Raw genomic sequence first — 144,179 nt, 5'->3', positions numbered from 1 at the left:
TCCATCGACCTAGGGCACTCAGAAGCCCATTACTGACGAGGCCCGAGTCTTACTCCATCGACCCCGGGGCGTTTACGGAGCCCACCCTTGGTACAAACCATACAAAAATAACTTATCATGCATAACTATCATATCATGTCCCTAACAATCTTTCATGCATTTCCTTTTTCATTTCTTCTCATTATGTATAGCATTTCCTATGCTATAACATATCATAGCATATTACATAACATAATTTCATTTCTTCTCATTATGTATAGTATTTCCTATGCTATAACATATCATGACATGTTACGTAACATAATTTCATTTCTTCTCATTATGTATAGCATTTCCTATGCTATAACATATCATGGCATGTTACATAACATAATTTCATTTCTTCTCATTATGTATAGCATTTCCTATGCTATAACATATCATAGCATATTACATAACATAATTTCATTTCTTCTCATTATGTATAGCATTTCCCATGCTATAACATATCATGGCATATTACATAACATAATTTCATTTCTTCTCATTATGTATAGCATTTCCTAGGTTTCTTTCCTTTTTTTCTTTTATTTTCCTTCATGGCCGAAACCTACCAGTCCTTAAGCTAGGTTTCTTAAGTGGCCTAAAGCATGGAAAGCCTAAGTAAATATCATGGCAAAAGTTACTAAGAACATCATACACAAAATTGGATCATAAACAAGCTAGGACTCTTGTGATCTTACATGTCTTATATCATGTAACCAATTTTCTACATTCCAATTAAACATGAGAGCATTAATCAACTTTCATATCATAATATCACAGAGGTCTTGAGCATATTAATATTTTTGTTTAGGCTAATCTAAGCTATCCCTTTTATCATGGCCGAAAAACCCTAAAAAGAGTTCATGAGTTTCTAGCAATAGGAAATCCTTTGAGAAACTTTATATCCTATCATATGAGCATGTTTATTTAAATTTTGAAGGTCTTCCTAACCCTTAACCTTTCTGGTCCGAAACATACAAGTGAGTTTTCTTTTGGTTCCAATTAATTTCCAAGCAAGAAATCCATAGAAAGGTCCTTAGCATTTCATAGAAGGAACCTTGCACTAGTTTGGTTAGACAATAAACTTCCTAGCCTCTTTAAAATATTTTTGGTTAAATCCTAGGGTTAGATACTCCTCTGATCATACATCATATCAGTATAAAATCATGGAAAAGAATCCTTCTACATAGCATAGAAAATCTTATCATGAAATGAGGTCTTGTTTAAATCATCTTAGATTTGAAAACCTTTTCTTTAGCCGAAATTTCTTAAATTCTTTCCTAGGTTTTCTAATCCTTATAAATCCGAAAATCTCATAAAAGCCTTGTACCACAGGTGAGGGGAAGCTTACCTTCTTTGCTTAAGTTTCCTAGAGTTGAGAACTTGCTTGTGGACCTTTCTTCCTTGCTTGCTTTGCTCGGCACCAATGGAGGAAGAAGTGGCTAGGTCTTTTGGTGGAGAGGAGGAGGAATAAGAGGAGGCTTCTTCCTCTTGTGTTGCTCGGCAACAAAAAGAAAGAAAGAAAAGAGGGAGTGTCTCGGCACCTCTAGGAGAAGAGGAGGAGAGTGAGTTGAGGATGAAGCCACCCCCATGCCTATTTATACTAAAATGAGGGAGGAAAACTTGACTTGATTCATCCTCCTTATTTATTTCTCCTCTTTAATGATAAGAATATTCTAGAGAAATGCTTCTTGAGTTCTCTCTTTTCTTTCCTTTAATTTCTCTCTTTTCTTTCCTTTAATTAAAATTCCTATCTCTCCTCTTACAATATCCTCTCCTATCACACTTGGTTAACATATGCATGCATCCACAAGAGAACCAAGGATCAAAACTTGGTTATGTATATTTTTACTTCTTTTTACTTCCTTTTCCTTTTAAGTAAAAAGAATCATTTCTTATTCTTAACTACTTAGTCCTTTCTCTCCTTATCAATAATTCTCCTATCCCCTTTGATATCCTATACATGTTCCTTACAAGAGGTCCAAGGTTCAATCCTATTTCTCTTCTAACATATTATTGATATTCTTTTGTACATAATAATTCATATATCACCATATTATGCATTATGCATAAATATTTCATACACATATATATTATCTCATATTCCTTCCTTTTGTTTACATTAATTCCATGTATTATAAATATAGATGATTTATATTCTCAACTTTATTTTCTTTCATAAAGTTTTAATCATCTAAATCCTTCCCATCTTAATATTCAACTTAGAATATTTACACCTTCTTTTCACTACCTTCAAACTCTCATTATCCTTACTTTCTTATCTAGTAGGCTTTCTAGGGGTGTTACAAGTGGGGGTCAATGAAAATAAAGACTTCGACAAATCCCGTGACACTAATATGGTTGAGTGCAGATTTTTGAATGTATATGAAGATAAGGATTTTTCAGATGAGGATTTTATTGATTATGCAGTGGTAAATAAGTTTTCAGATCTACCTCAAAATTTTATAGGGTGTTATAGTGACATTGAATTTTCAGATGATGAATGTGATGTGGTAGATCAACTTAAAACTGCAAGTGAAGTTATTGATCCTCTTGTTATTGATTCTCCTATTGAGGACATAGATGTTGGTTTATTTTTTGATGTATGTGTTGATGATGATGATATGGAAGAATGTGTAGGGAGCTGTGTTGTGGAAGCAGCATCTCAAGGATCACCACCTTTGTCAACACAACCCTTAGAGGTTTTAAGAATTGATCATGTTGTGGAACAATGTGTAAGGACTTATGCAGAGCTAGCAGAGTCTCAAGAATCACCATCATTGATATCATCAACACCTGAGCTAGAGCTAGAACCATCATTTGATTCAGAGGAAGTCACATCTACATGTTTAGAAATTTCAGGTATTTCTCAGCAAAGTAAGGTTAGTATTTCTTGTGATCTTTTGGAAAACTTTATGGAGGTACCTATAATTGACTTTGTTGGATGTGATTTAGTTTTTATTACTTATTCATCTTATCTTGATATGGTTCTAGCTCTATACTATATAACATGCTTCTGGGAGATTTGTTTTTCTTTTGGATGTGCAGATTTCACATGGGTCAATAATTGGAAGCTCAATCTGAACCGTCTTCGACCACCTGAAAAAATTTCCAAGAAGACAAAGATGGAGAGAGTTATACTTTACTTTGTAGCCCCTTTGATGAAAGCTCTCTCCATAATAAGAGCCCTTGGTAGGAGGGTTCTAAAATATCTTACTCCTCTAAGAGCGAGATTTCGATGAATCTAATGAGGTGGTCGAGCTAAAGACCTTAAACAAGCGCTTCTTGGGAGACAACCCAAGGGTTTCTTTTTAGTTAATTTCATTTCATGTCTCTATTCTTCATTAGTAGTGCTTTTACTTGTTTTCTTGTTTGTTTTGTTTTGTTTTCAGGTTGAAATTTAATTTTCATGAGCTGGCCATGATTTTTTTCATGGGCATGGAAGTGTGGGAGGAGCTAGAATGGAGAAGAAGTTTCAATTGGAGCAAAACAGAGCATGGACGTGTGCTGCACACGGCCAGACTTACGGTGCAGAAAGTGGAGATGCTTGGGCTGTGTCTACTTGACACGGCCGTGTGGAGTCTCCAGAGAAGAGAAGGTATACGACCGTGTTCCCGACACGACCGTGTGAAGAATCCAGAGGAGGAAGGCTTCTCGACCGTGTCTCACACACGGCCATGTGAGGGAACTAACGCAAAGGCCTGCATTGGTCGTGCCATCTGACACGGCCGTGTGAAGGATCCAGAGGAGGAAGCTGTTGGGGCCGTGTCCTAGACACAGCCGTGCATGGATACCAGTGAGGAAGAAGGATACGACCGTGCCAATTGACACAATCGTGTGACTCAAACCGAGAAGGAAAGGGATAGGGCCGTGTAGATCTACACGACCCGTGTGGGGAAACTCTGCCAAGCCGTGTCTGCTATACATGGCCAGATCCAGGCCGTGCCCCCCACACACCCCCTTCATCTTTGCACCCCCTTCTCTCCAAAACTCCTCTTTCCTCAAACCTCTCTTCTAAAGTCTCTCAGATCTAGTTCTAAACCCTTCTTTTCTTCATAAATTTCATCTAGATCTAGATCCTCCTCTTCTCTTAGATATATGATTTCCATTTCCTTAACCTAAGATCTTGTCCTTTGAGACCCATTTCTCTCAGATCTAGTTCCTTTAAGCATAAATAGTACCCATCCCTACTTAAGCTAGACATCATGTCCAATCTTTTGAAAAAAACTACGCAAGGGAGGTGGTGGTTCAAGTGGAGACAAGGGGAAGGAGCCAAGTAAGGACAAGGAAAAACAACCAGTCAAAGGAAAGGGAAAGAGGACATCACGCGACGAAAGTAATGACAATGAATTCAATATTGTATTTAGAAGTGATGATCAAATAACTAGATTTGCAATTCTTGTCAATAGAAAGATTGTGTGTACTTGGTATATGGACCAAACTGTTTTAGATATGATGCGAATTAGGGACGACATAGATTGGATGATAGGGTTCTTAGATTGGAGTGATATGTTGTACTCATATCTACCGACTTATCCTCGCCTTGTTCTGGAGTTTCTGAGTTCGTTAGATGTCCATTTTACCAATGAGGACGATTATGTTAGCAAAATAACTTTTAGATTAATGAATCAAGAAGTTCAATGGACATTTAGTGACTTTAATACTTGTTTTGGATTGTCCTCCGGTAGCTCTTGAAGGTTTGATTCTAGATTCAATTGGAACCATTTTTGGAATTCAATTACTGGACTAGATCATCCTTATGAGCCTTCTAGAGCCAAGGCTTCTCACATGCAAAACCCTGTTTTTAAGTATTTACATAGAATTATGAGCAAAACTATTTTTGGTAGGGGTGATAGTGATGGAGTCGTCAAAAAGGTAGAACTTTATTCTCTATGGGCTATGCTATATAAGGTTGATTTTGATTCCGGTTTTCATTTCTTACAAACCTTAGTGAGAACTGCGAGGGCATCTTCAGGATCAATAGTGCTTGGAGGTTTGATTACCCAAGTAGCCATTAATTTGGAACTTGATTTAGAAGGGTTAGAAGTTATTCATGGCAACGATATGATTGACATGGATGCATGTCTCGCCATGAAGATGATCGTTCGAGATGAGAATGGGTTTGCATTTCCTAAGAGGAATGGTTTTCCTCTACCTCTTCCTTGTCCTGAACGAACGTCTATTCGCAACCCTGCTAACAGGGTAATCACCGATGTCGACCCCGAAAATGTTCCCTCTATATCCGGGGACACAAAGCCGCACATTGAGCCCTCGACATCTAGATACCCGCAGGCTTCCGGACATCCGGATCCTGCTAGGCATTCTTTTGCTTATGACACGGGTTCCTCCAGATTTGACTTTTCTGATTTTCATACTTCTCTAGAATCGCTCCACGAGAAGCATGATGCCCAACGAAGAATGTTGGAAGGCCACTTCTCTTTATCAGATAATCAGTTTAGAGAAGTACAAGAGCACTTTTAATTTACAAGAAACTTTCAGGGTCAAGTGGCCGAATTTGTCTTGGATTATGATACTGATCAAGTTAGAATGAGAGATTTTATGCAAAGCATGAGTGTCACTAGCCAACAAGTGGATGCTTTGTTTGAGTATCATATAATCCTGAGTGAAACTCCAGGTTTCCCTAGTTTTCTAGTTGGTCAGCCACGTCGTATGTAACGCCCGCCCCTCGTGCTAGTGGGTGCGGGGTTACTTTACTTAACCATTAATATTGCCGAAGCATACATGCATATTAAAATTTCCTTCGAAAGTAAAAACATTAGAAATACCCTGAAGTCATGTGGGACAATAACATAACACACTTAGTTCATGTCATCATAACAAATTAATATAAGCAGGTCTTTTATTTTTCTTAGCCGAGCCACCATCACACACATCTCTTTGTCTCTCCCGCAGCTCTCTTAGGTCATCCATTCTTTGCCTTTATCTGCGATACAAGGAAAGTAAGCTATAAGCACACAGGCTTAGTAAGATCCTTTCCTACTCACAAAATCCACATATCAAGCATAAACATATAAACATATAATCATGGAAATATGATCATCTAACATCATATGGTGAATACGTAGCATCATAACATATTATCTCATAAAGATCATCATGCTATGTCCCATCATAAATCATCATGTCATATAAATCATAAGAGCATAGCATGTCATATCATAAATCATAGAGAACATCATGCTATAACATATCATAAATCATCATGTCATATAAATCATAAGAGCATAGCAAGTCATATCATAAATCATATAGAACATCATGCTATATCATATCATAAATCATCATGTTACATAAATCATAAGAGCATAGCAAGTCATATCATAAATCATATAGGAAATCATGCTATATCATATCATAAATCATCATGTCACATAAATCATAAGAGTATAGCAAGTCATATCATAAATCATATAGAACATCACGCTATATCATATCATAAATCTTTATGTCACATAAATCATAAGAGCATAGCAAGTCATATCATAAATCATATCATTTAAGATGTCTTTTAAAACATGTGTCATATCATATGCAAGATGTCTTAAAACATATCATATAGTACTTGAACATAATATCATCATGAGGGCCCGGCTTGTACCATATACATACATAAATGCGCGTAATCCCTAGGACAGGGTAGCTAGCCCCGAACCTACTAGGGATCTAGGTCCGTACTACGACCGTCGACCTAGGGGCGTACTAAGGAGCCCATCCCTTTACTAGACCCGTTCATAGTCCGCCAGCCTAGGGGCGCTTATGGAGCCCACCCTTGGTACAAGTCATACAAAGTAAAATAGCATATCATGGTTCATTCCATAACATAGCATATCATATCTTATCATATCATGAATAGTGCTCTTAGTCCCCAAGGGGAAGCAACTCTTAGGCCTTTACTTATCATATCATAAAGAGTGCTCTTAATCCCAACAAAAAGGGAAGCAACTTTTAGGCCTTTGCTTATCATATCATAAAGCATGCATATTTGTGCACATAGCACATCATAAGAGACATTATTATGCATGGATCATAAGCATACATAAATGATCATGTTATTTGTCATATCATAAAGCATGCATATTTGGGCACATAGCACATCATAAGAGACATTATTATGCATGGATCATAAGCATATATAAATGAGCATATTATTTGTCATATCATAAAGCATGCATACTTGAGCACATAGCTCATCATAAGAGACATAATTATGCATGGTTCATAGGTATACGTAAATGAACACAACACCTATCATAGAAAAGGCATGATCATGCACAGAATCATTAAATACATCTCTTAATTCATAACATAGCATGTGAGGCACATCTAGGCTCCTAAATCCATAATGGCCGAAAGTTCAAGTATGAACTTAAGCTCTAACCAATATACAAGCATAAGAATCTCATATTAACTTCATATCATATCACAAGGAAGGTCATAAGCATGTTAATCAAATTTCTAGCTTTCCTAGGTTTTGTTCCTTATCATGGCCGAAGGTTCATGAAGAAGGAAAATAAATTCCAAATAACATATAAGCATGAATATCAAGCAAACTTCATATCATATCATAAGGAGGTACATGAGCATGCTAGATTAAATTTTTAGCTTCCTTGAACCCTAAAATTGGTTCATGGCCGAAACCTTCATGAAGAGAAAACTAAACTCTAAGCAACATACAAGCATAAATATCTAGCTAAATTCATATCATATCATAAGGAGATACATGAGCATGCTAGGTTAAATTTTTAGCTTACTTGAACCCTAAAACTTGTTCATAGTCGAAACCTTCATGAAGAGGAAACCAAGCTCTAAGCAACATGCAAGCATAAATATCTAGCTAAATTCATATCATATCATAAGGAGATACATGAGTATGCTAGGTTAAATTTTTAGCTTCCTTGAACCCTAAAATTGGTTCATGGCCGAAACCTTCATGAAGAGGAAACCAAGCTCTAAGCAACTTGCAAGCATAAATATTTAGCTAAATTCATATCATATCATAAGGAGATACATGAGCATGCTAGGTTTAATTTTTAAGCTTCCCTGAACCCTAAATTTGGATAATGGCCGAAACCTTCAAGAATAGAAAAACAACTCCAAGAAACATACAAACATAGGAATCTCATGTTAACTTCATATCATATCATAAGGAAGGTTATAAGCATGTTAATCCAAATTTTTAAACTTTCCTAGGTCTTCATCTATACTTGGCTGAAAGTTCACAATTATAGATCTAGGTTTTAAGTAAACATACAACATAAGAACATTAACTAGCTTCTTATACTAGGGTACTTATCATAAGAACATAATGAACATACTTATTTAGGTCTTGAACTTCCCTAATCCTTTTTATTCATGACTTGGCCGAACACCTTAAGAGCATGAAATTAAGTTTAAAGCAACATACAAGCATAAGAACACCAAACCAATCTCTTATCGTAGCATATATATCATAAGGATATAGTAAACATGGTTAGTTTAGGTCTTAAGCTTCCCTAGTTCTTTCATCTACACTTGGCCGAAAGTTCAACCTTGTGACCCTAGGTTTTTAAGTGTTCTAATCTCATGGAAAACATAAACAACTTGTACCACAGGTGAGGGGATACTTACATCCTTTCGCTTGTTGATCCTAAAGAAAGTTGTACCCTTGTGAGGAGGAAGAAGGAGCTTCTCTTCCTAGTTCTCCCTTTTGTTTTCTCTTTCTTGTAAGGAGTAAACCTTGAGACTCCTTCTTAGGAATTAGTTTTCTTGAAGAGAAAACCTTAGCTTGGAATTTAGAAATGAGGGAGAGAGAGGGCTCTATGTCTCGGTGGAGAAGGAAGGAGGAGAAAGAAGGAGGAGGAAGAAGAAGAAGGAAGGATTAACAACTTTCTTTTCTTCTCTCAATCCTATTTATTTCTCATATAAATGAAACATGTCTTCATTCATCCCCTTAACCCCTCTATCCCTACCCTCTCTTAATTCCCATGAAAATAGAGGAAAAGAAGGGAAGGAAAGCAACTTGGCTTTTGCTTGCTTCTTTCCTTAACCAAGAGGAAGAGGAGGTAAGCTTCTTGGTTTTCTCTTGTTCCTTTACTTAACTATCTTCTTACTCTTAACTACAATTTCCATTCTTTTCTATTCATCTATTATTCATTCTCCTAGTGGTTACCATCACCAATTTAACTCTATTATTTGTGGGAGGTTTAAGGTTCAAACCTTAACCTCACTTCCTTTTTATTTTATTTTGGTTTCTATTTCCATTTCTCCTTTTTCTTCTATTCTAAAGGAAAAATACTCATAGGTATAGCTTATCATTTCGTGGGTGTTACAGTACCCCATACCTCATAAAAAGTTCATCCTCGAATTTAAAATAGTTCCGGGTACTTCCGTTTCATATCATCTTCTCGTTCCCAAGTGGCTTCTTCGAACCGTTGATTTTGCCACAGGACCTTTACTAAGGGTACTTCTTTGTTCCTTAGTCTTTTGACATCTCGATCCGATATCTGAACCGGTCGACTCTCGTAGGTTAGGTCCTCTTGCACTTGTACTGTCCATGGTTCGATCACTTGGTCCGCGCTCGGAATACATTTCTTTAGCATCGAAACGTGGAACACGTTGTGGATGGCTGACATCTCTTGAGGCAACTCTATTTCATAAGCTACCTTGCCAATTCTTTTCAGAACTTGATATGGCCCCACATAGCGCGGGCTTAGCTTTCCATTCTTACCAAACCTCATTACTCCTTTCATAGGAGCTACTTGAGGAATACTGAGTCTCCGACACTGAATTCCAATGGCCTTCGTCGCTTATCTGCGTACTTCTTCTATCGACTCTGAGCAGTTTCTATTCTTTGACGGATGTTCTGTATAGCACATGTGGTGTTATCAATGAACTCTATTTGGAATCCCATCTCTTTCTTTTCGCCGCCTTCGTATCAACATATAGGAGATCTACATTTCCTACCGTACAGAGCCTCGTAGGGCGCCATTCCAATAGTAGTTTGGTAACTATTGTTGTAGGCGAATTCCGCTAAGCATAAATATCGGCACCAGCTTCCTTTGAAGTCTAAGGCGCAAGCCCGTAACATGTCTTCTAGTACTTGGTTCACCCTTTCTGTTTGTCCATTGGTCTGAGGGTGGAAGGCAGTACTGAATAATAGCTTTGTGCCAAGAGCCTTCTGAACACATTCCCAAAAATGTGAAACAAAGCGACCATCTCTGTCAGAAATGATGGTCTTAGGAATCCCATGTAACCTAATAATTTCCTTGACATATGATTGAGTCAGTTGCTCAATTGAATAAGTCATCTTGATTGCTAGAAAATGGGTGGACTTGGTTAATCTATCCACGATTACCCATATAGTGTCATAGCCGTTTGTTGTCTTAGGTAATCCTGAAATAAAGTCCATAGAGATATCTTTCCATTTCCATTCTGGAATTTGGATAGGATGCAGTAATCCTCCAGGCCTCTGGTGTTCTGCTTTAACCCTTTGACAGGTCAGGCAGGTACTGACGTACTGAGCCACATCTCTTTTCATACCGGACCACCATAATTTCTTTTTCAAATCTTGGTACATTTTGGTGGATCCCGGATGCATTGCATAGGGCGTTGAGTGGGCTTCTTCTAGTATCTTCTTTCGCAACTCCGGGTCGTCGGGAACACATAAACGATCCTTGAGGTATAATATTCCAGTGTCAGCGATACGGAATCCGTCATTCTTTCTCTCTAATACTTCTTGCTTTATCCGTTGGATGCTTAGGTCATGAGTTCGCTTCTCCAATACATCATCGAACAGCGTCGGTGCTATAGTCAGGGTAGAGAGTTGTCCGGTCACATCTTCAGCCCCGTAGTACAAATTTTCCTTGGGTTCCCCAACAAATTCGAACATCGGCTCATCTTCAGGTCGAAAAATCACTTTTCTTTGATGGCACTCGATTGAAGCACCGTACTAGCTCAGGAAATCCATGCCCAATATACTGTCATAATCTTGCATGTCAAGCACTATCAGATCACAGTAGAGTTCTTTGTCCGCGATTCTGATGGGTGCGGCTCGCAACATATGAGTAGATGGCATTACTTCTCCCGAAGGCAGGGTTGTTAAGAATTTGCCATTTAAGGCTTGTGGTGGTATCTCTAACTTCTCCATGAAAGGTGTAGAGACGAACGAGTGTGTCGCCCTAGTATCAAATAACACATTAGCATATTGACTGAAAATAGGCAGCTGACCTATGACAATTGTAGAGGCACTCGCCACATCATCTTTGGTAAGAGAGAAAACCCTGGCGTTCGTCGTAGCTGGCGGGGCTTCCGATCTCCCTTGGCTAATCAGAGTTCCTTCAATGGCAGCCTGCATCAGGTGTAGCTGTGAGGGGGCACTCCTGTACTAGTTATTCTGTTGGGATGGTGTCTGGGACTGGGTAGGGCAGTCTCTGGCCATATGTCATTCCCGTCCACAGCTGTAACACTTCCTCGTACCCTTGTGGCATACTCCGGAATGCTGCTTCCCACAAATGGTACACTGAGGGTACTTAGGTTGCTTATTTGCTGGTCCTCCTTTGGTGTTGTTCCATTGTTTCCTTTTTCCGTTAGAGTTTCCTTTCCAACTGACTCTGGTACCCTGAGATTTCTGTCCTTCCGTCTGTGCCTGATTCTTATTCTCGTTCATCGCCTTCTGATAATGTTCAGTGATCAGGGCACTGCTGACCAGTTCTTCTGTAGTCTGCGGTCTATTAATTCCGTCGGCCACATTCAATGCTATCTCGGGTCGAATCATTTTCAGCATCAGCCTAACCCTTTCTCTTTCCGTGCTGACTAACTCTGGGCAGAGGCGTGCAAGACGGTTGAAGCGCTTCATTGCCTCGTTCACTGATAAGTCACCTTGCCGGAACTCGGTGAACTCATCGTAATGCTGGTTCGTTACTTGCATATGGAAGAATTCCTCGAAGAACTCTATCTCGAAATCCGTCCAGTTCATCAGATTAATTTGTCTCTTAGCCTTAACTCTTTCCCACCACATTCTTACGTCTCCGGAAAAACAGAATGACACGCATTTGATCTTTTCCGATACAGGCCAGTCCAGCAATTCCACAATACTTTCCACTGTCTTGAACCAGGCTTGGGCGTCCCATGGTTCACAAGTACCCGAGAAATTCTCCAGCTTTAGCCTTAGCCACTGTATCAAGTAGGTCTCTTGTCGGACCACTGGGGCAGGGGCTACCGGTGGTACTGGTGCAGCTATTGGTATGACGGGCGCTGCATTTTGATTTGCTGGTGGGGTGACAGGGTTTCCTTGCTGATTCATCAGAGCAGTGATTACTTGTTGTTGTTCCGTGATCTGACGCTGGAGATTAGTGACTACCTGGGTCAGATCTGGTGGGGTCACTGTCTCATCAACCCTGTTACCGCGTCTTCTAGCCATATATATTTTCATAAATAGCAATGAGGCTAGCATAAGTCTAGAGTCATCCCTACTTATATTCGTGCACATTAAACATTGCTTATCATACATGAAGGAAATCCATATCAGTCATACCTAGGTTCATGGATACTAAAACATTTCCTATCATACATAAACAAAATAGAGTAAGTATAGAAAGTTTTACTTGGAGCGGCAGGATGGAGGCTTGATGTGTGTGTAGCGGAAAGGCTAACTTGGCTCTGATACCAACCTGTAACGCCCGCCCCTCCTGCTAGTGGGTGCGGGGTTACTTTACTTAACCATTACTATTGCGGAAGCATACATGCATATTAAAATTTCTTTCGAAAGTAAAAACATTAGAAATATCCTGAAGTCATGCGGGACAATAACATAACACACTTAGTTCATGTCATCATAACAAAATAACATAAGTAGGTCTTTTATTTATCTTAGCCGAGCCACCATCACAAACATCTTCTTGCCTCTCCCGCAGCTCCCTTAGGTCATCCATTCTTTGCCTTTATCTGCGGTACAAGGAAAGTAAGCTATAAGCACACAAGCTTAGTAAGATCCTTTCCTACTCACAAAATCCACATATCAAGCATAAACATATAAACATATAATCATGGAAATATGATCATCTAACATCATATGGTGAATATGTAGCATCATAACATATTATCTCATAAAGATCATTGTCACGCCCCCAGAGGAGACCCTGTCCGAGAAAATTTCGGCAGCATCTCCCCTGTACGGTGGACAATCTGAAACTTTTCTACATCTCATATACCTCAGCCACAGGCGGCTGGAATAATAACAAGAAATAAAAACAATCACCACGCAGTTTATATATATATTCAGCCTCTGGCTGTCACAACCACGCAGTATATAATAGTAAACAACAATAGTACTCTGACTCGAAATCCACCCTACTCAACTACACTCGTAAAACTCAAAACCGACGAACTCACCTCTTCTGCCGTCCAGGCAGGCATGTAGTAGAATAAATCCAAATCATACCAAAAGTCCATCAAACGGAAAGATTCCATACAATATCCATATGTAAAGTCCAAAACAAAACTAAAACAAAGTCTGATAGTGAAAAGCTAAAATAAAACAACAACTCAAAAACCAGCAGAGGAGTAGCACTACGTGCTGTGGGGACCAGCGACTGGAACTCCCTCCTGACAGCATCAACCTGAAAATAACAACAATGGAGGCGGGGTGAGTCCAACACTCAGAAGGTACAATTGATATGCAAAGTAAAGAAACAACACCTAGCACTAATCATGCGTACAGTCTCCTGATAAGAAAGATAAGAATGCATCTGAAATGAACAGGAGAATACTGTACTAACCAGGTCCTGAGTATAAAGTCAAATAGTCCGAGGGATAAGGAAATCCTGTATGCATGTCAAACAAAGGTATCCAAACAATATGCAGCATATAAATGCAGCAAACACAAACACAAGCAATAAATGCATCATGCATATGATGCCAATGATGCGTCCTGGTCACCCCTGACGCCAGTCGATCATCTCATACAAAAGTGAGGCCGAGTGGGTAGGGCTGTGACAACCGTGCACTCTGTCGTCACTACTCCTGATGAGTAACCGAGTGGACGGGATGCTGTCGGAGTACACCTATCCTCCTACCCCAAATCATAGATGGGGGAGCGCAATGCTCTCAACTCCCGGTACTCAAAGACGGGGAGGAATCCCTGCCGGATAACACGTTGTGTCACACTACCCATGAGCGGACCAACGGTGCCTAACAGAGTCCCTGCTGCAACACACTCAGCCTGAAACGACCACTAACCCATGAGTGGTGGTGTGTGCAGATCCACGTAACTGGCGATGTGCTCAACAATAATGGAGCGGACTATCGCACAGCATGCAATCATGCAAATGGTGCATGACACTAACCACAAGAATATCCTGACCTAATCCACATATATATAAAAATGCATCAAAGGACAACGAATCCAAAACAATCCAAATGTATACAGAAGGTATAAAACCTAGGTCCTGAACATGGTCAAGCATGGCATATCACTACCCCTATAAGCATGTATAAACAGGTAAAATATACCTGAGATGCAAAACCAATCAATCAATCAAGCATGTAAGATTTGGGTAGTGATTAACCGAAAACAGATAAGAAACACAATTAATGCAACATGTTAATTTAATTACTAAGCATATCAAATGACATAAGTCAAAAGTACCCGCCTCCAATAGAAATGCCCAAATCCGACATCGAGATACTCGTCTCGCGTCAAAGTCCTGTAATACCAATAGATATACAGGTTTAGCTAATTATATACCAATTAATTAGCTAAATCAAATCCCTGGAATCCAACTTCTCAATAAATCCTAACTAATCCATTCAAATTAGGATTTGCAATATGCATAATCAAACACAACAACTTATCTAAACCAATACTAAATGTAAGAATTTCATAGCACAACTTACCCAAAAAAAATTCGTTCATGTCGTTGCTCACAACTGGAGCTATAGCGGCTGGGTCTAAAGCTGGAACCAAGCAACAACAATCAAACCTCCACAACCATTTGCAAAATGATCACAAATCCAACTAGTTAGGAATTCTAACAATAATTTACCTAAATCCAAATCTATCATCACAATAGCCCAAACAACACAGAATCTACAACGAAGATACAATTCTTTAATCCTTACCTCACTACCTAGCCTCTGTTGGTGCTGGAACAGGATGCTGCATGATGGGGTCGCTGCCGTAATCCAAAAACACCCCACAATACACAAAACCTCACCAATCCGTGACCTCCAAGATCAAGTAGGGCACGCGGCTGAAGGCTAGGGCAGAGGCAAGGGATCGGCAGTGTCACAAGGCGTGCTGGATCAATTCTGGCAGTCGGCGACAGTGCTAGGGCATGGCGTGATCTCTGCACATCGACATCCAGTGGCCGCTGATCGTCGCGACGGGGTCGAGAGCAAGGGTGTCCGGAGGTGGCTCGTCGGACCAGAGGAGGGGAGAGGCAAAGTGGCTCTCGTCGCCGGCGGGAGAGGGGGTCAGCGTCGCGGCAGAAGACCGGCGCTAGGGCACCAGGGCGGTAGTGACGATGTCGGCTTGGCAAAAGAACTTGATCGGCTGCCGATGCTCGAAAGAGGAGAAGGGTCGTGCTAGGGCACAGGTGCCGGCGGCCGGCGCTGGAGTTTGTCTAGGGCAGAGGAAGGTAGCCGACACTCTCCGTTCGACGGCGGAGAAACTAGGGCGCAGCCTCGACAGGAGGAACTCGGCTAGGGCACGGGATGGCCGGCGAGGACTGCGGTAGTCGGCGGTCGGCCGGCGCCGGGTGGCTAGGGCAAGAGGAGAGTCGGTGAGGGAGAAGGCGTCGGCTCGGGTGCGCGGTGGTTTCGGCGACGGGTGCACGGGAAAGAAATAGAGAAAAGAAAAAGTAAAAGGAAAAGAAAAATAAATCTTTTCCTCATTAAAACAGGATAACCTAAACAGGCTTTTCCGGACCCCGTTTTTATCCCCGTCAACTCGTCCGTACGAGCTCCGAAAAATTCCCGAAAAATGTCCAAAAATTCCGAAAAATTCCCTTATTAATATTCGTCATTTTTCCGGTATTTTACATTCTCCCCCACTAATAAAAATTTGGTCCCCAAATTTTGTTATCTACCATCAGCAAGTACTAACAATAGACAGAAAGTATAAATGCTGAACGGTAAACTGAATCACATACCTCAAGTGAAAAGATGGGGATATCGAGCTCGGATAGTATCCTCGAGCTCCCAAGTAGCCCCTCGTCTGAATGATGCTGCCATCCGACTTTAACCAGCCGGATAGTCTTGTTCCGCAACTGACGCTCTTTCCGGTCAAGAATCCGTACCGGAACCTCCTCATAAGTGACGTCAGGCTGAACTGGAACTGAGACATCTGTCAGCACATGCATTGGGTCAGGTACGTATCTCCTCAGCATAGACACGTGGAATGCATCGTGTACTCCTGATAGGGACGGTGGTAGTGCCAATCTGTAAGCTACCGCTCCGATCCTCTCTAAGATCTCGAAAGGCCAATGTACCGCGGAGCTAGCTTACCTCTGAGGCCAAATCTCTTCACCCCTTTCGTGGGTGAAACTCGTAGAAATACATGGTCACCAACAGAGAACTCTAAGGGTCTGCGTCTCCGATCAACATAACACCTTTGGCGATCCTGCGCCTCTAACATCCTCCGTCTGATAGTATGCACCAACTCTGCGTCATGCTGAGCTCTATGAGGTCCCAACAACTGGGCCTCTCCAACCTCATCCTAGAGGACGGGTGTCCGACAAGATCTACCATACAACGCCTCAAACGGTGCCATCTGGATAGCCGAATGAAAGATGTTGTTGTAGGCAAACTCTACTAACGGCAGATGGTCCTCCCAACTGCCTCCGAAATCCATAACACATGACCTCAGCAGGTCCTCTAAAGTCTGAATGTGTTGGTGTGGTTAGCACTAACGGTCTAACTCAGGTTTTGATTAATGACAAATCAGGTTAAGTTAGGTTTGTTGTTGTCTGACACTTTTATCAAGTGTGCAGGAAAAGTCCAGCTAGGTCGACGGGCTGACCGGATAGCTGGCGAGAAGTCCAAGCGGGTCGACGGGCTGACCGGACGCTTGGCGAGAAGTCCGGTCGACGGGCCGACCGGATAGTTGGCGAAGTCCACTAGGTCGACGGGCTGACCGGATAGTCGGCGAGAAGTCCAAGCGGGTCGACGGCCTGACCGGACGAAGTCCAAGCGGGTCAACGGGCCGACCGGACGTCTGGCAGGTAAGTGAGGTAAGTCACCGGAGGGAGTGACTGCGAACGTTCCGGTAGGGAACATTAGGCGTCGATCCGCTTAGATCCATTTCGATATCCGAAGTCGAGATCGTGACTAGATTCGGTCTCGGAAAGACGGAATCTAAGTCATACTTTGCTCATCTATAAAACTGTGCTAACATTCTTTGCTGCAGGGTACATTTGCCTCGGACTAACCTTTTCTTGCAGGAGAAGGACTTTCTAGAGAAGAGGGGTCCGGGCGCCCGGTCCGGAGCCGGGCGCCCGGAAGGCAAATTTCATCCAGCCGACGTCGCCACATGGAGCATCACGGTTTGTGCGGCTACGTCACGTTCGAGTGCGCCGAAGGATCCAGCGCCGACAAGATATAAAGCCCAGCGAGGCTTCAAAATCATCATTATGAGAACTCTTCGACTGCTGGTCCTGCTGCTCCACGTTCCTGCGACGCTAACAAAGCTCCGACAAAGTGCTTCTTCGTCTTTTTGGTTAATTTCCTTGTCGGTATTACTTTGTTTCATTAGCATTCCTTGTACTCATTTTGTAATTATATTCGAATTGCTAGTGATTGCCCAACGAAAGTGGTCAAGGACCACGGGCCTTCGAGTAGGAGTCGTCACAGGCTCCGAACGAAGTAAAAACAACTGTGCCTACTTTTCTTTTCCGCTGCGCTTATACTCGATATTTTCGAATCGATATTCACCCCCCCCCTCTATCGAACCTATCGGTCTTACAGAATGGTCCGTTCTGACTGTCCATCTGTCTGCGGATGGAAAGCTGTACTAAATTAGAGCTGCGTGCCCAAGGCCTGCTGCAGACTCTGTCAAAAACGGGACGTAAACCGTGGATCTCTATCCGAAATGATACTCAACGGAACACCATATAATCTGATGATCTCTCGGCAATACAGATCTGCCAATCGGTCCAGCGAATCAGTCCTCCGGATCGCTAAGAAATGCGCGGATTTGGTTAATCGATCAATGATTACCCAAATCGCGTCATGACCTCGTCGTGTCCTCGGCAAACCCACCACCAGGTCCATAGTAATATGTTCCCATTTCCACTCGAAAATAGGAATCCGCTAAAGTAATCCAGCAGGTCTCTGGTGCTCGGCCTTCACTTGCTGACAAACAAGACATCTAGCTACAAAATCCGCGATGTCTTCCTTCATGTCGTCATTCATGTCGTTCCACCAATAGAAACACCTCAAATCTTGGCACATACGGGTACCGCCTGGTGGAAAGCAAATCATGAGCGATGAGCCTCCGGAAGTAACTCCTATAAGACCGGATGAGACTAAAGTACGCATAATCTTCCTCGAAAGTGTAACACTCTCCTCGTCTCGTGTGAACTCGGTCTGCTGCCCGGAAGCTATCTGGCTGTAAATAAATTACAAATATTAATCAGCAGTCAAGGGCTCTCGTATCCTCGTCCTGATCAACGACTGAGCAACCATGGTAACCAGAGTACCCTGCTCTGTCTATCCTTATCCCTCAAGGCACAACTCGGAGAAACATTGAATCAAGTCTGTGACCACAACTCGATGGCAAGCTAAAGTCCCTCTGGATTTCCTGCTGAGTGCATCAGCAACCACATTAGCTCTTCTCGGGTGATAGCTAATGGTACAGTCATAATCCTTCAGGAACTCCATCCATCTCCTCTATCGGAGATTAAATTCCTTCTGGGTAAAAATATATATTTGAGACTCTTATGATCAGTGAGAATCTCAAATGTAATACCGAACAGATGCTGCTGCCAAATCTTCAAGGCAAAATAATGGCAGCCAGCCACAAGTCATGTACTGGGTAGTTCTCCTTATGCTCCTTCAACTGCCGAGAAGTAGGAGACTACCCTGCCGTGCTGCATCAAAACAACGCACAAACCATGTAGAGACGCGTCGGTATAAAGCACGAATCCGTCCTCTTCAGAAGGTAAAACCAACATTCAGCTCCTAGAAGCTGATATCATAATCCTCAGTCCAAGTGAACTTCACGCCTTTCCTGGTCAAGCTTGAAAGTGGCATAGCAATCCGAGAGAAACCCTCAACGTATCTCCGGAAATATCGAGCCAAACAAAGAAAGTTGCGAGCCTCTTCTATAGACTCCACCTACTTCCAACAATAACAACCTCGATCTCCTGTGGAACCACGGTATACTCCTACTGGTGACCGTGTGTCTCAAACATCTCACAGAAGATAACCAAAATACACACTACTGATCTTCACATCTAGACATTTCCATCGAAACATCTCTAGGACTATGCAAAGATGATGTGCATGACTCACCGTGGATCCAAAATAAATCACAACATCGTCAACAAAGACAATGTAAACCGATCCAAACATCCTGGGAATACCAAAATCATCCAGTTTCTGAAAACATCTAAGGTTCTGCAAGCCTTAATGATAAAACTAAGATACATAATGTCTGTATCACAAACCTTCTTAACCATAACATCCCTGACAATAAATCTGTAATATAATCATCAACGATATAAATCCTCTAAGCATAGATCCTCCAGTGTGAGAGCAACGCTCCATCACAGTAAATACCATATATGTGGGAGCAACGCTCTACCACAATAAATCCTCAATATGTAGGAGTAACACTCCACTACAAATAATCTATAACATGTATCTGCAATAGATATAGGAGCAATGCTCCGCTACAAGAAATCCGAAATATGTATATGTGGGAACTCCGCTCCACCACAAACGATCCATAAGTGTCCAAGGCACCTAACTATCCAACTAGAGGCTGCACGAGACCACTCAACCACATATCACTGTGGGCAGCCAAAGGTATAAACAACCTAGTAAACAAATCAAATCCATAGTCAACTCTATCATCATCCTAGTGGGTTGGTCACCCACTAAATAGGAGAATTAGTTGACAGGGTTATACAACCAATAACATAATGTAGACACTCAGCATTCTACATTCAACATAGGTAGAATCATCATGATGCTACCCACCATACACCTGGTACACATGCACACACAACATATGTATGATCGACATAATCCTCCAATTTGTACACACCAAACACACTCACAGCACGGGTATAAATCAGTGTGATACCTCCAACAATACCTATCAAACCCGTGTGCATATATCAACAAAGGTATAATCAACAATACACCTCAACAACACTCACATGACATATGTACACCTATGCCAAGAGTATAATCAACGTAATACTTCCAACAAATCATAATCGGCACAAGTATACTCTCAAAACAATCATATAATAAACAAGATACCTCAAATATTACACCCAACACATCCGCACATATCATAACTCAGATTAGATCGATAAGATACATCCAATAAAACACTCAAACATATGTGCACATTCCATAATATAGTTTTTAATTGGCAAATACCTCCAATAAACAATCAGACATGTATGTCTAACCTCTCGGGTATAATCTACTAGAAACCCACAATAATCATATGTATAAAGGGGTACGACCCAAAAGATAAAGTCAGAATTCAAGAACATCAAGACACTCTCATTTTTTTATCCTCAAAAATATCAGTCCACATGATATCAGATGAATAAGTCTCTACTCCCCATGAGAGCAAATTAATATTCCAAACATCAAATCACTATTTATCCACATAGTCCAATATCAGAGGAAGCAAATATCAACTTTATCATCCTGTTTACTAACCACAACTAACCAGATTTATTACAATCCACAAGTACACTCAACCGTAAATTCTCTAGCACCTGATCTATATCTGATCACCAATTATAATCATCAAATATGTGAATATCATACATGACACTTACTATATCACCATCAATGACAACCCAAATAATAGATCATCAAAATAGTTATCCACTAATAAATCATCAAAACAATATCTAGTAATAGATCATCCGACAACCACATAACATTTACTCTCATAAATCATTAGAAATCAACATATCACAATATCTGATCTCACAATATCCCTCAACCTCAAACCTTTCTCAACAATGATCAAACATGATAACTCCCCAATAATCAATTTTCATCGTATCGGATACCCTAATATCCAAAATATACGAGTATAAAAACTCTACTAGCTAAGTCCACAGGAATATGTAGGTATCATCCATTACCCAGCTAACAATAGCAAAGGCTGATATGTGCCTCCATCTCATAATAGTTGTAACAGAAGCTGAAACTACTGATGGTATGATATGAAAAATTACCAGAGACTATAATCCTTGATCTCTATTAGGGTCGACCAAGATCAGTGGCTAACCCATCACATGTAATATGGCTACAACAACCAGACAGGTAATAAAGATAAAGTGCTAATAGATGCACTAACTATCATAAAATAAACATCATACCTATTTGCCGTCTGGAGATGTTCCATCGCTGTCCAGTCCCCAATTTGACCTCAAAATTCTGAACGACATATCGCCGGAAATCCAAATAAATCCGAAACGGAAATCCGAAACTTAACCATATCGAAAATCCGATAATGCCCAGTTTGACTCGTAAACCTGGCTAACCCAAATATCTAGAATACCAACAACAGGTATCCGATTAATCTCCAGAACATCAAAGCAGGTATCATAACCCTGCTCTGATACCAATAAATTGGTATCAGTTAAACCTCAAAATCCAACACACGGAAACCAACCAAGTATCGCCAAACTTTAGCGCTCTGATACCAAATAAATAAATTGGTATCAGGTTATCCCAAACATCCAAAATACGAAAACAAAAGATCGTATAACTGCCCTCTGATACCAAATAAATTGGTATCAGAATAAATCTCGAAAATCCAAAACACATAGCAAGTATCGTAACCTGGCTCTGATACCACTAAATTATCACGCCCCCAGAGGAGACCCTGTCCGAGAAAATTTCGGCAGCATCTCCCCTGTACGGTGGACAATATGAAACTTTTCTACATCTCATATACCTCAGCCACAGGCGGCTGGAATAATAACAAGAAATAAAAACAATCACCACGCAGTTTATATATATATTCAGCCTCTGGCTGTCACAACCACGCAGTATATAATAGTAAACAACAATAGTACTCTGACTCGAAATCCACCCTACTCAACTACACTCGTAAAACTCAAAACCGACGAACTCACCTCTTCTGCCGTCCAGGCAGGCATGTAGTAGAATAAATCCAAATCATACCAAAAGTCCATCAAACGGAAAGATTCCATACAATATCCATATGTAAAGTCCAAAACAAAACTAAAACAAAGTCTGATAGTGAAAAGCTAAAATAAAACAACAACTCAAAAACCAGCAGAGGAGTAGCACTACGTGCTGTGGGGACCAGCGACTGGAACTCCCTCCTGACAGCATCAACCTGAAAATAACAACAATGGAGGCGGGGTGAGTCCAACACTCAGAGTACAATTGATATGCAAAGTAAAGAAACAACACCTAGCACTAATCCTCCTGATAAGAAAGATAAGAATGCATCTGAAATGAACAGAGAATCCGTACTAACCAGTCCTGAGTATAAAGTCAAATAGTCCGAGGGATAAGGAAACTCAGATGCATGTCAAACAAAGGTATCCAACAATATGCAAGATATAAATGCAGCAAACACAAACACAAGCAATAAATGCATCATGCATATGATGCCAATGATGCGTCCTGGTCACCCCAGTCGATCATCTCATACAAAAGTGAGGTCGAGTGGGTAGGGCTGTGACAACCGTGCACTCTGTCGTCACTACTCCTGAGTGGACGGGATGCTGTCGAGTACACCTATCCTCCTACCCCAAATCATAGATGGGGGCGCAATGCTCTCAACTCCGGTACTCAAAGAGGGAGGAATCCTGCCGGATAACACATTGTGTCACACTACCCATGAGTGGACCAACGGTGCCTAACAGAGTCCCTGCACACACTGGCTGAATCGACCACTAACCCATGAGTGGTGGTGTGTGCAGATCCATGTAATTGGCGATGTGCTCAACAATAATGGAGCGGACTATCGCACAAAGATGCAATCATGCAAATGGTGCATGGCACTAACCACAAGAATATCCTGACCTAATCCACATATATATAAAAATGCATCAAAGGTCAACGAATCCAAAACAATCCAAAGGTATACAGAAGGTATAAAACCTAGGTCCTGAACATGGTCAAGCATGGCATATCACTACCCCTATAAGCATGTATAAACAGGTAAAATATACCTGAGATGCAAAACCAATCAATCAATCAAGCATGTAAGATTTGGGTAGTGATTAACCGAAAACAGATAAGAAACACAATTAATGCAACATGTTAATTTAATTACTAAGCATATCAAATGACATAAGTCAAAAGTACCCGCCTCCAATAGAAATGTCCAAATCCGACATCGAGATACTCATCTCGCGTCAAAGTCCTGTAATACCAATAGATATACAGGTTTAGCTAATTATATACCAATTAATTAGCTAAATCAAATCCCTGGAATCCAACTTCTCAATAAATCCTAACTAATCCATTCAAATTAGGATTTGCAATATGCATAATCAAACACAACAACTTATCTAAACCAATACTAAATGTAAGAATTTCATAGCACAACTTAGCCAAAAAAAATTCGTTCATGTCGTTGCTCACAACTGGAGCTATAGCGGCTGGGTCTAAAGCTGGAACCAAGCAACAGCACTCAAACCTCCACAACCATTTGCAAAATGATCACAAATCCAACTAGTTAGGAATTCTAACAATAATTTACCTAAATCCAAATCTATCATCACAATAGCCCAAACAACACAGAATCTACAACGAAGATACAATTCTTTAATCCTTACCTCACTACCTAGCCTTTGTTGGTGCTGGAACAGGATGCTGCATGATGGGGTCGCTGCCGTAATCCAAAAACACCCCACAATACACAAAACCTCACCAATCCGTGACCTCCAAGATCAAGTAGGGCACGCGGCTGAAGGCTAGGGCAGAGGCAAGGGATCGGCAGTGTCACAAGGCGTGCTGGATCAATTCTGGTAGTCGGCGACAGTGCTAGGGCATGGCGTGATCTCTGCACATCGACATCCAGTGGTCGCTGATCGTCGCAACAGGGTCGAGAGCAAGGGTGTCCAGCGGTGGCTCGTCGGACCAGAGGAGGGGAGAGGCAAAGTGGCTCTCGTCACCGGCGGGAGAGGGGGTCAGCGTCGCGGCAGAAGACCGGCGCTAGGGCACCAGGGCGGCAGTGACGATGTCGGCTTGGCAAAAGAACTTGATCGGCTGCCGGTGCTCGAAAGAGGAGAAGGGTCGTGCTAGGGCACAGGTGCCGGCGGCCGGCGCCGGAGTTTGTCTAGGGCAGAGGAAGGTAGCCGACACTCTCCGTTCGACGGCAGCAGACGACGGAGAAACTAGGGCGCAGCCTCGACAGGAGGAACTCGGCTAGGGCACGGAATGGCCGGCGAGGACTGCGGTAGTCGGCGGTCGGCCGGCGCCGGGTGGCTAGGGCAAGAGGAGAGTCGGTGAGGGAGAAGGCGTCGGCTCGGGTGCGCGGTGGTTTTGGCGACGGGTGCACGGAAAAGAAATAGAGAAAAGAAAAAGTAAAAGGAAAAGAAAAATTAAATCTTTTCCTCATTAAAACAGGATAACCTAAACAAGTTTTTCCGGACCCCGTTTTTATCCCCGTCAACTCGTCCGTACGAGCTCCGAAAAATTCTCGAAAAATGTCCAAAAATTTCGAAAAATTCCCTTATTAGTATTCGTCATTTTTTCGGTATTTTACATTTTGTCACACCCCCAGAAGAGTCCCTGTCCGAGAAAATTTCGGCAGCATGTCCCCTGTACGGCGGACAATCAAAAATTTTCTACAAGCACTAAATACTCAGCCACATGCGGCTGGAATCATAACAATAATAAAAATCAATCACCACGCAGTTTATATATATATTCAGCCTCTGGCTGACACAACCACGCAGTAATAATATTCTGACTCAAAAACCACCCTAATCAACTACACTCGTAAAGCTCAAAACCGACGAACTCACCTCTTCTGCCATCCAGGCAGGCATGTAGTAGAATAAAAAAAACCAAATCCAAATCCATCAATATAATAAAATCTATATCATGTCCATAAGCAAATAAATCCAGAACATAACGAGTTCAAACATTCTAGAACAGAAAGAAACCAAAGAAAACCAAACATATCCTGGAGGTCTGCAGGACCAGCACTACGTGCAGTGAGGACTAGCGACTGGAACTCCCTCCTGACAGCATCAACCTGAAAATATCAACAATGGAGGCGGGGTGAGTCAACACTCAGCAGGTACAGTTGATAAAGTAAAAAACAACACCTAGCACTAATCATGCGTAAATACCTCCGATAAGAAAGATAAGAATGCATCGAAATAAGCAGGAGAATCTTGTACTAACCAGTCTGAGTATAAGGTCAAACAACCGAGGGATATAGGAATCCAGATGCATGTCAAACATAGGTATCCAAACAATATGCGGCATATAAATGCAGCAACCACAAACACAAGCAATAAATGCATCATGCATATGATGCCAATGATGCGTCCTAGTCACCCCGACGCCACGATCATCTCATACCAAAGTGAGGTGGTAGGGCTGTGACAACCGTGCACTCTGTCGTCACTACTCCCGATGAGTGACCGAGTGGACGGGATGCTGTCGAGTACACCTATCCTCCTACCCCAAATCATAGATGGGGAGCACAATGCTCTCAACTCCCGGTACGATGGCGGGAGGAATCCTCTGCGGATAACAAGTTGTCACACTACCCATGGCGGACCAACGGTGCCTAACAGAGTCCTACTGTAACACACTCGGCCGAATCGACCACTAACCCATGAGTGGTGGTGTGTGCATCCATGTAATCGGCGATGTGCTCAACAATAATGGAGCGGACTATCACCATGCAATCTTGCAAATGGTGCATGGCACTAACCACAAGAATATCCTGACCTAATCCACGTATATATAAAAATGCATCAAAGGTCAACGAATCCAAAACAATCCAAAGGTATACAGAAGGTATAAAACCTAGGTCCTGAACATGGTCAAGCATGGCATATCACTACCCCTATAAGCATGTATAAACAGGTAAAATATACCTGAGATGCAAAACCAATCAATCAATCAAGCATGTAAGATTTGGGTAGTGATTAACCGAAACAGATAAGAAATACAATTAATGCAACATGTTAATTTAATTACTAAGCATATCAAATGACATAAGTCAAAAGTACCCGCCTCCGAAAATAGAAAGGTCCAAATCTGACTCCGAGATACTCGTCTCGCGTCAAGGTCCTGAAATATTTATAGTTTCCAGTTTTAGCTAATTTCATATAAATAAAATAGCTAAATCAAATCCACGAGAAGCTAACATAAATCCAACAATTAACTAGGGTTAATTTACCTTAACCCTAATCATACCATCAGACCAATTCCACACCTAATCCATTTTCACATGATTATACCTCTACATAATCAATCACCTAACTCAAATGCATAAGAAATTATATATGTACCAATTCCTACCTAAATCAACACATACATGATAAATAGCATATACCAAATTCCTATGCCTCACCTTAACCTCCACAACGGTTCCTTGCTGCTGGATGAAAGTAGCTGCCAACTTAAATTTATTACTGCTGGAACTCTAATTGTTGCTGTCGGAACACTGCACAGCAGAGCCCTTCCTCACCGTTTCCCCCTGCCTCTCCAATTTCTAGTGACGAGATCAGAAACAAGGAAGAAAATCAGTACCCAAGAAATAAGAAGTCACCACCGCAGATCAAATCCACAACACAGCTTGGTATAGCCCTTACCTTCAAGGTTCGGCTAGGGCAGAGGCGATGGGGTGGAGAAGGCCGGCGGCACTACGGATGGCGACGCCGTCGGGTGGAGAAAACGCGGCTGAGAATATGACTAAGGCTCAGGGAAGATCGCCGGCAAATGAAGGGGTCGGCTAGGGCAAAGAGCGAAACCGCCGGAGTTCTTGTGGCTTATACTCGGCGTCGGCAGAGGAGAAGATGTAAGAGGAAGGAGATGGCATCGGGCTCGGGGGAAATTTGTACCGGCCGGGGGAGAGGCGGTTAGGGCTCGGGTTCGCGAGGGGAAAGGAGTGAACGGCGACACAAAGAAATGAAAAGAGAAAAGAAAAGAAAAAATAAATAAAGAAAAAGGAATTTAGAAATTCAACTTTTCCTCATTTAAATGGGGTAGCCTAAACAGGCTTTTTCCCGGCCCCGTTTCCATCCCCGTTAACTCGTTCGTACGAGCTCCGAAAAATTCCCGAAAAATTCCGGAAAATTCCCTTATTAATATTTCTCTATTTTCCGGTATTTTACATTCTCCCCCACTAATAAAAATTTGGTCCCCAAATTTCGTTATCTACCATCAGCAAGTACTAACAACAGATATAGAGTATAAATGCTGAACGGTAAATAAATCACATACCTCTAGTGAAAAGATGGGGATATCGAGCTCGGATAGTGTCCTCGAGCTCCCAAGTAGCCTCCTCGTCCGAATGATGCTGCCATCCGACTTTAACCAGCCGGATGGTCTTGTTCCGCAACTGACGCTCCTTCCGGTCGAGAATCCGTACCGGAACCTCCTCATAGGTAATGTCAGGCTGAACTGGAACTGGGATATCTGCCAGCACATGTGTCGGATCAGGCACGTATCTCCTCAGCATGGATACGTGAAATACATCGTGAACACCTGACAGGGACGGTGGTAGCGCCAGTCGGTAAGCTACTGCTCCGATCCTCTCCAAGATCTCGAAAGGACCAATGTACCGCGGAGTCAGCTTTCCTCTGAGGCCAAATCTCTTCACCCCTTTCGTGGGTGAAACTCATAGAAATACATGGTCGCCAACAGAGAACTCTAGTGGTTTGCGTCTCCGATCAGCATAACTCTTCTAGCGATCCTGCGCCTCTGACATCCTCCGTCTGATAGTACGGACCAACTCTGCATCCTGCTGAACTCTATGAGGTCCCAACAACTGAGCCTCTCCAACCTCATCCCAAAGGACGGGTGTCCGACAAGGTCTACCATACAATGCCTCAAACGGTGCCATCTGGATAGCCGAATGGAAGCTGTTGTTGTAGGCAAACTCTACCAACGGCAGATGGTCCTCCCAACTGCCTCCGAAATCCATAACACATGACCTCAGCAGGTCCTCTAAAGTCTGAATGGTCCGCTCTGACTGTCCATCTGTCTGTGGATGGAAGGCTGTACTGAAACGGAGCTATGTGCCCAAGGCCTGCTGCAGACTCTACCAGAAACGAGACGTGAACCGTGGATCTCTATCCGAAATGATACTCAATGGAACACCATGTAGTCTGATAATCTCTCGGCAATACAGATATGCCAATCGATCCAGGGAATCAGTCCTCCGAATCGCTAAGAAGTGCGCCGATTTGGTTAATCGATCAACGATTACCCAAATCGCGTCATGGCCTCTTCATGTCCTCGGCAACACTACCACAAAGTCCATGCTAATGTGATCCCACTTCCACTCAGGAATAGGAATTCGCTGAAGTAATCCTGCAGGTCTCTGGTGGTCAGCCTTCACCTGCTGACAAACAAGACATCTACCTACGAAATCCGCGACGTCTTTCTTCATACCGTTCCACCAATAGGAACGTCTCAAGTCTCGATACATACGGGTCCCGCCTGGATGGATCGCAAATCGAGAACGATGTGCCTCCTGAAGTAGCTCCTGTAAGACCGGATGAGACTGAGGTACGCATAATCTACCTCGGAAGTATATGATACCCTCCTCGTCTCGTGTAAACTCGATGCATTGCCGGAAGCTATCTCGACCGCCAATGAGCAAATCTGATCACCGACTGTGCCTCTGGATCCTCGTCACGATCGACGGTGAGCAACCATGGTAACAAGAATACCTGCTCTGTCGGTCCCCGCTCCTCAAGATCTAGAGAAACTCTGAATCAAGTCCGTGATTGAAATCCGGTGGCAAGCCAAAGTCCCTCTGGACTTCCTCTCGAGTGCATCTGCAACCACATTAGCTTTCCTGTGGTGGTAGCTAATGGTACAATCATAGTCCTTAGAACTCCATCCATCTCCTCCGTCGGAGATTAAGCTCCTTCGAGTAAAAATGTATTTGAGACTCTTATGATCGAAGAATCTCAAATGTGATACCGTATAAATGATGGCGCCAATCAGAGCAAAGATGATGGCAGCTAACTCCAAGTCATGAACTGGGTAGTTCTTCTCATGCTCCTTCAGCTGACGAGAAGCATAAGAGACTACTCTGCCGCGCTGCATCAGAACGGCGCCCAAACCCTGTAGAGACGCGTCGGTGTAAAGTACAAATCCATCCTCTCCAAAAGGTAAAACCAAAACTGGAGCCGACACTAATCTCCGCTTCAGCTCCTGAAAGCTGGTCCATATAAACTTCACGCCTTTCCTGGTAAGGCGTGTCAGCGACATAGCAATACGCGAGAAACCCTTGACAAAACGTCGGTAATATCCGGCCAATCCCAGAAAACTGCGGATCTCCTGAACTGACTTCGGCTGTTCCCAACCGGTGACAGCCTCGATCTTCTGAGGATCAACTGAAATACCTCTGCTAGATACCACGTGTCCCAGAAAACCAACTGAGGATAACCAGAATGCACACTTGCTGAACTTCGCGTACAGCTGATGCCGTCGAAGAATCTCCAAGATTATGCGAAGATGCTGTGCATGCTCCTCCTCAGAACGAGAGTAGACCAATATGTCATCAATGAAAACGATAACAAACTGATCCAGATACTCCAGAAAGATGCGGTTCATCAAGTCCATAAACACCGCTGGAGCATTGGTAAGCCCAAATGGCATTACCAAAAACTCATAATGTCCGTATCTGGTACAGAATGCCATCTTCCGGATATCCGAATCTCGACTCTCGGTGATGATATCCGGATCGCAGATCAATCTTAGAATACACTGATGTACCTGAGCTGATCAAACAAATCCTCAATCCGTGGTAATGGATATTTATTTCTGACGGTCACAGCTGCTTGTAGTCAATACACAACCTCATGGTACCATCCTTTTCTTGACAAACAATGGAGAACCCATGGTGAAACACTAGGCGAATAAATCCTCTGTCTAAAAGCTCCGAGTTGAACCTTCACTCGTTCAACTCTTTTGGTGCCATACGATACGGAGCTTTCGATGTCGGTGCGGTTCTCGGAATCAGCTCAATAGCGAACTCCAGCCTTCGGGAGACAAACTGGCAGCTCCTCCGGAAATACATCCGGTATTCCGGACAACAGAACGCGTCGAGAGCTGCGAACTACTCATCCTCGATCGATCAGCGACAACGAGAAAACCATGGCGGTAGTGAGACGGCCAGGCTCGAATCGCCGAAATAATCGAGATGCCGTCGTCTCTGATGCCAGTGAAACTCCACGAGGGTTGGTTCGGAGGCCGAAAGGTGACCACCCTCGTCTGGCAATCAACGGTAGCATGATATACTGATAGCCAATCCATACCAAGTATGACATCAAACTCGACCATCTCCAATACTAGAAGATCTACCGTAAGTATCATGTTGCCAAAGTCTAACGGGCAACCTCTGATCTCCTGGGTGACGTCTAAAGTATCACCGGACGGTAGGGAGACAGTCAATCGCCGCAACCTAACAGTAGGTAATCTACCAATCTCCCGCATAAAAGTACGGGATATAAAAGAGTGCGAACTACCAGTATCAATCAAAATATCAGCAGTAAATGCATAAATGGAAATCGTACCGCGGAAAACGGATCCGTCGGCTCGCTGAGCATCCTCTCTGGTAATAGCATGAACACGACCAGTCTCTGGCGGAGGAGGAGGTGGTAATCTTGCCGCCGTAAGCGTAAGCTCGCCATCGAGGACGCCGCTTGGACTATGTGCCGATAAGGCGAGGATGGTGACTCAGGGTCAGAATCGAGTCGTCGACATCGCTCGAGTCGGATAATAAGGTCTGGACCAAAACTACGGGTGCTCTGACAGCCGAGTACTCTGTCCAAGCATGCCAAATGCCGAGGGTGCTCCCGGTGACGTCAAGATTGGGCTTCGCCCTCCTCGATATGCCTAGGCTGTCCCTCGACCCCTCCGGAAACCATGTCTTGAGCCTTCATGACAATCTCGGCTCTGGTGCCCGGCAGTTTGCAATAAAAGCAAACTGACTGGTCCAAAGTGATCTCTGGATCCACATCTGAAACAATGAGTATCACCGGAAGGTGGTTGCTGGTTCTGCTGAGAAAACCGGAACGTCCTGAAGAAGACCGCCCTGATTTGAGGCCTACGAGACACCCTAGAGTATCGCCTGTGTCTGCTGGACCTGCCCTGAAGTCCGACCCGTATGCTTTCTTTTCCTGTCCGGATATGCTGTCTGCCGAGCTAACTCTATCATCAAAGCTCGATTCAATGCATCGAGTAAGATGAAATCCCTAATCCGGTGCAGGATAACAATCAGATAAAAGCGCATTATCACGAGTTCGTCCTCCAACTAACTCTGGACAAAAGAGCCAACCGAGGAATTGATATACTCGGTCACAGGCGATTATTCGCCTCGGACTCATAAAATCGCGAGCCATCGATAGGGCGTGGAAAGAAACGGCTCTCAAAAGCCTCTCGAACTGATCCATGTGACGCTCACCAATAATAGAGAGTAACCCACGGGCATTAGCTTCATCCGTAAATGGTAGCGGCCGCTTTCTCCCACTCGGAGCAAGCCATATAGAAGAAAGTCGCTCCATAGTCTCTATCCATGGCAGAGCCATACTCGGATCGAGATCTCCGCGGAAAAGAGTGAAACGAGTCTTCATCGACTCGGCGATCTTTGGAATCCTAGCTCGTGCGGCAATATCGATGGTGTCGGGACGGTGGCGGCTCTGGAGCGATACTACAGGTGGTACCGGAATAAACGGAGGAAGAACTCCGGTCTTCTTTGTATATCTGGAGCATAAGCCATCGGTGGCACAGGAATAAAAGTGGTGGCATGGAGTGCAGTAGGAAAAGGTCTGGGATGTGGGCACTGAGGGTGCAGTGCCATTGGTATAGGATACACTGTAGATCCAAGTGGTGGTGGCACTGAATACGTCGTAGGCTGCGCTGGAGCAGATGTCGGGTACACCAATGGTACCCCTGATGGTACTGTAAACAGGGTAGGCGTGGATACCGTCGGTGTGGCCAAAGTAGGTATCTCTACAGGAGCTATCGGGATTTGAGAGCCCGATGCTCCCGCTGCATCCTGAGTCTGTCCCTGACTGATAGGCTCACTCTGGCATATCCAGAGATCCCGTGGTCCTCGCACGTGGTCGTCCAGCACCACGTCTCGCAGCAATACGAGTAGATCGTCTCATATCTGTTAAATTAAATTACAGATATCAATACCAATATAACCAACATAAAATAACAACATACCTATTTGCCGTCTGGAGATGTTCCGTCGCTGTCCAGTCCCCAAATTTGACCTCAAAATTCTGAACGTACATATCGCCGGAAATCAAAATAAATCCGAAACGGAAATCCGAAACATAACCATATCGAAAATCTGATAATGCTCAGTTTGACTCGCAAACCTGGCTAACCCAAATATCCAGAATACCAACAACAGGTATCCGATAAATCTCCAGAACACCAAAAGCAGGTATCATAACCTGCTCTGATACCAAATAAATTGGTATAAGATAAATCCCGAAAATCCATAATACAAAAATCCAACAAGTATCGCCAAACTTGGCGCTCTGATACCAAGTAAATAAATTGGTATCAGGTTATCCCAAACATCCAAAATACAAAAACAAAAGATCGTATAACTGTGCTCTGATACCACTAAATTGTCACACCCCCAGAAGAGTCCCTGTCCGAGAAAATTTCGGCAGCATCTCCCCTGTACGGTGGACAATCAAAAATTTTCAACAAGCACCAAATACTCAGCCACATGCGGCTGGAATCATAACAATAATAAAAATCAATCACCACGCAGTTTATATATATATTCAGCCTCTGGCTGACAAAACCACGCAGTAATAATACTCTGACTCAAAAACCACCCTAATCAACTACACTCGTAAAGCTCAAAACCGACGAACTCACCTCTTCTGCCATCCAGGCAGGCATGTAGTAGAATAAAAAAACCAAATCCAAATCCATCAATATAATAAAATCTATATCATGTCCATAAGCAAATAAATCCAGAACATAACGAGTTCAAACATTCTAGAACAGAAAGAAACCAAAGAAAACCAAACATATCCTGGAGGTCTGCAGGACCAGCACTACGTGCAGTGAGGACTAGCTACTGGAACTCCCTCCTGACAGCATCAACCTGAAAATATCAACAATGGAGGCGGGGTGAGTCAACACTCAGCAGGTACAGTTGATATGCAAAGTAAAGAAACAACACCTAGCACTAATCATGCGTACAGTCTCCTGATAAGAAAGATAAGAATGCATCTGAAATAAACAGGAGAATACTGTACTAACCAGGTCCTGAGTATAAGGTCAAACAGTCCGAGGGATATAGGAATCCTGTATGCATGTCAAACATAGGTATCCAAACAATATGCAGCATATAAATGCAGCAACCACAAACACAAGCAATAAATGCATCATGCATATGATGCCAATGATGCGTCCTGGTCACCCCTGACGCCAGTCGATCATCTCATACCAAAGTGAGGCCGAGTGGGTAGGGCTGTGACCCTGCACTCTGTCGTCACTACTCCCGATGAGTGACCGAGTGGACGGGATGTCGAGTACACCTATCCTCCTACCCCAAATCATAGATGGGGAGCACAATGCTCTCAACTCCCTACACGACGGGGAGGAATCCTGCCGGATAACACGTTGTGTCACACTTCCCATGAGCGGACCAGCGGTGCCTAACAGAGTCCCTGCCGCAACACACTCACTGAATCGACCACTAACCCATGAGTGGTGGTGTGTGCGGATCCATGTAATGGCGATGTGCTCAACAATAATGGAGCGGACTATCGCACAGCATGCAATCATGCAAATGGTGCATGGCACTAACCACAAGAATATCCTGACCTAATCCACATATATATAAAAATGCATCAAAGGTCAACGAATCCAAAACAATCCAAAGGTATACAGAAGGTATAAAACCTAGGTCCTGAACATGGTCAAGCATGACATATCACTACCCCTATAAGCATGTATAAACAGGTAAAATATACCTGAGATGCAAAACCAATCAATCAATCAAGCATGTAAGATTTGGGTAGTGATTAACCGAAACAGATAAGAAACAAAATTAATGCAACATGTTAATTTAATTACTAAGCATATCAAATGACATAAGTCAAAAGTACCCGCCTCCGAAAATAGAAAGGTCCAAATCTGACTCCGAGATACTCGTCTCGCGTCAAGGTCCTGAAATATTTATAGTTTCCAGTTTTAGCTAATTTCATATAAATAAAATAGCTAAATCAAATCCACGAGAAGCTAACATAAATCCAACAATTAAGTAGGGTTAATTTACCTTAACCCTAATCATACCATCAGACCAATTCCACACCTAATCCATTTTCACATGATTACACCTCTACATAATCAATCACCTAACTCAAATGCATAAGAAATTATATATGTACCAATTCCTACCTAAATCAACACATACATGATAAATAGCATATACCAAATTCCTATGCCTCACCTTAACCTCCACAGCGGTTCCTTGCTGCTGGATGAAAGTAGCTGCCAACTTAAATTTATTGCTGCTGGAACTCTAATTGTTGCTGTCGGAACACTGCACAGCAGAGCCCTTCCTCACCGTTTCCCCCTGCCTCTCCAATTTCTGGTGACGAGATCAGAAACAAGGAAGAAAATCAGTACCCAAGAAATAAGAAGTCACCACCGCAGATCAAATCCACAACACAGCTTGGTATAGCCCTTACCTTCAAGGTTCGGCTAGGGCAGAGGCGACGGGGTGGAGAAGGCCGGCGGCACTACGGATGGCGACGCCATCGGGTGGAGAAAACGCGGATGAGAATATGACTAAGGCTCAGGGAAGATCACCGGCAAACGAAGGGGTTGGCTAGGGCAAAGAGCGAAACCGCCGGAGTTCTTGTGGCTTATACTCGGCGTCGGCAGAGGAGAAGATGTAAGAGGAAGGAGATGGCATCGGGCTCGGGGGAAATTTGTACCGGCCGGGGGAGAGGCGGTTAGGGCTCGGGTTCGCCAGGGGAAAGGAGTGAACGGCGACACAAAGAAATGAAAAGAGAAAAGAAAAAAAAAATAAAGAAAAAGGAATTTAGAAATTCAACTTTTCCTCATTTAAATGGGGTAGCCTAAACAGGCTTTTTCTCGGCCCCGTTTCCATCCCCGTTAACTCGTTCGTACGAGTTCCGAAAAATTCCCGAAAAATTTCCAAAAATTCCGGAAAATTCCCTTATTAATATTTCTCTATTTTCCGGTATTTTACATCGTCATTTTTCCGGTATTTTACAATCATCATGCTATGTCCTATCATAAATCATCATGTCATATATATCATAAGACCATAGCATGTCATATCATAAATCATAGAGAACATCATGCTATAACATATCATAAATCATCATGTCATAGAAATCATAAGAGCATAGCAAGTCATATCATAAATCATATAGAACATCATGCTATATCATATCATAAATCATCATGTTACATAAATCATAAGAGCATAGCAAGTCATATCATAAATCATATAGGACATCATGCTATATCATATCATAAATCATCATGTCACATAAATCATAAGAGCATAGCAAGTCATATCTAAATCATATAGAACATCACGCTATATCATATCATAAATCTTTATGTCACATAAATCATACGAGCATAGCAAGTCATATCATAAATCATATCATTTAAGATGTCTTTTAAAACATGTGTCATATCATATGCAAGATGTCTTAAAACATATCATATAGTACTTGAACATAATATCATCATGAGGGCCCGTCTTGTACCATATACATACATAAATGCGCGTAATCCCTAGGACAGGGTAGCTAGCCCCGAACCTACTAGGGATCTAGGTCCGTACTACGACCGTCGACCTAGGGGTGTACTAAGGAGCCCATCCCTTTACTAGACCCGTTCATAGTCCGTCGGCCTAGGGGCGCTTATGGAGCCCACCCTTGGTACAAGTCATACAAAGTAAAATAGCATATCATGGTTCATGTTATAACATAGCATATCATATCTTATCATATCATGAAGTGTGCTCTTAGTCCCCAAGGGGAAGCAACTCTTAGGCCTTTACTTATCATATCATAAAGAGTGCTCTTAATCCCATCAAAAAGGGAAGCAACTCTTAGACCTTTGCTTATCATATCATAAAGCATGCATATTTGGGCACATAGCACATCATAAGAGACATTATTATGCATGGATCATAAGCATACATAAATGAGCATGTTATTTGTCATATCATAAAGTATGCATATTTGGGCACATAGCACATCATAAGAGACATTATTATGCATGGATCATAAGCATACATAAATGAGCATGTTATTTGTCATATCATAAAGCATACATACTTGAGCACATAGCACATCATAAGAGACATAATTATGCATGGTTCATAGGTATATGTAAATGAACACAACACCTATCATAGAAAAGGCATGATCATGCACGGAATCATTAAATACATCTCTTAATTCATAACGTAGCATGTGAGGCACATCTAGGCTCCTAAATCCATAATGGTCGAAAGTTCAAGAGTATGAACTTAAGCTCTAACCAACATACAAGCATAAGAATCTCATGTTAACTTCATATCATATCACAAGGAAGGTCATAAGCATGTTAATCAAATTTCTAGCTTTCCTAGGTTTTGATCCTTATCATGGCCGAAGGTTCATGAAGAAGGAAAATAAATTCCAAATAACATATAAGCATGAATATCAAGCTAACTTCATATCATATCATAAGGAGGTACATGAGAATGCTATATTAAATTTTTAGCTTCCTTAAACCCTAAAATTGGTTCATGGCCGAAACCTTCAAGAAGAGGAAACTAAACTCTAAGCAACATGCAAGCATAAATATCTAGCTAAATTCATATCATATCATAAGGAGATACATGAGCATGCTAGGTTAAATTTTTTGCTTACTTGAACCCTAAAACTTGTTCATAGCAGAAACCTTCATGAAGAGGAAACCAAGCTCTAAGCAACATGCAAGCATAAATATCTAGCTAAATTCATATCATATCATAAGGAGATACAGGAGCATGCTAGGTTAAATTTTTAGCTTCCTTGAACCCTAAAATTGGTTCATGGCCGAAACCTTCATGAAGAAGAAACCAAGCTCTAAGCAACTTGCAAGCATAAATATTTAGCTAAATTCATATCATATCATAAGGAGATACATGAGCATGCTAGGTTTAATTTTTAAGCTTCCCTGAACCCTAAATTTGGATAATGGCCGAAACCTTCAAGAAGAGAAAAACAACTCCAAGCAACATACAAACATAGGAATCTCATGTTAACTTCATATCATATCATAAGGAAGGTTATAAGCATGTTAATCCAAATTTTTAAACTTTCCTAGGTCTTCATCTATACTTGGCCGAAAGTTCACAATTATAGATCTAGGTTTTAAGTAAACATACAACATAAGAACATTAACTAGCTTCTTATACTAGGGTACTTATCATAAGAACATAATGAACATACTTATTTAGGTCTTGAACTTCCCTAATCCTTTTTATTCATGACTTGGCCGAACACCTTAAGAGCATGAAATTAAGTTTAAAGCAACATACAAGCATAAGAACACCAAACCAATCTCTTATCGTAGCATATATATCATAAGGATATAGTAAACATGGTTAGTTTAGGTCTTAAGCTTCCCTAGTTCTTTCATCTACACTTGGCCGAAAGTTCAACCTTGTGACCCTAGGTTTTTAAGTGTTCTAATCTCATGGAAAACATAAACAACTTGTACCACAGGTGAGGGGATACTTACATCCTTTCGCTTGTTGATCCTAAAGAAAGTTGTACCCTTGTGAGGAGGAAGAAGGAGCTTCTCTTCCTAGTTCTCCCTTTTGTTTTCTCTTTCTTGTAAGGAGTAAACCTTGAGACTCCTTCTTAGGAATTAGTTTTTTTGGAGAGAAAACCTTAGCTTGGAATTTAGAAATGAGGGAGAGAGAGGGCTCTATGTCTCGGTGGAGAAGGAAGGAGGAGAAAGAAGGAGGAGGAAGAAGAAGAAGGAAGGATTAACAATTTTCTTTTCTTCTCTCAATCCTATTTATTTCTCATGTAAATGAAACATGTCTTCATTCATCCCCTTAACCCCTCTATCCCTACCCTCTCTTAATTCCCATGAAAATAGAGGAAAAGAAAGGAAGGAAAGCAACTTGGCTTTTGCTTGCTTCTTTCCTTAACCAAGAGGAAGAGGAGGTAAGCTACTTGGTTTTCTCTTGTTCATTTACTTAACTATCTTCTTACTCTTAACTACAATTTCCATTCTTTTCTATTCATCTATTATTCATTGTCCTAGTGGTTACCATACACCAATTTAACTCTATTATTTGTGGGAGGTTCAAGGTTCAAACCTTAACCTCACTTCCTTTTTATTTTATTTTGGTCTATATTTCCATTTCTCCGTTTTCTTCTATTCTAAAGGAAAAAATACTCATAGGTATAGCTTATCATTTCGTGGGTGTTACATCGTTGGCACCCTTTTCCTCATCCACCTCCACCTCCACCTCCACCTTATTGATTTCATCGGGATGATGAAAAGTTTGAGTCTGGGGCGGTGTCAAACCTGATTTTTTTGTTTTAGTTTTTGCTTTTTTTCTTGTTTTCTGCATGTGTAGTTTTTGTTTTGCATTCTATTTTGATTGTCTTGCTTGAGTGTTTGTTTTGATAGTCATTTGATTATCTTTTGAAATCTTAGGGCATACATCTTGAGAACATCAAACTTCACTTATATGCTTTCTTGTCTTCAAGATTAAATGTTAGCACGTTCATTATCTAAATTCTTAATATTGTAAATGATGCTAGTAGTAAGCTTTATGTACTTCTTTTCTCTATCTTGGGTAGCATGAAATAAGCTAAGAATCATATAGAGATGAGTTTTAGTTTTGGCTTGACCTTAAGAATCTTACTTTCACTACACTTTGACTTGATGCTTGAATGGTTGATATCATTGAAATAGTCATGATTCATCTTGTTTGTTTATACTTAGTTTCTATGGTGATTTTTCAAACTTCATTTTGGTTACTGGATGAGGCTCAACTCATGCAAGCTCATTTGGAAAAATCAAAATATCCCAATATTTGTGTTAAAAGTACACTTGTGAAATAAGATTTGCACAATGCAAATGCTTATGAAAAAAAAACAATGAAAAAGAAAAATATGAATATGGGATATAAAAAATAGTTGTCATGAGTGGAATCTAGCAAGTCACCCCTTTGAGGCCGAGTTAGGTTAATGGGGAAATGACTGCTTAGCTTCTCTTGAAATTGAGCACGCCTTTGAGACCATGAGTTGATTGAGAAATATGAACGAAGTGTTTGGCAAGTAAGTGCCTATCACTGGTTACTTGCCCATCACTAGAAACATTAGGAATTCAAATTTGATGACAACTTGACTAGGACATAAATTGAAATTTGAAGGGTTTTGAGTTGTTTTTGCACTGTGCACAAGATACTTATGCTTGATCCATACTAGACTTTGTTTTCATGATCATGCTTGTTAGTGAAACTTTTTGATAGAGTTAGGAAAGTACATTATGGTTTATGAATGTGTTGTAGAACATATGAATGTAGATTGCAGCATTTTGCTTGAGGACAAGCAAAGGTTTAAGTCTGGGAGTGTGATGTGCGTAGATTGTGTACATTTATTGGCATATTTTGACGCACATTTACATACTTTGAGCATGCTTGATCTATGCATTTTCATACTTTTAGCTTTCCTTTTTAGCATATTTACTCTCTTTGTTCGGAGATCTGCTTTTGTGTATTTTCTGTACACAGGAGTCAAAATTGGTGAAGATTTCATGTTTGAAGCCAAATCTGTGAGCAAAGCAAAGGGAAGATGGTGCCCTACTACAGCAGGAAACAAAGAGGTCATGGCCTTGTGAACCTTACACGGCCGTGCAAGGATCCAAAGAACCTAGATTGAGAAGGAGCCTAGGCCGTGTGCACCACAAGACCATGTGAGTTTTCCAGAGATAGGAGAAGTCTCGGTCGTGTGTCTCACACAGTCGTGTGGGGTTCTCAGTGGCAAGGAAGGAGGCAGGTCATGTGCATCACACGGTCGTGCCAGATTTCCAGAGGCTAAGACAGTTCAGGCCATGTAGATCTACACGACCGTGTAAAGGGGTTATTGGGGATGTTTTCCACGGCTGTGTCTCACACACGTCCGTGCAAGACTGGCAGAGAGGAGAATGGGCTGGGCCGTGTGAACCTCACAAGGCCGTGCCACGGGGTCGTGTGGCACCCAAACCTCACCTCTATTTAAACCCTTCTTCAAGATTTGAAAGGGGATCTTCTCCCCCTTGGGAGAGAGCGAGATTTGGGGCTTTCCTTCCAATCTTGGGAGGATTTCTTGGCGATCTAAAGGTGGATCTTCAACGGAATCAGCTCCGGGAGCGTGGATTGGATCCGAAGACGAAGCTTCATCTTAGATAAGTTTTCTTTCTCTCCTCTTCTTGGATTTGGGGATCAAGAAATACTTGTAATCTTTGTATTTTCGGATTTCTCTCTTCGATTCATGGAGTAGATCTCTTTGTTCTAGGATGGAAGGAGTATTTGTATGATGAATTGATGTAAACTCTTGTGGATTTGCCATATCCTTGTTTCTATGAAGTTGTCTTGTTTGTATCAATTAAATCTTGGATGTATTGTTGTGATTTGGACCTAATTCACATTCTTGATTGATTGTTTGAATGTGTTGTGGACCTTGTAGAGATTATCTCTCACTCGATTTTCTGAGGGAAGCACGCGTAAGGTGCAAGCCCGTGTAAGGACGCGTGAGGGATGAACTTTAGGGGGGAAATAGGATAATTCAAGAGGGTAGGATAGGTGCATGCATTAATCTTTATATCTTATGGGTTGAGAGGCAATGATTTCTATGTTGATTTTCCGAGGGATCTTCGTGACAGGAACATGCCCGTGTAAGGACAACATAGGCTCATATCCAATTGATCATATTTAGGTATAGATTTCAGTCCTAAGTCGGTTGTCTATTGCAAGAGAGAACCGGCAACCTTCTATAAATGTTGGATAATTGAGAAATAGGGCTTGGTAGATCATTTACATTAAGGAATCTTACAAAGAAACCAAAACTCCTAGAACATTCTTTTATCATAGCCCATAATCTTTTTTGTTGATCTTTCATTCTTATGTTTACTTTTCATTAGTTACATTTAGCCTTTGGAAACCAATTGATTAGTTGTTTAGCTAACTCGTGTTGAAACATTTCTAGTGCTTATTCCAGTCCCTGTGGATGCGATAATCTTTTATATTTCTTGCGACATTTTCGTACACTTGCGGAGAGCGAACATACTTAAAACCCTTCAAGTTTCAATCTATGTCCTAGTCAAATCATCATCAAATTTGAATTCTTAATGTTTCCAGTGATAGACAAGTAACCAATGATAGGCACTTACTTGCCACACACTTAGTTCATATTTCTCAATCAACCCAAGGTCCCAAAGGCGTGCTCAATCTCAAGAGAAGCTAAGCAGTCATTCCCTAGTAACCTAACTCGGTCTCAAAGGGGTGACTTTGGTATATTCCACTCATGACGACTATTTTTTATATCCCATATTCAATTTTATTTTCATTATTTTTTTTCAATTTTTTTTCATAAGCATTTGCATTGTGCAAATCTTATTTCACAAGTGTACTTTTAGCACAAATGTTGGGACATTTTGATTTTTCCAAATGAGCTTGCATGAGTTGAGCCTCATCCAGTAACCAAAATGAAGTTTGAAAAATCACCATGAAAATCAAGTACTAAACAAACAAGATGAATCATGACTATTTCAATGATATCAACCATTCAAGCATCAAGTCAAAGTGTAGTGAAAGTAAGATCCTTAAGGTCAAGCCAAAACTAAAACTCATCTCCATAAGATACTTAGCTTATTTCATGCTACTCAAGATAGAGAAAAGAGGTACACTAGGCATACTACTAGCATCATTTACAACATCATGAATCTAGATAATAAATGTGCTAACATTTTATCTTGAAGACAAGAAAGCATATAAGTGAAGTTTGATGTTCTCAAGATGTATGCCACATGACACTCAAGCAAGACAATCAATATAGAATGCAAAACAAAAGCTAGACATGCAGAAAACAAGAAAACAAGCAAAAAAAAAAAAACTGAAAACTAGAACGTAAAAAGAAATCAGGTTCGACACCCCCCAGACTCAAACTTTTCATCGTCCCGATGAAATCAATATGGTGGAGGTGGAGGTGGAGGGGGGCAAGGAAAAGGGTTCATACGACGTGGCTGACCAACGGAAAAACTAAGGAAACCTGGAGTTTCACTCAAGATTATATGATACTCAAACAAAGCATCTACTTGTTGGCTAGTGACACTCATGCTTTGCATAAAATCTCTCATTCTAGCTTGATCCGTATCATAATCCTGGACAAATTCGGCCACTTAACCTTGAAAGTTCCTTGTGAACTGAAAGTGCTCTTGTACTTCTCTAAACTGATTATCTAATAAAGAGAAGAGACCTTTCAACATTCTTCGTTGGGCATCATGCTTCTCATGAAGCGATTCTAGAGAAGTACGAAAATCAGAAAAGTCAAATCTGGAGGGACCCGTACCATAGGCAAAAGAATGCCTAGAAGGATCCGGATGTCCGGAAGGCTATGGGTGTCCAAATGTCGAGGGCTCAATGTGCGACTCTGTGTCTCTGGATATAGAGGGAACATTTTGGGTCGACATCGGTGATTACCCAATTAGCAGGGTTGCGAATAGATGTTCGTTCAGGACAAGGAAGAGGTAGAGGAAAACCATTCCTCCTAGGAAATACAAGGCCATTCTCATCTCGAACGATCATCGTCATGGCAAGACATGCATCCATGTCAATCATATCATTGCCATGAATAACTTCTAACCCTTCTAAATCAAGTTCCAAATTAATGGCTACTTGGGTAATCAAACCACCAAGCACTATTGATCCCGAAGATGCCCTCGTAGTTCTCACTAAGGTTTGTAAGAAATGAAAACCGGAATCAATATCAACCTCACGTAGCATAGCCCATAGAGAATAAAGTTCTACCTTTTTGATGACTCCATCACTATCACCCCTACCAAAAATAGTTTTGCTCATAATTCTATGTAGATATCTAAAAACAGGGTTTTGCATGTGAGAAGCCTTGTCTCTAGAGAGCTCATAAGGATGATCTAATCCAGTAATTGAATTCCAAAAATGGTTTCAATTAAACCTAGAATCAAACCTTCGAGAACTACCGAAAGACAATCCAAAACAAGTGTTAAAGTCACTAAATGTCTATTGAAATTCTTGATTCATTAATCTAAAAGTTATTTTACCAACATAATCGTCCTCATTGGTAAAATGGACATCTAACGAACTCATAAACTCCAAAACAAGGTGAGGATAAGTTGGTAGATGTGAGTACAACATATCACTCCAATCTAGGAACCCTATCATCCAATCTACATCATCTCTAATTCCCATCATATCTAAAACAGTAGGGTCCATATATCTAGTACACACAATCTTTCTATTGACAAGAATTACAAATCTAGTTATATGATCATCATTTCTAAATACAATATTGAATTCATTGTCATTACCTTCGTCGCGTAATGTCCTCTTCCCCTTGCCTTTGACCGGTTGTTTCCCTTTATCCTTGCTTGGCTCTTTCCCTTTGTCTCCACTTTAACCACCACCTCCCTTGCATAGTTTCTTCAAAAGATTGGACATAATGTCTAGCTTAAGTAGGTGTGGGTAGTATTTATGCTTAAAAGAATTAGATCTTGAGGAAATGGGTCTCAAAGAACAAGATCTTAGGTTAATAAAATGGAGATCTTAGATCTAGGAGAAGAGAAGGATCTAGATCTAGATGAAATTATGAAGAAAAGAAGGGTTTAGAACTAGACCTAAGAGAACTTGGAGGAGTGGTTTGAGGAAAGAGGAGTTTTGGAGAGAAGGGGGTGCAAAGATGAAGGGGGTGTGTGGGGGACACGACCTGGATCTGGCCGTGTATAGCAGACACGGCTTGGCAGAATTTCCCCACACAGACCGTGTAGATCTACACGACCCTATCCCTCTCCTTCTAGGGTTGAGTCACACGGCCGTGCCAATTGGCACAACCATCTCCTTCTTCCTCACTGGTATCCATGCACGATTGTGTCTAGGACACGACCCCAACATCTTCCTCCTCTGGATTCTTCACACGGTCATGTCAGATGGCACGGCCAGTGCAGGCTTTCACACTGGTTCCCTCACACGACCGTGTGAGAGACACGACCGTGAAGTTATCCTCCTCTGGATTCTTCACACGGCCGTGTCTGGGACACGACCACCTACCTTTTCTTCTCTGGAGACTCCACACGGCCGTGTCATGTAGACACGACCCAAGCATCTCCCTTTTCTGCACCATAAGCCTGGTCGTGTGCAGCACACGGCCATGCTCTATTTTGCTCCAATTGACAATTCTCCTCCTTTCTAGCTCCTTCTACACTTCCATGCCCATAAAGAAGTCATGGGCAGCTCATGGAAGTGAAATTTCAACCTGAAAACAAAACAAAAACCAAGTAAAATACTACTAATGAAAATTTGAAAAATAGAACAAGACTTAACTAAAAAGAAACCCTTGGGTTGCCTCCCAAGAAGTGCCTTGTTTAAGGTCTTTAGCTCGACCAATCTAATTACTCCCCTCTCTTCCTTGCCCTTGGAGGGCAGACATATATGTCATTTTTGTTAGGAAGTCTCCTCCCAACATCTTCCAACACATAGTTTTCTTCATTTGGTGGCCTCCCATGAGGATGGAAATTCCATTCCTCCAATTTGTAAATGCTTGTCCTGCTACAAGCATTCAAGAGAGAAGAGACATGATTAGAGGCTTTAGACAAATCATATTCCAATCGTTCCTTACCAATCACCAAAGAAAGTTTATGATTTTTAACGTCAATAATAGCTCCTGCTGTAGCAAGGAATGGTCTTGCCAATATGATCGGGATTTTTGGGTCCTCTTCCATGTCTAACACAACAAAATCAGTGGGAATTATACTCCCACCTACTTCTACCGGCACATCTTCCACAATACCCACAGGGTACCTGCAGGAGTGATCAGCAAGTTGTAGTGCCATGGTAGTAAGTTTAAAGTTGTTGAGACCTAACTTATTACAAACAGAATAAGGAATGAGGCTAACACTTGCCCCCAAATCACAAAAAGCTTTTTCAATAAATTCAGTTCCTATATTGTAAGGAATATAAAAGCTTCCGGGGTCCTTCAACTTTGGGGAAGTGTTCTTTCCAAAAAGAACGCTGCATTCCTCTGTAAGTGCAATGGTCTCTATGTCTCCTTTTTTCTCTTATTCGACATGATGTCCTTCAGGAATTTGACAAACTTAGGCATTTGGAGAATTGCATCAATGAATGGTACCTCTATGTAACGACCCAAAATTCCTCATTACGAGTTCTAATAGTGGTTAAAAATATTTAGAAATGTTTTAGAAATATTTTAGATATTTTTAGAAATTTTTAGAGTATTTTTATGTAATTTTTGGAGGTTGTTTGATATTTTTACTAACCGAAAGAAGTTTTGACAAAAAAAATGTCCAAGCCGAGATTCAAACCCGTGACCTCCGGCCAAGCCAACTCTTAAGCGAATCCGACTGACCAAGTGTTCTAGCGAGCGTTGCTGATTAAAAAGGGAATGAAATTTATTTAAGTAATAGTAATAGAAAAACAGGAAATAAATGGGAAAAAGGGGGTTCGGCTGAGGAATCGAACCCGCGACCTCTGACCCGATCAAAACGCGGCTTGCCAGGCGTTCCAAGCGGATGTTTCGTGATAAGAAGGGAAGCGAAATATTCTTAAGCCATAACAGAATACCCTAGTTATAAAGAGAGAACTTAGGGCTTGATTTCTCCTGTGACCTAATTTCTAAAACCTCTCCTCACCTCTCTCGTGCGACGGCGGCAGATCGGGTGGAAGACAAAGCTGATGCTAGGGCTTCACCTCCGGTGACCGGCGAGCACCTTTATCCATGGGGTCTTCACACCTTCGTGATCCTCTCGTCAAGAGGAAACCGTGAGCACGAAGAGGAGGCCAAGATCTCAATCCAACCGAAACCCTAGAGCTCTTCTTTTCGGTTTGAATCCAAGAACCATTGTAAGTGCTTCCTCACCTGCAGTAGAGTAGCTCCGGATTCTGGTTTTTTTTGTTTTCGAGTTTTGCTGTGGAGATTTTGGGCTAGGGCTCATTGCCGTGAGATTCAAAGAAAGAACAAGAAAGAGGAACGGTTGGTATAGTTTGGCCATGTAATTTAAACCCTTTCACTTTCAGTACATCAGATTTAGACATGCTTTAGATGGGTTTATGCTTAGCTTTTCGATACAGATCTGTGGTATCCTTATTTTTGTAACATGCGGTTAAGAATTTATGTTTGCTTGGAATATGGATGCATTTTGGGCTCTCGGATTATGCTACGCAGAAATAGGTTGTTGGAGGCTTAAGTGTGGCAATATGGTTTCTCTTGTTTTCCTTTGTCGTAGCACTGGACAGGGGGATAAGGTGGTGGTTTCGGTTTGTTTGGAGTTGCTGCCATGAAGCTTAATTCAGAATTCATTAGATTTGGATATGAATGAATAGTTTTAGTTTTAGTTCTTAAAGCATGCATAACTTCAAGACTTGAATCTGTTTGTATATATTTCACCTTGAGCTTTAATTGACTCTTCACAAGTTACTTTTAAGTTATCTGGTTCCTGCATTTGTCATTAGGCTTAATAGTATAGCTTTTCGGTTCAATACATTGCTGTATATACTTGGTCACCGGTATAAATGTGTTTAGCCAAGATTATGGTTCCATTGCGGGAACTCCAATCATGCTCAGCTTAGTGTATCTATGCAGGAATATGGCATCAACATCATCAGGTTCATGTATCAATTTAGTTTAAAGTTGATTTCGCATGCCCTTAGCTATAGAAAACAGATGGTACCATGTGTAGTGTGCAAATTAATTGTTGAGTTTCCATGGCTTATTTAGACCCTTGTATTAGCAATTATTTGACATGCTATAGACCCTTTTGTTTTAGTTTCCTTAACATGCAGCTTTAGACCTCTTGGTTCTGCAGTTTAGATCTCCTTATAGTGCAGAGTTTCATGCAGAATTTCGTAACGTTCATAGTGTAAATTTTTATTAGTCATGAATGTAGATTTCTTAGAGCTTAAATTGCAGATTTTATAAGTATAGTATGCAGATTCTTATAAGTATAGTATGCAGATTTTTATAAGTTTGGTATGCAGATTTGATTAAGCTTATAGTGTAGAATTTTGATTAAGCTTATAGTGCAGAATTTTGATTAAGTTTATAGTGTAGAATTTTGATTAAGTTTGTAGGCAGACTTGATTAAGCTTGTATGCAGATTTAGTTTTAGTGCAGTTTTAATATGTATTTCAGTACAGTTTTATTAAGTATTTCCATGAAATTCTGTTAAGCATTCCAGTGCAATATTAATAAGCATTTTAGTGCAGTTTTGTATGAGACATCCTTTTAATAGAGGTATTAACAGGTATAAGAAAGATAAAGTATAAGAAAGAAAAAGGCCAAGGCCTTAAGTAGATCCCAAAGTCAAGACTTTAGAGATTTTGGCACACCAGGTGCTTGTTAAAATGCCAAGGCATTTAAAGAAGAAGTAATTAAGATAACAAGATATTTTACTTTGAAGAGGCTAGTACCCGACTTCCAAGGTCGTCGTTAAACAAATCCAGGTGTCTAATTCCAAGGTCTTGGTCTTGGTAGACCAAGGTCTGCTCTTTTAGGATTGGTGGCTCGCTACCCCAACCTATTAGGGAATGCGCATAAGATGGTACTACGCCTGGGCCCAAGAGAAGTTGATTATTATTTTGAAGTATTAAAAGTATAAGCTTTTGAACAAGTAAAATAAGTTTCACATAAGTATAAAAGTATAAAAGTATAAATTTTAAACAAGTGAAATAAGATTCAAAGTGTTTAAAATTCAGTAAGTTTAGTTCTTTATGTTAGCATGATTGTATAGATTTGTTTTACATGTTTAGCATTTCAGTATGTTTCTTTTACTACACTACTACAAATTGAGGCTAAGACATCACTCCTAAAGTATTATTTTTGGTCATATAAATGTTGCATTATACCTAAGGTAACGCTTTTCATTCTATCTTATCAGGTCCTGTCATGTTAGATATAATGCAACGCTTTTGTCATTTTATGCAACACTTTCTTGAACTGTCGCGATATATAGCAAAGGCAACACTTCTCTATATGCATCACTTTTTTCCTTCCAACAGCAACACTTATTCTTTTGTTACTCTTAAATAATTACAACACTTTTGACTATTAATATCAACACTTTTTACAATTCTTTTAACACAATAATTCAACACTTTTCTCCTTAAATGCATCACTTTTTATTAAAACTTTTACCTCTTAAACGCATCACTTATTGATACATATACAACACTTATATTTGTGTTTTATTTTTTAAAATGTAACATGTTTACCCATTAATAGTAATACTTATTTTTTTCATCAATATATTATTGATAATGCAATTTAATTATACAATCAAACACATTTGTATAAAATAGATTATTCAAAATATGATTATTGTATTGTAAAAATTGTACCACATTATATTCTGCTTAAGAATTTTACAAAATTCAATAAATGACGTCTACAAATATATAGTCAACTAACGCACTATACAAAAGCCACCAATTAATACCTTCATGAATGCCCCAAAAAGACAACTAACAACACATACTCTTTGCTTGCCTTAAAAAAAATCACATAGGTATACAAAATGTAACACACATTCCCATTCCCAACTATAACAGCTGCTTAGCTATCCAAAATGCTTGCCGCCTACAAGAAAAGCATCACAATGTGGACAACAAAAGTCGGAATAGAGATTTGATCATATAGCAAAAGTAATAACTTTTTTGCTCAACTGACAATATATCTAAACACACCTTATCGAACCACCATCCTTCAGCTGGAAAATAACCTTTGTGCTCGATCAACTGCAAAGAAGGACCAAACCTCATAGCACAACTAGGAACCAACCATATAAAGAATGATAAACTAGTACTATTATATGAGAAAAATGTATGTGAAAGCACATTGATCTTAGATATCTTGGAAAATAAAGGAAATAGTAGTGAAATGGGTGTTAGCGAAAAGCAAGAGGTAAAACATATACAAACATGAGGAAAGACTCACATGTTACTAGTCCAAGTAATCTTCTATGCTATAAATTTGCAATTGGATGCTAAACTTATCATAATTCAAAGCAAAAAATTATATAATTGAGCATCAAACTTGTAAAGTCAATAGCAATAATAAATAGCTATCAACAAAGCCACATCAGGAAGAACTAAACCTCAAGCATCAAATTGCAGTAAGTGGGTAATTTTCATAGTCAAAATGAAATGCTTTTCTATGATTAATGGAAGTAAGGACTGGGGATTTAGTTAATTTAAACTTACATGGCAAACATTCACAAGCACTTCCAAATGAACATGCAAAGTTCAAAGTGTAACACCCGAAAATTCTGGAAACTGCATTATAAATATTCTACGATTTTTCTGGAATTTTTAGATATTTTTCCGGAATTTTCCGAGTAGCGGAAGCAGCAAAAATAATTAGAAAACGAAAACGGCCTTAGCGGTAATTGAACCCGAGACCTATGGTCTAGGGATAATGTTAGTAACCAGTTGAACCCAGCAGGGCCGTGCTGAAAGGGAAGGGAACCAATAAAATTTATATTGGAGTTGGGCGAATTAATTCTTTAATATGAATAGGAAGGTTAAGTTGGGGTTGGTTTATTTTTGAGAACTTGGTTCGGCAACATCCTTCCCCACTGAAACCCTCTCACGCCACCTCTCTCTTTTCTTCCTCCTTCTTTCGGCGCCACACCAAGGAAGACCTAGGGTTCTTTCTCTAGGGCCCCAAGGACACTTTCCAGCGACGACTCCAACACGAAAGAGGTTCTTCTCCGCGAGAGGAACGCGAAGACGTGAGCGGATCGTCGAGAAGGTCATCTCCACCGGAACTCTAGCGATTAGAATCGTAAGAAATTACGAATAGGAGGTAAGAAGCCCTTCACCTGCAGTATAATAGCTACCGTGTAATTTTCTGTAGATTAGTTTAGTTATATGCGTATGTTTTCGACACATAGGGTGTATTTAACCCTCCTCGCAGGTTTAGGGATTTAGTGAGTACCTTTAGACGGGCCGGACACATCTTTTCTCCTTCAGTTGGAGGTTTAGATGCTGTTGGGTGCCTAAAGGTAGTCTCCCTAATAGAGAGGGAAGTTAAAGCGCACTAGGTGTTCGATTAAATAACCAGCTTAGAAAAGAATGCAACTTAGGCATTTTTATTAGCACAGTTGAATGCATTAGAAGCATCTAAATTAGTAAATCAGTTTATTCTAGCTTATATGGGACTACGGTCCAATGGGTGGGCTCCCACAGTCGCCTCTAGGTTCAGACAACCTAGCTCTAGGTTCAGATAACCTAGAAACAGCAAATTAGAACAGTTTAGCTATACTCAGTATTTTACTTTTCAGTTGGCACTGTACTGGATTAGATATCCATTGGGCTGGGCTCCCATAGTCGGTCCCTAGGTTTAGATAACCTAGTAGCTCTACTAAATTCGGGACTTGCAACCCTGGGTCTAGTTAGAGATGCGCGCATAGAACGTACAGTTGTCGGGCCCTCAGCAGCATGTTTAGTATTTTCACTTACTATATGTATATGGTTTTCAACCTTTCATAATTAGTTCGTGAAATTCAGTACAGTTCTAGCAGTAGCTCAGTATTAGCGTAGCTCAGTTCTTAGTAGCATCTTAGTTTTTCCCTGTGAATATGCATGATGACTTTATGTTCAGCTTTAGATATGCCATGATTGTATGCTTATATGCCATACCATGTTTAGGTTATTCAGTATATTCAGCATATGTTTTAAATAGCATTATTTAAAATCATATTTGCATCGTTGCATGTTTTTGTGAGGTAGATGGTTTCTTACTAAGCTTTTAGCTTACAGATACTATTTTCCTTATACTGCAGATACAGGAAAAAGGAAAATGGACTAGCAGTGGAGGCTGGAGGTCAATGCAGGCAAAGATGTGTGTGGATGGAACCTGGAAGAAGATCTTAGGGATCCTTAGCAAGCTTTATTTCAAATATTAGAACTTTTCAATGTTTCTTTTTATCATCTTGCACTTTAGTATGTTAATCGTTACGAATTGGTTAACCATGCACCTTCTTATGCTTAGAACACCTCTTTTATGTTGTTAGAATGTTAGTTGCTGTCATTAGAGTGTTTCTTAGCCATTTTAGTACTTGTAATGTGATTGAAGCACGAAACAGTGTAGAAATCAGACATTTGGCACGAAATCAGTAACTCGAATCGATCAGCTGATCGATTCGAGGGTTTCCAATCGATCAGCTGATTGATTGGGCAATCTGCTCCGCGAACAGTAGGCCTCTGGATCGATCAGCCGATCGATCCAGCCATTTCAGTCGTGAACAGAGAGCTCTGGGATCGATCACTGGATCGATCCAACTTATGTCCCGCATACAGTAGCCGGCTGGATCGATCACTGGATCGATCCGACTATTCCAATCGATCCGTGGATCAATTGGGAGGTCTGGTATCAGTAGGGAAGTGTCTAAGTCCAGTTCCTTGGCCATGGGGAAGGTAAGACATGTTATGAGTAGTTAGTTACCTTCCTTAGCATGTATAGAACCAAGAAATGTCAGTGTTTTAGTAAAATTTTAATTAGCACAGCTTCCGCATCTAGTACTAGTGATGGTCAGGGAATAGTTTAGCACAGTATAACTGTAGCGATCGGCCTTACAGCCTAGTAGTAGATGGCGGGTCGTTACAGAGTGGTATCAGAGCAGAATTCCATACTTCCTACGCACACATCAGCATTGAACCTGCAACTTCCAAGTAAGAACACCTCTACTCTCTTTATTGTTCTTGCTTTCTAGTTACAGTTCATGTTTATATGTCTATTGCTTGTTAGTATGTAATAGTTTTAAACTGTTGGTGCAATATCCTTTAGGTCAAGGTTGACTGAGTTGACCAAGCTTGGGTCTTGGTCATAGTTTCGATGTTTGACAATACATGTAGACACATGGACAATGCAGGTGCAGTTGTTCATGTGGGGAGATTCTGATCAGGGATTGATCAGTGTGATTGAAGGAGAGTCAAGTAGGTCAAGAGTGACCGGATACCTGACTAGGAAGTCCTAACTGGTATGTTAGGGAGCAGAAGTGAAAGTCCTGGTGAGTGAAGCCAGGCAGAAGGAAAGCCCTAGTGAGTGAAGCTAGGCAGATTGGAAATCCTGGTGAGTGAAGCCAGGTGAAAGTCCTAGTGAGTGAAGCTAGGCAGAAGGAAATCCTGGTGAGTGAAGCCAGGTGAAAGTCCTGGTGAGTGAAGCCAGGCAAGGGAAAGTCCAAGTGGGTCAAAGGGATTGACCAGACACTTGGTGGGAAGTCCTAGCAGGTCAAAGGAGTGACCAGATGCTAGGCATGATGTATCAACAGGTTAAGGTTGACCGGATGTTGGTTTGAGAGGCTTGGGACTTGGTTTTGGGCAAAAACCAAGTGCTGGATCGATCAGTGGATCGATCCAGGAGCTGGATCGATCCACTGATCGATCCAGGCCTTTCCTAGCGAACAGAGAGCCTCTGGATCGATTCGTGGATCGATCCAAATGTCCAAATCGATCAGTGGATCGATTGGGACGCGGCTGCTTTGCGCGATAAGCGCTGGATCGATCCGTGGATCGATCCAGGCATTTTTCTAGAGCACAGAGGCGCTCTGGATCGATCCGTGGATCGATCCAAAGCCTCCCCGATCGATTGGGAATATTCGAATCGATCGGGATCCGACCGTTGCATCGTATTTGAGCTGCAGACGTGCGTTGGCTGCAGCAGCTCTTCACCATTTCATCTCAGATCTTCGCTAGCTCCTCCACAGCACTCTCAAAGCTCGTGATCGCCAGTTCTTGAAGGTTCTTGGAAGCTCTCCGAGTCAAGAGGCAGATCAAAGGCAAGAAGAGAAGCTAGGGTTAGGGTTTTCTGCATTCATTGTAAGCTTTGTGCTTGTATTTTGTTTCCCTTTCCTTCTTCTTGTACCGAGAGTCTTGTAGGGCTTCTCCGCCCTTGGTAGTTACCGAAAAGGAGTGTTTCATAGTGGAGGGTGCGTGCGTGGTGTGGATCCTTGGATTAGTCACCTCCTTTGGAGGTGGATACCAAGTAAACCAACCGTGTTAGCGTTGTGTGATTGTTTCTTTGTATTTCCGCTGCACATCTTTGAAGGAACAAGCAACGCCGAGCACCGAGCGAACGCGACGAGCTATTCCCCCCCCCCCCCCCTCTAGCTACTTTTGGTCCTAACATAAACATGATATCAGTAGTTATATAACTGTGATTACATTAGTTATGTTATGTTCTCTATGTCTTTAGAAATGGCACGAGGACGCCCAGCTAGAAGGGCACTAGCTACTGAGCCCCAGCAAGAGGCAGGCAATTCAGTGCCTCCTCCAGACCTTACAGCATTAGTGGCTCAGTTACAGCAGCAGCTAGCTGAACAGCAACAGGAAATAGCCACCTTAAAGGCTAATCAGCAGAATACCCCCACAGTCACCCCGGAACCGAATTTGACTACTCCGGTGGTCTTAGAGGTTCCACCAGCTCAGCCTACAGGACCAGCACCAGCACCAGCAGTCCCAGCAGCTGAGCCAAGAAAGGAAGCCTATCTGATCCAGTGGCAGCGAGTCAAGCCATAGAACTTCTCAGGCACTAGTGAACCATGGGATGCACATGCCTGGTTCAAAACACTGGAGAGCACGATGAAGCTTCTGGACTGGCCAGAACACGAGAAGGTGAAGTGTGCCTCCTTCTGCCTGACAGGAGACGCACGCATGTGGTGGGAAAGAATCAGAACGAAGCGGCCAGTGAACCAGATGTTATGGGCTAACTTCGAGAAAGAATTCTTCGAGGAGTTCTTTCACGTACGGGTTACAAACCGCCACTACGACGAGTTCACTGAGTTTCGTCAGGGCAACCTTTCAGTTGAGGAAGCCATGAAGAAATTCAACAGGTTGGCTCGTCTATGCCCAGAGCTAGTCAGCACAGAGAAGGAACGAATCCGGTTGATGCTCAAGATGCTGAGGCCAGAAATAGCAGTGAACGTGGCTGGTGGCATACATAGGCCACAAACCACAGAGGAGTTAGTGAGCAGTGCCTTGACCACAGAGCATTACCAGAACAGCATAAAGTAGTAGAAGCAAGTCTCCTCAGAGTCCAAAGGCCAGGGAAACTCTCACACTCAAAAACAGCAAGGCCACAGCTCTAACTGGAAAGGGAACTCCAACAGCAAGCGCAAATCAGGAAGTGACCCAAAAGGAGGACCATCTAGCAAGCGACCCAGTTACCCAAAGTGTGCTACTTGTGGGAAATTCCACCCAGGGGTTTGTCGCAAGGGCACATGGGGATGCTTTGAATGTGGACAAGAAGGGCACATGGCCAAGCAGTGCCCGAACAAGACCGGTCTTCCTCAGCCACAGCAGATTCAGTATGCAGGCCAGCCAGCTCAGTTATATCAGATGCAGGCCGCTCTAGAAGGTCCACTTATCAGCCAGGGTAGATTAGAAGCCCCTCCAGCTATGGCGAATGCGAGGATCTACTCACTCACTAGAGAGGACGTAGCCAATGCCTCGATAGTCGTCACAGGTCAGATTAGCATTTTTCAGTATAGTGCTACTGTTCTATTTGATACTGGGGCAGCCCATTCATATATAGCCAGGATGTTTTCCGAAAAATTAGAAAGACCCTCAGAGGTACTCGGTGGTCAGTTTTTGACGGCATTACCTTCAGGAGAGATCATGGCATCCACGCACTGGCTCAGAGCAGTGCCGGTCATGATAGCAGACAGAGAGCTCTTTTGTGATCTGATAGTGCTAGAAATGACCGACTATGACGTTATCTTTGGAATGGACTTCCTAATCAGATACGGTGCTACCATAGAGTGCCGTAAACAGAAAGTCATCTTCCAACCTGAAGCGGCAGTGCAATTTGAATACAGCGGGGAACCAAAGAGAAAGGCCAAGAAGTTTCTCTCAGCTATGAAAGCACAGAAGCTACTGGATTCAGGATGTACAGGATTCCTAGCACACGTAGTCAACGCCAGTCAGGACAAGAACCAACAGCTAGCAGAGGTTCGAGTCGTATGTGACTACCCAGCAGTCTTCCCTGAAGAGTTACCAGGCTTAGCACCAGACAGGGAGATTGACTTTGAGATAGAGCTCATTCCCGGTACAAATCCTATCTCCAAAGCGCCTTATCGCATGGCTCCAGCAGAACTGAAGGAACTTCAGGAGCTGCTTGACAAGGGTTTCATACGCCCGAGTCACTCACCATGGGGAGCGCCTGTATTGTTCGTGAAGAAGAAGGATGGAAGCATGCGACTGTGCATAGACTACAGATCACTGAACCAAGTCACGATCAAGAACAGGTATCCCCTTCCCAGAATCGATGACCTGTTCGACCAACTGAAGGGAGCAGCAGTGTTCTCTAAGATAGATCTCAGATCAGGTTATCATCAGGCGAAGGTTAAGGAAGGGGATATACCCAAGACAACATTCAGAACCAGATACGGACACTATGAGTTCGTAGTCATGCCCTTTGGCGTGACCAATGCTCCCGCTACATTCATGGATCTCATGAACAGAGTATTCAGGGAGTATTTAGATAAGTTTGTTATTGTGTTTATCGATGACATTCTTATCTACTCAGGAACTCAGGAAGAACACTCAGAGCACCTGAAACTAGTATTGCAGACCCTTCGGCAAAACCAACTATACGCCAAGTTCACGAAATGTGAATTTTGGTTAGATCAGGTATCCTTCCTGGGTCACATCATCTCAAAGGATGGTATTATGGTAGATCCCAGCAAGATAGAAGCAGTAAGCAACTGGAAGAGACCTAAGAACGCCAGCAAAATCAGGAGCTTTCTGGGATTAGCAGGATATTACAGAAGGTTTGTAGAGGACTTCTCCAGGATAGCCTCCCCACTGACAGCTCTCACCAGAAAGAACAGAAAATTTCAGTGGACAGAGGACTGTGAGAACAGCTTCAGCGAGCTCAAAAGGAGATTGACCAGTGCTCCTATCTTAGCCTTACCAGGAAATACAGATAGCTTCGACATTTACAGTGATGCCTCTAAATTGGGATTAGGAGCAGTGCTGATGCAAGACGGAAAGGTGATTGCCTATGCCTCCAGACAACTCAAGGATTATGAGAAGAATTACCCTACTCATGACCTTGAGTTTGCAGTAGTAGTGTTCGCTCTCAAGATTTGGAGACATTACTTGTATGGAGCCCAGTGTAGAGTATATACAGATCATCAGAGTCTGAAGTACTTCTTCACTCAGAAGGATTTGAATATGCGACAGCGCAGATGGATAGAGTTGGTCAAAGACTATGATATTGATATCCTCTACCATCCCGGAAAAGCCAATAAGGTAGCAGACACACTCAGCAGAAAGTCCAGTGCTACCTTATTATCTCTCGCAGCCATGTCACCGTCCCTACAGAAGGAGATCATAGATTTCGGTCTCGAGCTTATAGTGGGACAGCTCTCTACTATGACCTTAGAGTCTACCTTGCTTGGTGATATTCAGTCAGCTCAGGAGCAGGACCCTAGAATACAGAAAATCAAGCAAGGGCTAACAGAATCAAAAAGTAGAGAATTCAGAGTGTCCGATTGCGGGGTGTTGTATTTTGGTGACAGACTCTGTGTTCCAGATCAGGAGGAGCTACGGAGACGGATTTTAGATGAGGCTCACAGGACTCCCTATGCAATGCATCCAGGTTCCACCAAAATGTATCAAGACCTGAAGAAACGTTTTTGGTGGCCCGGGATGAAGCGAGACATCGCCAGATATGTTAGCATCTGCCTCACCTGTCAGAGGGTCAAGGCAGAACATCAGCGACCAGGAGGAGTTCTGCAGCCTATACAGATTCCAGAATGGAAGTGGGAGGATATCTCTATAGACTTCATAGTGGGACTACCTAGAACCGCGAATGGTTTTGATGCCATCTGGGTAATAGTCGACAGGTTGACTAAATCAGCCCACTTTTTAGCTATCAAGATATCCTACTCCATGGAGAAGCTAGCTCAGTTGTATCTCCAGGAGATCGTCAGACTTCATGGAGTCCCACGTACCATTATTTCAGACAGAGACAGCAGATTTACATCACACTTCTGGGAGTGTGTACAGTCAGCATTGGGCACGAAGTTAAAGTTCAGCACAGCATTCCATCCTCAGACAGATGGTCAGACGGAGCGAGTAAATCAGTTACTCGAAGATATGCTCCGAGCGTGTGCCCTAGACTTCAAAGGAAGTTGGTGCAAATATCTGAGTCTAGCAGAGTTTGCATACAACAACAGCTATCAGGCCACTATCGGCATGACACCTTACGAGGCTCTCTATGGGCGGAGGTGTAGATCTCCAATCTGCTGTATGAGAGTGGTGAACAGAAGGAACTAGAACTTCAGACAGATCTAGTTGCAGATACCACAGCAGCTATACAGCAGATTCGCCAGAGGATAGAGACAGCTCAGAGCCGCCAGAAAAGCTATGCTGATACACGGCGCAGACCCTTAGAGTTTTCAGTTGGGGATTCAGTGTTCCTTAGAGTAGCTCCCATGAAGGGAGTAATGCGTTTTGGGAAGATGGGTAAGCTTAGTCCCAGATATGTGGGACCATACCTTATCAGCAGAAGAGTGGGCAAGGTAGCATATGAGTTAGAGCTACCCCAGGAAATGTCAGCTGTCCACAACGTATTTCATGTCTCTATGCTGAAGAAGCATACCCAAGATGCCACCCAGGTGATTGAGCCCCAGTCGGTACAGATCCGCGAAGACCTCAGCTATGATAGTCGGCCTATTAAGATAATAGACCGAGCAGTTAAGAAATTGCGGAACAAGGAAGTACCATTAGTCAAAGTTATTTGGCACAGTCACACAGCAGAGGAGGCAACTTGGGAGACAGAGGCCAGTATGAGACAGAAGTACCCAGAGTTGTTCTAAGTTCGAGGACGAACTTTTTATAAGGTATGGGGGATTGTAACGTCCGAAAATTCTGGAAACTGCATTATAAATATTCTACGATTTTTCTGGAATTTTTAGATATTTTTCCGGAATTTTCCGAGTAGCGGAAGCAGCAAAAATAATTAGAAAACGAAAACGGCCTTAGCTGGAATTGAACCCGAGACCTATGGTCTAGGGATAATGTTAGTAACCAGTTGAACCCAGCAGGGTCGTGCTGAAAGGGAAGGGAACCAATAAAATTTATATTGGAGTTGGGCGAATTAATTCTTTAATATGAATAGGAAGGTTAAGTTGGGGTTGGTTTATTTTTGAGAACTTGGTTCGGCAACATCCTTCCCCACCGAAACCCTCTCACGCCACTTCTCTCTTTTCTTCCTCCTTCTTTCGGCGCCACACCAAGGAAGACCTAGGGTTCTTTCTCTAGGGCTCCAAGGACACTTTCCGGCGACGTCTACAACACGAAAGAGGTTCTTCTCCGCGAGAGGAATGCGAAGACGTGAGCGGATCGTCGAGAAGGTCATCTCCACTGGAACTCTAGCGATTAGATTCGTAAGAAATTACGAATAGGAGGTAAGAAGCCCCTCACCTGCAGTATAATAGCTACCGTGTAATTTTCTGATCATTAGTTTAGTTATATGCGTATGTTTTCGACACATAGGGTGTATTTAACCCTCCTCGCAGGTTTAGGGATTTAGTGAGTACCTTTAGACGGGCCGGACACATCTTTTCTCCTTCAGTTGGAGATTTAGATGCTGTTGGGTGCCTAAAGGTAGTCTCCCTAATAGAGAGAGAAGTTAAAGCGCACTAGGTGTTCGATTAAATAACCAGCTTAGAAAAGAATGCAACTTAGGTATTTTTATTAGCACAGTTGAATGCATTAGAAGCATCTAAATTAGTAAATCAGTTTATTCTAGCTTATATGGGACTACGGTCCAATGGGTGGGCTCCCACAGTCGCCTCTAGGTTCAGACAACCTAGCTCTAGGTTCAGATAACCTAGAAACAGCAATTTAGAACAGTTTAGCTATACTCAGTATTTTACTTTTCAGTTGGCACTGTACTGGATTAGATATCCATTGGGCTGGGCTCCCATAGTCGGTCCCTAGGTTTAGATAACCTAGTAGCTCTACTAAATTCGGGACTTGCAACCCCGGGTCTAGTTAGAGATGCGCGCATAGAACATACAGTTGTCAGGCCCTCAGCAGCATGTTTAGTATTTTCACTTACTATATGTATATGGTTTTCAACCTTTCACAATTAGTTCGTGAAATTCAGTAGCTCAGTTCTTAGTAGCAGCTTAGTTTTTCCCTGTGAATATGCATGATGACTTTATGTTCAGCTTTAGATATGCCATGATTGTATGCTTATATGCCATGCCATGTTTAGGTTATTCAGTATATTCAGCATATGTTTTAAACAGCATGATTTAAAATCATATTTGCATCGTTGCATGTTTTTGTGAGGTAGATGGTTTCTTACTAAGCTTTTAGCTTACAGATACTATTTTCCTTATACTGCAGATACAGGAAAAAGGAAAATGGACTAGCAGTGGAGGCTGGAGGTCAATGCAGGCGAAGATGTGTGTGGATGGAACCTGGAAGAAGATCTTAGGGATCCTTAGCAAGCTTTATTTCAAATATTAGAACTTTTCAGTGTTTCTTTTTATCATCTTGCACTTTAGTATGTTAATCATTACGAATTGGTTAACCATGCACCTTCTTATGCTTATAACACCTCTTTTATGTTGTTAGAATGTTAGTTGCTGTCATTAGAGTGTTTCTTAGCCATTTTAGTACTTGTAATGTGATTGAAGCACGAAACAGTGTAGAAATCAGACATTTGGCACGAAATCAGTAACTCGAATCGATCAGCTGATCGATTCGAGGGTTTCCAATCGATCAGCTGATTGATTGGGCAATCTGCTCCGCGAACAGTAGGCCTCTGGATCGATCAGCCGATCGATCCATCCATTTCAGTCGCGAACAGAGAGCTCTGGGATCGATCACTGGATCGATCCAACTTATGTCCCGCATACAGTAGCCGGTTGGATTGATCACTGGATCGATCCGACTATTCCAATCGATCCGTGGATCGATTGGGAGGTCTGGTATCAGCAGGGAAGTGTCTAAGTCCAATTCCTTGGCCATGGGGAAGGTAATACATGTTATGAGTAGTTAGTTACCTTCCTTAGCATGTATAGAACCAAGAAATGTCAGTGTTTTAGTAAAATTTTAATTAGCACAGCTTCCGCATCTAGTACTAGTGATGGTCAGGGAATAGTTTAGCACAGTATAACTGTAGCGATAGGCCTTACAGCCTAGTAGTAGAAGGCGGGTCGTTACACAAAGTGTCTTTTAAAACAACTTTATTGCCCATCTAATTCATACATAAATATCATTCACTTCAAGTGTATCTTTCTTCTTAAGGTTGAGCAAAATAAAATATTCACTGCATACACCTGATTAAAAATTTTGCTAAAGCACAGTGAGGCAACAAGTGTGCATTTTTGATCTGTGTATATACAAAAATATCAGAGGAGATTCACATGTACACTATAATACAAAGTTAATTCCAACTTACTTCGATAGGAATGTTCAGTGCCCCACTAGTATCTACAACTTTAGAGCTCTCTTGCAAATTTTCAACTTTAGCTATTGAGACATTTTTTGACTGATCAAAGATACTAGAATATGAAGCCACAAAGGGGAATGCACATGTGATCAACTTAATTAAGTAATCCCCCAAAAGAGATCTGTCCATGCATCGAATGTGCACACCAAAAAATAATAACACATGTTAATTAATTGAAAACAAAGTCTTGCATCACACATTGAATCATTGGAAGTCATTCAAAACCTAAAAAAAATCCTGTATTATATCCAAACACATGCATGATTGAACCGTTGTAAATAGGTATAGCTCATTCATATGCATTTTCTTCAAATAAACAATCACAGTTCACTAAAAAAACTAAATAATCATATCCAACCATTAAGAGTTCAACCAGTGAAAAAAAATAAAAATAAGTCTTATACATAACAGGTGGATAAAAGAAAGGGATAATTCAAAATTTTAGAGCTACTCATATTGTTGAAGGATAAAATTTAATTCATAGATGGATTGAAGAGTAGCAGGTGATGGCAATTCCAAGAGAACATTAGTTAAAGCTACCTTCAAGCAACTAAATCATAGCAATCTTTCATGATGAAAATATACCAAATTCATTAACATGATCAATTGGATAACAAGTCTATCTTTAACCCATTGATCGATCCAGATTTACCCAAATCAATATACTACAACCAAATTCCAACTTCTAATCAGAGATAACATAGGTCAACAAAGATTAGGTTAAGGGATTTGTTACCCAAATTAGACAGCCGACTTCCTTCCTCTATGGTAGCGGCTCACTATGGCCAACGGGGCAACTGCATCGCGGGTGATCTGGCTACGACAGCTTCGATGATGTGAGGGGGACGTGAGAGGGAAATTGCTGGCCGTAGACTTCCAAGGAGGTCGGTAGTGGGGAGGCGATGGTGATATCAAGTGGCGTGTCATGAGATGGTGGCAGCTTTCCTTCCCGTAGTGTCTCGGCTCTCCGATGACAACCCACAACAGTTGTATGTACCCCCTTTCCGTGATGGTAAAAAGGGTGGAGGCAGGCGAAGCGGTGACGACGACTTTGTCGAGAGATCGGGCGTTGGTGTAACACCCCTAGAAAGCCTAGATAAGAAAATAAGGGTAATGAGAGTACGAATGAAAAGAAGATGTAAATATTCTATATTAAGATGGATTTAGATGATTAAAACTTTATGGAAGAAAAATAAAGTTGAGAATATAATCATCTATACATGATTTAAAATGTATGGAATTAATGTGGACAAAAGAAAGAAATAAGAGATAATATGTACATGTATGAAATATTTATGCATAATGCATAATATATATGAATTATTATGTGTAAAAGAAAATAAAATGTTAGAAGAGAGATTGAACCTTGGATCTCTTGTAGGGAACATGTATAGGATACCAAAGGAGATAGGAGAATTATTAGTAAAGAGAGGAAGGATTAAGTAGTTAAGAATAAGAAAGGATTCTTCTACTTAAAAAGAAAAAGAAGTAAAAATATGCATAACCAAGTTTTGAACCTTGGTTCTCTTGTGGATGCATGCATGTGTTAACCAATTGGGATAAGAGAGGATATTGTAAGAGGAGAGATAGAAAATTTTATTAAAGGAGAGAAAAGAGAGAGATTAAGAGAGAACTCACAAGGCATATCTCTAGAATATTCCTATCATAAAGAAGAGGAATAAATGGGGAGGATGAATCAAGTCAAATTTCCTCCCCTCATTTTAGTATAAATAGGCATGGAGGGGTGACTTCAAATTCATCCTCCACTCCTCTCCCTCTCCTCCTCCCTCTTGTGCCGAGACCCCCCTCTCCCTCTCCTTTTCTTCTTGCCGAGCAACACAAGAGGAAGGAAGCTCCTCTTCCTCCTCACTCCCTCCCTCTTCTTTCTTTCTTGTTGTTGCCGAGCAACACAAAGAGGAAGAAGCCTCTTCTTCCTCCCCTCTCCACCAAAAGACCTAGCCACTCCTTTCCCTCCATTGGTGCCGAACCTAGCAAGCAAGAAGAAAGGTCCAAGCAAGTTCTCAATTCTAGAAAACTTAAGCGAAGAAGGTAAGCTTCCCCTCACCTGTGGTACAAGGCTTTTTATATGTTTTTATGTGAAATTTATGTTATGTCATGATATGTGATAGCATATGAAAGGCTATACATAATGAGAAGAATGAAATTTATGTAAATGCCATGATATGTGATAGCATATGAAATGCTATACATAATAAGAAGAATGAGATTTATGTAAATGCCATGATATGTGATAGCATATGAAATGCTATACATAATGAGAAGAATGAAATATATGTAAATGTCATGATATGTGATAGCATATGAAATGCTATACATAATGAGAAGAATGAAATTATGTGAATGCCATGATATGTAATAGCATATGAAATGCTATACATAATGAGAAGAATGAAAAATGAAATGCATGAAAGATTGTTAAGGATATGATATGATAGTTATGCATGATAAATTACTTTGTATGGTTTGTACCAAGGGTGGGCTCCGTAAACGCCCCGGGGTCGATGGAATAAGACTCGGGCCTCGTCAGTAATGGGCTTTTGATGCCCTAGGTCGATGGAGTAAGACTCGGGCCTAGTATGTATGTATGGTAGGGTTCAAGACTTGCTACCTTGGACCTACGTATGATGTATGTGGTACAAACCGGGATCCCCAATGATGATGATATTAATTTCAAGTACTTACAAGTATAAGTTTTCAAATTCATGATGCATTGCCTGCATATGTACTTGAATTAGCTAATGATTTGATATGATGCCATGATGATATGAATATGATACCTTTGTATGTTATATGCTTATGATATTACGCATGATATTAATATACGATGATTTTCGGTTTTAGTGAGTAGGAAAGGAACTTACTGAGCCATGAGTGCTCACAGCTTACTTTCCTTGTACCGCAGATAAAAGAACTGGATGAACTAGAGGAGCAACGGGAGGAGCGGATAAGGATGTGTGTGGTGGTGGCTCGGCAAAGAACGATTCGGACAGATTAATATGATTAGTTATAGAATCAATATATGCATATTTTATCTGTGATATCATGCTTATTTAAATAAAATGAATAGTTTAAAAGTTTTTTTTCTTCCGCTGCTATAGTATAACCAAAGCATGTACGTAAGTAGTATAAAGAACGTAGCGCCGCCTTTGGTTGGGTAAGAAGGGCGGGCGTTACAGTTGGTATCAGAGCGAAGTGTTGCCAGCTCACTACACACACATCAAGCTCCTTCCTGCCGCTCCAAGTAAGTACAGTTGCATAATTTATTTGTATGCAAAATAGTATGATACTCTAAGATACATGAATGGTAGCCTAGGAAGGATACCTTAAGCTATACCCTAGAGAATGGTGCATGATGATAAGTAGGATGTATGAATGGTAGCCTAGATACAAGAACCTTAGGCTATAACATAAGAGGAATAATGAATCGGAGCAGAAATTGTTATTCTAAGTTCGGGGACGAACTTTCAATAAGTAGGGGAGTTTGTAACACCCCTAGAAAGCCTAGATAAGAAAATAAGGGTAATGAGAGTACGAATGAAAAGAAGATGTAAATATTCTATATTAAGATGGATTTAGATGATTAAAACTTTATGGAAGAAAAATAAAGTTGAGAATATAATCATCTATACATGATTTAAAATGTATGGAATTAATGTGGACAAAAGAAAGAAATAAGAGATAATATGTACATGTATGAAATATTTATGCATAATGCATAATATATATGAATTATTATGTGTAAAAGAAAATAAAATGTTAGAAGAGAGATTGAACCTTGGATCTCTTGTAGGGAACATGTATAGGATACCAAAGGAGATAGGAGAATTATTAGTAAAGAGAGGAAGGATTAAGTAGTTAAGAATAAGAAAGGATTCTTCTACTTAAAAAGAAAAAGAAGTAAAAATATGCATAACCAAGTTTTGAACCTTGGTTCTCTTGTGGATGCATGCATGTGTTAACCAATTGGGATAAGAGAGGATATTGTAAGAGGAGAGATAGAAAATTTTATTAAAGGAGAGAAAAGAGAGAGATTAAGAGAGAACTCACAAGGCATATCTCTAGAATATTCCTATCATAAAGAAGAGGAATAAATGGGGAGGATGAATCAAGTCAAATTTCCTCCCCTCATTTTAGTATAAATAGGCATGGAGGGGTGACTTCAAATTCATCCTCCACTCCTCTCCCTCTCCTCCTCCCTCTTGTGCCGAGACCCCCCTCTCCCTCTCCTTTTCTTCTTGCCGAGCAACACAAGAGGAAGGAAGCTCCTCTTCCTCCTCACTCCCTCCCTCTTCTTTCTTTCTTGTTGTTGCCGAGCAACACAAAGAGGAAGAAGCCTCTTCTTCCTCCCCTCTCCACCAAAAGACCTAGCCACTCCTTTCCCTCCATTGGTGCCGAACCTAGCAAGCAAGAAGAAAGGTCCAAGCAAGTTCTCAATTCTAGAAAACTTAAGCGAAGAAGGTAAGCTTCCCCTCACCTGTGGTACAAGGCTTTTTATATGTTTTTATGTGAAATTTATGTTATGTCATGATATGTGATAGCATATGAAAGGCTATACATAATGAGAAGAATGAAATTTATGTAAATGCCATGATATGTGATAGCATATGAAATGCTATACATAATAAGAAGAATGAGATTTATGTAAATGCCATGATATGTGATAGCATATGAAATGCTATACATAATGAGAAGAATGAAATATATGTAAATGTCATGATATGTGATAGCATATGAAATGCTATACATAATGAGAAGAATGAAATTATGTGAATGCCATGATATGTAATAGCATATGAAATGCTATACATAATGAGAAGAATGAAAAATGAAATGCATGAAAGATTGTTAAGGATATGATATGATAGTTATGCATGATAAATTACTTTGTATGGTTTGTACCAAGGGTGGGCTCCGTAAACGCCCCGGGGTCGATGGAATAAGACTCGGGCCTCGTCAGTAATGGGCTTTTGATGCCCTAGGTCGATGGAGTAAGACTCGGCCTAGTATGTATGTATGGTAGGGTTCAAGACTTGCTACCTTGGACCTACGTATGATGTATGTGGTACAAACCGGGATCCCCAATGATGATGATATTAATTTCAAGTACTTACAAGTATAAGTTTTCAAATTCATGATGCATTGCCTGCATATGTACTTGAATTAGCTAATGATTTGATATGATGCCATGATGATATGAATATGATACCTTTGTATGTTATATGCTTATGATATTACGCATGATATTAATATACGATGATTTTCGGTTTTAGTGAGTAGGAAAGGAACTTACTGAGCCATGAGTGCTCACAGCTTACTTTCCTTGTACCGCAGATAAAAGAACTGGATGAACTAGAGGAGCAACGGGAGGAGCGGATAAGGATGTGTGTGGTGGTGGCTCGGCAAAGAACGATTCGGACAGATTAATATGATTAGTTATAGAATCAATATATGCATATTTTATCTGTGATATCATGCTTATTTAAATAAAATGAATAGTTTAAAAGTTTTTTTTCTTCCGCTGCTATAGTATAACCAAAGCATGTACGTAAGTAGTATAAAGAACGTAGCGCCGCCTTTGGTTGGGTAAGAAGGGCGGGCGTTACAGTTGGCGACTTCGAAGGCGCGATGAGCGCTGCGCAAGAGGGAGAGAGGGCATCACACAAGGGAGGCCGACGGCTCTCACTCGTGACCGAAGAGGAGTCGGCAACGACGCTCACACCACGGTCGCCTGTATTGGCTCGAGGAGAAAGGAAGCTAGGACACGACCTGCGACTACTTGGGCTAGGCGACGACCGGAGACGGCGATCAGTGGCGCTGCAAGGGCAGCGACGTCGGCGATAGGGGCGGTGCGGTGAGTTTGCGAGAGGGAGAGGGATGGGTGGCGGCGTCAAGTGAGAAAGGGAAATCACGAGTGGAATTAGGGTATGGAACTTAAGTTTCCATTATATACATTATATTATATAGGTAGATTTAAATAATTTAATGAAATCAATTAATTCCAACTTAATTATTATCCAAATAAGATTTCTCTCAAAACACGACTTATTAACTTTATTTAAATTTCTAAAAAAATTTACAAAAATTCTATAAATTTATTTATCTAATAATATTTATTATTTAATTATCGTATGTTGTAATAATTCATTAATATTTTTATGGATTCATGGAACGTCGTCATTTAAATTTTTTGTAGTTTTAAATGATAATGGATCCACTCCATGAAAAATCCACAAATCATAATTTTTCACAAACTCCTCACTTTTCACATGATTATACACCTGACGAAGATGTTCAATTCGCTAGAGACGTTCACGGAGAGGGCTTCGCCAGAGATGTTCAACCAAGACAGAGTTTAGATTGGCATGCAGCAGAGAAATTTTATCGAGGGAGCATGAGGAGGAGGTTGCGAGTTTAGGGTTAGAGCAGAGAGGTTCGGTGGAAGGAGGGGAGGAACACACGATTCAAGGGTTTGCGTGAGGGAGATTGCGGGTTTAGGTTCGTGTGAGGGAGGTCGCAAGTTTAGGGAGGGAGTTCACGAGTTTTGTTCACGCACGGGAACTCTGTTTGGTGAAAAATAGTTGCTGGTAGTTTGTGTAGGACCGATGCGGCCGGGTAGAAGGGGGGGTTGAATAGCACTGAAAAATCAAACACAACCCTTTCTCGTACGATTAAGCTAACACATAAAAAATAGATTAAACAGAAAATAAAGCATAAAAATGAGGCACCGAATTTGACTTGGTTACAACCGGGGAGGTTCTTAATCCAAGGATGAAGATCGCACTAAGAGCTCCTTCAGGCAGAGAAGCCTCGTTTATCTCCAAAGTAAACAGAGCATAAAGGAAGCACACAAGTGTTGTTTACAATTTCTGAACGATGAAGAACCTTTGGACCAAGGCTATATTTATAGCTTTGGTCGGGGCGCTGGAAGGGGTCCTGGGGGGGATAAAGTTTTATCCCCAACGCTCGATCACGTAAATCGCGATCTTGGTCAAAATCAGGTTCGCGGAAGCATTCCGGCGCCCGGCGCCCGGATTGGTTCCGGCGCCCGAGCAAAAAGTCAACTGCGTTGACTTTTGTCCGGGACCACTCTTAAGTTCCGTCTGGTCCGGGTCTTCGCTCCGGATCCACTTGATTGGGTGATCTCGACATCCGGAATAGGGCTCACCCAACCCATCTTCCCGTCTTCTCGGCGTGCTTCCTCCCGGCTTCTCATCGAATTGCCGCGTGTCCCTTCTCGTCCACCAGCGTACTCAGCAGACTTCGTCCCTCGATCGCACCCGTGCCGACCTTCGCTAGCTGCGTCTCTTGCTCCTGAGCAATCTTCCGCTCCGGCCTCGGAACCATCGCGCACTTCCTTCTCGTCCGCCGGTTTACTCTTCCGCAGCACCTCGTCCCTCGGACTGCCGTCCTTCTCGCTAGCTGCGTCTTCCGCTCGAGTACCTGTGCTCCTAAGCTCCTGCACACTTAGACACAAGGTTAGAAAACAACAGAACCTAACTTAACTTGTTGATCACACAAAAACCAACCTTGGGGTTCCAACAATCTCCCCCTTTTTGGTGTGATCAACCCAAGTTAAGCTAGGGTTAACTAGACAAAAAATAAACTAACTAAATTTACAATTTAGTGCACAAAGATAGAAAAAAATAGTTTTAGGCTACCTCCCCCTAGACTTATACTTATCCTTCTCCCCCTTTGATCACCAAAAAAATGGGGTTCCAAAAAAAATCTAAGGGTTAAAGACTTAGAAAATTTTGAAAAGCTACCTTAAAAAAAATTTCTAAGTCAAAAGATTCTAAGTTAGAAAAAGAATTTTGCAATCAATAAAACTTAATTAAATATTTTGAAAAATATTTTTGAATCAATAAAAGCAGAAAAAACTCTAAGTAAAATTTTAACTTAGGAAAAAATAATTTTTGAAAATTTTTCTAAACTTTCTAAGTAAAAATTTTTTGAAAATAGAATTTTAAAAAAGAAATTAATTATTTAAAAAAATTTATGTCAAAATTTTGAAACATGTTTGAATAACTTTTTAAAGCATTAAATAATTCTAGTATTAATGCTTTATTAATTAAACATTTATTTCAATATTTGGCTTCCAGGCAGTGGCGAGGCACTAGGCCTTCTTGGTTATTGGAGCAACAACCACTTTCTAGTCAAAGCCCATAAAGAAATTTTTGTTTAATTTTCTCACTTAAAGCGCTAACTTTGATTTTAAAATTTACACTAAGCAAGATTTAGGAACCCAATAAAGGTTCCAACCTACTGGATTAACTAAAAATTTCTTAGGGACATATTTTCTAGAGATATTTTTAATTTGTCCCTGGTGATATCTATAATACCAATTCAAATTATTGAACCTTCTAAAATTGGTTTTAGATGAGCAAGCAGAGTTTTTCAAGTTTTCTACTTGAATTTTTAAATTTTGAATTTCAAATTTTAATTTTTCATTTTCTAAATTTGATTTATCTAGCATTTCTAACGGACAAGATGTAGCTAATATTGCTTTTAAATCTTTATTTTCATTTTCTAATTTGCAGCAATCTTTTGTTAAAATTTTAATGAATTTAAACATTTTATTAGGAGGAAGAGATCGTACCTCACTTACCTTGTCGATCTCGTTGTCGGTTTCTCCCCCTGAACTGCTACTTTCTTCGGACGTGGCTCCCCCTTCATCGATGCTTTCGATGCTCATTTCGGAAGAGCTTGACTCGCAGTCGTCGTCTTGATGACTCACCATTAACGCGAGCCCGGAGAACTCCTCGACTTCAGATTCCGACGACGTATCGTCCCACGTCGCTTTTAGGGCCTTGCGCTTTTGGATAGGCTTCTTACCCTTGTCCTTCCCTTTGTTCTTCAGTTTAGGGCAATTTTCCTTGACGTGCCCTTCTTCATCGCAATGGTAGCAGCGGATGTTTCTTTTCTTTCTTCCCTGCGGATGGTTAGATTTCCTAGATTTACAAATATTTTTAAATCTTCTTACCATCATTACCATTTCCTCGTCGTCGAGAGAAGATTCTGACTCAGGTTCGTCTCTCGAAGCTTTAAGAGCGACATTATTCTAGGGCTCCTTCGGACCTGCACATCTTGACTCATGCACTTCAAAAGATGAAAAGAATTCGTCTAATGAAATTTTTTCTAGATCTTTTGAAATGTAAAAGGCATCTACTAGTGATGCCCATTTTGAGTTTCTAGGAAAGGAATTTAGGGCATACCTTAGCGAATCTCGGTTACTTACCTCTTCTCCGAGATTTGTAAGTCTAGTGATGAGTTCCTGAATCCTCGAGTGTAGATGTGCAATTGTTTCACCTTCTTCAAATCGGAGGTTTGTAAGCTGGTTACGAAGTAAATCTCGTCTTGCAAGTTTGGCTTCGGATGTTCCTTCGTGTAACTCTAGGAATTTCTCCCAAAGCTCCTTTGCCGAGTTGTTGGTACCGACTCGATTGACTTCTTGTGTTGGAAGTACACTTAGCAGATGGAATTCTGCTTTCTTGTTTGCCACGTGGTCAGCCTGCTCCTTCTTTGACCATTGATTTCTTGCTTTGCCCTCTGGTGCTTCATAGCCAAATTCCATTGTTAGTAATAAATCATAATCTGTTTCAAGAAATACCTCCATTCGATTTTTCCAGCTAGCGAAGTCCCCTTCGAATTTTGGTGCGTGGATGTTGGATCCGGCCATCTTGTTGCTTCGTTCACTATTTTAGAGCGCCTCGGCTCGATACCACTTGTAGGACCGATGCGGCGGGTAGAAGGGGTTGAATAGCACTGAAAATCAAACACAACCCTTTCTCGATTAAGCTAACACATAAAAATAGATTAAAGAAAATAAAGCATAAAACGAGGCACGAATTTGACTTGGTTACAACCGGGAGGTTCTTAATCCAAGGATGAAGATCGCACTAAGAGCTCCTTGAGCGGAGAAGCCTCTTAGCAATGTAAGCACGTAAAGAAAGAAGCTAATCTAAACAAAGGAAGCACACAAGTGTTGTTTACAATTTAGAACTGATAAAGCTTACGGACCAAGGCTATATTTATAGCCTTGGTCGGGCGCTGGAAGGGTTCCGGCGCCGGGGATAAAGTTTTATCCCCAACGCTCAGATCACGTAAATCGCGATCTTGGTCAAAATCAGGTTCCGGGCGCCCGAACCCTCCGGGATGGGTTCTGGGCGCCGGAGCAAAAAGTCAACTATGGTTGACTTTTTGTCCGGGACCACTTCTCCGTTAAGTCCCCGTCTCGGTCCGGGTCTTCTGCTCCGGATCCGCTTGATTGGGTGATCTCTGACATCCGGAATAGAGCTCACCCGAACCCATCTTCCGGTCTTCTCGAGCGTTCTTCCCTCCGGCTTCTCGTCCCTCGGAATTGCCGCGTGTCCCTTCTCGTCCACCAGCGTACTCATCCGCAGACTTCGTCCCACGATAGCACCCCGTGCCGACCTTCGCACTAGCTGCGTCTCTTGCTCCCTGAGCAATCTTCCGCTCCGGCTTTCGTACCTCGGAAACATCGCGCGCACTTCCTTCTCTTCCACAGCGCCTCGTCCCTCGGACGCACCGCGTGCCGTCCTTCTCTCTAGCTGCGTCTTCCGCTCGAGTACCTGTGCTCCTAAGCTCCTGCACACTTAGACACAAGGTTAGAAAACAACAGAACCTAACTTAACTTGTTGATCACACCAAAACCAACCTTGGGGTTCCAATAGTTTGCAAAAAATAAACATGTCATTTATCCCGGTTGCGGCAAATATTACTACTACAGCAACACATTTAAAAAGTGTTACGTATTCCTGCACTATTGCAACACTTTTACAAAAGTGTTGCCTTTTCTAATATCAACTGCAACACATTTAAAAAATGTGTTGCATTTTAGTTATAATGCAACACTTATTTATAAGTGCTGCATGTTTTTTTCCAAAACTTGATATATGACAACAATTTACTAAAGTGTTGCTCCCAAAGTGATACCTTAGGCTCATTTTGTAGTAGTGCTAGTAGATGAGCATGAGTAGTTTTCCTGTTGAGCATTCAGTTTTTAGATTTCAGTATTGTAACGCCCGCCCTCCCTGCTAACCCTAAGGGACGGGGCTACAATACTCTACGTACATATTACAGCGGAAGACTTAAAATAATTTTTCTTAGATTAATAAAACTTTTCTTTTGTTTGCATACCCGAACTACACTAATATGGTTTCCATAACATGATAACAAGATAATTAGAAACATAACATCAAGTCACCCATTTAGTACTACAATTTATGAAACCAAAGCGTAATTCTTAAAAGTTCTTAAAGCAGGTTCTTATTTGGTTGCCTAGCCACAGCCAAAGTTTTTGCCAGCTCACTACACACACATCAAGCCTCCGACCTGCCGCTCCAAGTAAGAATGTTTATGCTTAATTTTATATGCTCATGCTTATTTTCTTGTGTTATATTATTTGCTTGATTTATTCTTTAAATTTCTTATATTGCTTACGCTTAAATTTCTTGTTATATGCTTATGCTTAGTTTCATGTTATACGATTTATGCTTTATTTTCTTTGCTATATTGCTTATGCTTTATTTCCTTATGTCATATTGTTGTCACTCTACTTCTTACATTTCTTTATGTTGTTTATGCTTTAGCTTCATGTTTTACTTGCTTATGTTTAATGGTTTATTCTATGCTTTTAGTGATAATTTAGATTAGGATTTCATATTGGTAGGTTAGGAATAATACCAGGCTAAAAACGGCAACCACTTACACTAGTCTATTTGTCCTTATTTAGATAAACATGGTTAGGACACGCAATACCCGAACCGAGGGAACAGTGACTCCACCAGACCTTACACAGGTAGTCGCAAATCTCCAGCATCAGATTGCCGAGCAACAGCAGCTGATCACTACCTTAATGGGTCAGCAAGGCAACCCAATTATCCCACCGGCAAATCAGAATGCACTACCGGTTATACCTACAGCCGCGCCAGTGCCCCCGGCAGCCCCTACTCCGATGGTCCGACAAGAGGCCTATCTGATTCAGTGGCAAAGGCTTAAGCCGGAAGCATTCTCGGGAAACTGTGAACCATGGGATGCACAAGCCTGGCTCAAGACCGTGGAAAATATAATGGAACTATTGGATTGGCCTGAACACGAGAAGGTCAAATGCGCGTCGTTTTGTCTTACCGGAGATGCCCGGATGTGGTGGGACAGAGTGAAGGCGAAAAGACAAATAAACCAAATGCAGTGGACAGATTTTGAGACAGAGTTCTTAGAGGAATTTTTCCATATGCAAGTGACCAACAAGCACTATGACGAGTTCACTGAGTTCCGGCAAGGTGATCTGTCAGTTAACGAAGCCGTCAAGAGGTTCAACCGCCTAGCCCGATTATGCCCAGAACTGATCCGTAATGAAAAAGAAAGGGTCCGGTTAATGTTAAAGATGCTCCGATCCGAGATAGCTCTGAACGTAGCCGGCGGAGTTAGTAGACCGCAGACTGCAGAGGAGCTAGTCAGCAGTACCCTGATTACCGAGCACTATCAGGAAGCAATGAACAAGGGCAAGAACCAAGCACTGACCGGAGGACAAAAATCGCACAATACCAGAACTGACTGGAAGGGAAACTCAAGTGGAAAGAGGAAACAGTGGAATAAAACAAAAGGTGGTCCGGCCAATAAGCAGACCAAGTACCCTCAGTGTGCCACATGTGGGAAGATGCATTCTGGAATATGTCTTCTGAGCACCAGAAAGTGCTACAACTGCGGAAAGGAAGGTCATTTGGTAAGAAATTGCCCTACTCAGCCTCAGGCACCACCTCCGCAGGACTTTCAGAACAGGAGTGCCCCCGTACAACTTCACCAGATGCAAGCTGCCATAGAAGGGACTTCAATCAGCCAAGGAAGATTGGAAGCCCCTCCCACTATGACGAATGCCAGAGTCTACTCTCTCGCTCAGGATGACGTGGCGAACGCCTCTACTGTCATCACAGGTCAGCTAACTAATTTTAGTCAGTATGCTAGAATTTTTATTCAATGCTGAAAGTGAACTGATGAGAGAATCCATCGAGAAACTGAAACATGTTTCGTATCCGTTAGTTGAAACCATGTTCGGACGACTCTCTACCCTCACCATAACACCAACGTTATTCGAGAACATGTTAGAGAAGCAAACCAGTGACCCGAGCCTTCAAAGAATTAAGCAAGAGACCGCAGAAGGAAAGAATGACGGGTTCCGTATCGCAGACGATGGAATATTATACCTCAGGGATCGATTATGTATTCCAGAGGATCCAGAGTTGCGAAAGAAGATACTGGAAGAAGCCCATACAATGCCTTATGCAATGCACCCGGGTTCCACTAAGATGTACCTGGACCTGAAAAAGAAATTTTGGTGGTCCGGTATGAAAAGAGAAGTGGCTCAGTACGTCAGTACTTATCTGACCTGCCAAAGGGTAAAAGCTGAACACCAGAGACCCGGCGGATTACTACAACCTGTCCAAATTCCAGAGTGGAAATGGGAAGAAATTTCCATGGATTTCATTTCAGGTCTACCCAGGATGACAAACGGATATGATGCTATATGGGTGATCGTGGACAGATTGACGAAGTCCGCACACTTTTTGGCGATCAAGATGACTTATTCAACTGAACAGCTAGCTCAGATATATGTTAAGGAAATCGTCAGATTACATGGTATCCCTAAGACCATTATTTCTGATAGAGATGGTCGTTTCGTTTCATAATTTTGGGAGTGCATTCAGAAGACCCTCGGCACGAAGTTGTTATTTAGTACAGCTTTCCACCCTCAGACCGATGGGCAAACTGAAAGAGTGAACCAAATATTAGAAGATATGTTAAGCGCTTGTGCCCTGGACTTCAAGGGAAGCTGGTGCCGATATCTATACCTGGCAGAATTCGCTTACAATAATAGTTACCAAGCTACTATTGGAATGGCACCTTACGAAGCTCTGTATGGGAGGAAGTGTAGATCCCCTATATGCTGGTATGAAAGTGGTGAAAAGAAGGAAATGGGGTTCCGAACGGAACTTATTGATGACACCACCCAAGCTATACAGAAGATCCGCCAACGAATAGAAATTGCTCAGAGTCGGCAGAAGAATTATGCCGATAAACGGCGCAGGCCGCTAGAATTCAACATCGGAGATTTGGTATTCCTTAAGGTATCCCCCATGAAAGGAATAATGAGGTTCGGAAAGAGGAGCAAGTTAAGCCCACGATACGTAGGACCGTATCGGATTTTAGAAAGAGTGGGCCAAGTCACATACAGACTAGAACTACCTCCAGACATGGCAGCTATTCACAATGTGTTCCATGTATCGATGCTCAAGAAGTGTACTCCCAGCACAGATCAAGTAATTGAACCACAGTCGGTACAGGTTCAAGAGGACCTAAGTTACGAAAGTAGACCTATCCAGATCTTGGACCGAGAAGTCAAGAGGTTAAGGAACAAAGAAATAACCTTGGTAAAGGTTCTATGGCGGAATCAACGATTTGAAGAAGCCACTTGGGAACGTGAGGACGATATGAAACAAAAGTACCCGGAGCTATTTTAAAGTTCGAGGACGAACTTTTTATGAGGTACGGGGTACTGTAACACCCACTAAGCTTTCAAGATAAATAAGAGAATGATGAATTTTGCCTTAGAAAAATAATAAGAAGTGAGTTGAAGCAAAAAGAAATAAAGTGAAATAAAAAGAAGAGGAGGTCAAGGATTGAACCTTGAACCTCTTATACTATAATAGATAGAATTAATTAGTAGAAACCAATTGGGATAGAGAGAAGATATTGATAGAAAGGAAAGGGAATGCATGATAAAGATAGGAGTAAAGATCTAAGAAGAGAAAGCAAGAAAAGAGCAAGAGAAAGGCAATTTGCCTTCCTACCTTCCTCTCTCTTTTCCCTCTCTTGCCATGACCTTAAATGAAGAATTAAGGGGATTCATTCCCCCTTGTTTCATCATGAATGATGAGAATAAATTAGAAAATAAAATAAATAAAAGAAAATAAAAAAAAAGGCTAAGGGGAAAGGAAAGCAAAAACCAAGTTTGCTACCTCTTCCCCCTTAACATAAAAGAGAATATGTAAAGGGAAAATTCTATTTTCTCTCATTTTTTTCTCATTCTCCCTCTCCCTCACCGAAACCTCAGTCCCCTCTCCTCCATCTTCGGCCCCAAGCCAAGGTTTTCTCCTAAGAAAGCCTAAGATACAAGGAGGACTTAGCAAGGGAATCAAGGGAAGGGAACAAGAAGAAGAGGCTACTTCTTCCATCATCACACCTTAGATCCACAAGCGAAAAGGATGTAAGCTTCCCCTCACCTGTGGTACAAGGCTTTTTATATGATTTTCGGATTTTATGAGGATTAGAAAACCTAGAAAAGAATTTAAGAAAATTCAGCCAAAGAAGAGTTTTTCAAATCTAGGAAGGTTTAAACAAGTCCTCACTTCATGTTTTTTTTCTATGCTATGTAGGAAGGTTTTTCCTTCATGTTTTTATACCTATATGATTCTTGATCAGAGGAGTACCTAACCCTAGAATTTTGGCCAAAGATATTTTCAAAAGGTTGGAGAAATCATTGTTTAACCAAACTAGTACAAGATTTCCCCCATGAACTACTAAGGGTCTTTTATTGGTTTTCTTGCTTGAAAGTTACTTGGAACCAAAAGAAATCCACTCATATGTTTCGGCCAAGAAAAGGGCTTAGGGTTAGGAAGACCTTTAAATTTAAGTAACCATGTTTGTATGATAGAATATAGAGTTTTCTTAAAGAACTGCATGTTGAATATTGCTAGAAATTCATGAACTCTTATTTTAGATTTTCGGCCATGATAAGATGGATAGCTTAGAAAAGCTTAAAAAATTTTTTAACATGCTCAAGACCTCTGTAATATTATGATATGGAAGTTGTTTGATGCTCTTATGCTTAATTAGAGTATAGAAAAATTTAGTTACATGATATATGACATGTAAGATCACAAGGGTCCTAGCTTGTTTATGAACCAACTTTGTATATGATGTTCTTAGTAATTTTTACCATGAAACTTACTTAGGTTTCAATGCTTTAGGCCACTTAAAACCTAGTTTAGGGATTGGTAGGTTTCGGCCATGAGGAAAAATAAAAGAAAAAGAGAAAGAAACCTAGGAAGCCTAAGACACAATTCACATGTATGTTTATTATGCTTGTCTTTATATATGCTATGAAACTTGTAAGACTTCTTATGCTTTTAGGCTATTTGAAGAAAGTTTATACACTGATGAGTCTCGGCCAAGTAGGGTTTAAAAGACCTAGAAGCCTTAGAATTGAAACCAATGGTGTTAAAAATGCTTCTTATGGAAATATGATAATATGTTGATTGTGTCACATGCTTGTATAATTTTTCCATGACCTAAATGGACATTGTATGTTTCAGCCATGAAGGGATAGATTCCCTAGAAACCCTAGAACAAAAATTAAATATGCTTATGTCACTCTACATGAAATATGATAAGTAGAAAACCAAAGTTCTCATGCTATATGTTATTTAGTGACCTAAATGAGGCTAGGGTATGTTTCGGCCATACCTATTGTATGATGTCTTATTATGAATTTATACATGATGTTAGTTCAAGTTCACATGCTTCTATACTTGTTTTTAGCCCTAAGGAATACTTGTTAAAAGTTTGGCCATGACATATGTTAAGGGCTTGAAGAACTTAGTAACTAGCTCAAATGTGCTTACTATGTTACTTGGAAAAAAATGCTATAAATATGGTTTAAGGTTTCCATGCTTTCATGACATTTGAGACCTTGTTTAACACCTGATAGGGTTCGGTCACATGAGTTTAGGGACTTGGAGAACTTAGAAACCAAGTTAATCATGCTTATAATGCTTCCTATGAAATTGATGTGATGATAATTTAGGTTCCACATGCTTGGAGGGCGGGCGTTACAAGTATATTCACTTGCATATTCGAGTTTTTGTGAGTTAGATAGCGCTTACTAAGCAATTTTGCTTATAGTTTGCATTTCCTCTTACTGCAGATAAAGGAAAGGAAAAGATATAGTAAAGGAAGGCGATAAGGTGGCGCGGATGGTGTGTGATGCCAGGACTATCGGAGAGACTTGGGAAGTTATTGAGTTTTCGTGTTTAGTGGATAAGAAACAATTGAGTTGTACTTTATAGTTCATGTCATTTGAGATTGTATTTTATTCTCCATATCATTTGAGTTCATTCGTGTTTTAGATTGCATGCTGTGATGAGTCTGTTTAATAAGTAGATATTTTGGTATTTGACAGTTATTTAACTGCGTGGGTGTTTGATATATGTTCCAGCCACCTGTGGCTGATGTATACTATGTTAGCTAGAGCCCTAGAGCCAATCATTAGATGATTGTATTTTGGACTTATTGTATCATATTCTATATAAATAAAGGCATTTGGATTTTGGTTATTATACTTACTTGTATTTGTGCCAAATAAACTAAGTATAATAATGTCCTTGAGTAGATGGTTCTCACCTATATCAATCCGTTAGTTGAACCGATAGTGAGATGATATAGGGAACACTACTCTTAATCATTCCTAGTCGAGTATTAACATTTAGGGACAATGTTAATGCAATAAGACTAGCATGTAGGTCAACTCAATGACTTGATCTCACAAGTCATGGATATAGAGATATCAAGTTGACACATGGATATACATTAGAGAATGTATACTGAATGACCCGCCATGAGAAAGTATCATGGATCGTTATATGAGTGTCATATACTTTCTCATGTGGCTATTAGTATGACTATTAGTCCTTGGACCTGAAGTCACCATGGATCCCTACATAAAGAGTTATGTACTTTGGTTTCATCAAACGTCACCCGTAACTGGGTGGACTATAAAGGTGATTACCGGGAATGTAACAAATTATGCAGAGGGATATGAGTGATGTAGATGGAATCTATCCCTCCCATATGACGGGAGCGACATCAATATTCTTGATAGAGTGAGACCACTAAGTGCATGACCATGCCCAAATGAGTCAACATGAGATGTTGAGCTCATTTGATCGAGTGAGTCTACTTGGAGTTCAAGATTTAGATTGATTAGAGGATGACACAGTCTATGCCTCACATTGATCAATCTAGATGTCTAGGATAGAAGGACAATGTCACATATTGTGGGAGTCACAATTAGTAGTCACAAGGTGATGTTGGATCTCAACATTCTTATAACTTGGGTAGTAATGATGTGTTGCTAGATACCGCTCATTACTTATGCTTCTAAATGAGTTTAGGGGCATTGCCAACGTTACAAGAACCTATTGGGTCACACACAAAGAACATGTGGATGGAGATTAGGTTCATATGATGAACCAATTGGATTGGGTTCATTTGATGCACCAAAGATTGGATTCAAATTAGACTTATCGAGTTAGACTCAATTAGATTCAATTGTTGAATGAGTCTAATTTAGATTTGATTCATTGAGTCAATTTATATTAATGAATTGAGATTCATTAAATTAAAATTGACTTGAATCAAAGGTTGGATTTAACTCAACAAGGAAGACAATTGGTCAAGTTTGACTTGACCAAGAAGAAGTTGAAACATCAAGTTTGACTTGATGTATTGCCACATCATAAGGATGAATCATCCTTGCCACATCACCACCACCTCATGAGGCATGTGATGTGCGTAGATTATATACTCTTTTATGCATGTTTTTACGCACATTTACATACTTTGAGCATGCTTGATCTATGCACTTTTATACTTCCAGCTTTCCTTTTAGCATATTTACTCTTTTGGTTCGGAGATCTGCTTTTTGTGCATTTTCTGTATACAGGAGTCGAAATTGGTGAAGATTATGCGTCCTCGGGCAAGCTTGGAAGGAATCGAAGGGAGAGAGCATCAGGCCGTGTACCACACACGGCCGTGTAGTTTTAACAGGAAGGGAAGAGGACATGGCCGTGTGAATCTCACACGGCCGTGTCTTGATTTGAAGAAATTAGAGCAGATGCCTTACATGGTCGTGTAGATCTACACGGCCGTGTGATGTTTCCAGAGGCCAAGCAGGTGGTGGCCGTGTGCACCACACGGCCGTGTAGCATTTCCAGAGAACAGAAGGGTCCTGGCCGTGTGAGTCACACGGTCGTGCAGCTTTGGCAGAGGAGGAACTGGACATGGCCGTGTGAATCTCACACGGCCGTGTCATGGGGCCGTGTGGCGCCCGATTTCCTCCTCTATTTAAACCCTCCTTCTTGAATTGAAAGGGGATCTCTTCCCCTTTGGGGAGAAGGCAAGATTTGGTGGTTTCCTCCCATTCTTGGGAGGATTTCTGGGCGATTCGAGGGGAGTTCTTGACGATTTCGACTCCGGAGCGAGGATTGGATCCGAAGACGAGGCTTCTTCGTAGATAAGTTTTCTCTTTCCCCCTTTTCTTGGTTTCTTGGATTGGGGATTTAAGAAATGCTTGTAATCTTTATTTCTTCGGGTATTCTTCCTCGATTCATGGAGTAGATCTTGTATTTTAGGATTAAGGGAGTATTTGTATGATGGATTGATGTAATCTCTTATGTATTTGCCATTTTCTTGTTTCAATGACATTGTCTTGCTTGTATCAATTAGATCTTGAATGATTAATGGTGATTTGTGCTTAATTCTCATTCTTGATTGATTGTTTGGATTTCTTGTGGACTTTGTAAAGATAAACTCTCACTCGATCATCTGAGGGATCCACGTGATAGGTGCAAGCCCGTGTAAGGACGTTTGAGAGATAATCTTGAAGAGGAAATAGGAATATTCAAGAGAGTAGGATGGATCTTATGATTAGTTTCTTGTATCTTGATAGATTAATAAGTTGTGGGCTTCTATGTTGATATCCGAGGAAGGCATAGTAATAGGTGCGCTTCTGTGTAAGGAAAACGTAGGTTCACGTCTAATTGATCATATTTAGATACATTTCTCAGTCCTTAGCCGGTTATCTATTGCAAGAGAGAACCGACAACTTTCTACAAGTGTTTGGCAATTGAGGGATAAGAATTGGTGAACCATTTACATTCAAGAAATCTTACAAAGAAACCGAAACTCCTAGAATCTCCCTTTATCATAACCCAAAACACTAAACTCTTGTTTGTTGATCTTTAATATTAGATTTGTTTACCTTCACTTTGCATTTGAAACAATTGGATAGTTGTTTAGCTAATTTGCATTGAGACATTTCTAGTGCTTATTCCAGTCCCTGTGGATACGATAATCTTTTATATTACTTGCGACATTTCCGTACACTTGCGGAGCGTAACAAGTTTTTGGCGTCGTTGCCGAGGACTGCGCTATAACATTAGGAATTATCAATTGAGTTAGACTAAACATAACATTTGTTTTCCTTTCATATTGCATAGTTGTAACTAATCATTAGATTTCTGTTTTTACTTTCTTGTATAACTTTTACTTCTTGTTAATTCTTTTTGTACAAATTCAATTCTGTATTTTTGATTCTTTTATTTTTCTCTTTTTCTGTTGAATTGTCATTTGCTATCTTGTTCTTGTGTATGCGAAGATCTAACTTTGCAAGGGAATTCTTTCCTTTTGACCCTGAGATTGACAGAACTTTCCATAAAAGAAGAATTCTGCAAAGGCAAATAGAAGAACAAGAATATCTAAACATGGTGTGCAAGTCACTAGGAGATTATGGAGCTCCGAAGTCTGCAAAACAAATGGGAGCAATTGTTTACCCTAACATACAAGCAAGAAATTTTATACTCAAACCATCTTTTGTTTCCATGGTTCAGAAAACTCAGTTTGGAGGATTGGAGATTGAGAACCCTTATTCCCATTTGATGGAGTTTTATAGATATTGTTATACTTTGAAATATGAAGAAGTTTCATCTGATATTGTTCAGCTGCTTGCTTTTCCTTTTAGTCTGAAGGATGCTGCAAAAGATGGTATAATTCTCTAAAGTCTCAAAGTATCAAAACATGGGATGAGTTAGAGCAAAAATTCCTTGACCAATATTTCCCTCCAAGGAAAACTACTTATTTGAGAAGTCAAATTTTAAATTTTAAGCAATTGGATGGAGAAAAATTATACCAAGTCTGAGAAAGATATTCTTCTCTTCTGCAGTTATGTCCACATCATGGAATTGAGAAATGGTTAATTATGCATTTGTTCTATGATGGGCTTTCTTTCTCAAATAAGAATCAACTGGATTTAGCATCCGGAGGATCATTTTTGAAAAAAAGTCTAGAAGAAACTTTTGAGATAGTTGGCAGAATTATGCAAAATTCCAATGATTGGGCAGAGCAAGATAGCTCATTCTTAACAATGGATATCATTAGAGAAAAGGATGATGTTGAAAAAGGGCTTATCTTGAATCAAAACGATTTCCAAACATTATTTCCTTGGTGCTGTGAATCATTATCAAAAATGTTTGGTGAAAAAGCATTTTCAACAGAAAAGGGGGTATGTCTTGGTGATCATAAGGAGGATGATCTGTCTTTAGATAATGAAGAGTTTTTAGAAGAAAGCTTGGCTAAGGAGGAGACTATGTTGATAGAACAAGAGCCAATTTTACCATAAATAGTACCACCTCAACTTGAACTTAAACCATTACCATCAAATCATAAGTATGAATTTCTTGGGCCAAATTCTACTTATCCAGTTATAATTAATGCTCAGTTAAATGAGTTTGAAACAAAGAGACTGTTGGATGAGTTAAGGTTGCATAGAAAGGCCATTGGATATACAATTGATGATATAAAAGGGATTAGTCCATCTCTCTGTATGCATAGAATTTTACTTGAAGAGGGGTACAAGAACTCAATTGAGCATCAAAGGAGACTAAATCCAAATTTAAAAGAGGTAGTAAAGAAGGAAGTGATTAAACTTCTTGATGCAGGGATTATTTACCCAATTTCGGATAGTGAATGGGTGAATCCAGTCCACGTGGTTCCAAAGAAAGGAGGAATGACTGTTATCAAGAATGAAGAAGATAAGCTAATTTCAACACGAACAGTGACGGGGTGGCGAATGTGCATTGATTATCGGAAGTTGAATAAAGAAACAAGGAAGGATCATTTCCCTTTACCATTTATTGATGAAATGCTTGAAAGATTAGCTAAACATTCCTACTTTTTTACTTGGACGGATATTCTGGATTTTTTCAAATTCCAATTCATCCTCAAGACCAGGAGTAGACTACTTTTACTTGTCCTTATGGTACCTTTGCTTATCGTCGGATGCCATTTGGGCTTTGTAATGCTCCAGCCACTTTTCAGAGATGCATGATGGCAATTTTTTCAGATTTAATAGAAAAAATTATGGAGATTTTCATGGATGACTTCTCAGTTTATGGAAATGACTTTGATTCTTGTTTGTCAAATCTTTCTACTGTTCTAAAAAGGTGGGAAGATACAAACCTAGTGTTGAACTGGGAAAAAATGTCACTTTATGGTTAAGGAAGGAATAGTTTTGGGGCATAAAATTTCAGAGCATGGTATTGAGGTAGATCAAGCAAAAGTGGAAGTAATAGACAAATTACCCCCACCCATCAATGTAAAAGGAGTTAGGAGTTTTTTAGGACATGCTGGTTTCTATAGACATTTTATTAAGGACTTTTCAAAGATTTCCAAGCCATTAACTAATCTGTTGATTAAAGATGTTGAGTTTTGTTTTGATAGCGAATGTATTGAAGCCTTCAATAAAATCAAGAGTGCTCTTACAACAGCTCCAGTCATTCAAGCACCTGATTGGGATCTTCCTTTTGAAATAATGTGTGATGCTAGTGATTTTGCTGTAGGAGCAGTTTTGGGACAACGAAGAAATAAGATTTTACATGCGATCCATTATGCAAGTAAAACACTTGATGCAACCCAAGTAAACTATTCTACTACAGAAAAAGAATTATTGGCAGTGGTATTTGCTATTGATAAATTTAGATCCTATCTAGTAGGATCAAGAGTAATAGTATATACTGATCATGCAGCTATTCGGTATCTACTTGGAAAGAAAGACGCTAAACCTAGGTTAATCAGGTGGATTTTACTTTTGCAAGAGTTCAACCTTGAGATTAGGGATAAGAAAGGAGCTGAAAATGTAGTAGCGGATCATTTGTCTAGAATATCTCAAAAGTCAGAAAATGAGGTGGATTTTGATTTACCTATTGATGACATATTCCCGGATGAACACTTATTAGCTTTATCAAGTGTGAAAACTCCTTGGTACGCAGATTTTGTGAATTTCCTTGCTAGTGGAGTGTTACCTCCGGATTTTTCTCATCAACAAAGGAAAAAGTTTTTTTCAGAAGTTAAGAATTATGTTTGGGATGAACCTCTCCTGTATAAGAAGTGCAATGATGTGATTTATCGAAGATGTATACCTGAAGAAGAAGTTAGAAATATCTTGTTTCATTGCCATTCTTCGTCCTATGGAGGACATTTGGGTAGTTCAAAAACGATTACGAAAATTCTTCAAGCAGGATTTTATTGGCCAACCTTATTCAGGGATGCTAAGTTGTTTGTTCAGTCTTGTGATCAATGTCAGAGAACTGGGAATATAACAAAAAGAAATGAAATGATGTTAAATTACATTCTTGAGGTTGAGTTATTTGATGTTTGGGGAATTGATTTCATGGGACCTTTCCCTCTTTCATATGGGAATAGGTATATTCTTGTGGCGGTAGATTATGTGTCCAAATGGGTAGAAGCTGTGGCATCTCCTACGTGCGATGCGAAAACAGTTATCAAATTATTTAGGAGTATTATCTTTCCAAGATTTGGGGTGCCAAAGGCAGTCATTAGTGATGGAGGATCACATTTTATAGAGAAACAGTTTGAAAACTTACTTAGAAGATATGGAGTGAAGCATAAAGTAGCAACACCTTATCATCCTCAAACTAATGGGCAAGCTGAGATATCTAACAGGGAAATTAAGTCCATATTGGAAAAGACTGTATCCACTTCAAGAAAGGATTGGGCATTGAAATTAGATGATGTTTTATGGGCATATCAAACTGCTTATAAAATTCCTATTGGGATGACCCCATTTCGATTAGTTTATGGTAAGCCTTGCCATCTTCCAGTTGAACTAGAACATAAGGCTTATTGGGCAATTGCAAATTTGAATATGGATTTAAAGGAAGCAGGGGAGAAAAGGAAGCTTCAGTTGAACGAACTTGATGAATTAAGGATGGATGCATATGAGCATGCTAAATCTTACAAAGAAAGGACGAAGAAATGGCATGATTAGCACATTCTTCGTAAAGACTTTAATGTAGGAGATTTGGTTTTGTTGTTCAATTCAAAATTAAAACTTTTTCCTGGGAAGCTTAAGTCAAGGTGGACGGGTCCATATGAGGTAAAGAAGGTTTATCCGTTTGGAGCTGTAGATATTTGGAACAAAGATTTTGGGATAATTAAGGTAAATGGTCAACGTTTGAAAAAATATATTCATGGTACGAAAATAGAAGAGGTACAACGGTTGTATTTTTCTGAACCTCGCCCTCCAGATTGAATTCTTTTAGCTAGTATAAATTCATTTTGTTGGTTTTTACTTGTTTTTAATTTTGTTTTCAGGTTAAGCCATGACATTCAAGGGAGGTGTTTGGGCCGTGTCATCTAGACACGACCGTGTAAGATATCTCGAGGAGAAAAAGGTCTAGGCCGTGTCCCAGACACGGCCGTGCGAAGAAACCCGTGAAAGAAGAGGTTTAGGCCGTGTCCCAGACACGGCCCGTGTCTGGAATCCAGAGAAGAAAGAGAAGGGGGCCGTGTCACAGACACGCCCGTGCGATGAGAAATGAATATGGCCGTGTGATATCACACGGCCTGATCCACATCTTTTTAGGGAATTAGGGCACGGGGTGTGGGCGGCACACGGCCGTGTACCGCCGCTCGTTCCTCTTTCCTATTTTCCCATTTCTAAAGGTTTAAACTACTTCTTCTAATTTTTCTTTCTCATTCCTCTTAAGGAGATTTGATTTTCTTCCATGGAAAATGTGATTGAGGAGATTTCGGCCATAAGAAAAGGGAAGGAGAAGGTGGTTGCAAGAAAGGAGAGGAATGTTTGCTTTAAAGGTATTTCTAATGACTTTGGTATTGTTTTCTCTAGTGATGAGCAACGGTATAGATATTCTTCTTTATGTAAACGACCTCTTTTAGGCACTAGGTTTCTTGATGTTGAAACTTTAGAAACTTTGGGGTTTAAGGATGATTTAGTTTGGTTATTTGAAAGGATAGGATGGAGTGGTTTAGTGAACATAAAATATCCTACTTATCCTCGATTTTTTTTTGAATTTTTAAGCTCAATAGAGGTTGATAATGTTCAAGGTGGGGGGAAGGTTAAATTTCATTTGTTTAATGAAAGTTATGAATGGACGTTGGGAGATTTTAATACTTGTTATGAATTGCCAAAGAATGATGTGTGTGTGATTTTCCCCAATTTGAGAATTCACATTTTTGGCGACGAATTTCTGAACAACCGCTATTTGATCCTCATAATTCTAGAGTTTTCCAAATTATCAATCCTATTTTTAAATATGCTTACTTATTCATGAAAAACACTATATTTGGAAGGGAGGACAAAGAGGGATCAGTAAGACTTATAGATTTGTATTGTTTGTGGGTAATGGTCGAAAATGTTCAAATTAATTCTTGTTATTTCTTTCTTAAACATTTGGCAAAATTAGGGAAATCGAATTCTACCACACCTATTATTTTGGGGGGATTACTTACTCAATTGGCCTTAGTATTAGAATGTGATTTGAGTGAATTAGAGGTGGTGGAGAGTTCTTGTACATTGGATTTGAATTCATGTTTAGCAATGAAAATGATTAAGCATGAAGAGCATGGATTTAGTTTATTCATTAAAAATGGTTTCCCTTTAAAATTGCACAATCATGATTTCACTACAATTCATAATAAAGAGAATTGGTGTTTAAAGTTAGCTAGGCAACAATCTAGAGCTTTGTCATCTTTTACTCCAAGAAATGTTTCTAAGGGTAACCAAGAGATTCATAGTTTTATGTTTCAAGAACTTAATTCTGCTTTAAAGAATATTCATAGTGATTTAGATTCAACTAATGAATTTCATGAGAATAAGAAGCTTATGGAGGAGGAACTATTTAAAAAGCTATAAGATTATTTTAAGAGTGAAAGAGAATTATGTGATAAGATTTCTAAAATGATGAATGCTTATAAGGCTAAAATGGAATTTCATGAAGATCTTAGAGGTTTTATGAGATTTGTGCAGGATGATATTGATAAATTGTTTGAGTATCATAATTTTTTCAGAAACGAAGTTAAATGGTTTGTTAAAGATTTTGCATTTTTCTTCCCTGATTTTCCTGATTTTCCACCTCCTCCACCATATTGATTTCATCGGGACGATGAAAAGTTTAAGTCTGGGGGGGTGTCATGTAGTTTTTAGTTTTTGTTAGTTTTTCATGTTGGTTCTTATTTTCATTGCTTGTTGCTTTATTTTGCTTGTTTTTGAAATAATCATGGCAAGAAAAAAAATTTTTTTTTTAAGAACATCAAATCTTCACTTATATGCTTTCTTGGATTCAAGTGAAATGTTAGCACGATTATTGTCTTGATTCATGATGTTCGAATGATGCTAGTAGTAAACTTTGTGTAGTTCTTTTTTCTATCTTGGGAAGCATTAATAAGCTAAAAATCTTATGGTGATGAGTTTTAGTTTTGGTTCAACCTTAAGGATTTTATCTTCACTACACTTGTGCTTGATGCTTGAATAGTTGATGTCATTGAAATAGTCATGATTCATCTTGTTTGCTTAGTACTTGGTTTCCATGGTGATTTCTCAACTTTCATTTTGGTTACTGGATGAGGCTCAAATCATTAAAGCTCATTTGGAAAAATCAAAATATCCCAACATGTGTGCTAAAAGTACATTTTTAGCACATTTGTGAATAAGTTTTGCACAATGCAAACACTTATAAAAAATAAAATAAAATAAGGGATATAAAAAACAGTTGTCATGAGTGGAATCTAGCAAGTCACCCCTTTGAGACCGAGTTAGGTTACTGGGGAAATGACTGCTTAGCTTCCCTTGAGATTGAGCACACCTTTGAGATCTTGAGTTAGTTGAGAAATATGAACCAAGTGAATGGTGAGTAAGTGCCTATCACTGGTTACTTGTCTTTCACTGGAAACACTAGGAATTCAAATTTGATGACGACTTGACTAGGACATGGATTGAAACTTGAAGGGTGTTGAGTTACTTTTACACTGTGCACAAGATTCTTATGCTTGAACCATACTTTACTTGTTTCCATGATCACGCTTGTTAATGAAACTTTTTGATAGAGTTAGGAAAGTGCACTAGGTTTTATGAATGTGTTGTAGAACATATGAATTTAGACAGCAACATTTTGCTTGAGGACAAGTAAAGGTTTAAGTCTGGGGGTGTGATGTGCGTAGATTATATACTATTTTATGCATGTTTTTACGCACATTTACATACTTTGAGCATGCTTGATCTATGCACTTTTATACTTCCAGCTTTCCTTTTAGCATATTTACTCTTTTGGTTCGGAGATATGCTTTTTGTGCATTTTCTGTACACAGGAGTCGAAATTGGTGAAGATTATGCATCCTCGGGCAAGCTTGGAAGGAATTGAAGGGAGAGAGCACCAGGCCGTGTACCACACTCGACTGTGTAGTTTTAACAGGAAGGGAAGAGGACATGGCCGTGTGAATCTCACACGGCCGTGTCTTGATTTGAAGAAATTAGAGCAGATGCCTTACATGGTCGTGTAGATCTACACGGCCGTGTGAGGTTTCCAGAGGCCAAGCAGGTGGTGGCCGTGTGCACCACACGACCGTGTAGCATTTCCAGAGAACAGAAGGGTCCTGGCCGTGTGAGTCACACGGCCGTGCAGCTTTGGCAGAGAAGGAACTGGACATGGCCGTGTGAATCTCACACGGCCGTGTCATGGGGCCGTGTGGCGCCCGATTTCCTCCTCTATTTAAACCCTCCTTCATGAATTGAAAGGGGATCTCTCCCCCTTTGGGAGAAGGCAAGATTTGGTGGTTTCCTCCCATTCTTGGGAGGATTTCTGGGCGATTCGAGGGGAGTTCTTGACGATTTCGACTCCGGAGCGAGGATTGGATCCGAAGACGAGGCTTCTTCGTAGATAAGTTTTCTCTTTCCCCCTTTTCTTGGTTTCTTGGATTGGGGATTTAAGAAATGCTTGTAATCTTTATTTCTTCGGGTATTCTTCCTCGATTCATGGAGTAGATCTTGTATTCTAGGATTAAGGGAGTATTTGTATGATGGATTGATGTAATCTCTTATGGATTTGCCATTTTCTTGTTTCAATGACATTGTCTTGCTCGTATCAATTAGATCTTGAATGATTAATGGTGATTTGTGCTTAATTCTCATTCTTGATTGATTGTTTGGATTTCTTGTGGACTTTGTAAAGATAAACTCTCACTCGATCATCCGAGGGATCCACGTGATAGGTGCAAGCCCGTGTTGTAACACCTCTAGAAAGCCTAGATAAAGTAAGGGCAATGAGAGTACGAATGTAACGAAAAGAATGTGTAGATAGTCTACGTTGAATGTTACGATGGGAAGGATTTAGATGATTAAAAACTTTATGAAAGAAAATAAAGTTGAGAATATAAAGTTCTATACATGATTTATAATGCAAGGAATTAATGTAAACAAAAGAGATATGAGATATTATATATGCATGTATGAAATATTTATGCATAATGCATATACATGAATTATTTTGTACAAAAATATGTTAGGAGAAGGATTTGATCCTTGGTTCTCTTGTGGATGCATGCATGTGTTAACCAAGTGTGATAGGAGTGAATATTGTAAAAGGAGAGATGAGAATTATAATTAAAGGAAAGAAAGGAGAGAAATTAAGAGAAAGAAAAGAGAGAAACTCAAGAAGCATTTCTCTAGCATATTCTTTCTCATTAAGAGGAGAAGTAAATGAGGAGGATGAATCAAGTCAAGTTTTCCTCCCTCACTTTAGTATAAATAGGCATGGAAGGGGGCTTCATCCTCAACTCACTCTCCTCCTCTCCTCCATTTGTGCCGAGCACTCTCCCTCCCTCTTTCCTCTTGTTGCCGAGAGCAACAACTCTCCCCCTTCTTTCTTTCTTTTTGTTGCCGAGCAACACAAGAGGAAGAAGCCTCCTCTTCTTCCTCCTCCTCTCCACCAAAAGACCTAGCCACTTCTTCCTCCATTGGTGCCGAGCAAAGTAAGCAAGGAAGAAAGGTCCACAAGCTAGTTCTCAACTCTAGGAAACTTAAGCAAAGAAGGTAAGCTTCCCCTCACCTGCGGTACAAGGCTTTCATGTGATTTTCGGATTCTTTTTCTATGCCTTGAAAGAAAGTTTTCCCCTATGTTTGTATACATATATGATGCATGATCAGAGGTGTATGTAACCCTAGAATTTCAATCAAAAATATTGTAAATAGGTTAGTAAAATTATTGTCTAACCAAACTAGTGCAAGTTTCCCTCTATGAAATGCTAAGGACCTTCCTATGGTTTTCTTGCTTGGAATTTGATTGGAACCAAAAGAACCCCACTCTCATGTTTTGGCCAAGAAAGAATTTTGGGTTAGGAGGACCTTGAATTTAAAATAACTATGCTTATATGACATGATATAAAGTTCTTAAGAGTTGTATACTTGTATGTTGAAAGAAACTCATGAACCTTACTCTTAATATTTCGGCCATGGTAAGGTGATAGTTTAGAAAAGCTTAAACAAAATTCTAATATGCTCAATGACCTCTGTGATATTATGTTATGAAAGATGATTAATGCTCTCATGTTTAATTGGAATGTAGAAAATTAGTTACATGATTTATGACATGTAAGATCACAAGAGTCCTACCTTGTTTATGATCCAACCTTGTGTATGATGTTCTTAGTAAATCTTGCTATGAAATTTACTTAGGTTTCCCATGCTTTAGGCCACTTAAAGGAAGTTTATATTCTATGAATTTCGGCCAAGTAAGGTTTAAAGGACCTAGAGGCCTTGGAAATGAAACCTAAGGGGTTAAAAGTACTTCTTATGAAAACTTGATAATGTGTGAATGTGATACATGTTTGTATGACCTAAATGAATCATTATGTGTTCGGCCATGAAGGGATAGATGCCCTAGAAACCCTAGAACAAAAATTAAATATGTCTATGCCATGCTGTATGAAAATGATATGATAATAAGTTGGAATGCATGATTGCTTTAGTTACGAAATGATATGCATAATGAAGTTATATTATGAAATATGCCATGATGTGTTATAGCATAGAAAATTCTATACATAATGAAAAGAAATGAAGTTATGTTATGATATGTGATAGCATAGAAAATGCTATACATAATGAAAAGAAATGAAAAGAATAAATGCATGAAAGATTGTTAAGGACATGATATGATAGTTATGCATGATAAGTTATTTTTATGGTTTGTACCAAGGGTGGGCTCCGTAAACGCCCCGGGGTCGATGGAGTAAGACTCGGGCCTCGTCAGTAATGGGCCTTTGAGTGCCCTAGGTCGATGGAGTAAGACTCGGGCCTAGTATGTATGCATGGTAGGGCTCAAGACTTGCTACCTTGGACCTACGCATTATGTATGTGGTACAAACCGGGATCCCAAATGATGATGATATTAATTTCAAGTACTATTAAGTATAAGTTTTCAAATTCACGATGCATTGCCTACATTCATATGTGCTTGAATTATATGATGATATGATATAATGTCATGTGATATTATGATATGAATATGATGCCCTTGTATGTCTCATGCTTGTGATTTATTTGTTTTATGATATGATATTCATGCTTCTATGAAATGATATGTGAATAAGAAATATGCATGATATGTTTGAATAGAATGATATGTTATGTTATGATTAGTTGAGACGATGATATGTTGATCCATTCTTGATATACGATGATTCTCGGTTTTAGTGAGTAGGAAAGGAACTTACTGAGCCATGAGTGCTCATAGCTTACTTTCCTTGTACCGCAGATAAAAGAGAAAGCTGGATGTACAACGGAGCAGCAGGAGGAGCAGATAGTGATGTGTGTGGTGGTGGCTCGGCAAGAACGATTCGGACAAATTAATATTTTTAGTTATAAGTTCAATATATGCACATTTGAACAAATCAGAATATGTGATATTATGCTTAATAAATTAAATTCTTTAAAGTTTTTATTCTTCCGCTGTTATAACTAAAGCATGTACGTAAGTAGGATAAGATCGTAGCGCCACCTTTGGTTGGGTAAGAAGGGTGGGCGTTACAGGTGGTATCAGAGCCAGGTTTTGCCAGCTCACTACACACACATCAAGCTCCTTCCTGTCGCTCCAAGTAAGTACAGTTGCTTAATTTATTTATATGCAAAAATTAGTATGATACTCTAGGATACATGAATAATAGCCTAGGAAGGATACCTTAAGCTATACCCTAGAGAAGGGTGCATGATGACAAGTATGTGTTCAAAATAGTATGATACTCTAGGATGCATGAATGGTAGCCTAGGAAGGATACCTTAAGTTATACCCTAGAGAATGGTGCATGATGATAAGTAGGTGATATTCTAGGATGCATGAATGGTAGCCTAGATACAAGAACCTTAGGCTATAACATAAGATGAATAATGAATCTTTAAAATCTTGTAGAAATGGACTATATCCCGTTCGAATACGATCCCGAGGATGTAGAATATTTTGGCGAATACCTCGAGTTCGCGGATGAACCCGATATGCTGGAATACTTCGACAACTATGTGAGCGACTCGGAATCTCCGGAACACGGCGAGTTCGGAGAGGAAGATCTCGAGGAAATCGAGGAAGGGAATTCGGACGATAATGAAGATGAAGATTCAGAAATTATGGAATATTATGAAGGAGAGAACGAGTTTCCTGAGATGGGCGAGGATGAATTTAACCTTGCTGAATACATGGAAATGGGTTTCAACCCCAACGATGTAATAGACTTCGAGTGGGGACTGAACAACCTCGAGGGGGAACTAAACGAAGACCCGATGGAACCGGACGAACATGTTGAAGAAGACGAGGGAATGGATGAAGAGACAATAATTGACCCGGAAGAGGCATCAGAGATTCAATCTCCAATAATGCCTGATCCACCCCAGAATGATCTGGGCAAGTCGATACAGGTTGGGTTGATGATGACTACTGCTCTCATGTCCTTTATGGCAGGAGTAGTCACAACCTACCTGGCCTTTTAAAAGAAGAAGTTATGAACAAAAAATGTAATAAAAGCTTTTGATGAATAAAAAGAGTAGAAATGGTATCAATTTAAGCATGAATCAAGGTGGTCCCGCAAGGTTACACCAACTGCAGACTTCTATTGAGGGACCTTCAATAAGTCAAGGGAGATTAGAAGCTCCACCAACGTCTAAGGAATCTGAGCAGAAATTGTCATTCTAAGTTCGGGGACGAACTTTCAATAAGTAGGGGAGATTATAACACCCCTAGAAAGCCTAGATAAAGTAAGGGCAATGAGAGTACGAATGTAACGAAAAGAATATGTAGATAGTCTACGTTGAATGTTACGATGGGAAGGATTTAGATGATTAAAAACTTTATGAAAGAAAATAAAATTGAGAATATAAAGTTCTATATATGATTTATAATGCAAGGAATTAATGTAAACAAAAGATATATGAGATATTATATATGCATGTATGAAATATTTATGCATAATGCATATACATGAATTATTTTGTACAAAAATATGTTAGGAGAAGGATTTGATCCTTGGTTCTCTTGTGGATGCATGCATGTGTTAACCAAGTGTGATAGGAGTGAATATTGTAAAAGGAGAGATGGGAATTATAATTAAAGGAAATAAAGGAGAGAAATTAAGAGAAAGAAAAGAGAGAAACTCAAGAAGCATTTCTCTAGCATATTCTTTCTCATTAAGAGGAGAAGTAAATGAGGAGGATGAATCAAGTCAAGTTTTCCTCCCCTCACTTTAGTATAAATAGGCATGGAAGGGGGGGGGGGGCTTCATCCTCAACTCACTCTCCTCCTCTCCTCCATTTGTGCCGAGCACTCTCCCTCCCTCTTTCCTCTTGTTGCCGAGAGCAACAACTCTCCCCCTTCTTTCTTTCTTTTTGTTGCCGAGCAACACAAGAGGAAGAAGCCTCCTCTTCTTCCTCCTCCTCTCCACCAAAAGACCTAGCCACTTCTTCCTCCATTGGTGCCGAGAAAAGCAAGCAAGGAAGAAAGGTCCACAAGCAAGTTCTCAACTCTAGGAAACTTAAGCAAAGAAGGTAAGCTTCCCCTCACCTGCGGTACAAGGTTTCATGTGATTTTCGGATTCTTTTTCTATGCCTTGAAAGAAAGTTTTCCCATATGTTTGTATACATATATGATGCATGATCAGAGGTGTATGTAACCCTAGAATTTCAATCAAAAATATTGTAAATAGGTTAGGAAAATTATTGTCTAACCAAACTAGTGCAAGTTTCCCTCTATGAAATGCTAAGGACCTTCCTATGGTTTTCTTGCTTGGAAGTTGATTGGAACCAAAAGAACCCCACTCTCATGTTTCGGCCAAGAAAGAATTTAGGGTTAGGAGGACCTTGAATTTAAAATAACTATGCTTATATGACATGATATAAAGTTCTTAAGAGTTGTATACTTGTATGTTGAAAGAAACTCATGAACCTTACTCTTAATATTTCGGCCATGGTAAGGTGATAGTTTAGAAAAGCTTAAACAAAATTCTAATATGCTCAATGACCTCTGTGATATTATGTTATGAAAGATGATTAATGCTCTCATGTTTAATTGGAATGTAGAAAATTAGTTACATGATTTATGACATGTAAGATCACAAGAGTCCTACCTTGTTTATGATCCAACCTTGTGTATGATGTTCTTAGTAAATCTTGCTATGAAATTTACTTAGGTTTCCCATGCTTTAGGCCACTTAAAGGAAGTTTATATTCTATGAATTTCGCCAAGTAAGGTTTAAAGGACCTAGAGGCCTTGGAAATGAAACCTAAGGGGTTAAAAGTACTTCTTATGAAAACTTGATAATGTGTGAATGTGATACATGTTTGTATGACCTAAATGAATCATTATGTGTTCGGCCATGAAGGGATAGATGCCCTAGAAACCCTAGAACAAAAATTAAATATGTCTATGCCATGCTGTATGAAAATGATATGATAATAAGTTGGAATGCATGATTGCTTTAGTTACGAAATGATATGCATAATGAAGTTATATTATGAAATATGCCATGATGTGTTATAGCATAGAAAATGCTATACATAATGAAAAGAAATGAAGTTATGTTATGATATGTGATAGCATAGAAAATGCTATACATAATGAAAAGAAATGAAAAAGAATAAATGCATGAAAGATTGTTAAGGACATGATATGATAGTTATGCATGATAAGTTATTTTTATGGTTTGTACCAAGGGTGGGTTCCGTAAACGCCCCGGGGTCGATGGAGTAAGACTCGGGCCTCGTCAGTAATGGGCCTTTGAGTGCCCTAGGTCGATGGAGTAAGACTCGGGCCTAGTATGTATGCATGGTAGGGCTCAAGACTTGCTACCTTGGACCTACGCATTATGTATGTGGTACAAACCGGGATCCCAAATGACGATGATATTAATTTCAAGTACTATTAAGTATAAGTTTTTAAATTCACGATGCATTGCCTACATTCATATGTGCTTGAATTATATGATGATATGATATAATGTCATGTGATATTATGATATGAATATGATGCCCTTGTATGTCTCATGCTTGGGATTTATTTGTTTTATGATATGATATTCATGCTTCTATGAAATGATATGTGAATAAGAAATATGCATGATATGTTTGAATAGAATGATATGTTATGTTATGATTAGTTGAGACGATGATATGTTGATCCATTCTTGATATACGATGATTCTCAGTTTTAGTGAGTAGGAAAGGAACTTACTGAGCCATGAGTGCTCATAGCTTACTTTCCTTGTACCGCAGATAAAAGGGAAAGCTGGATGTACAACGGAGCAGCAGGAGGAGCAGATAGTGATGTGTGTGGTGGTGGCTCGGCAAGAACGATTCGGACAAATTAATAAATTTAGTTATAAGTTCAATATATGCACATTTGAACAAATCAGAATATGTGATATTATGCTTAATAAATTAAATTCTTTAAAGTTTTTATTCTTCCGCTGTTATAACTAAAGCATGTACGTAAGTAGGATAAGATCGTAGCGCCACCTTTGGTTGGGTAAGAAGGGTGGGCGTTACACGTGTAAGGACGTTTGAGAGATAATCTTGAAGAGGAAATAGGAATATTCAAGAGAGTAGGATGGATCTTATGATTAGTTTCTTGTATCTTGATAGATTAATAAGTTGTGGGCTTCTATGTTGATATCCGAGGAAGGCATAGTAATAGGTGCGCTTCTGTGTAAGGACAACGTAGGTTCACATCTAATTGATCATATTTAGATACATTTCTCAGTCCTTAGCCGGTTATCTATTGCAAGAGAGAACCGGCAACTTTCTACAAGTGTTTGGCAATTGAGGGATAAGAATTGGTGAATCATTTACATTCAAGAAATCTTACAAAGAAACCGAAACTCCTAGAATCTCCCTTTATCATAACCCAAAACACTAAACTCTTGTTTGTTGATCTTTAATATTAGATTTGTTTACCTTCACTTTGCATTTGAAACAATTGGATAGTTGTTTAGCTAATTCGCATTGAGACATTTCTAGTGCTTATTCCAGTCCCTGTGGATACGATAATCTTTTATATTACTTGCGACATTTCCGTACACTTGCGGAGCGTAACAGCATGCCACCTCATGGGGGTTACACCCTCCTCTTGGCTTTAATGTGGCCGGCCACATTAATGGGGAGGTTACAAGATGTGGCCGGCCACACATTAGTGGTGGAGTTTTTGGTTGTGTGGTATTATGGTGCATTCAATTCATTCTTCTTCCTCCATGCTTCTTCCTCCTCTCCCTCTTGCTGTTGCTGTGGGGTTTTTTGGAAGGTGAGAAGGTGTTGAGTTTCATCCAAGAAAAGATAAGAGATTGTGAAGGACACAAGAAGAGGATACTACTAGTTGAGTATGTGAGAGTCTTCTTGTTTTTCTCTCTTTTCTCCCTTTTCAAATTCTATCTGAGAGCTCTAGAAAGTGCTAGCACACTTGGGGCTCTCTTCTCCATCCTTGAGTGCTAGAGAGCACTCCTTGTTCGTGTGGATATCACTAGAGAAGTATCTACCTTGATACTTTGGAGATCCGACACGTACATTGGACGAGCGGGAATTTTGCGAGGGCACGCTTCAAAGGTAAAAGCTCTCAACACATTGATCTAGAAGTAGATCTAAAGTTTTTGAAACTCGTATTTGTATTTCATTCGGTTTTTCCTTGCACGGATCTACGACTTTGGGTGATTCGGGGTTTCCGCGACGCGAAAAGCGGTTTTCGCGGCCCGAAAAACCCAACATACTATATATGTATCTCAGTTTATGGTCACCGGTATAGGGGAGATACTGCCAAAATTTTTTGATAGAGACTCCTCGTGGTTTCGATCATACCGGTTAAGTAGAGTTAGTAGTTAAGTAACAATCACCCTTAGAGAGTAGTATAGTAAGAAGGGTGGTCGTTACACTCCACACATATTTCTTTCACTTTCTCCAAGAATTTGCCAAACTCTTCATCTTTCTTTAACATGATCAATCTTTGAGGAAAATGGACTGCTATACTTTGATGGTTGAGTGGAAGAATCTCTTCAACCTTAGTGGTACTCTCCTCATCAACTTGAATCTAATTTGGTGATGGAGGAGAGAGTTCTTCTTCATTGTGCATCCCTTTTGGAGCAGTCACTTGGGGATCTCCCAAGGTCCGTCCGTTCCTAAGCTCAATTTTATTACAGTGCTCCATAGAATTAACATCAGGCTTTCCAACTAATTGTCCTAGTGCTCTAGATGATGAGGAAGCTAGTTGGGCAATCTGACTTTTCAAAATCTTTTGATGTCTATCAGAATTGTCCATTCTCTGAGTAAACTTCAAAATGTCTTGTTTCATTAAATTCTGAGCCTATTTCATTTCATTCTGACAGGACATAATTTCTTCAAATATCTTTTTAATTTTAGACATAGGAAAGCCTTGAGAAGATTGTTGCTGAAAATTTTGTTGCCCAGATTGAAAATTAGCCCTTGCCCCCATGGATGGTCCTTGATCTTGGTTATTTCTATAAGAGAAATTAGGATCACTCTTCCATCCAGGATTGTATGTATTTGAGTAAGGGTTGTTCTGCCTCTGATTGAAACCCATGATTGCATCGCATTGCTCTTATTGATTGATTTGTGCAGTTATAGCCCCCAATGGACATGAGTCACTTAGATGTTCAGAACTCCCACATACTTCACAAGAAGCAACAATGGCATTGACTGTATTTGAACTACCTCCCATATTCTCAAATTTTTTTGTAAGAGCATCCAGTTTTGCAGCCAACAAGGTCACTGCATCAACATCGAATTTTCCTGATGCTTTTGTTGTTGGGTTCATACAAGAATAGCCACCACTTCTTTCATTAGCTCATTGATGGTGGTTTTGTGCTACGCTTTCGATTATCTCCTCGATTTCATCTAAACTCTTGTTCATAAGTGCCCCTCCAACAGTTGAATCAAGGGACTTTTGTGTGATAGTTGATGTCATTATAAACATGTGTAGCACTAACCATCTTTCCAAACCATGGTGTGGGCATTGTCTGAGCATATTATTGTATCTATCTCATTCTTCAAATAAAGATTCTGAGTCCGCTTGTTTGAAGCTTGCAATAAGATTCCTCATATGAGCTGTTTTACTAGGGGGATAGAATTTGTCAAGAAATTGTTGCTCACATTGATCCCATGTGGTGATACTATTTGGAGCCAAAGAATTCAACCATTGCTTGGCTCTATCCCTCAAAGAAAACCCAAACAATAGTAGGCGCACTGCCTCTGAAGGAACACCATTCATTTTCATTGTACCGCATATTTCATAGAAGACCTCCAAGTGTTGATTTGGGTCTTCATGCTGTCCTCCACCAAATTGATTTTGCTGCACCATAGATATGATTGCAGGTTTGATCTCAAAATTATTTGCCTCAACTGAAGGCCTTGAAATACTAGATCGAAAACCCCTAGCATAAGGTGCTGCATAATCCTTTAGTGGTCTGTTCGCCATAATAGAATGTTCTTGTTCTTCTTATTGTCTTTGCAGAATTTTCCTTCTATGAAATGCTCTGTCTATCTCAGGGTCTAGAGGAAGAAGTTCTCCTGCAAAGTTAGATCTTCGCATACACAAGAACAAGATGGCAAGATATATTTACAAAAGAAAAAAACAGAGAAAGAGTAAATCAAAAGAAAACAGAGAAAAATTAGACAAAGAATATTAGAATCTAAAATACAGAATTAGAATCACAATCAGAAAGAAATTGTCGAGAGTGTTATACAAGAAATGAAAAACTTATAAAAATAGAATTCTAACAATTAGTTACAACTATGCAAATGAAAAGAAAAGTAGAAAAGTTATGTTTAGTCTAACTCAATTGATAATTCCTAATATTATAACGCAGTCCCCGGCAACGACGCCAAAAACTTTTTCGCTCTCCACAAGTGTACGAAAATGTCGCAAGTAATATTTTTGATTAACGTATCCACAGGGACTGGAATAAGCACTAGAAATGGTTCAACACGAATTAGCTAAACAACTAATCAATTTGTTTCCAAAAGCTAAATGTAACTAATGAAAAGTAAACATAGAAATGAAAGATCAACAAACAAGATTATGGGCTATGATAAAGGAATGTTCTAGGAGTTTTGGTTTCTTTGTAAGATTCCTCAATATAAATGATCTACCAAATCCTTTTCTCAATTGCCCAACTTTATAGAAGGTTGTCAGTTCTCTCTTGCAATAGACAACTGGCCTAGGACTGAAATCTATACCTAAATGTGATCAATTAGATATGAACTTATGTTGTCCTTACACGGGCATGTTCCAGTCACGAAGATCCCTCGGAAAATCAACACAAAGATCATACTTCTCAACCCATAAGATATAAAGATTAATCCCTAAATCCATCCTACCCTCTTGAATCATCCTATTTCCCCTAAATCTTATCCCTCAAACATCCTTACACGGGCTTGCACCTTTCGCGTGCTTCCCTCAGAAAATCGAGTGGGAGATAATCTCTATAAGATCCATAGGACATTCAAACAATCAATCTAAAATGAGAATTAGGTTCATATCACAACAATTCATTCAAGATTGAATTGATATAAACAAGACAATATCATAGAAACAACGAAATGGCAAATCCACAAGAGTTTACATCAATTCATCATACAAATACTCCCTCCATCCTAAAGCAAAGAGATCTACTCCATGAATCGAAGAGAGAAATCCGAAAATACAAAGATTACAAGCATTTCTTTATCCCCAATCCAAGAAGAGGAGAGAAAGAAAACTTATCTAAAATGAAGCTTGGTCTTCCGATCCAATCCATGCTCCCGGAGTCAAATCCGTTGAAGATCCTCCTTTAGATCGCCTAGAAATCCTCCCAAGATTGGAAGGAAAGCCCCAAATCTCGCTCTCTCTCTCAAGAGGGAGAAGATCCCCTTTCAAATCTTGAAGAAGGTTTAAATAGAGGTGAAGTTTGGGCGTCACATGATCCCGTGGCACGACCGTGTGAGGTTCACATGACCCTGCCCACTCTCCTCTCTACCAGCCTTGCACGGCCGTGTGTGAGACACGACCGTGGCAAACATCCGCCAATGGCCCCTTACACGGCCATGTAAATCTACACTGCTCGGGAAATCTGGCACGACTGTGTGATGCACACGACATGCTTCCTTCCTTGCCACTAAGAACCTCACACGGCCGAGGCTTCTCCTGTCTCTGGAAAACTCACATGGTCGTGTGATGCACACGACCTAGGCTTCTTCTCATGTCTGGGTTCTTCAGATCTTTGCACGACTGTGTGAGGTTCACACGACCATGACCACTTCGTTCCCTGCTGCAGCCTTCTGGCCCGTGATCTCCACACGGCCTGGGTGTAACACCCATAGGGTACTTAGCAAGATTTTAGATATTTTTATCATGAATAAAAATAAATAGGCCTTATATGTAAAATTTCAAAAACAATAAAATAAGAGAACCAAAAAGAGATGACCAAGGTTTGAACCTTGGATCTCTTACTAGATACATGTATGTGTTAACCAATAGACCAAGAGTAATTATTGTTAGAAAGGAGAGGGAAATCATAGTTAAAGGTAAGGAAGTGAAGGCTCTCTTCACTTAGAAGGAGAAATTGGAGTTGCCTTCTTCCTCTCAAATGAAAAGAGGAGCCTTGCTTCTTCTTTTCATTTAGAGTGAGTAAAAGAAAGGAGAAGGAAAAATGTAATTTCCCTTCGTCCTCTCATGTAGAATAAAAGGAGAAATTATAGAAGAGAGTTCATTTTTTTTCTCTTCCTCCCTTCCTCCTCCTCTTCACCGTGACCAAGAGTTTTCCCCTCACCATTGCCGAGCCCAAGCAAGAAGCTACTCTCTAGGAAGGCTCCACAAGCAAGGTCTCTTCCCTAAGAAAAAAAAAAATCAAGCGAGGATGTGAGTATCCCCTCACTGCAGTACAAGTAGTTTCAATTTGTGTTGTATGAAAACGCTTTTGAAATCTTATGAAATTCCTTGAAAGTTTTGGACAAGATAGATTGGTGGTCACTTAGGATTTACAAGTTACAAGTTATGCTTTATGTTGTAGAAAAAATATATATATTCACCTCATCTTGAAGTTTCGTCCAAGACAAAAAGGGAAGATCTAGAGCAAAGTTTCTTTTGATATCATGCTTATCCATGCTCTTATATGATGTAGGATCTTTCATGTGTTGATAGTTTAAGTTTTAAGACCTTATATGTCAATAAAAGAATTAGAAACCCTAACCTAATGGTTCGGCCAAGATGAATCATAGAGTTTAGGGCAAGATTTTGAAAAGAAAGTATAATTGTTGTGCTCCTTCATGATATATGAAATTTTATATGTTGATAGCTTAAGGTTTTTATGCTCCATGTGGTAACAAAAATGAGGAAAACCCTAATGTAAAGTTTCGGCCAAGATGGGTTATAAGAGTTAGAGCAAAAATTTTGAAAAGGAAATATGTTGTTATGCTCCTTCATGATATATGAAATTTTTATATGTTGATAGCTTAGGTTTTATGCTTCATGTGATAACAAAAATGATGGAAACCTTAGTGTAAAGTTTCAGCCAAGACATGATACCAAGCTTAGGGTCAAAATTTGAAACCCAATCATGCTTATTTATGCTTGTTCATGAGATATGATATCTTGTATATGGTAAGGTTAAATCATTATGTTACATGTTGCATTAGAAAAATTTTAAACCCTAAATATAGGTTCGGCCAAGAGGGAATGCCAAACCTAGGCTAGAGTTTTGAAACCCAATCATGCTTATTTATGCTTGTTCATGAGGTATGATATCTTGTATATGGTAAGGTTAAATCATTATGTTACATGTTGCATTAGAAAAATTTTAAACCCTAAATATAGGTTCGGCCAAGAGGGAATGCCAAACCTAGGCTAGAGTTTTGAAACCCAATCATGCTTATTTATGCTTGTTCATGAGGTATGATATCTTGTATATGGTAAGGTTAAATCATTATGTTACATGTTGCATTAGAAAAATTTTAAACCCTAAATATAGGTTCGGCCAAGAGGGAATGCCAAACCTAGGCTAGAGTTTTGAAACCCAATCATGCTTATTTATGCTTGTTCATGAGGTATGATATCTTGTATATGGTGAGGTTAAGTCATTATGTTACATGTTGCATTAGGAAAATTTTAAAACCCTAAATGTAGGTTCGGCCAAGAGGGAATGCCAAACCTAGGGTAAAGTTTTGGAAACCCAATCATGCTTAGTTATGTTTCTACATGATATATGATCTTTGGTATAATGTTAGATAAGTTTCATGCTACATGTTACATAGATAACTACACTTTAGGGTTCGGCCAAGCAAGTGTAGAGACTTAGACCCATGTCTTGCAAACTAACCATGCTTGTTTATGCCCATTTATGATATATGGTTATTTATCTATAGGTGGCTTTAGTTTCATGCATCTTATAGTGGAAAAAAAATGGGAAACCAAATTAGTAGGGTTTCGGCCAAGGTGGATAAATGGGTCTAGAGTGAATCTAACCAAGCATGCTTATGTTTTCTCATGATGTATGGTCTTTAATAAGTGATTAGTTTAAGTTCCATGTTCATGATATGATATGTTATGCCTTATGTTATGAGATAAGCCATGTTCCATGATATGATATGCTATGCTCATGATATGATATGCTATGCTCATGATATGATATGCTATGTTCATGATATGATATGTTATGTCTTATGTTATGAGATAAGCTATGTTCCATGATATGATATGCTATACTCATGATATGATATGCTACGCTTATGATATGATATGTTATGCCTTATGTTATGAGATAAGCTATGTTCCATGATATGATATGCTATACTCATGATATGATATGCTATGTTTATGATATGATATGTCATGCTCATGATATGATATGCTATGCTTATGATATGATATGCCATGCTCATGATATGCTATGCTTCATGATATGATATGCCATGCTTAATGTTATGAAGATCACATGTTATGTTTTATGTTATGATACGAACATGTTATGTTTCATGATATATGTATGAAAGGCTTATGTAAGAAGAAAAGCCTAAGAGTTGCTTCCCTTAAGTTGGGATCAAGAGCACTCTTCATGGTATGGCAAAGAGATGCTTCCCTTAAGATGGGATCAAGAGCTCTCTTCATGATATGACAAGAAATTATGACATGTATGATAAGCTATGATATGCATGATGACATGATATGTATGACATGATATTTTATTTTATATGGCTTGTACCAAGGGGGGTCTCCATAAGCGCCCCGAGGTCGATGGTCTATGAAACGGGCCTCGTAAAAAGGGATGGGCTCCTTAGTACGCCCCTAGGTCGACGGACTATGAACGGACCTAGATCCCTAGTAGGTTCGGGGCTAGCTACCCTGTCCTAGGGATTGCGCGCATTTATGTATGTATGTGGTACAAGCCGGGCCCTCATGATGATTATGTTATGTTCAAGTATGTATAAGATATGTTTTAAAAGAGACATGATGCATATGTGCATTCCATGATACATGTTTTGAAAATATACATCTTGCATTTACATGCATATGTTTTATGAATTATTGGTTATGCATTATTATTATGAACAGGTATGAGTTATGATACATGCTTACAGGATATGATATGTTCCCATGATATGTACTCACATGCTATGCCATGCTATGTTATGTTTCTTATATGACAAACTATGTTCTATGTTATGATTCTCCATGCTATGTTATGCTATGCTATGTTTTACATGCTATGTGGTATTACGTGCCTTATGTTTTATGAGTAGGAAAGGAGCTCATTAAGCCTTTGAGCTTATAGTTTTATGTTTCCTTGTACTGCAGATAAGGGCAAGGAATGGATGAACTAAGGGGAGCAGCAGGAAGGGCGATGATGATGTGTGTGGAAGTGGCATGGTGGATAGATCAAATTAAGTTTAAATTTATATTGACTAAATTGTGCATGTGAACTAAGTTTGGACCCTATGTTTATGATGATGGTTGAGCTAGTATGTTATGCTCTCATGATAGTTTGCCATGTTAGACTTATTATGATATGGTAAAAAGTTTAAAAAGTTATGATTCACATGCCATGTTTAAGACAATCAAATGCATATGATAAAATTTTTAAGTATGTCTTCCGCTGCCATGAGTTCATATGCATTAGTATGTTAGGTGAATGTAAGTAACCCCGTCCCTCTAAGGGCAGTCAGAGTGTCCCTGGAAGGGCAGGCGTTACACTGGGTAACCCCCCAGAGCAGGACAGTGCGTGGTTCAGGTAGGGCACCTTCTTCCCTTGCTTTGCTCACAGATTTGGCTTCGAACACGAAATCTTCACCAATTTCGACTCCTGTGTACAGAAAATGCACAAAAGCAGATCTCCGAACAAAGAGAGTAAATATGCTAAAAAGGAAAGCTGAAAGTACAAAAATGCATAGATCAAGCATGCTCAAAGTATGTGAATGTGCGTTAAAACATGCCAATAAGTGTATACAATCTACGCACATCATCTTCCAAGATGAAATCCGCTCAAGCTTCTTCCAAGGCTTCCAAGATCCGGCCACCAACTAACCTCCAAGGGATTCTAGACAAGAGAGCTTCCTTCTCTTCTTCTTCTCCTTCAAGCAACCGACCACCAAGAGATCTCCACATAAGATGTCGTCACCCGCCAAGAGAGAAAACAAAAGGAGAAGAGAGAAGGAGAAGGGTCAGCCACCAAAGAGTGGAAGAGAGGAATAGAAGATGTGTTATCTCATGAGGCACCCCTCTATCTCCTTTATAATCCTTGGCCTTGTCAAAAAAGGAAAGTTTTAAATATAATTAAAACTTCCTTATATTCCTTGCTTATGCCTAAAAAGGAAACTTTTAAAATAAAAAATTAAAACTTCCTTTTATATTTGTCATGGTCGGCCACCTAGTTGTGCTACAAACAAGGAAAGTTTTAAACATAAAATTAAAACTTCCTTATTTGTTTCCAGTAAGAAATTTTAAGTAAAATATTTCTCTTTTAAATGCCTTGTTGGTTATAAAATAAAAATTTTATAAATTAAAATATCTCTTTTAAAACATGTGGATGGTTACAAAAAAGGAAAGTTTTATCAAAAATTAAAATCTTCCTTTTAACTACAAATAAGGAAAGATATCAAACCTTTCTCTTAATCCTTTGTCGCAAAACTATAAAAGGAAAGATTTTAAAATTTTAAAACTCTCTTTTAAAACCATGACTTCCACAAAAGGAAAGATTTTAAAATTTTAAAACTCTCTTTTAAAACCATGACTTCTACAAAAGGAAAGATTTTAAAAATTAAAACACCCTTTTATTTTAATGTGGCCGACCATAATCTTGGCTCCATCTTTTGGCTTGGTCGGCCCTAGCTTGGGCTCCAAGCTTGGCTTGGCCGACCATAATGAGATGGGTAAGAAGCTTGGCTCTAAGTGGATATAAAGCTTTATAAATAAGAGGCTACAAAAGGGACCGAGAGAAGGAATTGGTTTTGGTCTCCCAATGAGCTTGAGCTTTCCGTGTTTGCCTCGAACACCCAACTCAAGTTCATCAATAATAACTCATATCACTAAAGAGTTATTATTGCACTACCACACCAATCCCATATTACAATATGGGCTCCTTCTTATCATGAGTGCGTTAGTCTCCCTGTGTTTAAGATATTGAATGCCCATTAATTAAATGAGTTACTGATAACTCACTTAATTAATATCTAGCTCCAAGAGTAGTACTTCTCAACCTCATTGTCATGTCAGACTAAGTCCACCTGCAGGGTTTACATGACAATCCTTATGAGCTCCTCAAGGAGACATCATCAACCTACATTACTATGACACAGTTTCATTCTGTAATCAACAACACACCATATAAATAATATCATTTCCCAACTTATAGGGCATATTGATTTAACGAACTAAATCACACCCTTTGATAAATTAAAGAAATAAATATTAAGTATGCGTGCTTGTTATTATATCATGATTAAAAGTACGCACTTCCATAAAAATAGATGTTTTTTTCTTTTATATAGTCAGTATAAAAAGAAACTATCTCAAATGGTCATGCTCAATACACTCAGAGTGTACTGTTGTAATTTTATAGTTAAAATAAACTAATACCAAATTACACTACAACCACTCCAATGGTTTGTCCCATTCCATCTTGGTTGTGAGCTACTATTTATAATTTATAAGGAACTGATAACATGAACTTCTGTGTATCTCCTCACACCATGTTATCTATAATATAAATTAAATGGATAACTACACTTAGCATAAATGTAGATATTTGACCAATGTGATTCTTATTTCAAAATAAATGTTTATAGAAAAAGCTAGACTTTTAGTATAAACTCTAACAATCTCCCAATTAGACTAAAGGACTATGCTTCCATAAACATTACCATACATCTGATTCTCATCCTCTCAACATTCCGATCAAAAGCTTTCGCCGGAAGGGCCTTAGTGAAAGGATCTGAGGTTATCTGCTGATGTAATCTTGGCAACAACAACTTCTCCTCAGTTTACAATGTCTCGTATTAGGTGGTACTTGTGCTCAATGTGTTTACTCGCCTTATGAGCTCGTGGTTCCTTTGAGTTTGCTACTACACCACTATTATCACAATAAAATGTGATGATTTTGGGCAAACAAGGAATCACATCTAAGTCCATCAAAAAGTTCCTGAGCCATACAACTTCATTGGCTGCCTCAGAGGCTGTCACATACTCAACTTCCATGGTTGAGTCTGAAACATATTTCTGCTTAACACTCCTCCATGCTATGGCTCCTGTAACGCCCGCCCTCCCTGCTAACCCTAAGGGGCGGGGCTACGATACTCCATGTACAAATTTTTCTTTTTAAAACAGCGAAAAACTTAAAATAATTTTCTTAGTTTAATAAAAACTTTTCTTTTGTTTTTCTTTTCATCAAATCTGAACTACACTATCATGGCATCAATAACATGATATCAAAATTAGTAGAAACATAACATCAAGTCACACATACGGTACTACAATTCATGATACCAAAGCATAGTTCTTTAAAAGTTTTTAAAGGAGGTTCTTATTTGGTTGCCTAGCCACTGCCACACACATCTCCTTGCCTCTCCTGCTGCTCCTTTAGCTCATCTAGCTTTTTCCTTTATCTGTGGTACAAGGAAAGTAAGCTATGAGCACTCATGGCTCAGTAAGTTCCTTTCCTACTCACTAAAACCAAAAATCATCACATGATCAAAGAATGTCTCAACATAACATGATCTCGACTAGTCATGGCATAACATATCATACTCTTTAAGCATATCATGCAACATAACAAAATCATAACTAGTCATGGCATATCATCTCTTAAAGCATAGCATGAAACATAACATAATCATATCTAATCATGGCATATCATAGTATCATCATAAGGTGGCATGGCATATCAAGCTCTTAAAGCATAGCATGAAACATAACCTAATCTAATCATGGCATATCATAAATCATAGCATCATCACAACATGATCATAAGGTATATGCAATATGATTTTGAAAACATGTATCCGAAAACCATGTGTATGTCTCATGATCTTTAAAACCATTTTTTCTTACATATATACTTGAACATAATATCAACATAATCAGGGCCCCGGCTTGTACCACACAAAGATAAATCACGTAGATATGTGCGCTTCCTAAGTATATTCAAGGTAGCAAGTCTTGAATCATACTAGGAACTAGGTCCGAATCACACAGCCATAGACCTAGGGGCGTACTAAGGAGCCCATCCCTTTGTTTTTACTAGCCTGGATCACACAGCCAAAGGCCTAGGGGCTGATTAGGAGCCCACCATTGGTACAAGTCTTACAAAGTAAAGTAGCATGTATGAAAATGCATCATTTAGTCACATAGCATATCATAGAAGTATGTATCACTTAGGCATACGTTATGTCATAAAAGTATGCATCACTTAGGCATACATCATATCATAAATAGTATGCATCACTTAGGCATACATCATGTCATAAAAAGTATGCATCACTTAGGCATACATCATGTCATAAAAAGTATGCATCACTTAGGCATACATCATGTCATAAAAGCATGCATATTTTCACCACATAGCATATCATGAGAGCATGCATATTTTAGGCACATAGCATATCATCAAAGCATGCATATTTCTATCCACATAGCATATCATGAAAGCATGCATATTTTAAGCACATAGCATATCATCCAAGCATGCATATTTCTATCCACCTAGCATATCATGAAAGCATGCATATTTTAAGCACATAGCATATCATCAAAGCATGCATATTTCTATCCACATAGCATATCATGAAAGCATGCATATTTTAAGCACATAGCATATCATCAAAGCATGCATATTTCTATCCACATAGCATATCATGAAAGCATGCATATTTTAAGCACATAGCATATCATCCAAGCATGCATATTTCTAAGCACATATCATATCATGGAAAGTATAAATCACAAGCATACATGTTTAAGCATAAGGGTGTATCATGTGATTATACTATCATAAGAAACATGGTAACATAGTTAGCTTGGGTTCTAAGCTTCCTAATCCCTTGGGTTCTTATCATGGCCGAACCCCCTTAGATCTCAATTTAGGTAAAAACAACCTCCAAGCATGTGGAACCTAAATTATCATCACATCAATTTCATAGGAAGCATTATAAGCATGATTAACTTGGTTTCTAATTTCTCCAAGTCCCTAAACTTCATGTGGCCGAACCCTATCAGGTGTGAAACAAGGTCCCAAATGTCATGAAAGCATGGAAACCTTAAACCATATTTATAGCATTTTTTTCCAAGTAACATAGTAAGCATATTTGAGCTAGTTCCTAAGTTCTTCAAGCCCTTAACATATGTCATGGCCGAAATTTAACAAGTATTCATTAGGGCTAAAAGCAAGCATGCAAGCATGTGAACTTGAACTAACATCATGTATAAATTCATAATAAGGCATCATACAATGGGTATGGCTGAAACTTACCCTAGCCTCATTTTAGGTCATTAAACAACATATAGCATGAGAACTTTGGCTTTCTACTTATCATATTTCATGTAGAGTGACATGAGCATATTTAATTTTTGTTCTAGGGTTTCTACGGCATCTATCCCATCATGGCCGAAATATACAATGGTCCATTTAGGTCATGGAAAAATTATACAAGCATGTGACTCAATCAACATATTATCATATTTCCATAAGAAGCATTTTTAACACAATTGGTTTCAATTCTAAGGCCTCTAGGTCATTTAAACCCTACTTGGCCGAGATTCATCGGTGTTTAAATTTGCTTCAAATAGCCTAAAAGCATAGGAAGTCATACAAGTTTCATAGCATGTATAAAGACAAGCATAATAAACATACATGTGAATTGTGTCTTAGGCTTCCTAGGTTTCTTTCCTTTTTCTTTTATTTTTCCTCATGGCCAAAACCTACCAATCTCTAAACTAGGTTTTAAGTGGCCTAAAGCATGGAAAACCTAAGTAAGTTTCATGGAAAAAATTACTAATAACATCATATACAAATTTGGTTCATAAACAAGCTAGGACCCTTGTGATCTTACATGTCATATATCATGTAACTAAATTCTCTATACCCTAATTAAGCATCAGAGTATTAAACAATTTTCATATCTTAATATCACAGAGGTCTTGAGCATGTTAAAATTTTGTTTAAGCTTTTCTAAGCTATCCATCTTATCATGGCCGAAAATCTTAATGAAGAGTTCATGAATTTCTAGCAATATTCAACATGCAATTCTTTAAGAGAACTCTATATTCTATCATATAAACATGGTTACTTAAATTTAAAGGTCTTCCTAACCCTAAGTTCTTTTCTTGGCCGAAACATATGAGTGGATTTGTAAACGCCCACCCTTCTTACCCAAGGGCGGCGCTACGATCTTATACTACTTACGTACATGCTTTAGTTATACTATAACAGCGGAAAATTTTAAATCATTCCTTTTATTTAAATAAGCATGATATCACATATTCTGATTAGTTCGAATGTGCATATATTGATCATATAACTAAAAATATTAATTTGTCCGAATCGTTCTTGCCGAGCCACCACCACACACATCACTATCTGCTCCTCCTGCTGCTCCGTCGTTCCGAATATCCGTCCCCCATATCTGCGGTACAAGGAAAGTAAGCTATGAGTACTCATGGCTCAGTAAGTTCCTTTCCTACTCACTAAAACCGAATTCATATCATTGCATATCAATATCATACGAGGTATCATAAGCATACGACATACAAGGGTATCATATTCATATTCATATGACATTATATCTAATCATCAGATAATTCAAGCACATATGTAGGCAATGCATCATGAATTTGAAAACTTATACTTATAAGTACTTGAAATTAATATCATCATTAGAGGGGATCCCGGTTTGTACCACATACATAATGCGCGCGCTTCATAGGTAGGTCCAAGGTAGCAAGTCTTGAACCCTACCATGCATACATACTAGGCCCGAGTCTTACTCCATCGACCTAGGGCATTCAGAGGCCCATTACTGACGAGGCCCGAGTCTTACTCCATCGACCCCGGGGCGTTTACGGAGCCCACCCTTGGTACAAACCATACAAAAAAAATAACTTATCATGCATAACTATCATATCATGTCCCTAACAATCTTTCATGCATTTCCTTTTTCATTTCTTTTCATTATGTATAGCATTTCCTATGCTATAACATATCATTACGTAACATAATTTCATTTCTTCTCATTATGTATAGCATTTCCTATGCTATAACATATCATGGCATATTACGTAACATAATTTCATTTCTTTTCATTATGTATAGCATTTCCTATGCTATAACATATCATGGCATATTACGTAACATAATTTCATTTCTTCTCATTATGTATAGCATTTCCTATGCTATAACATATCATGGCATATTACATAACATAATTTCATTTCTTCTCATTATGTATAGCATTTCCTATGCTATAACATATCATAGCATATTACATAACATAATTTCATTTCTTCTCATTATGTATAGCATTTCCTATGCTATAACATATCATGGCATATTACATAACATAATTTCATTTCTTCTCATTATGTATAGCATTTCCTAGGTTTCTTTCCCTTTTTCTTTTATTTTCCTTCATGGCCGAAACCTACCAGTCCTTAAGCTAGGTTTCTTAAGTGGCCTAAAGCATGGAAAGCCTAAGTAAATATCATGGAAAAAGTTACTAAGAACATCATACACAAAATTGGATCATAAACAAGCTAGGACTCTTGTGATCTTACATGTCTTATATCATGTAACTAATTTTCTACATTCCAATTAAACATGAGAGCATTAATCAAATTTCATATCATAATATCACAGAGGTCTTGAGCTTATTAACATTTTTGTTTAGGCTAATCTAAGCTATCCCTTTTATCATGGCCGAAAAACCCTAAAAAGAGTTCATGAGTTTCTAGCAATGTGAACACCCTTTAAGAAACTTTATATCCTATCATAGGAGCATGTTTATTTAAATTTTTTTGAAGGTCTTTCTAACCCTTAACCTTTCTGGTCCGAAGCATACAAGTGAGTTTTCTTTTGGTTCCAATTAATTTCCAAGCAAGAAAACCATAGAAAGGTCCTTAGCATTTCATAGAAGGAACCTTGCACTAGTTTGGTTAGACAATAATCTTCCTAGCCTCTTTAAAATATTTTTGGTTAAATCCTAGGGTTAGATACTCCTCTGATCATACATCATATCAGTATAAAATCATGGAAAAGAATCCTTCTACATAGCATAGAAAATCTTATCATGAAATGAGGTCTTGTTTAAATCATCTTAGATTTGAAAACCTTTTCTTTAGCCGAATCTTCATAAATTCTTTCCTAGGTTTTCTAATCCTTATAAATCCGAAAATCACATAAAAGCCTTGTACCACAGGTGAGGGGAAGCTTACCTTCTTTGCTTAAGTTTCCTAGAGTTGAGAACTTGCTTGTGGACCTTTCTTCCTTGCTTGCTTTGCTCGGCACCAATGGAGGAAGAAGTGGCTAGGTCTTTTGGTGGAGAGGAGGAGGAAGAAGAGGAGGCTTCTTCCTCTTGTGTTCCAACGCAACAAAAAGAAAGAAAGAAAAGAGGGAGTGTCTCGACACCTCTAGGAGAAGAGGAGGAGAGTGAGTTGAGGATGAAGCCACCCCTCCATGCCTATTTATACTAAAATGAGGGGAGGAAAACTTGACTTGATTCATCCTCCTTATTTATTTCTCCTCTTTAATGATAAGAATATTCTAGAGAAATGCTTCTTGAGTTCTCTCTTTTCTTTCCTTTAATTTCTCTCTTTTCTTTCCTTTAATTAAAATTCCTATCTCTCCTCGTACAATATCCTCTCCTATCACACTTGGTTAACATATGCATGCATCCACAAGAGAACCAAGGATCAAAACTTGGTTATGTATATTTTTACTTCTTTTTACTTCCTTTTCCTTTTAAGTAAAAAGAATCCTTTCTTATTCTTAACTACTTAGTCCTTTCTCTCCTTATCAATAATTCTCCTATCTCCTTTGATATCCTATACATGTTCCTTACAAGAGGTCCAAGGTTCAATCCTATTTCTCTTCTAACATATTATTGATATTCTTTTGTACATAATAATTCATATATCACCATATTATGCATTATGCATAAATATTTCATACACATATATATTATCTCATATTCCTTCCTTTTGTTTACATTAATTCCATGTATTATAAATATAGATGATTTATATTCTCAACTTTATTTTCTTTCATAAAGTTTTAATCATCTAAATTCTTCCCATCTTAATATTCAACTTAGAATATTTACACCTTCTTTTCACTACCTTCAAACTCTCATTATCCTTACTTTCTTATCTAGGCTTTCTAGGGGTGTTACAGGATTTCTTTTGGTTCCAAGTAACTTTTAAGCAAGAAAAACCAACAAAAGACCCTTAGTAATTCATGGAGGGAATCTTGTACTAGTTTGGTTAAACAATGATTTCCTTAACCTCTTTAAAATATTTTTGGCCGAAATTCTAGGGTTAGGTACTCCTCTGACCAAGCATCATATAGGTATAAAAACATGAAGGAGAACCTTCCTACATAGCATAGAAAAATATCATGAAATGAGGACTTGTTTAAACCTCCCTAGATTTGCAAACTCTTCTTTGGCCGAATTTTTCTTAAATTCTATTCTAGGTTTTTTAATTCTCATAAAATCCGAAAAGCACATAAAACACCTTGTACCACAGGTGAGGGGAAGCTTACTTCCTTTTCGCTTGTGGATCTAAGGTGTGGTGATGGAAGAAGTAGCCTCTTCTTCTAGTTCCCTTCCCTTGATTCCTTGCTAAGTCCTCCTTGTATCTTAGGCTTTCTTAGGAGAAAACCTTGGCTTGGGCCGAAGATGGAGGAGAGGGGACTGAGGTTCTCGGTGATGGAGAGGAGAGAATGAGAGAAATGAGAGAAAAATAAAATCTCCTCTTTACATACTCTCTTTTATGTTAAGGGGGAAGAGGTAGCAAAATCGGTTTTTGCTTTCCTTCTCCCTTAGCCCTTTTTTTTCATTTCCTTTTTATTTTTATTTATTTATTTGTTCTCATCATTCATGATGAAACAAGGGGGAATGAATCCTCTTAATTCTCCTCTTTAAGTCACGGCAAAGAATGAAGAAGAGGGAGAGAAAAGAAGGAAGGCAAGTTGCCTTTCTCTTGTTCTTTTCTTGTTTTCTTTTGGCTAGCTTTTACTCTCACCCTTATCATGAGTTTCCCTCCTTTGCTATCAATATATTATTCCTATCCCAACTGGTTATTACCCATTAATCCTATCATTTACATCATGAGAGGTTCAAGGTTCAATCCTTGACAACTCCCTATTTTATTTCTTTTTATTTCTTTTTGGTTCAACATTCTACTAATATTTTTCTAAGGTAAATTCATCATTCTCATATTTATCTTAAAAGCTTAGTTGGTGTTACAGTACCCCGTACCTCATAAAAAGTTCGTCCTCGAACTTTAAAATAGCTCCGGGTACTTTTGTTTCATATCGTCCTCGCGTTCCCTGATGGCTTCTTCAAATCGTTGATTTCGCCATAGAACCTTTACTAAGGATATTTCTTTGTTCCTTAACCTCTTGACTTCTCGGTCCAAGATCTGAATAGGTCTACTTTCGTAACTTAGGTCCTCTTGAACCTGTACCGACTGTGGCTCAATTACTTGATCTGTGCTGGGAGTACACTTCTTGAGCATCGATACATGGAACACATTGTGAATGGCTGCTATGTCTGGAGGTAGTTCTAGTCTGTATGCGACTTGGCCCACTCTTTCTAAAATCCGGTTCGGTCCTTCGTATCGTGGGCTTAACTTGCTCCTCTTTCCGAACCTCATTATCCCTTTCATGGGGGATACCTTAAGGAATACCAAATCTCCAATGTTGAATTCTAGCGGCCTGCGCCGTTTATCGGCCAGTTTCTATTCGTTGGCGGATCTTCTGTATAGCTCGGGTGGTGTCATCAATAAGTTCTGTTCGGAACCCCATTTCCTTCTTTTCACCACTTTCATACCAGCATATAGGGGATCTACACTTTCTCCCATACAGAGCTTCGTAAGGTGCCATTTTAATAGTAGCTTGGTAACTATTATTGTAGGCGAATTCTGCCAGGTATAGATATCGACACCAGCTTCCCTTGAAGTCCAGGGCACAAGCTCTTAACATATCTTCTAATATTTGGTTCACTCTTTCAGTTTGCCCATCGGTCTGAGAGTGGAAAGTCGCCCGGATATAGTTTCGACCCAAGGATACGAAACACGTCTCGGTTCCTCGATGGGTTCCCATATTGGTTCGTTTCCAGCATTAAGAAAAACTTTAGCATATTGATTGAAATTAGGTTGCTAACCTGAGACGATGGCAGAGGCGTTCGCCACGTCTTCCTCGGTAAGGGAGTAGACTCTGGCATTTGTCACAAGGGGAGGGGCTTCCAATCTTCCTTGGCTGATTGAAGTCCCTTCTATGGCAGCTTGCATCTGGTGAAGCTGTGCGGGGGCACTCCTGTTCTGAAAGTTCTGCGGAGGTGGTGCCTGAGGCTGAGTTGGGCAATTTCTCGCTAGATGACCTTCCTTTCCACAACTATAGCACTTCCTGTTGCTTAGGAGGCATACTCCGGAATGCATTTTTCCACAAGTGGTACACTGAGGGTATTTAGTTTGCTTATTGGTCAGACCACCTTTTGTGTTGTTCCACTGTTTCCTCTTTCCACATGAGTTTCCTTTCCAGTCGGTTCTGGTATTGTGCGATTTTTGTCCTCCGGTCAGTGCTTGGTTCTTGCCCTTGTTCATTGTTTTCTGGTAGTGCTCGGTAATCAGGGCACTGCTGACTAGCTCCTCTGCAGTCTGCGGTCTATTAACTCCGCCGGCTACGTTCAGAGCGATCTCGGGTTGGAGCATCTATAACATTAACCGGACCCTTTCTCTTTCAGTGCTGACCAGTTCTGGGCACAGACGCGCTAGGCGGTTGAACTTCTTGACGGCTTCGTTAACTGACAGATCACCTTGCCGGAACTCAGTGAACTCGTCATAGTGCTTGTTGGTCACTTGCATATGGAAGAATTCTTCTAAGAACTCTGTCTCAAAATCCGTCCACTGCATCTGGTTTATTTGTCTTTTCGCTTTTACTCGGTCCCACCACATCCGGGCATCTCCGGTAAGGCAGAACGACGCGCATTTGACCTTCTCGTGTTCAGGCCAGTCCAGTAGTTCCATTATGCTCTCCACGGTCTTAAGCCAGGCTTGTGCATCCCATGGTTCGCAGTTTCCCGAGAATGCTTCCGGCTTAAGCCTTTGCCACTGAATCAGATAGGCCTCTTGTCGGACCATCGGAATAGGGGCTGCCGGGGGTACTGGCGCGGCTGTAGGTATAACCGGTAGTGTATTCTGATTTGCCGGTGGGATTGCTGTTGTTCTGTGATATGATGCTGGAGGTCTGCGACTACCTGTGTCAGGTCTGGTGGAGTCACTGTCCCCTCGGTTCGGGCATTGCGTGTCCTAACCATGTTGATCTAAATAATGACAAATAGACTAGTGTAAGTGGTTATCGTTTTTTTAGCCAATCTAACGTACTATTTTGTTTGTTTCTATCCATTTGTGAGATTGTTCTGGTATTATTCCTAACCTACCAAGATGCAATCCTAGTCTAAAACTATGACCAAAAATAAAGAATAAGGTAGCAACCATGCATCATAAATAAAGCATAAGCAATATAATAAAGCAAAGAAATAAATAGCAAGCAAATAATGTGACACAAGCAATAAAGCAAATAAAGCATAAATATATAACAAGAAATTTAAGCGTAAGCAATATAAGAAATTCAAAGAATAAATCAAGCAAATAGTATAACACAAGAAAATAAGCATGAGCATATAAAATTAAGCATAAACATTCTTACTTGGAGCCGCAGGTCGGAGGCTTGATGTGTGTGTAGTGAGCTGGCAAAAACATTGGCTCTGATACCAACCTGTAACGCCCGCCCTCCCTGCTAACCCTAAGGGACGGGGCTACGATACTCCATGTACAAATTTTTCTTTTTAAAACAGCGAAAGACTTAAAATAATTTTCTTAGTTTAATAAAAACTTTTCTTTTGTTTTTCTTTTCATCAAATCTGAACTACACTATCATGGCATCAATAACATGATATCAAAATTAGTAGAAACATAACATCAAGTCACACATACGGTACTACAATTCATGATACCAAAGCATAGTTCTTTAAAAGTTTTTAAAGCAGGTTCTTATTTGGTTGCCTAGCCACTGCCACACACATCTCCTTGCCTCTCCTGCTGCTCCTTTAGCTCATCTAGCTTTTTCCTTTATCTGTGGTACAAGGAAAGTAAGCTATGAGCACTCATGGCTCAGTAAGTTCCTTTCCTACTCACTAAAACCAAAAATCATCACATGATCAAAGAATGTTTCAACATAACATGATCTCAACTAGTCATGGCATAACATATCATACTCTTTAAGCATATCATGCAACATAACAAAATCATAACTAGTCATGGCATATCATCTCTTAAAGCATAGCATGAAACATAACATAATCATATCTAATCATGGCATATCATAGTATCATCATAAGGTGGCATGGCATATCAAGCTCTTAAAGCATAGCATGAAACATAACATAATCGTATCTAATCATGGCATATCATAAATCATAGCATCATCACAACATGATCATAAGGTATATGCAATATGATTTTGAAAACATGTATCCGAAAAACATGTGTATGTCTCATGATCTTTAAAACCATTTCTTCTTGCATATATACTTGAACATAATATCAACATAATCAGGGCACCGTCTTGTACCACACATTGATAAATCACGTAGATATGCGCGCTTCCTAAGTATATTCAAGGTAGCAAGTCTTGAATCATACTAGGAACTAGGTCCGGATCACACAGCCATAGACCTAGGGGCATACTAAGGAGCCCATCCCTTTGTTTTTACTAGCCTGGATCACACAGCCAAAGGCCTAGGGGCTGATTAGGAGCCCACCCTTGGTACAAGCCTTACAAAGTAAAGTAGCATGTATAAAAATGCATCATTTAGTCACATAGCATATCATAGAAGTATGCATCACTTAGGCATACATTATGTCATAAAAGTATGCATCACTTAGGCATACATCATGTCATAAAAAGTATGCATCACTTAGGCATACATCATGTCATAAAAAGTATGCATCACTTAGGCATACATCATGTCATAAAAGCATGCATATTTTCACCACATAGCATATCATGAGAGCATGCATATTTTAGGCACATAGCATATCATCAAAGCATGCATATTTCTATCCACATAGCATATCATAAAATCATGCATATTTTAAGCACATAGCATATCATCCAAGCATGCATATTTCTATCCACCTAGCATATCATGAAAGCATGCATATTTTAAGCACATAGCATATCATCAAAGCATGCATATTTCTATCCACATAGCATATCATGAATGCATGCATATTTTAAGCACATAGCATATCATCAAAGCATGCATATTTCTATCCACATAGCATATCATGAAAGCATGCATATTTTAAGCACATAGCATATCATCCAAGCATGCATATTTCTAAGCACATATCATATCATGGAAAGTATAAATCACAAGCATACATGTTTAAGCATAAGGGTGTATCATGTTATTATACTATCATAATAAACATGGTAACATAGTTAGCTTGGGTTCTAAGCTTCCTAATCCCTTGGGTTCTTATCATGGCCAAACCCCCCCTTAGATCTCAATTTAGGTAAAAACAACCTCCAAGCATGTGGAACCTAAATTATCATCACATCAATTTCATAGGAAGCATTATATGCATGATTAACTTGGTTTCTAAGTTCTCCAGGTCCCTAAACTTCATGTGGCCGAACCCTATCAGGTGTGAAACAAGGTCCCAAATGTCATGAAAGCATGTAAACCTTAAACCATATTTATAGCATTTTTTTCCAAGTAACATAGTAAGCATATTTGAGCTAGTTCCTAAGTTCTTCAAGCCCTTAACATATGTCATGGCCGAAATTTAACAAGTATTCATTAGGGCTAAAAGCAAGCATACAAGCATGTGAACTTGAACTAACATCATGTATAAATTCATAATAAGGCATCATACAATGGGTATGGCCGAAACTTACCCTAGCCTCATTTTAGGTCATTAAACAACATATAGCATGAGAACTTTGGCTTTCTACTTATCATATTTCATGTAGAGTGACATGAGCATATTTAATTTTTGTTCTAGGGTTTCTAGGGCATCTATCCTTTCATGGCCGAAACATACAATGGTCCATTTAGGTCATGGAAAAATTATACAAGCATGTGACTCAATCAACATATTATCATATTTCCATAAGAAGCATTTTTAACACAATTGGTTTCAATTCTAAGGCCTCTAGGTCATTTAAACCCTACTTGGCCGAGACTCATCAGTGTTTAAATTTGCTTCAAATAGCCTAAAAGCATAGGAAGTCATACAAGTTTCATAGCATGTATAAAGACAAGCATAATAAACATACATGTGAATTGTGTCTTAGGCTTCCTAGGTTTCTTTCCTTTTTCTTTTATTTTTCCTCATGGCCGAAACCTACCATTCTCTAAACTAGGTTTTAAGTGGCCTAAAGCATGGAAAACCTAAGTAAGTTTCATGGCAAAAATTACTAAGAACATCTTATACAAATTTGGTTCATAAACAAGCTAGGACCCTTGTGATCTTACATGTCATATATCATGTAACTAAATTCTCTATACCCTAATTAAGCATCAGAGTATTAAACAATTTTCATATCTTAATATCACAGAGGTCTTGAGCATGTTAAAATTTTGTTTAAGCTTTTCTAAGCTATCCATCTTATCATGGCCGAAAATCTTAATGAAGAGTTCATGAATTTCTAGCAATATTCAACATGCAATTCTTTAAGAGAACTCTATATTCTATCATATAAACATGGTTACTTAAATTTAAAGGTCTTCCTAACCCTAGTCTATTTTCTTGGTTGAAACATATGAGTGGATTTCTTTTGGTTCCAAGTAACTTTTAAGCAAGAAAAACCAACAAAAGACCCTTAGTAATTCATGGAGGGAATCTTGTACTAGTTTGGTTAAACAATGATTTCCTTAACCTCTTTAAAATATTTTTGGCCGAAATTATAGGGTTAGGTACTCCTCTGACCAAGCATCATATAGGTATAAAAACATGAAGGAGAACCTTCCTACATAGCATAGAAAAATATCATGAAATGAGGACTTGTTTAAACCTTCCTAGATTTGAAAACTCTTCTTTGGCCGATTTTTTCTTAAATTCTATTCTAGGTTTTCTAATCCTCATAAAATCTGAAAAGCACATAAAACGCCTTGTACCACAGGTGAGGGGAAGCTTACTTCCTTTTCGCTTGTGGATCTAAGGTGTGGTGATGGAAGAAGTAGCCTCTTCTTCTAGTTCCCTTCCCTTGATTCCTTGCTAAGTCCTCCTTGTATCTTAGGCTTTCTTAGGAGAAAACCTTGGCTTGGGCCGAAGATGGAGGAGAGGGGACTGATGTTCTCGGTGATGGAGAGGAGAGAATGAGAGAAATGAGAGAAAAATAAAATCTCCTCTTTACATACTCTCTTTTATGTTAAGGGGGAAGAGGTAGCAAAATAGGTTTTTGCTTTCCTTCTCCATTAGCCCTTTTTTTCATTTCCTTTTTATTTTTATTTATTTATTTGTTCTCATCATTCATGATGAAACAAGGGGGAATGAATCCTCTTAATTCTCCTCTTTAAGTCACGGCAAAGAATGAAGAAGAGGGAGAGAAAAGAAGGAAGGCAAGTTGCCTTTCTCTTGTTCTTTTCTTGTTTTCTTTTGGCTAGCTTTTACTCTCACCCTTATCATGAGTTTCCCTCCTTTACTATCAATATATTATTCCTATCCCAACTGGTTATTACCCATTAATCCTATCATTTACATCATGAGAGGTTCAAGGTTCAATCCTTGACAACTCCCTATTTTATTTCTTTTTATTTCTTTTTTGTTCAACATTCTACTAATATTTTTCTAAGGTAAATTCATCATTCTCATATTTATCTTAGAAGCTTAGTGGGTGTTACAGCTCCATCTCCTAAAGTAAACACATAGCCTGATGTAGACTTATTGTCCCTATCTGATTGGAAGTCAAAATTCGTGTAACCCACAGGGATCAAATCATCTTCTTGGTAAACCAGCATATAATCTTTAGTCCTTCTCAGGTACTTTAATATATGCTTTACGACAGTCCAATATCCCTGCCCTGGATTATTTTGATATCTGCTAACTATGCCCTTGGTAAAACAGATATCCGGTCTCGTGCATAACATAGCATACATTAGGCTTCCTACAGCTGAAGCATAAGGAACTGCCTTCATTTCTTCTATCTCTTTTGATGTCTTTGGAGACATCTCTTTAGATAAAGATACTCCATGCCGAAAAGGTAAAAAACCTTTCTTGGAGTCTTGCATGCTAAAACGAGCTAGGATTGTATCGATATATGAAACTTGGGATAAACAAAACATTCTTTTCTTGCGATTCCTTATTACTATGATCCTGAGAATATGTGTGCATTCTCCCAAGTCCTTCATATCAAATTGCTTGGACAACCATACCCTTACTTCCGACAAAAATTTGATATTGTTTCCAACTAATAAAATGTCATCTACGTATAGTACAAGAAATACCACCATGTTTTCATCACACTTCTTGTATACACAAGACTCATCCGGACACTAAATAAATCCATAAGACTGGATTACTTCATTAAACCAGATGTTCCAAGACCTTGAAGTTTGCTTTAGTCCATAAATATACTGATTGAGCTTACATACAAGATGCTCTTTGCCCTTTACAATAAACCCCTCTGCTTACTTCATATGGATGTTTTCTTCATGACTTCCGTTAAGGAAAGCTGTCTTGACATCCATTTGCCAAACCTCATAATCTATATGAGCAACAATAGATAAGAGTATCTTGATAGACTTAAGCATAGCTACTGGCGAAAAGGTTTCCTCATAATCGATTCCCTCTTTCTAAGTATACCCCTTCGCAACAAGCCTTGCTTTGAAGGTTTCCACCTTCCCGTCTATCCCTCTTTTCCTTTTGTAGATTCATTTGCATCCATAGCTTTTACACTATTTGATAGTTCTACTAGCTCCCAGACTTTGTTAGAATACATAGATTCTATTTCTGAATTCATTGCTCTTTGCCAAGATGCTGCATCTTTATCTTAGAGTGCTTCGTCATATGTTCGGGGATCAGGTTAATGTTTACCTGGGATCAAATCTGAAGTCTCTCCTAAAAACATGAATCTTTTAGGTTGCCTCACAACCCTCCCACTACGACGAGGCTCTATCTGTAGTTGTGTATCATTTGTGATACGTGTTACAGTTTCTTGTGATATTTCATCTTGCACTGTTGGTACTAAAGTAGGTGTGCCCTCTCTCATTTCTTCTAGAATAATTTCACTCATGGGCTTGTGGTTTATTACATAGTCACCTTCTAAAAATCGGGCATTAGTGCTAACAATGACCTTCTGATCTTTAGGACTATAAAACAAACCACCTTTTGTTCCTTTAGGATAACCTATAAATAGGCAAACTTCTGTACGAGATTCCAACTTATCAGCATCTCCCTTCAGCACATGTGCTGGATTACCCCAAATTCGGATATGACTCAGACTAGGCTTACGCCCATTCCACAATTCCGTGGGAGTACAGGGTACTGATTTAGAAGGTACCAAGTTCAGAATATACACTGCCGTTTCTAAAGCATATCCCCAGAACAAACTTGGTAATTCTGAATAACTCATTTTCGATCTAACCATTTCCATAAGAGTAATATTCCTTCGTTCTGTCACACCATTCTGTTAGAGTGTACCAAGTGCAGATAATTGGGATTGAATCCCAACCTCTGATAAGTAATTCCTAAACTATCCTAAGAGATACTCACCACCACGATCGGACCGTAGTGTCTTGATACTTTTACCATGACATTTCTCCACATCAGCCTTGTACTCTTTGAACTTATCAAAACACTCAGACTTGCGGCACATCAAGTAAATGCTCCCATATCTTGAATAGTCATCTATAAAAGAGATAAAATATTCGAAACCACCTCTCGCCTGGATAGTCATCGGTCTACACAAATCAGAATGAACTAATTCCAACACATCATTTGCTCTATACCCTTGGCCTTAAAAGGTCTCTTGATCATTTTTCCTTCTAAGCAAGATTCGCAGGTTGGAAAGTTTTCCAACACTAATGAACCCAAAAGTCTATTGGCTATTAGCCTTTGAATCCTACTCAAGTCAATATGACCAAGTCTTAGATGGCAAAGATATATTTGGTTCATTTTCGAAGGTTCCTTTCTCTTATTAGAATTAGAGGATGTGTTATTAATTTCCATTTGTTGCTTTATGGGAGTTATTAGATTTAAAGTATACAAATTGCCAACTAATGTACCAGAACAGATAATAACCCTATTTTTCTTGATAACCATTTTGTCATCAAAAGAAGCAGCATATCCATCCAGAAATAGTTTAGAAACAGAAATTAAATTCTTTCTAAAACTTGGTACATAAAGATAATTTCTCAAAATCAAAGTTCTATTTCTATCAAATGATAAGTAGACATCTCCCACTGCAACAACCGCCACTTTCGTAGCATTGCCCATATAGACGGTTATCTCTCCCTCATATAGTCGTCGAATTTCCTGAAACCCCTGCAATGAATTGTAAACATGATCAGTGGCTCCTGTATCTATACACCAAGTACTGGTAGATAACACCACTAAACATGTTTCAACTAATAGAGAATAAGATATACCTTTATTGTTCTCTTTCCTACGAGGACAGTCCACCTTCTAATGTCCAGACTATTTGCAAATAAAGCACTTGCCCTTCGGCTTCTTTATTCTTGCTTTTAATCCAGTACCTAGAAATCGATTCACTTTGTTTGCCGAGCCAGCTTGTTTCTTCTTCTTCTTCTCTCCTATCGACTTAGAAGTAGAAACATTTTCAGTAAAGTTAATTTGAGAATTATGACGAAATAACCCTTCTGCTGCCTGATGTTCTGTCAGTAGTTCCGCCAATGAATAAATCCTTTTATTCATATTGTAGTTCAGGTGGAACTGCTCAAAACTTTTGGGTAGCATTTGGAGAATAATATCGACTTGGGTTTCCCCATCGATTTCAGCTCCAAGGATTTGTATCTCGTTCAAGTAAGCCATCATTTTGAGGATATGATCCCTTACAGGTGTCCCCTCTGACATGGTGGCGGTCCGAAGAGTTCCTTGAAATTGTACATCATGTTATAGGCAGTAGGCATGTACTGATGCTGATGTTGCAGCACATTTGACATAGAAGCCAAAATGTAAGACCATGCCATCTCATCTGTCTTGACCCATTTCTTATGATACTCAATCTTCTCTTCACTAGAATCACTATTAGTCTCATTAGGGAAGACCTCTAACAGTACAAACTTATAGCCTTCAGCAGTTAGGACAATGCTCAAGTTTCTTTTCCAATCTATGTAATTGAGACCAGTAAGTTTGTTCTATTTCAGAATCATAGCCAGTGGGTTGAAAGTCATCCTAAGAATCACAAAATAAGTTTTGTTCAAAACTTTAGAATTTAGAATAATATTGAGTCCTCAAACAATATTATTTAAATTCACCAACACCTCAAAACACCGTGAGTTTTGTATGTCACGATAGTATGGACGTATACAAATTCAAATATTTGTAAGAGGGTGTTTTCCCATTAATTTTATTCTTGTCAACCTAACTTTATGACAAATAAAATTAATAGTTGGTATTCCTTCGGTCACACAAATAATAACAGTGACTTCTCTTCTTCTTCTCGTTCAAGCAACCGACCACCAAGAGATCTCCACACAAGATGTTGCCGGTCACCAAGAGAGAAAACAAAAGGAGAAGAGAGAAGGACAAGGGCCGACCACCAAGGATTGGAAGAGAGGAATAGAAGATGTGTTATCTCATGAGGCATCCCTCCGTCTCTTTTATAATCCTTGGTCTTCACAAAAAAGGAAAGTTTTAAACATAATTAAAACTTCCTTATATTCCTTGCCAATGACTAAAAAGGAAATTTTTAATACAAAAATTAAAACTTCCTTTTATACTTGTCATGGTCGGCCACCTACTTGTGCTCCAAACAAGGAAAGTTTTAAACATAAAATTAAAACTTCCTTATTTGTTTCCGGTAAGAAATTTTAATTAAAAAATTTCTCTTTTAAATCCCTTGTTGGTTATAAAAGGAAAATTTTTTAAATTAAAATCTCTCTTTTAAAACATGTGGATGGTTACAAAAAAGGAAAGTTTATATCAAAAATTAAAATCTTCCTTTTAACTACAAATAAGGAAAGATATTAAACCTTTCTCTTAATCCTTTGTAGAAAGCTATAAAAGGAAAGATTTTAAAATTTTAAAACTCTCTTTTAAAACCATGGCTTCCACAAAAATAAAAATTTTAAAAATTAAAATATCTTTTTATTTTAATGTGGCTGGCCACCTTGCTTGGGCTCCAAGCTTGGCCGACCATTAATCTTGGCTCCATCCTTTGGCTTGGCCGACCCTAGCTTGGGCTCCAAGCTTGGCTTGGTCGGCCACCATAAGATGGGTAAGAAGCTTGGATCTAAGTGGATATAAGGCTTTATAAATAAGAGGCTACAACAAGGACCGAGAGGAGGAATTAGTTTTGGTCTCCCGATGAGCTTGAGCTTCCCGTGTTCGCCCCGAACACCCAACTCAAGTTCATCAATAATAACTCATACCACTAAAGAGTTATTATTGCACTACCGCACCAATCTCATATTATAATATGAGCTCCTTTTTATCATGAGTGTGTTAGTCTCCTTGTGTTTAAGATATTGAATGGCCACTAATTAAATGAGTTACTAACAACTCACTTAATTAATATCTAACTCCAAGAGTAGTACCACTCAACCTCATTGTCATGTTGGACTAAGTCCACCTGCAGGGTTTACATGACAATCCTTATGAGCAACTCAAGGGGGCATCATCAACCTAGATTACTAGGACACAATTTCATTCTATAATCAACAACACACCATATAAATAGTATCATTTCCCAACTTATCGGGCCTATTGATTTAACGAACTAAATCACACCCTTTGATAAATTAAAGAAATAAATATTAAGTATACGTGTTTGTTATTATATCATGATTAAAAGTACATACTTCCATAATAACAGAGGTTTTGTTCTTTTATATAGTCAGTATAAAAAGAAACTACCTCAAATGGTCCTGCTCAATACACTCATAGTGTACTAGTGTAATTTTATAGTTAAGATAAACTAATACCAAATTACACTGCAACCACTCCAATGGTTTGCCCCATTCCATCTTGGTTGTGAGCTACTATTTATAATTTATAAGGAACTGATAACATAAACTTCTGTGTGTCTCCTCACACCATATTATTTACAATATAAATTAAATGGGCAACTACACTTAGCATAAATGTAGATATTTGACCAATGTGATTCTTATTTCAAAATAAATGTTTCTACAAAAGCTAGGCTTTTAGTATACATCCTAACAATCTCCCACTTGTACTAAAAGACTATGCTATCATATATGCTGCCATACATCTGATTCTCATCCCCTCAACATGCCGATTGAAATCTTTCACCGTAAGGGCCTTAGTGAAAGGATCGGCCAGGTTATCTGCTGATGCAATCTTGGTGACAATAACTTCTCCTCGCTTTACGATTTCTCGTATCAGGTGGTACTTGCGCTCAATGTGTTTACTCGCCTTATGGGCTCATGGTTCCTTCGAGTTTGCTACTACAGCACTATTATCACAATAAATTATGATGATTTTGGGCAAACCAGGAATCACATCTAAGTCCATCAAAAAGTTCCTGAGCTATACAACTTCTTTAGCTGCCTCAGAGGCTGCCACATACTCATCTTCTATGGTTGAGTCTGAAAAGTATTTCTACTTAACACTCCTCCATTTTATGGCTCCACCTCCTAAAGTAAACACATAGCCTGATGTAGACTTACTATTGTCCCTATCTGATTGGAAGTCAGAATCCGTGTAACCCACAGGGAGCAAATCATCTGCTTGGTAAACCAGCATATAATTTCTAGTCCTTCTCAGGTACTTTAATATATGCTTTACGAAAATCCAATGTCCCTGTCCTAGATTACTTTGATATCTGCTAACCATGCCCACGGCAAAATAGATATCCGGTCTCGTGCATAACATAACATACATTAGGCTTCCTACAGCTGAAGCATAAGGAACTACCTTCATTTTTTCTATCTCTTTTGATGTCTTTGAAGACATCTCTTTAGATAAACATACTCCATGCCAAAAAGGTAGAAAACCTTTCTTAGAGTCTTACATGCTAAAACGAGCTAGGATAGTATCGATATATGAAGCTTGGGATAAACACGACATTCTTTTCTTGCGATCCCTTATTACTTTGATCCTAAGAATATGTACACATTCTCCCAAGTCCTTCATATCAAATTGCTTGGACAACCATACCCTTACTTCCGACAACACTTTGATATTGTTACCAACTAACAAAATGTCATCTATGTATAGTATAAGAAATACCACCATGTTTCCATCACACTTCTTGTATACACAAGACTCATCCGGACACTGAATAAATCCATAAGACTGGATTACTTCATTAAACCGGATGTTCCAAGACCTTGAATCTTGCTTCAGTCCATAAATAGACCGATTTAGGTTACATACAAGATGTTCTTTGCCCTTTGCAATAAACCCCTCTAGTTGCTTCATATGGATATTTTCTTCAAGACTTTCATTAAGGAAAGTTGTCTTGACATCCATTTGCCAAACCTCATAATTCATATGAGTAGAAATAGATAAGAGTATGTGGATAGACTTAAGTATAGCTACTGGCGAAAAGATTTCCTCATAATCGATTCCCTCTTTCTGAGTATACCCCTTTGCAACAAGCCTTGCTTTGAAGTTTTCCACCTTCCCGTCTATCCCACTTTTTCTTTTGTAGATCCATTTACATCCAATAGCTTTTACACTATTTAATAGGTCTACTATCTCCCAGACTTTGTTAGAATACATAGATTCTATTTCTGAATTCATTGCTCTTTGCCAAGATGCTACATCTTTAACTTGGAGTGCTTCATCATATGTTCGGGGATCAGGTTCATGTTTACCTGGGATCAAGTCCGTATACTCTCCCACAAATATCAATCTTTCAGGTTGCCACACAACCCTCCCACTATGATGAGGTACTGTTTGTAGTTGTATATCATTTGTGATATGTGTTGCAGTTTCTTGTGATATTTCATCTTGCTCTATTGGTACTAAAGTAGGCGTGCCCTCTCTCATTTCTTCTAGAACAATTTCACTCATGGTCTTGTGGTTTATTACATAGTCCTCTTCCAAAAATCGGGCATTAGTGCTAACAATGACCTTATGATCTTTAGGACTATAAAACAAACTACCTTTCGTTCCTTTAGGATAACCTATAAACATGCGAACTTCTGTACGAGATTCCAACTTATCAGCATATCCCTTCAGCACATGTGTTGGACTGCCCCAAATCTAGACATGACTCAGACTAGACTTACGCCCATTCCATAATTCTGTGGGAGTAGAGGGTACTAATTTAGAAGGTATCAAGTTTAGAATGTGCACTGTCGTTTCTAAAGCATATCCCCAGAACGAATTTGGTAATTCTGAATAACTTATCATCGATCTAACGATTTCCATAAGAGTCCTATTCCTTCATTCTGCCACACCATTCTGTTGGGGTGTACCAGGTGCAGACAATTACGATTAAATCCTAACTTCTGATAAGTAATTCCTAAACTCTCCTAAGAGGACTCACCACCACGATCAGACTGTAGTGTCTTGATACTTTTACCATAACGTTTCTCCACATCAGCCTTATACTCTTTGAACTTATCAAAGCACTCAGACTTACGATGCATCAAGTAAATGTACCCATATCTCGAAATAATCATCTATAAAAGAGGTAAAATATTCGAAATCACCTCTTGCCTGGATAGTCATAGGTCCACACAAATCAGAATGAACCAATTCCAACACATCTTTTGCTCTATACCCCTTGGCCTTATAAAGTCTCTTGGTCATTTTTCCTTCCAAGCAAGATTCGCAGGTTGGAAAGTTTTCCAACACTAATAAACCCAAGAGTCCATCGTCTATAAGCCTTTGAATCCTACTCAAGTTAATATGATCAAGTCTTAGATGCCAGAGATATGTTTGGTTCATTTTCGAAGGTTCCTTTCTCTTATTAGAATTAAAGATTGTGTTATTAATTTCCATTTGTTGCTTTACGAGAGATATTGGATTTAGAGTATACAAATTGCTAACTAATGTACCAGAATAGATAATAACCCTATTTTTCTTGATAACCACTTTGTCATCAAAAGAAATACCATATCCATCCAAAAATAGTTTAGAAACTGAAATTAAATTCTTTCTAAAACTTGGTACATAAAGATAATTTCTCAAAATCAAAGTTCTATTCCTATCAAATGATAAGTAAACATCTCCCACTGCAACAACCACCACTTTCGTAGCATTGCACACGTCGACGGTTATCTCTCCCTCATATAGTTGTCGGGTTTCCTGGAACCCCTGGAATGAATTGTAGACATGATCAGTGGCTCCTGTATCTACACACCAGGTACTGGTAGATAACACCGCTAAACATATTTCAACTACTAGAGAAAAAGATATACCTTTATTGTTCTCTTTCCTACGAGGCCAGTCCGCCTTCCAATGTCCAGACTACCTACAAATAAAGCACTTGCCCTTCGGCTTCTTTATTCCTGCTTTTAGTCCAGTACCTAGAGATCGATTCACTTTCTTTGTCGAGCCAGCTTGTTTCTTCTTCTTCTTCTTGGCTTTCAACTTAGAAGTAGAAACATTTTCAGCAAATTGAATTTGAGAATTATGATGAAATAACCCTTCTGTTGCCTGAAGTTTTGTAAGTAGTTCTGCCAATGAATAAATCCTTTTATTCATATTGTAGTTCAAGCGGAACTGCTCAAAACTTTTGAGTAGCGTCTGGAGAATAATATCGACCCAGGTTTCTCCATCGATTTCAGCTCCAAGGATTTGTATCTCGTTCAAGTAAGCCATCATTTTGAGGATATGATCCCTTATAGGTGTCCCCTCTTACATGGTGGTTGTCATTAAGTTTCTCATAGCCTTTTGCCTAGCAGCCCGATTCTGGTGTCTGAAGAGTTCCTTGAGATTGTACATCATGTTATAGGCAGTAGGTATGGACTGATGCTGATGTTGCAGCACATTTGACAAAGAAGCCAAAATGTAACACCGCGCCATCTCATCTGCCTTGACCCATTTCTTATGATACTTAATCTCCTCTTCACTAGAATCACTATTAGGCTCATTAGGGTAGACCTCTAATAGTACAAACTTATAGCCTTCAGCAGTTAAGACAATGTCCAGGTTTCTTTTCCAATCTATGTAATTGGGACCAGTAAGTTTGTTCTCTTTCAGAATAATAGCTAGTGGGTTGAAAGTCATCCTAAGAAACACAAAACAAGTTTTGGTCAAAACTTTAGAATTTAGAATAATATTGAGTCCTCAATCAATATTATTTAAATTCGCCAACACCTCAAAACACCGTGAATTTTGTATGCCACGATAGTGTGGACGTATACAAATTTAAACATTTGTAAAAGGAGGTTTTACCCAATAATTTTATTCTTGTCAACCTAACTTTATGACAAATAAAATTAATAGTTGGTATTCCTTCGGTCACACAAATAATAGCAGTGACTCCGATGGGAAGGATACTATTAAATGCGCCTAAATGTATGTCATTACTTGATACTTAGTCCATTAAATAGGATTGTGCCCCTTCAGATGGAGAAGATCACACACTCCTAAATAATTTTCTATAATCATCCATAAAGGAAGTTTGATCTAGTGATCCGCAAACAAACTCATCCGGTGTGGAGAAAGGCACTCAGAGCCAACACGCAAATTTGTTTGCATCACTTACAAACTAGTAATGGAGACCGTGGAATTTATTTATAAATCCCTCTCCCACTTAGTTATTTAATATGAGGATTTTAACATGCACACACACACACATCACAGCAAATAAAAGCAATAAATATGGAAAAATAATTTTCCAACTATTATGGTCTCTTCCATCACTGCCCTCTGTGTGCTGCTAGCCCTAGTAGTCGTCAAAACTAGCCGCCAGCCCTAGGGCTCATGCAATCGCATCCATCGAGCTTTCTTTCTTGCTGCGCCTCTGGTCCTCAAATAGCACCACTCCTCGTAAGGATACGATCCGCGACAAAAATAAAATTTTACATATATCGATCCTATATTCCATAAAGGAATGTACATGAAGTTTAGATCGAACAAAATGTAAAATCCTAAATCTAATACAGCTCCTGCTATATTTAATAAATATAATCATGCACACACATAAAGTTCCCTTGACATGTCCGAGGGTCCAATCACACACAATGACAATAGGTCATAATAGTTGGAGCCTGCAACCACAGAGTTAATCTATTTGTACATCCTACTATTATCCTGCCTAAAATATGTATGACATGTGAATAATTAAACTAAAAACCAAACACACATAGGTATAACCTAGCTCTGATACCAATTGTTGGTTGCTACTCGGAATACCATTCTAGTTCCTCTGTACAAAAATTTTGTACAAGCATAGAGCTATCCTAGCTACCCATGTGCTCAACTGAAGTTAAATTTGGATTGGATACAATGCTTAACATTATTAATTCAAATTATCCTTCAGAAGTTAAACTTGGATTGAAAACGATAGTTAACATTTTTACTCCATGTTTAACTGATGTGATCTTCCTAAGTTAAACCATATTATAGAAGGTATCAAATATCTATTTCAAAGATCGGCTTCCAGGTTAAACATGGCGAGGCACTAGGCCTTCTTAGGTATGAGATCATCCACCACTTCCTAGACAAAGCCTCACAAAGAAATTGGATATTTAACTTCTTGCAGTAAACATGAATGCTAGGGGCTTAGCTTACAAGTCCTTAGGCTAGGGAAGGGTTATTTTGTAGCACTACATTTTATTATGATGATGTTCCTTTTTTGTTTTGTTAGTATATAATAAAGAATATCTTCTATATTTTGTTTGTCTCATAGAATCAGTAATTTTTACTTTTAATTTTGAACTGTGGGTTGATCTATCTCAACCTTGTGCAATATGTTATATCATCTACAGTTACATAGTTGCAACAACACAAGTTTGTCATTGTAGTAGCTATTATTCAGTAGCAACTACAACACAACTAGTCTGGATTAGCTACTACTATAGCAGCAAATTATAATTTGAATCATAATACATTAAAATGTATCAAACATGTGAACTATACTACTAGATAGAAACAATGATAACAAGACAAATATAAATGTCTAAGCTTCTTAAGTAATTTGTTCAAAAGTTATTACATCGTGGAAGATTTTATACTAGAAGACCTATAAACACTACAACTTTAAATACCATATCTAATCTTCATCACTAATTTGTAGAGAATCTAACTGTCGATCTATCTCTTCAGATGCATCTTTCTGTTTTTAAATTTGTCAATCTTCGATAGTTTTCTTTCTGATTTTTAACTTCATATTATATTTGAGGATACACATGAACTTTCTTTTCCTCTCGATGTAATGGAGGTATTCTCTAAATTTTTATCATTGTAGGCTTCAAAATCTCTTATTGCATCCTATCTACTCTCGAAGGACTGGTGTATAACCCCCTTAAAATGATTAACTTGTGTAGATGCTTCTATTTAAGTGTCATAAATACCCGGCTGATGTCTAATAAAAATAACATATGTTTCCCCTATATTAATTAAATTGATCATTTAGAACACATATAAACAATATATATTATGAATAAAGGATATTATAACTTTAAATGAAATGACTTACCAAATAGCTACTACACATTGTATAAGTTAATTGTCTAGGTAGCTACTACAACGTGTAGCAACTAACTTTTCAAATAGTTGTTACACGTTATAGCAACTAACTATCGAAGTAGCTGCTATAATATGTAGCACTTAGTTCTTGTACATTGTAGTATAAGTCTTAATAATATATTAGGATTAGTGATAATTAAGGCTTAAAATGATTTTAAATAATTATTTACCAAGTTGATATACATAACAAAAATATTTTTAGGGATACTATCTACTAGAAAATATAGCTGCTACAAAAATATTATATAAATAAAAAATTTTAATTTTATAAACAAACCATATTCACAATGAACGAAAAGATTATTTGCCAAATTATTTTTAATAGGGTTTATGATACAACAACACAACATACAAGTTGTAGCAGCTAAAATATGTATCAGATAGTTGGCCAGTTAGCTGCTACCAGTTGATAACTAACATTTTAATGTATCATCAAGATTATCACTAGGATATGATGTATTTCTTCAATAGAATTTAACAGTGAATCGGAGAACTTCTTGTCTTATTGTATTGTAGGTGAAGATATGTGAACATTGGCATCTAATTTAACTTTTTTAGACTACCACCATGACATTCCAAGAATATGCTAGTCTACTAGTTGATCACCCTTCTTATCTTTTCCATTTACCTCGCGTAGTGGTGGGAAAAGTTTGGCCGATCAGATCAACAAAAGAGGCTTCTTGAAATTCATAGAGGCACACAATCTTAGTATGCAAGAATCGAACATGGAAGACACACAATCAGATTTCGGACAAAGATATTTCTTTTTAAACCTAAAACTAGCTGCATACAGCCATATGAAAGCTTACAATACACCGTAGATGATAACATGACTGCCTTGTCATTTCCATTTTGGGAGGAAGAGACAATACCAGATTCCAGACAAAGAAGGTGAATGCCTTGAAAGGAATGATGAAGGTGGTGTAGGGAAGATGGCGCCATAGTTATGCTACTCGTAAAAGTGTCATGGAAGGAAGAATGACAGAGTAAGTGAGAAGGTTTGTAAAAGAGTGATGATGTGGAAGCAATAATGAGAAGCGTGTCTCTGTGACACCATCATTTTATAGGAAAATAAGGCCACTATAAAATACGGGCATAGGAGTTTCAAGCACCCATAGTTGCCCACTTGCCCTTGTAGCAAAGTCAAATTTTTCTTGTGTTCACGAGCCATGATTTATAACAGGTATGAGTTAGCATTCTATGAAAGTGACACATCAATAAACTGGAGTATGTATGTCTCCATTAAAATATTAATTAATGAGTCATCATATATTAATCAGTATCAGCTAGCCGCTACAATGTGTAGCAGCTAATGTAAGGTAGCTGCTATAATGTGGAGCAGCTATTATAGGGTAGCTACTACATTATGTAGTAACTAGTGTCAGATAGCTGCTACAAGTTGTTGCAGCTACCCTATTGATAGCTGATATAAGTTGTAATAGTTACAGATTAAATCATAAAATATTAAAATGTATCAAGCATACGAACTATAATACTGAATATAAAAAATTAAAACCCACACAAATATAAATGTCTATTAACTATTTGGTAGCATCTAAGTAGGTAACTTGAAAAGACTTACCATCGGAACTGTGTTTGTGGAAAATGATGTTTGACAAGTTTTCTGCAAATTATAGACCCAAAAAATTGTAAGAAAATGTTGTTTGGATTGTTGAAGTAACTGCTACACCATTGTAGCAGCTACAACATTGTAGCAGCTAACCGTCGAAGTGGCTGCTACAATGTTGTAATAACTAACATCCCAAGTAGCTACCAGTTTGCCACAACATTGTAGCATCTAACATTCCAAATAGCTGATATAATGTTGTAGTAGCTAACATTCCAAGTAGTCGATACAACATTATAGTAGCTATCTGTTGAAGTAGCTGCTACCATGTGTAGAAGCTAGTTGCCAAAGTAGCTGCTATACGTTATAGCAGATAGAGCAAGAATTAAGACTTTAATTTAAATGTCTTAGCCTCGAATGAAATGTGGGAAATTGAAGCTCCCCAACCTAGTAAGTTTGTTGCAAATTATACAACTAAAATAAATATAAGGCATTATTTAAAATAAAAAGATTAATAACGTTGTAAGATAGTATGTTGTAGGATTCAAAAGCTCTTATTGCATCTTGTTTATGTTGGATCGCGACGGTCGGCTAGAAGGGGGGTTGAATAGCCTGCAAAAATAAAAACATAAAAATCCTTCTCGATTTTTCTTAAACTAACACTTGCATAAAATAACTAAGCAAAAAGAAACTAAAGAAAGAGGCACACAGAGATTTACTTTGTTACAACCAACTAGATTGTTAATCCAAGGAAAGTGTAGCACTAAATATCTCCTTCAGGCGGAGAAGCCTCTCACAGCAATAAAGTGCAAAACAGAAAGCTAAACTACAAATAAAGTGCACAAGTGTTCAATGAATGAATTGCTTGGATCGTTGATTTAAAAGCTTCTGGACCAAGGCTATATTTATAGCCTTGGTCGGGGTGCCCCGAAGGGGTTCCGGGCGCCCTGGGAGGATAAGCCTTTATCCCCCAACGTTCAGATCATGATAGACGTGATCTTGGTCAAAGTTCAGGTCCGGGCGCCTAGAAGCATTCCGGGCACCCTGGGCTGTTCCGGGCGCCCGGAATGGTTCCGGTTGCCCAGAGCCATAAAGTCAACACTAGTTGACTTTTTCATCCGGGACCTCTACTCCAGTTCAGTTCGCCTCGGTCTAGGTCTTCAACTCCAGATCTGATCGCTTGGGTGATCTTGGCCATCCGAAAAAGGGCTCACCCGAACCCAACTCCCGGCCTTCTCGAGCAGGCTTCTGCTCCGGCTTCTCGTCCCTCGGAATCGTCGTTTGCTTCCTTCTTGTCCACCAGCGTACTCATCCACAGTCTTTGTCCCTTGGTTGCACCCCATGCCGACCTTCTCGCTAGCTACGTCTCTTGCTCCCCGAGCATTCTTCTGCTCCGGCTTCTTGTCCCTCGGAACCACCACACGTTTCTTTCTCGTCCGCCGGTGTACTATTCCGCAGCGCCTCGTCCCTCAGACGCACCATGTGTTGTCCTTCTCGCTAGTTACATCTTTCGCTCGACTACCTGTGCTCCTAAGCTCCTGCACACTTAGACACAAGGTTAGAAATACACAGGACCTAACTTAACTTGTTGATCACACCAAAACAACCTTGGGGTTCCAATAATCTCCCCCTTTTTGATGTGAACAACCCAAGTTAAGCTAGGGTAAAAATAGACATAAAAATAAACTAACTAAATTTGCAATTAAGTGCAAAAAAGATAGAAAATTTTGAATTTTGGTCTACTTGCCCCTAGACTTATATTTTTCCTTCTCCCCCTTTGATCACAAAAAAAATGTGGTTCAAAGAAAAACTCTAAGGGAAAAAAAATTGTAACTTTGAAAAATTTTGCAATAATTTTCAAAGAAATTCTAAGTAAAAATATTTAGCAAATATTTTTGCAAAAAAATTTCTATGTTTTTGCAAGCAAAAATTATTTTTGAGAATTTTCTAAAACAAACTGAGTAACTCTTTAAAGCATTATTCAATTTCAAATTAATGCTTTTCAATTAGTCAATTAAACTTTTTATTTCAATACTTGGCTTCCAGGCAGTGGTGAGGCACTAGACATTCTTGGTTATTGGAGCGACAACTACTTTTCTTACTGAAAGTGCTAAATCTAAGTTTTTAATTTAGATCAATTTCTCTAATATTGTGATATTTAAATTTCCATCTTAGTTTATCATAATTTCTCAAATCTAAAGCAGGAAATTTTGAACATGCAAAAAATTGTATAATCTGCATTTGTTTCTCTAACATGTCATTTTCTATTTTTGGTTTCTCTAAACCCTTTAATTTACAAATTGTTGCTAGAGTTTCTTTTATTTCACTATTCTTTATTTTATTTTGAATTTCTAACTCACAAAAGTCTTTTGATAATTTAATTTCTAATTCAATAAAATTTTCCGATAATATAACTTCTACTTCACAAAGATCTATCGACAATGTTTTGATTGATTTAATCAATTGATCATGAGGTGGAGGTTATACCGACTTACCTTGTTGGTCATTGATTCTCCTCCTGTTGAGTTGTTTTCTTTTGACGTTGCTCTCCCTTCATTGATGCGCTCGATGCTCATTGAGGAAGAGATGATTGTGTCTTCTGGTAGATGCTCGGCGGTGAGAGATGTTCCGGCAATCTCTTCCATCTCAGAATCTTCTGACGACGACTTGGTGCCCATCGAGGAGTCGACTTCAAATGGTTCTTCGTAGAGCTTCAAGAACTTTTCCCAAAGTTTTTTTGCACTTTTGTATTTTCCGACTCTGTCGAGATCCCTGGTGAGTAGTACACTCAGAAGGCAAGACTCAACCTTACCGTTTGTCATGAATTCGTCGCGTTGCTCATCAGTCCATAGATGATCCTCAAGTTCTTCTCCTTCTTTGCTTTTGGGCATATCAAAACCATACGCCATTATTAATAACAAATTAAAATCAGTTTTAAAATAAACCTCCATCCGTCGCTTCCAAAACGCGAACTCCCCCTCGAACGTTGGTGGATAGATGTTAGTTCCGACTATTAATTCGGTGCTTCGTTCGACGGTTAGTCCTCCTGAAGCGCCCTGGCTCTGATACCTCTTGTTGGATCGCGACGGTTGGCTAGAAGGAGGGTTAAATAGCCTGTAAAAATAAAAATACAAAACCCCTTCTCGACTTTTCTTAAACTAACACTTGCATAAAATAACTAAGCAGAAAGAAACTAAAGAAAGAGGCACATAGAGATTTACTTAGTTACAACGGAGTAGGTTGTTAATCCAAGAAAAGTGTAGCACTAAATATCTCCTTCAGGCAGACAAGCCTCTTACAGCAATGAAGCGCAAAATAGAGAACCTAAACTATAAATAAAGCACACAAGTGTTGAATGAATGAATTGCTTGGATTGTTGATTTAAAAGCTTCTTGACCAAGGCTATATTTATAGCCTTGGTCGGGGCGCCACGAAGGGATTCCGGGCGCCCTAGGGGGATAAAACTTAATCCCCTAACATTCAGATCGTGATAAACGTGATCCTGGTCAAAGTTCAGGTCCGGGCGCCGCGGGCTGTTCTGGGCATCCGGCCTATTTCGGGCGCCCAGAATGGTTCCGGGCGCCAGGAGCTATAAAGTCAACACTAGTTGACTTTTTCATCCAGGACCTTTGCTCCGGTTCAGTTTGCCTCGGTCCGGGTCTTCAACTCCGGATCCGTTCGGTTGGGTGATCTCGGTCATCCAGAAAAGGGCTCACCCGAACCCAACTCCTGGCCTTCTCGAGCAAGCTTCCGCTTCAGCTTCTCGTCCCTCAGAATCGTCGCGTGCTTCCTTCTCGTCCACCAGTGTACTCATCCGCAGTCTTCGCCCCTCGGTCACACCCCTGCCAACCTTCTCGCTAGCTGCGTCTCTTACTCCTCGAGTCCACTCCGACTTCTCATCCCTTGGAACCACCGCACGCTTCCTTCTCGTCCGTTGGTGTACTCTTCTGCAGCGCCTCGTCTCTCGGACGCACCGCGTGCCGTCCTTCTTGCTAGCTGCGTCATCCGCTCGACTACCTATGCTCCTAAGCTCCTGCACACTTAGACACAAGATTAGAAACACACATGACCTAATTTAACTTGTTGATCACACCAAAACAATCTTGGGGTTCCAACAGTTTACTCTCAAAGGACTGGTGTATAGTGCCCTTAAAACGATTAACTTGTGTAGATGCTTCTTTCTAGGTGTCATAAACACTTGACTGACGTCCAATAAATACAACATATGTTTATCCCTATATTGATTAAACAAGTCATTTAAAACACGTATAAATAATATATATTATGAATAAAGGAAATTAAAATTTAAAATGAAACTACTTATTACCAAGTAGCTATTATACATTATAGAAGTTAACTTTCCAAGTAGTTGCTAAAATGTGCACAGTTAACTTTTTGAGCAGTTGCTACACGTTGCAGTAGCTAACTGTTGAAGTACCTGGTACAACATGTAGCAATTAGTCCTTGTACATTGTAGTATAAGTCTTAATAATATATTAGGATTAAAGATAATTAAAAATTAAAATAATTTTAAATAATTTTTTATCAATTTGATATACATAACGAAAATATTTTTAGGTGTACTTTCTGCTAGAAAATGTAGCTACTACAAAAATATTATATAACAAAAAAACTTAAATTTATAGAAAAAAATATTCACAATAAAAGAATAGATTATTCGCCAAATATTTTTTAAAAGGGTCTATGCTACAACAACACAACATACAAGCCGTAGCGTCTACAACGTGTAGTAGATAGTTGGACAATTATCTACTACCAATTGAAAACTATTTTAATGTATCATCAAGATTATCACTATGATCTAATGTATTTCTTTGATAGAATTTAATAGCGAGCCAAAGAACTTCTTGTTTTATTGTATTTCAAGTGTAGATGTGTAAACCTTAGCATTTAAGTGAGCCTTATAGATTCCATCATGATATTCCAATAATATCCTAATCGACTAGGTGATCACCCTTCTTGTCTTTTACATTTACCTCGCGTGGTGGTGGGAGAAGTTTGGGTGATCACATCAATAGAAGAGCCTTCTTGAAATTCATAGAAGCACACCGTCTAGAAGATGGAAGAATAGAACGTGAAAGACACAAGTAGATTTCAGACAAAGATATTCCTTTCTGAACTTTAAACTGGCTGGGATAGCCATATGAAAGCTTACAATACACTAGGGAAGACAACATGACTGCCTTGTAATTTGAATTTTGGGAGGAAGACACAATACCAACTTTTGGATACAGACAGTGGATGCCATGAATGGAATGATGAAAGTGGTGTAGGGAAGATGACACCATAGTTATGCTACTTGTAAAAGTGTCATCAAAGGAAGAATGACGAAGAAAATGAGAAGGCTCGTAAAGAGTGATGTTGTGGAAGAGATAATGAGAAGTGTCTCTCTACGACACCATCATTTTGTAGGAAAAATAGGTTGCTGTAAAATCCGGGAATAGGAGTATCACCCACCCACAGTTGCGCTTCCACCAAAGTTAGATTCTGCCTATGCTCACAGCCCATGGTTTATAACAAGTATAAGTGGTCATTCTATTGAAGTGACGGATCAATGATCCAGAGTAGGTATGTCTGCATTATTATTAATTGATGAGTCGTCATATATTAATTGATATTAGCTAGCTGCTACAACGTTATAACAGCTAATGTAGGGTAGCTGCTATAATATGGAGCAGCTATTATAGGGTAGCAGTCTACATTGTGCAATTAACTGCTACATCATTTTAGAAGTTAACATTCTAAGTAGCTGCTATAATATTGTAGCAGCTAGACATTGAAGTAGCTGTTGCAACTATATAGTAGCTAATCATTGAAGTAGCTGCTACACTATCTAAGTAGCTGCTACAATGTTGTAGTATATAGTCGTCGAAGTAGAGGCTACAGCATTATAGCAGTTAATATCTCAAGTAGCTGCTACGACATTATAACAGCTAGTCATCAAAATAATACTACAAAGATGTAGCAATTAACATTCTAAGTAGTTACTACAACATTGTAGCAGCTAGCAATCAAAGTAGCTGCTACATCATTGTAGCAGTTACTTGTTAAAGTAACTGCTATAATGTTGTAGCAGCTAGCTGTTGAACTAGCTATTACACTATTGTAATAGTTAGCATTTCAAGTAGCTGCTACAACGTTGTAATAGCTAGATATCGAAGTAACTGCTACAATGTTATAGCAGCTAGCCATCGAAGTTGTTGCTGCAACACTGTAGCAATTAACATTCCAATTAGCTGCTACTAACCATCGAAGTTGCTGCTACACCATTGTAGCAGTTAACATTCCAATTAGCTGCTACATCGTTGTAGCAGTTACCTATCAAAGTAGCTGCTACAATATTATAGCAGCTAGCTATCGAAGTAGCTAGCTACTATACCGTTGTAGCAGCTAACATTCTTAGTAACTGCTAAACCATTGTAGCAGTTAACATTCCAAGTAGTTGTTATAACATTATAGAAGTTAGCTGTCAAAGTAGCTACTACACCGTTTTAGCAGTTAATATTCCAAGTAGTTGCTACAACACTGTAGTAGCTAACATTTCAAGTAGCTACTACAACGTTATAGTAGCTCTACGTCCAATAAAAACAAGTAGACAACAAATGTGGAAAGTGGTTGTAGGCGTTGTAGCTGGCGTCGATTTTGTATGTTGTAGTATAAATCCTTCTAATATATATTAGGATCATGGATTAATGGAATTACAAAATAAAATGAAACAAATTATCATTGGTTATGAAATGGTGGAATTGATGGTTGGCAAGTTCCATATAAATCATATAAGAAAAAGTTGTTAAGAAAGCAGTTAGGACTTGTACGTTGTAGGATATATCATTGTATAGAGCTGAAAACCAAACAATGGAGTGGAGAAAAGCCCATGATCGAGAACAGAGAGGGGTGGTAAGCAAACTAGCGTCAGCTATGTGTTCGGTGGCAATTTCTCGAGCTTCCATCTAGATCGAGAACAAGCATGTGGTTGTAATTTGTCCAAGTAACTTGCAACGCCTTTGCTTTTGCTTGCACGGCAGGAGCACACTGCGACAGAAAACGACAGCAAAGGAAAAGGCGAGAGCGAGAAAGAGAGAGCGGTAAGGGAAATTTCAAATTTGGAAAATTTCTCTCGCCGTCGATTTGAATAGAAGGCGGAAGGGGAGAGAGAATAAAAGACATATGATCCTGTCTGAGAAACTGGACAAAACGGAGAGCCGAGAGAAAAAACCTACTGTTGATGGAGAATAATACCTATGGAACGCCGATCCGAGAAACCCAAAGCGGATCCAAGAAGATGAAGCCACGAGAGTGTCCTCCCGATGCAAGATACCAATGGCGATGAAGAGATCCGATCGAAGAACACCCGGATTCGGAGCTCCCAAGGCTTGTTGCGCACAAGAGACCAACCAACACTACCATCAGTGACCTACGACCGGGGTGGGAATCCCTGGCTAGGCCCTCCGACGCTCAAGTCAGTGATCTCTCACCGTGTGGAAGAAGGAAGAATGAAGAAGAAGGAGATGAACAGTAGTTCAAAATTAGGGTCCCGAATATGCGTAATGATATGAACTTACCTAGCCAACGGAGAGGATTCCCCTTTTTATACCACTTTATATAACCTCCGTAGTCATGAAGTGGACCCCGATTTGTTAGAGTTTATTATGAGATGATGTAAGCTATGTACTTGTGGTGAATAACTTTTAAGGAATCTTTTTCGTACCCCAGATGTACCTTCTTTGTCGTCTAGTACCTGTAAAATAGTCTAAAAACACATTTTTCGCCAAAAAATATATAACACCGGTTATACAATCATATGCTGCAAATATCTTCAGGAACTACTTTACTCGAAATATTACTTCTCTTCTATTTCACAAGTTCTTTTTTAAAGTGTTTCTATCTTTCCTATTCGCCCCTCCTATTTTTGCTACATCAGAGATAGCTCAATATACTAATGTTTCCTGTATTGATTGGGGTTAATCTTAATTATGCTTGATCAATTACTATTACCTCTCATGAGGCTCCTTGGGCAATGCCCGTTCGTGCTCCTTTATGTTCATTATCCCAGCTAGCATTGGGCTATGTTTTATCAAGTATGTAATTTTTATCAAGTATCTTTTCAAGGTATTATTCAGCTTAGCCGATATCTGGCTTTCTTTCTTAAAGGTATGTCTCAACCCCTATTGGCCTACCTCCTTCGAGGTATATGCTGATCGATATGGGTCTGCCCCCCTGGAGGCATATCCCGGTCGATATTGGTCTTCCTCTCTGAAGGTATGTCTTGATCGAATTTGGCCTACCTCCTTTAAGGTATATCCCGGCCGATATTAGCTTACCTCCTTTGAGGTATATGTTGATCGATATGGGTCTACCCCCCCTGGAGGCATATCCCGGCCTATATTGGCCTTCCTCACTGAAGGTATGTTTTGATCGAATTTGGCCTACCTCCTTTGAGGTATATCCCGGCCGATATTGGCCTTCCTCCCTGAAGGTATGTCTTGATCGAATTTAGCCTACCTCCTTTGAGGCATATCCCGGTCGATATTAGCTTACCTCCTTTGAGGTATATGCTGATCGATATGGGTATGCCCCCATGGAGGCATATCCCGGCCGATATTGGTCTTCCTCTCTGAAGGTATGTCTTGATCGAATTTGGCCTACCTCCTTTGAGGTATATCCCGGCCGATATTAGCTTACCTCCTTTGAGGTATATGCTAATCGATATGAGTCTGCCTCCTTGGAGGCATATCCCGGCCGATAATGACCTTCCTCCCTAAAGGTATGTCTTGATTGAATTTGGCCTACCTCCTTTGAGGTATATCCAGGTCGATATTAGCCTACCTCCTTTGAGGTATATGCTAATCGAGATGGGTCTGCCTCCTTGGAGGCATATCCCGGCCAATATTGACCTTCCTCCCTGAAGGTATGTCTTGATCGGATTTTGCCTACCTCCTTTGAGGTATATCCCTGCCGATACTAGCCTACCTCCTTTGAGGTATATGCTGATCGATATGGGTCTGCCTCCTTGGAGGCATATCCTGGCCGATATTGGCCTTCTTCTCTACTTGG

General features: G+C 39.4%; 1 long non-coding RNA gene across 1 annotated transcript; it reads right to left on the bottom strand.

The window, feature by feature from the left end:
• Positions 1-14,677: 14,677 nt before the first annotated feature.
• Positions 14,678-15,955, bottom strand: LOC121982657. Its single transcript, XR_006112173.1, has 3 exons — positions 15,142-15,955; positions 14,917-14,976; positions 14,678-14,726 (listed from the first exon to the last, which is right to left on the bottom strand). It is a non-coding gene; the product is annotated as an uncharacterized LOC121982657 (long non-coding RNA).
• Positions 15,956-144,179: the final 128,224 nt, after the last annotated feature.

The sequence above is a fragment of the Zingiber officinale genome, chromosome 5A, assembly GCF_018446385.1.
Source record: "Zingiber officinale cultivar Zhangliang chromosome 5A, Zo_v1.1, whole genome shotgun sequence".
Lineage (NCBI taxonomy): Eukaryota > Viridiplantae > Streptophyta > Magnoliopsida > Zingiberales > Zingiberaceae > Zingiber > Zingiber officinale.
This window is presented reverse-complemented; position numbering and strand designations above follow the sequence as displayed.